The sequence below is a fragment of the Pezoporus flaviventris genome, unplaced genomic scaffold (genome assembly GCF_033815535.1).
Source record: "Pezoporus flaviventris isolate CSIRO_AGI_PZ_B2104156 unplaced genomic scaffold, CSIRO_AGI_Pfla_v1 ptg000004l, whole genome shotgun sequence".
Taxonomy (NCBI): Eukaryota; Metazoa; Chordata; class Aves; order Psittaciformes; family Psittacidae; genus Pezoporus; species Pezoporus flaviventris.
The window spans coordinates 2047782-2183261 of record NW_026892552.1 but is presented as its reverse complement, the minus strand read 5'-3'; the positions used below and the strand labels follow the sequence as shown (position 1 = coordinate 2183261).

Genomic DNA, 135480 nt, shown 5'->3' with positions numbered 1-135480 from the left:
CCTCTGTGGGGTTTATGCAGTTGTTGAGCTCCACTGGGTGGTGTGTGGCATTCATTCTCTTGTTTTTACAGCCGGAAGGTGAAATGGAAGGTGAGGCAGTCGAAGCTATCGTGGAGGAGTCAGAAACTTTTATTAAAGGGAAAGAGAGAAAAACCTATCAAAGGCGCCGTGAAGGTGGGCAGGAGGACGATGCTTGTCACATACCACCAAACCAAGCAGATGGGGGTGAAGTAGTGCAGGATGTCAACAGTGGTGTGCAGATGGTGATGATGGAGCAGCTGGATCCAGCTCTTCTTCAGATGAAGACTGAAGTAATGGAAGGTGCAGTGCCTCAAGAAACAGAGGCCGCAGTGGATGACACGCAGATCATAACGCTTCAGGTTGTTAATATGGAAGAGCAGCCTATAAACCTTGGGGAGCTTCAGCTGGTTCAAGTACCTGTACCAGTGACTGTACCTGTTGCCACCACGTCTGTGGAAGAACTTCAGGGAGCTTATGAAAACGAGGTTTCCAAAGGAGGCCTCCAAGAGGGAGAGCCCATGATATGTCACACCCTCCCTTTACCAGAAGGCTTCCAAGTAGTGAAAGTGGGTGCAAATGGTGAGGTGGAGACACTGGAACAAGGTGAACTTCAGCCACAAGAAGATCCCAATTGGCAAAAAGATCCAGACTACCAGCCACCAGCCAAAAAAACAAAGAAAAACAAAAAGAGTAAGCTTCGCTACACTGAGGAAGGCAAAGATGTGGATGTCTCTGTGTATGACTTTGAAGAGGAGCAGCAGGAGGGTTTGTTGTCTGAGGTCAATGCAGAAAAGGTGGTGGGCAATATGAAGCCGCCTAAACCAACAAAAATTAAAAAGAAAGGTAAGCTCCCTGTCTGCAAGTGGATTTTGAAAATGTGTTTGTTATGGTGGGACCCTGCAGGATGATTGAAGTGACTGAGAGGTGCAAGTGGGAGGAAAGCCCAGTGACACCTAGTCTTTATACAATATCACTCGGCTCTCTTGTTTCTTCCATCTCTCTCCATCTAGGCTATAAAGGAGCTCATTTTTCTCAAGCAGGATGCTGTGGCACTTGTGTTCCCATAGGACTGCAACTGAAAAGGGTTTTCTCTTTGCTGCAATACATATGTAAGAGTTTGTGTACACGTGGAACCAACAGTATCATTAGTTATACTGTTATATATAATTAGTTCTGTGGGGTTTTTCTTTACCAATTGCTGGGGAAGGTAAGATGGTGCAAAATGCAGCAATAGGTATGTTTGACTTTTCTTAAAGCTGTATGTTAAGGAGCCCTTTTTAGAGCAGAGAGAGAACACTGAGTGCTGGCATGCATACTGATGAAAATTGAAGCCAAGCCAGCCATAGACGATGACTGTTCTGAAGGATAAGCAGTTGGATTTAATGATACATGCTGGTTTCTTGTGGTAGTGACACCTCCAAGAATCTTTTATTTTCCCTGCTGATCTCTTGTGTTACGCAGTAGACCACAGTACTGTCAAGGGTAAAGATTATTTCCTTCATGGCTAGGTGTAAAGAAGACATTCCAGTGTGAACTGTGCAGTTACACTTGTCCGCGTCGTTCCAACTTGGACCGCCACATGAAAAGCCACACTGATGAAAGACCACATAAGTGCCATCTGTGTGGCAGGGCTTTCCGGACAGTCACATTGCTGAGGAACCACCTCAACACTCACACAGGTACTCCTGCTTTTGCACACCTTGTTTCTCTAGGATCTGCTCTGTCATTAGAACAGAGTGAAAACCAGGATGGATTTATCTCAAATCCAGTTCCTCTCATGGAACAGGCTGAAAAGGAAGAAACCATATGAATGGCTTGGGTTGGAAAGGACCTTAAGCTCATCCAGTTCCAACCCCCTGCCACAGGCAGCACACCTTCCACTAGACCAGGTTGCTCCAAGCCCAGTCCAGCCTTGCCTTGAACGCTGCCAGGGATAGAACAATTTCCTTGGGCAGCCTGTGCCATGTCTCACCACTTTCACAGGAAAGAATTTCTTCCTTATATCCAACCTAAATCTCCCCTGTTTAAGCTGGAACCCACTGCCCCTTGTCCTATCATTACAGTCACTGACGAAGAGGACCATGCAGTGCTGTTGTTTCTTATACAAATGAAGTTGTATTCTGCCTAGCCAGGTCAGGTGCAGAGTTTGTCTAGTACACAAGTATAAAACTGATCTTGGGCGTGATCAGACATCACCTGAAGTTGTAGAGATGTTCCATTTGTCCTGGGCATTAGTACTTGTGTTATGAGCTTTGTGTTGCTGCTGCTTGCAGAAAAGTAAGATGAGAACAAGACTGGAGCTAGACATAAAGGAATTGAAAATAAAGATAAACCTCTTAACCCCAAGGAGTTGATAAGAAACTGGACCAATAAAACTTATGACTAGGAACTGTAGCACATTTCTGTTGCTTCTTACTAAAGCTTCTGGCCTAAAACTACAGGTAATTGAACTGTAATTACACTTAAGGTGGTTGTAACCTTTCTGTTGAAAGAAAAGCGTAATCTATATCCCTTGTTTTTTTCTGCATGCTTAAGTCTAACTAGGTGGATTGAAATTTATGAATCATCAAGCGACAGAAAAATAAGGGAGCTTTTCCTCACTGAAAGGGTATAATGCCCTACTATTTTCAATCCAGTACTTAAAATATGGGACAGTTTGGGATGTTTTTTTCCTTTTATCACTAAATCTCAATGTCACTCTCTCTTCTTTTGCTGCAAACATTAGGTACTCGCCCTCATAAGTGCCCAGACTGTGACATGGCCTTTGTGACCAGTGGAGAGTTGGTTCGGCATCGTCGCTACAAACATACCCATGAGAAACCATTCAAATGTTCAATGTGTGATTATGCTAGTGTGGAGGTATGTTGGTTGCTACAGTACTGAAGACTTCCTTGGAGGCTTCAAAGCTTGTTCACCATCTGTTAGACACTCTGTTCTTAGCTGTTTTTTCTTTGGTGCTTTGCTTCGAAGGCTCTGAGCAAAAGAACTTGTAAATCAGGTCTGCTCTTGGAAGCCAGTGGTGGGGTTTCCTCAGTTAATGAGAGAACAGTTTGAGAACATTTATGCACAGAAATCCTGGGTGATACCCATTCCTCCTTGGAGACAACAGTTGTTGTCATTGTTTCTTAGATTACTTGGCCTTTAAGGTGATTGCAGGAATTGTTATGTGCTCTAAGCTGAAGCAGGCAGCCATCTCCTGCTACATCTGAATGCTTTCAGACTAAAGGTGAGGCCTTCCACTTTAGAAGTATGCCTTTTTGCACATAGTCTGTTTATGTCAGTAAGGTGACTGTAGCCAAAGCTAACCAGCATTTGTCTTAATGCTGGTGAAAAGTAGCTTTGCTAATACTGGGTGATTGTCACATTTATTCTCAATGAAGCTTCCTTGAAAATCACGTGTTCCTTGAAAGCTACTAATGCTTGTCCCTGTGCAGCATTGTTTCCTAAGGACAGCTTTTATATTGTGATAGGAAATTTGAGCAAGATGATGAGCAACATAATTTAGAAAGAAAAAGGGATGTCTGCAGTGGAAGAAGGCTGCAGTGGGAGAGCTGGAGCAGGGGCTTTTTTTCCTACCCACACTGTGGCTGCAGTGCTGTATTTTGAATGCTGAATAAATTATGTTGTTGTGGTTTTCATAGTATGAATTAGGAAAGAATAACCAAGTAGGCCCTTATGTGAGCTCATGCTGCGTTTTGTAGACAGAGGTTGATGGTTAGCATCAAGGTCAGGCTGGAGCAGAGATTGCATTAACATTTGTGTTCAGTTGCATTTGTACCTTCTAAATAAAAGCAAAAGAGGAAAGGAATTAAGTCATTTTGTTGATTGCAGAACTAGATTTTTGTTCTTCTGGGTAACAAAAGGATTTATCAGGTTTCTCAAAGCAGCTGGAGAGGACCCAGTGAAGCACCTGTGGAGAAAAATACCCTGTGCAGGGCAAACTGATCTCCACAATGTTTCATGGGGTCATGCTTTTTCTCAGAAAACTTTGTTTCTCTCCAGGATGCTTTCTAATTTTAACATGTTTTAAAATGCTGAGATGGTTGATAACAATACTCTAAATTGAGCTGCACTGAGTGTGAGGCAGGCATCAAACAAGGCTCAGAATGAGGTTGGGAGGTGGAGTGGGCAAGGGTGAGCGGCTCTGCAGTGTGAAAGTGGCATTGAAACGTTTGGTAAAACAGGGTAAAACCAGACTGCCTTACCTCCTGACTGATTTCTGGTATTTTGGTGATCTGACCTGCTCCGCTCTGCTAAATTCAGTCTTATTCTTGACTTCCAGGTTAGCAAATTGAAACGCCACATCCGCTCTCACACCGGAGAGCGTCCGTTCCAGTGCAGCTTGTGCAGCTATGCCAGCAGGGATACCTACAAACTGAAGAGGCACATGAGGACCCACTCTGGTATTAATGTCGTGGGATTTTAGTAGCAATGCTGAAGCTGTGTACAATGTGTGCTAATGCTTAAACAGCAGAAGAAATGCTACTTAGTAGCATTTAACATGCATGGTAGTTTAACATAAAACCTTTTTAGAGTCTGCAGCTGAACAGTATGCACTGTGACTTGTAAGCACTAGTAAATTCATAACCTGCACTGAGAACTGAGCTTAGTGGACTCTGATTTCTGAGTTTGACTGTGAAGTGGTAAAATACAGGCACTTGTGGTAGGAACAGAAGAAACTTCTATTACCAGTGTTTGGCTTCCAGCAGAATATAGCCATTTGCAGTGTCATCTTGAGTGTACTTGCAAAACTATCTCATGCGTGTTAGTAAAGACCTGAACTTTACCTTCAATAGATATAAGGATGGTTTTAGCACAGAATGCTACTGGCATGCTACATTAACCAAATTGCTAAAATTGAAGGGAGGGGTGAGGAGGAAATGCCCTTGCGTGTATACATGAGCGTTCAGAACCTCCACCTCTAAAAAACTCTGATTCCACTTGTGTCTTCTGGCAGCATGCTTGTAGGTCTTAATGCATTTCTGAGACTAAAGGGTAATAATTTAACTCATTTCCTTAAAGACTGAACTCAAGTCTCTTTGCAGAAAAGAGCATGCTGGAGCTAAAACCTCTAGAGAAAGACACATAATTGAGCTCTTTTCTAGAGTTACTATTTCTATCAATTAGCTGTCTGTTCCAAGTTCTGGGAGTTTGTTTTGTTTGGGGCTTCTTCTTGGTGAAGTTTCTTTGTAACAAAAGTATTATATGTTATATATTGTCCTGTTTTTTTGTGAAGGAGAGAAGCCGTATGAATGTTACATCTGCCATGCTCGCTTCACTCAGAGTGGGACCATGAAGATGCACATTTTGCAGAAGCACACGGAGAATGTGGCCAAATTTCACTGTCCTCACTGTGATACTGTTATAGCGAGAAAGAGTGACTTGGGTGTGTATCTCACAGAAGTGTCTCCAGAATTGCAGCTCACATAACCCAACTGCTGTCTCTTGTAACCTAATACTTGTGGTAACTGTACAATGTGAAGCTCAGGCTTAGATGTGCAGCTGGTAATACACCCTCTTAGCTAGCTTGCAATAGCTGCTGTGAAGTAATAACTTTCCGTTTCTTCTCATTACTTGAAAATGTAGCATGTTTTCCAAGCGTACAAGGCAGGCTACTGTTTTCAGCCCATAGGTGCAAGGCATTTATTGAACTTGGACTGAGATGACAATTGCATATGGATTGGGGTCTGAATAACCATAGAATCATAGAAAGGGTTGGGGTTGGAAATGCCCAGAGCAGCTGAGGAGAAAGAAGAAGCCACAGTTTGGCAGAACTTTCTGTCTGCGAGCAGAATATCACCCAAGTAATGAGAAGTCAGGCTCCCTTCCAGTAAAGGCAAATGTAACTTGCAGTTTGTGAGGATGGCAGTCAGTTGATGTCAGGAGCAAATATGCTGATTTACCACAGAGAAAAACTGATGCTAGCTATGATTTTTTTCTTCTAATAATGCTTTAATGTAAGCTAGCTTGTGCAGCTGTGGTATGCTCATGGAGGATTTTAAAGAAATCACTAAAACCTCTGTTGGGAATTATCTGCTGGTATCCCTGTTGCCTTCTAGCCCTGTCACTATGACTTCTAATCTTGCAGGAAATCCTGCTTCCCCCATTGTATTAGGTGGTCTGTGGCTGTATCCAAGCTATTCTGAGTAGTCTTAAACATAGATGAGGCCCTTAGTGACATAGTACAGTGGTGGACTTGGCAGTGCTGGCATAAAGGTTGGACTTCATGATTTTGGAGGTCTTTTCCAACCTGGTTCATTCTCTGATTCTGTAACAGTCCACAAGGCACTGTAGACTGACAATAACACGTTATCAAAAACAAGTGTATTGTACCAGCAGAGTTTGTGACTAATAACCAAACCTAGAATCCTGTGGAAAACCTTGGAGTTTTCCTGCAAACCGTTTCTGTTTAGAAATTATGTTCGTTGCTCCTAATTACAAGTCTTTTAGGTCTTTAGTTGCATTCCAAATTAACTATTTCACTTTTTTGGCTTGAGCTCAAGCCTGTGTGGAGGGATGATCCCAGAGGGTACTTTAGGCTGATCTTACCTGCTTGGAAAGCTGTGGTGGTTAAAGCCTCTGATTTGTTTGCTCTCAGGTGTCCACTTGCGAAAGCAGCATTCCTACATCGAGCAGGGCAAGAAGTGTCGCTACTGCGATGCAGTATTCCATGAACGATATGCCCTTATACAGCATCAGAAGTCTCACAAGAATGAGAAGCGCTTCAAGTGTGACCAGTGCGATTATGCGTGCAGACAAGTAAGCTGGTGGGAGTGGTGTTGGAATGGGAGCTGCAAATAGGAGGTGGAGATGTTGGCTGTTAAGTTCGACAAGCTGTCAAGATCAGATCAGCTCTCTAAACCTGTGTGAAGGAAAGCTCAGTGGCATTTGCTTCTTGATGTAGTGCTCCCCTATAGAGAAGTGTCTCCTAAGCCACAACCTTGATTTACCTGTTGAAAAAGGGGTAAGAGTCTCGATAGGATGGAAGTAGCTAGTACAAAATATGCCATCAGTAAGGATGTTCTCACATTCCTGTGGAACCATCCTTTCCTTGATATTGAGGAAAATGTTTTGGCCTCCTTTAAGCTGAAAACTTCGTCTTCTGTATCCACGTCTTGAATTCTCATGCTGCTTATCCCATTTTGCTTGTCCCTGTCAGGAGCGGCACATGGTCATGCACAAACGGACCCATACTGGAGAAAAGCCTTACGCCTGTAGCCATTGTGATAAAACCTTCCGTCAGAAACAGCTTCTTGATATGCACTTCAAACGATACCATGATCCCAACTTTGTCCCTGCTGCCTTTGTCTGTTCCAAGTGTGGCAAAACATTCACTCGAAGGGTAAAGGAATACATGAATTGTGGGTGGAATTGGGGTGGAATGAGGCTTTTAGTCAAGGGGAGGGTAACATGGAAGGGAACAAAAGGAAAGGCAGGAGAGGCAAAGAGCACAGTATTGATTAAATACAGCATTTTTTGCAGAGAGGAAAAGGGGTATAATTCAGAGGTAGTAGTAGCACATACTCACCTTGACATCATGAGCAATGTGAAAATACAGCTTTATTCATAAAAGTTAATGTAATTTACCCCCCAAAATAAATACATAAGTTACCAGAAATGTGCTTGAAAATACAGAGCCAGAATATCTGTTCTTGAATTCAGTGCATGTTGTGTTTTTTATTGTGTTTTTAATCTTCTGAGTAGAACACAATGGCCAGACATGCTGATAACTGCTCTGGCCTAGATGGTGGGGAAGGAGAGAATGGAGGAGAGACAAAGAAAGGCAAACGTGGCCGAAAGCGAAAGATGCGGTGTAAGAAAGAAGACTCTTCTGACAGTGGTAAGAAACAGCTCAGTACAGTATGAGGAAACAGGCCTGAGATTCACTATTAGTTTGCCTGTTCTGCAGGTTGGTTCTGCACTTGAAAGGCTTTTATCTAGTTGTTAAGCATAAAAAATTATAGTGAGGGTGGTGAGACACTGGAGAACACACTGCTTAGAGAAGCTGTGGCTGCCCCATCCCGGGCAGTGTTCAACGCCAGGTTGGACAGGGCCTGGAGCAGCCTGATCTAGTGGAAGGTGTCCCTGCCTGTGGCAGGGGGTTGGAACTGGATGAGCTTCCAATTCTAACCATTCTGTGACTGCCTGTGAGGGGTTGTACAGATTCTCTTCCAAGACAAGTAGTTGAAAAAACAGGGTCTGATGCCCTTTGCTTTGCTGTGCAGTTGCTGCCCTTCCCACTCTTCTGTTTGTGAAACTCTCTGCTAATGTTTTCAGTATCCCTAAAGAAACCCTGTGTTTCTGTGGTGCACTGCTATGAAGTACGTGCTTCCGCTTCACTCCTATGGGATGGCATGTCCAGACAATGCCCATTGCTGAACTGCTTGACCGCTTCTGTGGAGGAAGGCTTGCAGTGTCCAAGAGAACAGTGGAAATAGTGCTGGCAGTCTGTGGACTGTTACAAAAGGTGTGCTGAGGCAATTAAAAGGGTCAAGGAGCTGGTGGTATCTTCCTTCATGGCTGTGTTTACATGTATGCTGGTATTGAGGAGATGGTTTTGGAGGACTTCTGACTTCCTGAACAGGATGCCAGAAGATGGATTAGGTGCAGTTTTTAATAGGGTGGCTACTGTAAGCTTCTCAAGAACAGAGATGTGACAGGCTGTTCCAGCAAATAATGATCCCCTTACCTGTAGTACTGTCTGTGAAGAAAGAACTTTGGCATAGTCTTCCTCCTAGCAGAGAGATAACTTAGTCACGTCTTGAACAGGAAAAATCTAAGTAGAGTCTCGAGACCAGTCAGTTCTGAGATGATTTTGCAAAAGCAGTGTTGCTGATTAATTAGTCTTTCATCTGGAGTGCTTTAGGTACTTAATCAAGGAGTGTAGGTTGGAAGAACAGAGATCTTTCTGGCTAGAGAATGTGCATCTGAAATTCTTCTGTGGCACACAGGTTTTATAGGATGAGTGTGGTCAAATGGCTTGTTCAAACCTTGACTATAGAATTCAGTGCTTAAGCTCACGTTTGTATGATATCTATGACATTTGACAAAAAATGAATACAATCTGTTGAATAAAGCATTTGTAACTTTTTAATTTAAAATATGAAAATATCTTGGAGGCAGAAAGCATAAGATAACTACCTTGATGGAAGTTATTTTAAAATGTGGGATTCTCGAGCATCTGATTTTTAATATCTGATTTATAGGCTTTCTGGGAATTAGCCTATTCTAAAACCCGCAGTCTTGTTTAGTTGATGTGGTCTGGGTTCAGAGCAGTTGTTTTGGAGAAGTTAGTCAGAAGTCATGCTTGTTTGGTGAACTGAAAGAATCCCTTCAGCCTCAGATGGGTTGACCCTCAGGAGCCATTTGATACATGTGAAAAGTTGACTAGTGTGAGTTGAGTAGTGGTGAGGAAGAGGTCCTAACCAGGTTTCTAGGAGAGCTGCATTATCCAGGGGTATGTTTCTCTCACAGATCTGCGGTTTCATTTTTTTTTTCCCCTTCAGTCAGATAAACAGAGTGTGCCTTATGCAGCGGCTCTTTTATTCATGAGTGAAGCCATTCTTCTCTGCAGTGGACACCCTTCCAAGTTTTAAGTGCCATAATTTTGCTGTCCAAACAGTATTCCCCTGTTCCAACACCTGTTACAGCATTTTGTCTGTTTTTGGTCTTGCCCCAGATGTTCTGATGGGCCTTGGAGTAGTCCAGCAGTGTAGTGTTTTTTTCCCCTCCTGCCATTGTCTCTGTGAGCTCCTTTGTGGATGTGCAGAGGAGCTGCTTTCCTGTAACCTAACAATTCTGTTTGCTTTTGCTTTCTGAAGGACAACTTGTTCTCTCTAATGTGTGGGTGACAGACTAACAGTCTGCCACCAGTACAGGTCTTGGTTACTGCCTTTGTCATCAAAGTTCACTCCTTTTGGATGAGGATTTGTGGATGGTGGTTCTCTGTAGATGGATAGTTTCATTCTTGTTTAAACTGCAGACTGACTTGATACCATGTTTCTTACAGAGGAAAATGCTGAACCAGATTTGGATGATAATGAAGATGAAGAGGAGACAGCAGTAGAAATTGAGGCTGAACCAGAAGTTGAGCAAGAGGCTCCTGCACCACCTCCTAGTAAGAAACGAAGAGGAAGACCACCAGGCAAAGCTGCCACCCAAACAAAACAATCCCAGCGTAAGTCACTAACCGAAACATGTTACACTGCTTGCTTGAGCTGTTTTTTCCTCAGATTTGGCAGCTTGTAGGAGAACTGCTCCCCTCAAGTGAGCTTATTGAAAAAGTAGCTAACTGTAGTTGTCTCTCTGCTAAGAGCTCACCTTCCATGTGAAATTTGTCGCAAGGGATTCCTGGTTATGAGGAAGCACGGGCTAAAAGGAGAGGACAGTGTTTTGTTAGTATTATTCCATTTCAGAGATGTGCAAACTGCTCACTTCGTTTTGTGCGTTACAGTGTCTCTACTAAGTGTATACTAAGTATATACAGTTCCTGGTAAAGCAGCTATTAGTCCATTCCCTGTAGTATTCGTACCTGAGGACACTTTTGTAGGTATTATCACGAAACAACATGCTTCAGGCCTGTAGTTCTGAGCACAGCATCAATGCAGATGTTGTTTCTACTCTGCCGTGTTTTCTCTGTAAGTCTAGAAATCTGTAACTGCAAAGTGAGTAAATGAATTCTAGGAGCAAAGCAGGAAGAGCAGATTCATTTATTTGAGGGATAGTGGCTTCCCCAGCAACTTGCTTGGCTGCTCAGTGCTACAGGCATGGTGTATGTCCTACCTGGAATTACGTTTTTATGCTGAATTCACCACTATATTCCCCTGAATTTGAAGTTTTGCCTTATGCCCATACATTGCTATGCTCTTGTTTGTTGATTATTTGGACAATGGTTTTTGTAGAGGAATATCTTAATATCAAAAGACATACTGAAGCTTCTGTAGTGGTGGCACATCTTCATTCAGGGTGAAGGAAGTAGATGCTTGATGCTTGAATGAATGAGGTGAGTTAAATCACTGAGCTGTGGGCCTTTCCATGGAAGAGTCTCAAGTGTCTACTGAGAAGTTACCTGATAAGGCTTGCAGGCCAGCTTTGAATCACTTTTAAAACCCTATTGCTCCCCCCATTTCCCCTTTGTGTTCTGCCCTTCTAGCTGCAGCAATCATTCAGGTTGAAGACCAGAACACTGGTGAAATTGAAAATATTATAGTTGAAGTAAAGAAAGAACCTGATGCGGAAACAGTAGAGGAAGAGGAGGAAACTCAGCCTGCTGTAGTGGAAGCTCCGAATGGAGACCTCACTCCTGAGATGATTCTCAGCATGATGGACCGGTGATGGAGGAAGACCACGTTGGCTGACTGAACTGGCCTGGGCTGTGTTTAAGCGGCTCAAATCTATTTTTTTCCTTTTATCTTTTTTCTTGGCTTTGGGAAATGCACCAGTTTAGACCATTTTACCAAATATACTGGGAAATAAAAAGTTCAAAATGATGTTAGAATGTGATTTAACTAGAACTTGCTGTTTTATGTTAGCATTACAGGATCACGGAACATTAGGAAATACTTTGGAGTCCTTGAGGGTTTACTGTGAGATGCTTGATTTAGTTTTGCTCTGAACTGCATTGTAAAGCTGGTCCAGGGGCCGTGGTTACATGCATCGAGTTTTAATACAAAAAAAGCAGAAGCCTTGACTAGAGTACATGGTAAACCACTCCGGACTTGCCCTTCCAGTTCCCAGAGTCCTTGAGCATCTTTCTCTCCATAGTGTTTTTAACTGTAAATGCAGACTTGGGAGGGTTCTAGACTTCTAAAAGGTTTTTTGCTTTTCCCCACTGACTATCTCCGGTTCTCCAAGTCGGCTGCACACAGTAGTTTTGGCATGCTCCAACTGGTTTCTGTCCTTACTATGCTTTGCTTTCTGCAAAGCATTTCTGTAATGGTCAAGCTTGTAAATAACTTTTTTTACATTTTAATCTTTTTCCATTAATTAAGAGGTATGAAAAAATACAGTTAAAATAAACACCATTATTTTAATTCTTTTCAAACTAAATGACAAGACAAATGGATAGAGTGTAAATGTTGGAAAAGCTGTTGATAACCAGTCGTGTAGAGAAGAGACATACCCAGACTATTGCTTGCAGATCAAGAGAAGCCCACACCTAAAATCTGGTTTTGAGGCACAAAAAAATGGCATTTGGAACATGGATAATTAACAACCTTTTTGAGTTACGATATCACAACTACATTTTCTTTGCTCTGTCTTGTAGTTGTATTTAGTGTTTATGAATCCTATGTTAAGGCGGAAGTGGTGATTTCTAAGTGGGTCACTGCAGCCCTCCAAACCTGGGCCAAGGAATTTTAATAGGTCAGTAATTCCACAATTTTGGATCTCTTGATAAAGACAAAAAGGAATAATGTGAAATACAAATAATGCCTGTATATGAACCGTCACATGTTAAAATATGTAAGCTTTTTATAGAGCCTCAGTCTTGCTGATTTCAAACAAATTTTTCTTCTATGTATTGCTTTTAAGAGAGCTATCAGTTTAGCTATCAGACTCTAGGTTAATGCATTTTTGTACTTAGCTGTACTGTGTGATATTTTTCATTATTTTAGGAAGCCAACATGGGGAATAAAAAATACTGTTATAAAATATGTAATGGGGTTTGAAAGCTGGGAAGGAAAATATACTGCTGTACAGCTAATAAATAATAATGGATTAACATGTGTGCTCACTGCCTGCTTTCTTTGTGGCTGTTCAGGGTGACCTAGCAGTGATCTCCAGACTGCAAAGCCGCATTCTGTGAGCAGGGAGCAGCTCTTCTCTCACCACCATAGGCCAGCCTACATGTAATCCAAGTGTCAGGGCTGTGGTGAAGCCAGGGCATGGTCCCTGTTCCTTACACTACCTCTGTTGCATAGCGGTAGAGAGAGCTGAGTTTGCTCAGCTGGGGCTGTGTGAAGGAGTTTATAGTGGAAAGGCGTTGTAAAATGTCACCATTTGTAGCTGAACTGGAAATGGTATGGAAGTTCTTGTTGCTCTTCATTTTGCTTATGTGCAGCTGATGGTTTAAATAGCAGGAATGTTACTTCCTTTTCATTCTGGATGGATACTTAGGTGCAGCTTCTCTGTTGTATCTTCTTAGTTACCTGTGAAAGCAGCTGAGAGACAGCTGAGAGTAAGCAGTTGGGTAGCTATACACTGTTAAGTTCAGGGTAGTACCTCTTGTACCACTGGCTTCAAAACAGGAGTTGCTGAAGATGGCACAGCATGACTTAAAATAAAATCATTAAAATGAAATCAGAAGCACTAGAGTTGCTAAACTTAATTTTCACTACAAACGTGAGAACTAGAGCGGGTGGCCCTGCACCTGTGTGAGGCTGTGGTACGTGTTACTAGTTGTGTGTGTGCAAGACTATGTATTTAATTCTAAATACATAGAGTTGGGGTTGTTCAGCCTAGAGAAGAGAAAGCTTTGGGCAGACCTTAGGCACTAGGAGCTGCTGTAACAAGGCTGCAAGAAACCTGAAGAGGGGCTTTGGACAAGGGCCTGTAGGGACAGGACAAGGGGGAATGGCTTTAACCTGACAGAGGGGAGACTGAGATGAGCTCTTAGGCAGAAGTTCTTCCCTGTGAAGGTGCTGAGGCCCTGGCACAGGTTGCCCAGAGAAGCTGTGGCTGCCCCATCCCTGGCAGTGTTCAAGGCCAGGTTGGACGGGGCTTGGAGCAACCTGGTCTAGTGGAATGTGTCCCTGCCTGTGGCAGGGGGTTGGAAGTGGATGAGCTTTGAGGTCCCTTCCAGTACAAACCATTCTATGTTCCTGAGGGATGGTTCTTGAACTTGCCAAGAAAAGCTGCCTGCAGGTTGATGCCTGGGACCCTGTTTCAGCAGGTGGGTGAGGTAAGTGTCAGGGCTGCTTCTGCAAGGAAGGATAAATCCTCGTGTGCTTTCTCCGCTGCACAAGGACCTTGTGTACTCACATCCCAGAGGTGCTTCAGACAGGCAGTGCTCTGAAGGAGATGTGGTTTTGGGTACTTTTAGAGCTAGGGAGGCTTTGTGGTGAGCTGCAAAACTAAAGGTGTCCTCGGATCTCCGGTAGTGTCACCATCATCTCTTAAGCACTGTGGCTCAGCCCACCACTGACAGTGAAGGATGCTGCAGTGTCTTTGGTTTGGCTTTGTTTTAACTGGTGACCTTTGATAGTGTCCCAAAGAGGTGTCACACATGCTCTGACCTGGTCTCATGATCTGCATTGAGCACTGCTGCAAGACAGCACAGCGGCTTGTACTGTTGTACCCAGGTCTGAGTGAATCCAGGGCTTGTATTTTCAGCTCTTGGTATTCAGAGAGATGGTGGGCTAAAAGAAAGAGAGTCTGAGAGGTCTATTTGCCCAAGGACCACAAACGTGGTTGCTTTCAAGTAGTCTTTGGTCTGCTGGTGGTGTGTTGTAGAACTTGGCAGCTCCTGCCCTGCCAAGCACAACCCACTGCTGCAGCAGGCCTGAGAAGAAGAGGCTGGTCTCCAAAGGGGCCTCTGGAAGAAACCATTTCTAAGGACCTTTTTATGGTGGACTGCTTTTTGAACCTTCTTCAGCGACCCAGGCAAGGGTGAGTGGGGATTGGAGCACTCACCCTGTGGCCATTGTCTTCTTTTGCTCAGCCTAGTGTGTTATTTGGTGGTCTGCTCAGTTGGCCTGGTTTCTTGGTGTTTGCTCAGTCAATAGTCCTGCTATGCAGCCTGGTTTTTATTTGAGTTGGGCTGCGACCAGTATCTGTGCTTCTGTGCCTTTTGCAGGCTTCTGGTTTGCCCTTGGTGGAGCTGCTCTGTAGAGGTGCAGAGCAATCACAGTATCACAGTATCACAGTATGTTAGAGATTGGAAGGGACCTCGAAAGATCATCTAGTCCAATCCCCCTGCCGGAGCAGGAACACCTAGATAATGTTACACAGGAATGCGTCCAGGCGGGTTTTGAATGTCTCCAGGGAAGGAGACTCCACAACCTCCCTGGGCAGCCTGTTCCAGTGTTCTGTCACCCTCACTGAGAAGAAGTTTCTTCTCAAGTTTAAGTGGAACCTCTTGTGTTCCAGTTTGTACCCATTACCCCTCGTCCTATCATTGTTTGCCACTGAGTAGAGCCTGGCTCCGTCCTCGTGACACTCCCCCTTTATATATTTATAGACACTGATAAGGTCACCCCTCAGTCTCCTCCAAACTATAGAGACCCAGCTCCATCAGTCTTTCCTCATAAGGGAGATGTTCCACTCCCTTGATCATCTTAGTTGCCCTGTGCTGGACTCTCTCCAGCAGCTCCCTGTCCTTCTTGAACTGAGGGGCCCAGAACTGGACACAATATTCCAGATGCGGTCTCACCAGGGCAGAGTAGAGGGGAAGGAGGACCTCTCTCGACCTACTCACCACCCCCCTTCTAATACACCCCAGGATGCCATTGGCCTTCTTGGCCACAAGGGCACAGTGTTGGCTCATGGTCATCCTGTCGTCCACTAGGACCCCCAGGTCCCTCTCCCCTACAGTGCTCTCTAACAGGTCGTTCCCCAACCTATACTGGAACCTGGGGTTGTTCCTGCCCAGATGCAGGACTCTACACTTTCCCTTGTTATATTTCATCAAGTTATTCCCTGCCCAACTCTCCAGCCTGTCCAGGTCTCGCTGGATGGCAGCACAGCCTTCTGGTGTGTCAGCCGCTCCTCCCAGCTTAGTGTCATCAGCAAACTTGCTGATAGTACTCAATTCCCTCATCTAAATCATTGATGAATATATTAAATAATACCGGTCCCAGTACTGACCCTTGAGGCACTCCACTAGTTACAGGCCTCCAACTAGGCTCCGCCCCATAGACTACAACTCTCTGGCTTCTCTCCTTCAGCCAGTTCACAGTCCACCTCACTACCTGATCATCCAGACCACACTTCCTCAATTTAGCCGTGAGGATGCTGTGGGAGACTGTGTCAAATGCTTTGCTGAAGTCAAGGTAGACCACATCCACCACTCTGCCATCATCCATCCACCGTGTTATTTCCTCATAAAAGGCTAAGAGATTGGTCAAACATGATTTCCCCTTGGTGAAGCCATGTTGACTGCCCCTCATAACCCTCTTATCCTTGATATGCCTTAAGATGGTACCAAGGATAAGGTGTTCCATCACTTTCCCAGGGATGGAGGTGAGGCTGACTGGTCTATAGTTACTCAAGTCCTCCTTGCCTTTTGAAGACTGGAGTGACATTTGCTTTCCTCCAGTCCTCAGGCACCTCTCCCGTTTCCCAAGACTTGGTAAAGATGATGGAGAGTGGTCTAGCAATGACTTCCGCCAGTTCCCTCAGCACCCGCGGGTGCATGCCATCTGGACCCATGGATTTATGGATGTCCAGATTGCTCAACTGTTCTCTAACCCATTCCTCATCGACTAAGTCAAACCGCTCCGTCGACCTGACTTCATCTAAGGTCTCAGGGGTACAGGGCTCTTCAGGACTGCCCGCAGCAGAGTAGACAGAGACAAAGAAGGCATTCAGTAACTCTGCCATCTCTTTATCTTCTGTCACCAGGGCACCCATCTCGTTCATCAGCGGGCCTACATTGCCTCTGGTGTTAGTTTTGTCTGCCATGTATTTGAAAAAGCTCTTTTTGCTGTCCTTGACCCTTCTCGCCAGGTTTAATTCTAAGGAGGCCTTAGTCATCCTAGCTGCTTTCCTACATCCTCTAGCAGCAGCCTTATATTCCTCCCAAGTGGAATGTCCCAGCCTGGTCCTGAGGATGTGGATACAGGGCAGTGTCTCATGTCTGAATGTTTATGTGGACAGAGCAGCCCTGCTCAAGCCCAGTGATGGAAAAGCTGTGTCCTGGACCATGAAGGAAAAGCCAGGGCTAGCGTGGATCGAGGGAGCATTGCTGCCTCAGCTGATTGCTCGGCCTGGCTGCCATCTCTGGCGCTTGGGCTGCTCTCCTGAGGCCGTGTGGAGAATGGCATCAGAACGGGGGGGAGGGCTGAAGCCAGCTCTGAGTGACTGTTGCAACTTGCCAGAGGCTCGTTTGACTTCCAGAGGTTGTGAACTCGCCATGTTAGACCAGCTCCTTCCACATCACTGAGCACAGGTCCAAGACTGCTTCTTCAGCCAGTGTCAGATTGAGGTTTTGCTGATGCCAACCATGGCGTGTTTTCTTCTGCCTCACTGCAGGAAAACTAACAACATCTGCTACTACTTTGTCTTCACATCATTGTAGAAATGATTCTCCAGGTGAAGAGAAGGCAGTTGTATATCGGGGACATCTTAGGGAGCTATGCAAAACCTAAGGAGGTCTTCAGCAGGAAGTCAGGCAAGTGTGGTAGGCAACCAATGTGGATGAGCAGGAAGAGGAAAATGAAACATGCAGAAAGGAGAAGGGGGGAAACAGGCTGCTCTGAAGGCACAGATGTTGCATGAGCATGCAAGGATGGAGTTGACCGAACCAAAGCTCAGCTGGAGTTGGACTTGGAGAAGCATATGAAGGACGGAAGAACAGCTTCTCTATTAAGAAGGGCTTCAGCAGCAGCAGGGAGACTTCAGAAAAATGCTGAGAGCAGATCTGCTGCTGCGCCCCAGTAGCTTCCTGAGCCTGGCAGGGCAGAGAAACCCTGGGTACAGTGAAGTCCTGCATGGGGCACAGGACAGCTTTCTGCTCCACTCTGGAGTGCTTCTGGCCTTTGCCTGGTCCAGAGTGGCAGCAGACTGGTTGATGTGTTCGCTCCAAAGAGGCCACCAAGTCTTTGCCCCTTGTGTTTGCTTTGGGGCAGCAGCTTTGTCGTTTTGACATGATACTTGAGTCACTCCTGCTATAGAGAAGCTGTGCCTGCAGTGGGCACCAGCACCCAATCCCATCACAGAATCCCAGACTGCAAAGGACCTTAAAGCTCATCCAGTTCCAGCCCCCTGCCATGGACAGGGACACCTTGCATTAGACCAGGTTGCTCAAAGCCCCATCCAACCTGGCCTTGAACACTGCCAGGGATGGTCTCCCATTGCAGATGCCTGCTGTGAGATGGTGGGGCTGGGCTGGAAAGGGTAGAGCTGTTCTTTTCACACCCTTTTCACACTTCAGGCAGAACCACCTCAGGGAGCTGCAGGACAGGGTTAGGCCATGGACCTGGAACTGTTGAAGGCTGGCACCATGGGGAAATGCTGGTCTCCTGGCTGGGAGGCAGCAGTGGGGTGTCCTGCTCCTCCGGGTGAAGCTGCACTGAGAAGGGCTGGGCAGCGATGCCAGTGGCTGTGGGCACCATCGCTTTCACTTTGCTTCTTTGCTCAGGCGGCAAATCTCATATGACGGGGCAGGAAGAGGCACTGAGTGAGCATTGGGAGGGGGAGGAGGCACCTCCGTGCTTCCTCCCAGCCAGCGCCTTACCCACAACGCGCAGGGATGCTGCTGGGAGCCCCGCATCACCCACACCCTGACCGAGCCATGGCCGCATCCCACAGAGCCATCCCCACCGAGATCCAAGGTAAATCATCGCTGTTGCCAGGGCATCATGAATGTGGGCAGTGTGGTATGGGGCCTCCTCAGCCCAGGTTTGCTGTGCTGGGGGTGGCAGAGATGCTTTCCGGTTCCTCAGCAGCAGCAGCTGTGGTTCAGGGGGGTCCAGGCAGGGTGTGAGGCACAAGGGCTGCTGTTGTTCTCAGAGCTCGTGTTGATTTTGGTGCTTGGGCCAGAAGCATCCCTAGATAAGCATCCCTGGCTCCTCAAGGACGTGGTTCTGCACAGCTGAAGCTGTTGTGTTTGTGGGTGCAGCTCCCTGGGGAGGGACAGCCTCAGTTCCCCAGCAGCACAGGAGAGGTGCAAAGTACCCTTGCTCCTGGCATTCTCTCCTTTGGTTGAAAAAGCAAAAGTTCTTGGGTCCTGCATACTCATCAACTCCAACAAGGGGTAGGAAGGAGCCAGATGGCTGTATCTCCATGATCCAGCTCCACCATGGTGTGCTCCTGGGATGTGTGGCTCAAGCCACTGAACACGGGGGCTCAGCGTCATGAAAACCTGTTGCTTTGGATGGTGATGGGCAGTTATGGTTCTAGTCCTGTTTCTCAGCTGGGAATGAGAAGAGGTTGCAAGCAATACTCACACTGGTCCACAGTGACTGGTTTGTAGATATGGAGAGGTTGGTACCATGACCGCCTGTGCAGGTTGCATCCCCAAAAACTGGAGATGCAGAATAAATCTCTGGGTGCACTGTGGGGAGGAAGCACTTGGGTGCAGAGTTGCTCTCCAGTGGTTCATTTGGGAAGCAAGGAAGAGAATCCAGGATCCTCCTGTTGCTCAGCACCAGCTCCCAGTAAGCAAGGCAACATGTGAGTGTAAACCAGTGGCCCCAAATCCTTGTGCTTGGTCATGGCTGCAGAATATGACGGGGAGGTGGATTTATCACCTGAGTGGTAATCAAGACCCAAACCCAGTGTCCAGTGTGGCTTAGCTGAGAGAGCAACCATCAGGTGTGTGTGGAGAGGGGTTGATTGAGGTGGGGTTGCAAGGGATGGTGTCCCCAGGGACAGCAGGGCTGGCAGGAGAGGAACAGGGGTGTCCCATCACTTCATGCAGACATTGATCTTCTTAGAGAGCATCACCGCCTTCCTGGGGACAAAGGAGGTGCTCCTGGTGATGAGCGTCCAGCTGCAGGTGAAATCCAAGTATGACGACTACATCTTGGTATGTGCAGAGTCTGGCCTGGCTCCTGCTTTCCAAGCTTCCCCAGGCCAGCTCCCAGCCATTCCACAGCTGCAACAGGGGCCAGGGGTGGCTCCTGTGTCACCACTGTCTCTTGTGACTCCAATGTCACACTGATATCCCCTGCCTAGGTGCTGACGCCCTGGCGAGCCTATGTGCTGCCAGTGACACTGCCAGTGAGGGTAAGTGATGAGTGGGTCCCAGGAGGGTCTGGGTCTGGGAAGCCCCCTGGATGAGGATGAGGATGGGGTGAAGGGGAAGAGGGCTGATAAAGGCTGGGGGGCATGGCCAGGCACTCCTCAGGCCATGATGAAGGGAGGGAGCTGAGGTGCACTGTTGGATCCGCCTTCTCCATCAGTGCTGGATCCAGTCCTGCTCCTCTCACCCACAGGTTCACAGCAGCTTCAGCTTCCTGGAGGTGAGGGAGATGACAGTGCAAGAGCCCAGCTTGGTGAGTGCCACCAAACACTGGGACAAAGCCCTCTGGGGATCCACCACCCGCCATGGCAAACCCTGAACTGGAGCTCACTGAGGAGCCTGGGGCTGTCCTGTCTCCCCATTGCACATCAAGGGTCACCAGTGATAACCTGTGAGAGCTCCACAGGGTATTTATCTCTGAGACACCCCTAAAGAAATCCCCTTATGGCCTTGCCATGGGTACCATCTCAGGGCTGGAGGTGCAGGGAGGCACTCACGGGTGCGGGGGTGAGCGTGGGTGCCTGTTCCCCTCTAGCAGATAGTGCCTGACCGTAGCACCTCAGCTCAGCAGGGACAAGGTGACAAGCTGCTGCTGGCTTACAGAGGCAAAGACAAATTTAGCAGGAGGGTGTTTTAAATCCCAGTAATCCTCTTAGGAGGAGGCGTGAGCAGGGGGCAGAAGTAGCATGTGGGAATTGTGGAGGAGAGGAATGGGTGCCCTGGCTTGGATGTGTCAGCCAAAACAGGGCCATGGTCCTCCTTAACCTCTTGTCTGTCTTCTGCTCATTAAAGCCTCAGGGGCACCCACGGCCCCAGCCTCCAAACAGGGTTTCTGCTGCATGGCTGCAGGGGAGAAATAAAGGGGAGCTGGGTAGAGAGTGAGGGGTGCTGGGGGTGAGAGCCCAGGGTGAATGGGGTGAAGACATTGGCTGGGCTATGGAGAGCCCAGGGGTTGTTACCCTGCAGGCAGAGCCCCAGGCAGCGGTGGCAGCTCCATCCTCCAGTGATGCCAGCAGATAACTCATCCTGCTCCCACACCTCAATCAGCCTGTAATTAAATCAGGGAGCGTGTTGCCATGGGATTTTTTTCCTGGTAGGAACTAAAGAAGTCTCAAAACCCAATTAGACAAATTCAGGGAGGAAACCTCTGTCCTCCAGCTGAGGCAGGGTCAAGGCTATTCTCACCCTGCTGTCTCGGGCTGCTGCTGCATTAGCTTGGCTTGAATTTGGAGGAGGTTTCTGCCTTATTGCAGCACATTTTGATCTCTTTGATGTATTTTATCTTAAATTCTTGGTGCTTGCAGCCTCACCTGTGCTCAAGTGCTCAGGTGGGGTTTATAAGCGGCGCCTGAGTGTTTGCAGCAAGGAGCTGGTGGCTGTCACTGCTGTGTCTGGGGGCTTGGGGACACTGTGCTGCCAGCTCACTTGGACGTCTCCCACCCTTTGCACCCTACAGGTTGTCATAGAAACAGATACAGCATCTCATGCCTTCCAGTTCATGTCCTCTGATGATTTGGAGCAACTTGTCATCCATGTCACCATGTCTCTTAAGAAGGTCTTTCCAGACTCATCTCCTGGGTAAGGGTCTTCTGCTCCTCAAGGGTAGTTGTGCAGGTACCAGAGCAACTTCTTTGCTCAGAAAAGCCCCACATAGGGTGTCATAGGATCATAGCATCATAGATTGGTTTGGGTTGGAAAGGACCTAAAGATCATCCAGTTCTAACCCCCTGCCATGGGCAGGGACGCCTCACTCTAGACCGTGTCAGCAAGCTCCATCCAACCTGGCCTTGAACACTGCCAGGGATGGAGCGTTCACCACTTCTCTGTGCAGCCTGTGCCAGGGCCTCACCACCCTCACAGGGAATATATCTAACCTATATCACAGGTTATATCTAACCTGAATTTTCCCCATATGAGTTTGAACCCATTACCCCTTGTCCGATCGCTACACTCCCTGAAGAAGAGTCCGTCCCCAGCATCCCTATAGCCCCCCTTCAGATACTGGAAGGCTGCTACGAGGTCTCCATGCAGCTTCTCTTCTCCAGGCTGGACAGACCCAACTTTCTCAGCCTATTGATGGGTTCAAACTAGCCCCTTTTAACAGCAGAAACCCCCTGTGGTGAAGGCCAGACCCTGCTCCCTGATCATATCCAGATGTTTCTGGCAGCCCTACACACAAGGGCTGTAGCTAAGCATAAAGTGGTGGGGATGCTCTTCTCCTAGCCAACCATCACACACCCCTCTGGTCCTTTCCCAGGACACTGCTCAAGAACTTCCCACCCAATCTGTATGAGAGGATCCAGTGGATCACGGACTCACTGGAGGAGATGCTGCAGAGCAGCCCTGCACCCTGTGGTGAGCCCCCAGCATCTCCCCGTGTTGTAGCACACTGAGGGCCATCACAGCTCAGTGTTCATCAACATGAGCTCTGCTGTCAAGCTATCCATGGTGGCTTAGGTTAGAAGGAGCCCTGCTAGTGGGATCTGGTCCCCACCACTCCATCCTATGTGGCAGGAGCAGGATTGAGAGGATGTAGTTCCCCAGAGAGGAGCAAGATGGCTGTGAGGCAAGGTTGCTTGGTGCCCACCCATGAGGACATGCAGCTGTGGATGCTTCACCTATCTTATACAGCATGGCTCCAGAGCCAGAGGCTTTTCCTGGAGCTTGGTATGAAGTAAGATACCTCCATTGTCATCACAGCAATGCATCTTGCCTGGTATCTACACAGATCAAGGAAAGCAAGATACAGCCCCCTGGGCTGTGGAATCACTTTTGGGCTAGCAGTAGACCACACAGGACACTCTGGTTTCTTTGAGGAGGGAAGGGAGAGCTCCCACCATCCCTCCTCTGCTTCATGCTCCTCCCAAGGGTCTCCTCCATGTTCCCACTGGAAGGTCTGCCACCAAACTCCCTTCTCTCTGCAGGGGGGTTCTCGGAGACCTATGCTGCTCTGTGTGATTACAATGGTTTTGCTTTCCGCGAGGAGATCCAGTGGGTAAGCTCTTCTGTCCCATGGAGAAGAGCTGGTGGCCGTGTGTCACTTGGTGGGCAGGGAAGCAGGATGCTCATGGGTGCCTCCATTCAGCAGCCTTATGCAGTTTTGCCTGGCTTGAGTTATCTCTGATCCTTAGTGGGGTGGAATCAAAGTGCAAGTGGGAATGAGATGCTTTGGACCAAGTTGTTTCCCAGACTGCCACTTAAGGAGAGCCCCTGGAAACCTGTGGCCTTGCTGGGTGTCCCTAGCAGAGGAGAAACCCTTTGGGACCACGCCATGGCAGGTCTTCCTCTTCCTCTGGGACACTGACTGCAGCCCAACTCTCCCTACACCCCATTCCCACCAGCTTGAGGGTGCTTTGCGTTCATGCTGTCCAGTCCCTACGAGTGGTCCAGCACCCACCAAGCCATGCCACTAACCTGGGACGCATGCCCTGCCAGCAACAGCACCAGGGTGGGGTTAGGCTCCGGCTTTATGCAAGGGGCTCCCAGGGGAGGATCCCCAATGGCTCAGATCTCTCCAGTGACACTGGGCACACAAGCCCTCCCCACCGTCATGTGCTGAGCCTGATCCATGTGTCCATCCATCTGAGCAGGACGTGGACAACATCTATCACAGCCAGGACTGCCGAGAGTTCAACCTGCTGGACTTCAGCCACCTGGAGAGCCGGTGAGTGCCCTTCTGTGCTGCCCATGGATCCCATGCCACACCAGCACTTGTCCTCATCCTCCCTACCCATGAGAGGGGTGCCCAACTCAATCCTCTGCTCATGCTAGAAGCTTTGTTCACTTTATACACTTCAGGCCACCCCATCTGCAGGCTCACCAAATGTGGTGAGCCCCATCCCATGAGGCTATGGTCCCAGCAGGCTGGGCAGCATCACTCTTCATTTTTAACATTTAATTAAGCCCATGAGCTGCTTGTGGAGGTGAAACCCAAAAGACACGGCAGCTTCTTACCACTCGTGGCTGTCAGGGTTTCCATATGCAAAGCAGTCAGTGCTGCCCACCCCCCAGCACCCCAGACATCTGTTACAATCTTATAATGATGCAACTTTATGATTTTAACAAAATAGATAACAGATAATCTTATAGCAGAGCCATGAGCTCAGGCAATGCCCAGTGTTGTCCCCATAGAGCTCTCAGCCCCATCGCCATCCCAAGAAAGACGGAGCAAGGACTCAGCTCTGCGAGAGGACAGCGGCGGGGCTGGAGTCGAGGTTCTGGGCTGAGTGTTTTGGGAAACAGGATCTGTGTTCACCTAGCCAAAAGGAGATGGTTTTAGAGGTTTCTTTGGACCAGGAAGTCAAAAAGAAACTTGTTTCCACCCAAGCAAGACCTGTATTGTTCTTTACATGCAATTAAAAAGGCCAGAAGCATGAAAATAGTTTGATTTATTTTATTCTCCCTGAGGGAATAATTTGGGGAAGCTGAGCTATGTTTGTGGGCTGTTTTAACCACGTGGGTCCCCAATCCTGCCCTATTGAACACTGTATTTGAGCATCCTGAGGTTGGGTATCCTGGGGCACCCATTTGGGACCAGGCTTATCCTAGCCTGGCCCTGACTCTCTCATCCTTGTCACCCTGCAGAGACGTGGCTCTGAGCGTGGCTGCTTTGTCTTTCAACCTGTGGTTCACCAAGCTCTCCTGCAAGGACTTCAGGCTGGTACGTGCCAGTGCTGTGGCTCTGGGCACACTGGAGCTGTCCAGGTTTCCACAAGGGTTCCCTTGTCCTCTGCCAGAACCAGGAGATCTCGGAGCAGCTGCTCTACATGCTCAGCAAATCTGTGACGCTGGAGGAGCTGGTGCTGGAAAATAGCGGATTAAAAGCGTAAGCAAAGGCATCGCAGGGTGGAGGACCATGGTCTTGGCAACCTGGAGATGGTCCCCTCATGTGCATGGAGTGGAGAGGTCCATGGACCTCTGTGCTAGGGGGGGTGTTGGTACCTATCCCCTCCAAAACATGCTCACTGGGTGCAGAGACCCTGGAGGCCAGCAAACATCACCCACCCTTGGAGATGCTCTGCTTTCTCCTGCTGGCTCCCCAGATGGAGGTGGTTCTTCCATGGGGGCAGGAGCTGATGGCACATCCCCAGAACGATGCAGGGTTGTTGGCCATGTGTCCTGGAGGTGGCTGTACCTTGGTCAGATGGGTGACCTTTCTCCCCACAGGGACTTTGCACAGAAGATGGCCCAGGCACTCAGCAACCATCCTGACTCTGTCCTGCACACAATTAACCTTGATGGCAACCAGCTGGAAGACAGAGGTACCCAACTTAGAAACACAGAGTCAGCCAGGTTGGAAAAGACCTTTAAGATCATAAAGTCCAACCGTTCCCCAGCACTGCCAAGGCCACCACTGAACCATGGCACTGAGGGCCTCATCTATACGGTGTGTGAACACTTCCAGGGATGGTGACTCCACCACTGCCCTGGGCAGCCTGTTCCAATGCCTGAAAACCTTTTGGGGAAGAAATTGTTCCTCATCTCCAGTCTAAACCTCACCGTGAAAGCTGATGCTCAAGTCTGGATCCCAGCAGCAGTTTCCCCCTGCCCTCAGGCTGTAGCTTAGGATGTGATGCACACTTACCTCAGGGCTCTCTGCTCCTTCATAGGGATCGCTGCCTTCAGCCGGCATGTGGAGAGGTGTCCCAAGGGTCTGCAGAGCCTCAGTTTGGCCAGGACGATGCTCACTGCCAAAGGTAGTGCCCAGTAGCCCGCTCACTGCCTCTGTGCTGGTGGAAGGCTGGGCACGGCAGCAGTTGGGGTGAAGCTGGCACCAAAGGGTTGGTTAAAGGGGCTGCAGGAACGCACTGGAAAGGGCATCTTCAGGGATGCGTTGTCCTGCTGTAGGGAAGTGCCCGTTCCTTTGCTCTACGGCTCTCCCCATTGCAGGGGACTCATGGGCATTCATCTCTCCTCCTCTCCTTGAGCAGGGATGAGCATGTTATGCAAGGCCCTCGCAGATAACAAAGCTATCGGATCCTCCCTCCGGCACTTGGACCTCTCTGGAAACCCTGGCTCCCTGGCTGGGGATGACACGAGTGTGAGTGCTGTGATTGGGTGACACTGTCAGGGCTGTGTCCCCAGCATGGTTTGGATGGCTTCAGTCTCCTGGGTCTGCATCCTGCCTTTCAGCATCCAAGGGATGGGGAACTCACATTCGCATCCCCTCCTTGCCCACCCCAGAGCAGCAGGGGATGTACTGGGGACATCCTGCTGCATTTGCTTGTGGGAGAGTGGTAGATGGAGCCAGGATGTGAGCAGTGTGGGTCTGGGTCCCCCCGAGCCAGATTCATCCCTGTGCTCTGCAGGAGAGAGAGGGCAGGCTGGAGATGAGATTTATGGGCTGCAGGAGGCTGGAGGGGGGTTTAGGGTCCTGGGCAAAGCTACTGACCCCTCTCTGCCCACAGAAACTGCAGAACCTCCTTCAACAGTGCCACTCACTGTCCCATCTCAGCCTGGCCTGCACGGACTGCCCCTTGGATACTGTGAGTACTTATGGAGAGGGTCCCAGCAGTGATCCATCCCCAAATCCATGCTGTGCTGCTGGAGGTGCTGCCACCCCATCCTGTTTGACACAGGGCTGTGGTTACAGTGTGTGTGGGGGGCAGCCCAATGATCTCCCACTTTGTGCCAACTGCCACGGGCAGGCTGGGGGTCTTGGGACTCAGCAGGAGAAAGAGGGGAGCCCTAGCATGGGGCAGACCCCTTTAGCATCCCTGATAGCTCACCCCACGCCATTCCTGGGCTGTGTGAGGGGCTGGGCCTTCGTCAACACAGCTCACATCATTCCCCCCCCCCCGCCCCGGCAGCTCTTTGGAGCCCTGGTCCACGGATGCCACACCAGCCTCACCCATCTGGATCTCTCCAAAAACGTGTATTCCCACAAGTAAGGCCCTGGGACAGCAGGGAGGGGACTGTGGTACCCAGGTGGGTGCCAGGTGGCAGATGATGCCACGCTGTGCCCATCTTTTTCAGGAGGGTGAAAACCACCTCCTCTGGCATCAAGGAGTTTTTCAGCCAGGCCTGCGCCCTCAGGCACGTCTCCCTGGCTGGCACCAAGCTGCCAGCAGATGCTGTAAGGTGAGAGGGAACTATGGGTCCACGAAGGGGAATGGATTCAGGGTGAGCATGGTCTTGCAAAGGGAGCACACTCTGCATGTTAAGAGGGGTGGTGAGGAGGATGGATGAGGCAGTGAGAGGGAGAACTCTGGGAACAATGCTCCAGGAGAGGTTTAGACTGGATGTTAGGAACAATTTCTCCCCCAAAGGGTGGGCAGGCATTGGAACAGGCTGCCCAGGGCAGTGGTGGAGTCACCATCCCTGGAAGTGTTCACAAACCGTGTAGACGAGGTCCTCAGCGGCATGGTTTAGTGGTGGCCTTGGTAGTGTTGGGGAGCAGCTGGATTTGACAGTCTTGAAGGTCTTTTCCAACCTGGTTGATTCTATGACTTTGTGATGTCTTCTCCAGCACCCGCTCCCACCTCTGGTGCTGATGTTTCCGTTGCTTGCACTGATGAGTGGCTTTGGTGGCTTTTCCAGGGCACTGCTGCAAGGGCTGGCGGACAACAGCCACATCAGTGACCTGCGCCTTGATCTCAGCAATTGCGAGGTGAGAGCCAGCACCCATAGCCTAGCTGGAGGGTCCTATTGTGGTGCTCAAGGAGGTTGCTACCTGTGTGGGAAGCTCCATGCCCCTGTCTGCCGTGGGGCTGGGGTGACCCTCCCGATGGCAGGATCTCATTTGCAGGGCTTCCACTTCCCCTTGTACTGATGTCTTGCTGTTTCTCCCAAGCTGAGATCAGCGGGGGCACAAGTCATCCAGGATCTCATTCCAGTTGCCAGCTCCATCAGTGACCTGGACTTGTCTGACAACGGTAGGTTGCTTCATCCCCACCTGGGGGAGGATCCCCTCCATCTGCAGGTTCAGCCACCATGGACCAGCCCAGCCCCGGGGGCACCTTGAGAGCTTGTAGTAGTTCCCAGGGAAATGGGTAGGGTCTGCTGCACTCATTGCTTCTTGACAGCACTGACTAATGCAGCATTAAGCTGCACTTATCACCTGTGAACATCCTTCCACAGCAGAAGCTGCAGCACTACAGGCTGTGTCTCATGGGGATCAAGGCACCCAGTGGCCAGCAGTGGGCTCATGCCTGAGAAATTACCACCTTATCAGGCTTTTATGGTTCTTAATCCCAAAACCAACCTTCCCCAAGGCAGGCAGTCCTTACATGTGCACTTCTTCCTCTGCTGATGTCCTTCCCAGCATGCCAAGCCTCTTCCACCACTTTCTAGAGCTGCATCCCACGTGGGGAGTGGTGGTGGTGGCCCTGGTGTAGGGGAAGGTGTCTCTGTCTGTGGCAGGGGGTGGGAACTGGATGAGCTTTAAGGTCTCTTCCAACACAAACCAGTCCGGGATTCTATGAAGCTCTTCCCACTACTCTGCAGGAGTTTGCAGCCTCTACTGATAACCTTGTCCTATCATGGCCTCCAAAACCATGGATGAGTAATCCTAATCACAAATATTACCTCTACCAGCTCCTAATCTGAAAGGCCCCAAACCTTAAAGCCGACCATGCAGCTCAACAGCCAGATGGCTCTAAGAACACTAAGGTTTGGAGTCCTTCAGAAACCTGTTCATACCAGCAGTGCTCCAAAAGCTCACTCCTGTACCCACAATCTCCATCCAACCCTTGCCAAAATATGCTTCTATTTGTTGCCTTCCCAGTAGATAAGCTCTGTGCAGGAGCGACAGTCCTGTATGTGAGTCTTGATGGCTCTGCAGGTCTCCTACAAGGGACCACCTTGGTGTCACCTCTGTGAACTGCTTGGAACATCCTAACATCCTGGTGAGTTTCTCCCGTGTCTCACAGGCTTTGACCCCGACATGGTGACACTGGTGCTCTCCATTGGCAGAAGCAAGTCCATTAGGCACGTGTCTTTGGGGAAAAACTTCAACATCAAATCCAAGTAAGCACAAAGCTGCAGCACAAGGGCCAGGAGCCATCCTGGCACCCTGCACCCACCTTGACTCTCTCTGCCCATGGGCTGATTGGGAATGCCAGGGATCATGGTCCTGCCTGCTCCAGACCAGTGGGGAGCCTGGGGCCACGGGGGCTCCATCTCCTGCTCCTGGCACAGTCCTCATGTGATGACAGGGACATGTCACAGCCTTGGAGCAAGAAGAGGAGAGAGGATGGAGCTCTGCCTGCTCCCCTGTGATTGGGGGTATGTGGGGAGATGCATGTGTAACCTCGCCTTGCCTCTCCCACAGGGAAGGGCTGTTGGACGTCCTGCACCGCATTGTCCAGCTCACCCAGGAGGATGACTGCGTAAGTCCAGCTTGTCCTCAATCACCCCATCCTGCATCCTCTGTGCCTGGGTGCTGTCCTGATCCCTCCCAGCACAGGCTGAGAGCAAACCTACCTCCCTCCTGCTGCCATTCAAATCCTTCTGCTCTTATTCTCCTGGGTCTGAAGCAGATGCTCAGACAGAGAAGCGAGAGCAGTTCCTGTTCATCTGAGAAAGCGGGAGCCTGAGTCTGGCTGAAGGAACAGAGGAGATGCTTGGTGTAACCTGGCTGCAGCCCAGCTTCCCAAAAAAACCCTCTTTCCTCCTTGCTGCCTGCCAGGGATCTGAACTAAATCCAGGGGGTTGCCTCAGCACCCATCACTATCCTCTTTCTTGGGGTTCAGTGTGACTTGGGCTCTCCAAATCTAGCTTCAGTTGCCTGCACCGGCTGCCAGACAGGGATGCTGGCTGTGTCTGCAGGGGAGACATGTCCTGATGTGCCCTGGCCACCTCTCCCCCTCCTTGTCCCCTTTCTAGCCCCTCCAGTCCCTTTCAGTGGCGGAATCACGCCTCAAGCTGGGAACCAACGTCCTGCTGAGTGCCCTGGGCAGTAACACCAGCCTCACCGCTCTGGACATCAGCGGCAACGCCATGGGGGACACAGGGGCTAAGATGCTAGCCAAGGCCCTGCAGATCAACACAAAGCTCAGGTAGTTTTACAGCCCCTTCCAAAGTCCAAGTTTAGGTTTTGCATATCAAGGTTCAGATTTTTACCCCATTTCTAGGCTTTCTTGTGCCTGGAGTCAGCCTTGGGCTCACTATTCCTGGCTCATCCATGGATGCGCACCCTCCTTGGGGCTCTATGGGTGCAGGCAGGGCTCACTCAGGTCCTTCTCTTTGCAGGACTGTGGTTTGGGACAGGAACAACACAACTGCTCATGGGCTCCTGGAGGTGGCTCAAGCTTTGGAGAGGTAAAGAAGGAGACGCTTGGTCCTCATGTTTTGTATCACCATGCAAAAGAACCTATGGTACCAGGATGTCACCATCCACAGGGCCTTTTGCCCCTTGAAGCAGCATCATGCAGTGTACAGGTCCCAAGGGAGCTGGTCCACAGGTTCGGCCTTGCAGCCAGCAAAGCAACCTGCCACCAATTTGGTGATGACACCTTCATTACCCACCTCAGGGTCTCCCACGGCTCTGCATCCTAACCCAGCAGACAAGGCAACCCTCAGCAAGCATGGGGGATCTGCTGTTGGTGAAGATGTGACACTCCCCTCCTCCCTGTGCATGAAAGATGGGTAGAGGTTGTCCACCTGCCAAATACACCATCAGATCTGGTGTCTGGCCATGCGAGTCCTCTAAAGGTGTGAATAAAGAGGGATGGATGGAGAACCTGGGCAGGTGGTCACTGCTACCCTGTTGGGGTTTGTGATGGCAAACCATCACCAAATCCATCTACAGGGCTGGACCATGGGGCAATGTCTGGGCTGCTTTTGGGTGGAGTGTTATGTCTGTGGGGACATGTACTGTGGGGATGAGCCCCATGAGGCTGATGGAGGCTCATCATGGCCACATGAGGCTCCCCTCCTACAGGAACTACACCCTCAAATGCATGCCCTTGCCAATGAGTGACATGGCACAGGCATACCGCAGCCATCCCGAGAAGACAGAGCAGGCTGTGCACAAGGTAGGGGACATGGGCTGGGGGACATGGGGCTGGGTGCCCCAACACCCACTGCTCATGGCCTCCTGCCCACTGCAGCTCCAGTCCTGCCTGACAAGGAATCAGCTCCGGCACCGGTTGCCTGTGTGCACCTCACGGCCACAGAAGGACATCCTCACCACCTCTTCCGAGCAGGTTTGCATGGGACCATATGGTATCCCCAGTTATTAGGCAAGGATGCTCTGGGGGGCTGCAATCTGTCTGTGCCCCTATTGCCCCATCACTACATCCTCTGGGAAAATGATGGTGAGGAAGGGAAGCGGCAGCGCTGCTCTGGGTCATAACGCAACCTCTCTGAACTCCAGATGGTGAATGAGACCTGCCTCAGTGTGCAGAAGCATGTGGACATGCTCAGCATGTGCGTAGGAAGGGAGGTGGAGGAGGACATCGTCTCTGCTGAGGAGGCTATCAGGAATGCCAACCTCTCCGTCAGTGTGAGTCTGCTGCAGCGGAAACCCCACAGCAAACCCGGCTTTCATGTGGGATCGAAGTGGGATATCAATTAGTTAATGACGTAATTAACCACCAGCCACGGAACACCAAGACCCTCAATGCCCCAGATGCACATCACCAAGGGCAAGCTGTGAACTTCTGAGTCCCCTTCAAGAACAAGGCCCAACATGTCCTTCATCACCTTCCCCCAGGGGCATACAGTTGCATACACCCCCTGCGATTGGGGTTTACAAATGCAGTCCCTCTTCAGCAAGAGCCCCCACCCTGCTCATGCACCCTCCATAGGAGAGGCGGGTGCTCCAGCTTTGGCACACCCCAAAACCCACAGATGCCCATACTGGTGAGAAACTCTCCCCACATCCCAGAGGGGACCCTCCTTGGGACCCCCTCATCCCACACTAGATGGGCACAGTCCAGTGATGAGGATGCTCTATCAGCCCATGATGAAGGCCACTGCATTGGCTGGGTGGCTCCTGGTGCTGTCAGCCCTGGGCTGATCCTCCTGATCCCACTTCTCTCTTCTCATCACACCTTTGCCTCCTCTGCTTCTCTTCAGACCACCTCCTTTTCTTTTTCCCCAACTCTTTTGGTACCCCACTGGGTACTTAATCCAGTGGCGATGATAGGATTTAAGAGGACAGTACTGACGGTGGAAAGGTGGTGAAAAGAATGAGAAAGGGTCTCCCCTGATGTGGGCAGCAGCATGGTTGCATGAAGGGGCTGAAGGTCAGTGGGTAGTGGGGAGCAGCTGAGGGTCCATCTGGGGAACACAGGGACCCTGAGGGGCCATGATGCCCAACCCTGACCCACATAGAAGGTGGCTGGGTCTCCCCAGTTGTTGTAGACAATGTTCTTCCATGGGGCAGCCACGGATATGGGCTGTATATGGAAGGATGGAAAGCAAGAATGAAGTGGCATGGGATGATCCACACTGTCTCTCTTCCCATGGCAGATCCTGCCCCTCTTGTATGAAGCAGGAAATAGCCCATACCAGAACAACAAGCTGCAGCACAAGCTGGAGTGTCTCACAGAGGAGGCATCACAGACCTGCGGCCAGGAAATCCAGGTGGGACCCCACAGGGAGCTGCCAACAGCATGGGATGATCGTTGTCCTCAGCCCAAGGATAAGAGACATAGCATCTCCACATGAATCCTGATAGAAAATATACCAAAACCTCCCCTTTCCTCCCCAAACTCCAGGCAATCATGCAGGCAGTGCTGGACACGGTGCACAGGCTGTGCCCAGCTGTGGTGCAGAAGAGCAAAGTCAGGGACCAGCTGGTCAATGCCATGTCAGAGAGGATCTATCTCCAGGACCACCTCAACCTCAGCACTGTCCTGGACCAGATGGTCACTGATGTCTTCAGCAAGCTGAAGTGGGTGATGTGCGGTTCTTCATTCTCACTCGGTGGCTGGCTCTCACCCATGGGTTTAGATGAGGATTTGAGGAACTCCATACCAACTGTTCCCTTCCTTATGTGATGGTGTGCTGGGTCCTGCTGCTATGTTTTTCCAGCTGTGGTTTTGCTTCCTGTTTGGATCTGGTTCAATGTTCCCTAGGGAAGTCCCATGACATGATGTTCCTGCAGGCACACCCCTGTGGCTGTCAAAGGGGAGCCCTGACCATAAATGCGTTCTTCACCCCAGACAGTACCTGCTCCCATTCCTGATCCCAGCAAGCAGGAGCCCATGGTGTTACCCTGGGTGTCCCTCTGAGTGCATCCACCCAGCAAGGCTGTCAGTGGGGGGCTCGCCCTGTGGCTTGCAGGGCTATGGGCGATGGCCCTGACACCCTTTTTCCTGCTCCCAGTGAAATCAAGCTGTCTGTCACCTCCGCCGTGGCTGACTGCATTATGGATGCTGTGCTGGGAGATCTGATCACTGCCCAGCGCAAACTGGTGAGCTGCCAGCACCTCGGCAACGGGAAATGGGATGTGGGATGTGGGTCTGGGTACCCCAGCATTGCCCAAGCACCAATCACTGTTATGGTCACGGATTTGCTGGCTGGGAAGCAGGACAATTCCCACTCAAGTTGGTTTTGCTACCAAGTAATCCTCTCCTGGTGCAGTCACAGCAGCATTAAGGTCCTGAGTGAAGCCACCACATGGTGGGGGGTGCCAGGGTGAAGCTGGACACTGGCTGCTCATGCCTGGGGCTGGCAGCCTGCTAATCAGGCCTAAATCCGCTCACAAATCCCGGCCACAGGCAGGGAATGGAGCTGCACGAAGCACACAGGGCGGCTGGGGATAATCAAAGTACTTCCTAATGGTTTTAGGTGGAGAGCTTCCCCAAGCAGGGGCTCAACCTCCCCACGTTGCTGCCAGAGCTGGCTGAGGATGATGCCGTGGCACTGGCGAGGGGCAGGAATCCTCCTGACCCTGCTGCAGAGGAGGTAGGGTCTGACCCCGCTGCCATTGCATGATGCCTGGCTATAACCGCCTCTTATCCGCCTTAACGGATGATGCCAGGCTTAACGGGGCTGCATGTACCGCCAGCACCCCCCTAGGGCAGTGCCAAGGCAATTAGTGCTGGGAAATGGCACTGCTGGCCTGCCCAGCCATGCTGCCTGCACTGCTGGCAGTGGGAGCATGTCCTTGTGGTGGTCCAGGCTTTTCTGGTTGCTTTGGGAACTGGGATCCAACCTGGCACAGGGTTCTGACCAGAAAAGCAACACATCTAGCATCATGTGTGGTTTCAGTGCTGGACCAAGATGAAGGGATGCAGCCCTGGGGGTGATGGAGGGGTTGCACCCATCCCTGTGGCTCTGGTGCACCATGCCATGGATGCCACTTGCCATGGCCAGCTTGCCAGTGCTGAAGCCACCAGCACCCCTCTTTCCTTGCAGTACAAGATGGCCCTGCGGAGGAAAACCAAGCATTTCAGGAGCATCCGGCCCACGCCAAGCGTAAGAAGTAAGGTCACTCTGCAGCTTTCCCTCTGACACAGCACAGGGTGTGCTGTGCCATGGCCACGGGGTGTGACAGAGCAGGGGGGGCCAGCAGAGCCCCATGATGATGGGCAAGGCCCCCATGGTGGTGAGCAGAGCCATGATGATGCTACAGGCAGCGGGCAGTGCCTGGCAAGGGTCTGCCTGTCCCCTCTGGGGAGTCTCTCTCAGTGTTGTGGTGTGGGTCCATAGGCAAAGATCACCTTGAACCTGCTCTTCTGCTGGTCTTGGGGGTCAGCTAGCAGTGGGGTCCCTTCCCATAGGGAGGGGGTGGGAGGTTTGTCTGTGGCATCTCCCCCTTACCCATCACGGATCACCCTGAGCATGGGCTTCACCGAGCCACCCAGCACCCTGGGACCCAGCACAGGGGAAGAGATGGTGCTGCTGATGCTGCCTCATTGAGCCCTGCATGCCTGGGGGGATTTAGAGGGGCACAGGTAATGAGCAGCTGATGGGCAACTTTGGCTTCTACGGGTTTTCCCTGTGATGTGTGTTTGGCTTTGGCTGAAGCAGAGCTTGCACTGGACCCCCATGCCTGGCACCTGGGTTTCCTCTGATGTCCCCAAGCCCAGCAGCATCCTGCCTCCCATCCGCTGGGGGGATGAGGAGCTGCCTGCAGAGCAAATGGTTGTGCGTTGGTGGGTGCTGCTCCTGGGGCCAGCACTGGTGGTACTTGCACCACACAGTTGCTACTTGCTGCAGGGATTTCTGCCCGAGCATCTCCCCTCCCACATCCCCCCAGCATTCTCCCTCCTCATTCCCCCACCATCCTCCCTCTTCCTCCGCATCCCCCCAGCATCCCATGCACACACACTTCCAGGGACCGCAGCAGGAACCATCCCTGGCTACGCCACAAAGCCGCTGTCCCGGGAGCAGCCACGCAAGCTCTGGCTGGGTACGGCTACGCTCCGTCCCACGGCACAGCCAGGGCCACGCTGACCCTCCGCGGGTGGGTGAAGGTGATGATGATGGTGACGATGATGATGAGGCCTGGAGAGGCTGGTTGCCAACCGGGACCCTCTCGCCCTTGGTAGGTGTCTCGGAGCTGGAGCCGGCGGCAGGCAGGGACGCGAGCGGGCTCCGAGCTCACCGGGCGCCGCCGTCGCTCAGCCCCGCCGCGCCGGCACGCCCTGCCTCCACAAAGGATGCTGAGCCTGCGAGCGGCTCGCTCCCCTCCACGCAGCCTGCCACCGCCGCCACCAGATCCCTTATGGACCTGCCGACCGCCGCCGGATCCCTCATGGACCTGCCGACTGCCGGCGAGAAGCTGGAGCATTGCACCAAAGCCAGGCCCCGGCCCAACCGCCGGCATAAGCAGCCGCCCAGCAAGCCCAATGTAAGCAGGGAGCAAACCGTTGGTAAGGGTGGATTTTCGGGGGGGGGGGGGGTGGGGGGGTGTCCCTTCATTTTGTCACTTGAGTGGGTTATTGCAGCTGGTATTTGTGGCAAGACAGGGAAATGAGATGCGGGAAGCTGCCGCTGGTTTATTATCCTGCATTTCGGCTGCTGCCGGATCCTCCTCGGGGAAGGGGGGAGTCCAAAAGCATGGGCAGAGGGAGCTGGGAAGGGGTGAGGGAAATCCTTCATCCCCTTTCCTGCTGCCCACTGGGAGATGCCAGCCGGTGGGAGCAGCAGGGATGGAAAGCTGCAGAGTTTGGGTGCAGAGGGGCCAGTGCCTTCAGCAATGGCTTCAGATGCTGCTCTCCTCCTAATTTGCTCCCCCTCATCCAAAACCATCGTCTCTCAAGTGCCAGCAGCCACTATGGCTCCTGATGATGCTGATGTGGGGCTCTGCAGGACACAGCAGGGTGGATATACACCCCCCCCCCTCCCCCCCCAGTCAAATGTTGAGCACTGGGGATCCTGCTTTTTCAACCCCCTTCCCCAGGAAAAAGTAACTTCTGGGTGCAGTCAGTGGAGAGTCCGGCTCCGTCGCTGTCCCCAGGGCTGGATCCTGCTGGCATTACCTTGTCACTATGCCACCATGATGCAGCTGGATCCTTCCACCCATTGGAAAGCCCTGGCTTGTATGGCTGCAGTAGTGCTTGCCCTTGGACAATGGTGGAACCACAGGGCCGGAGGAGAGGCAAGAGCCATTTCTTGCTTGGGCAAGCCTTGAGCAAGGACAGGCTTTGACAGATGCAACATGACAGGGAGAGCAGATCTCAGATGGCTGGAACAGCTCCTGAGCAGCATCAATCCAGCCATAATGAAAAGTCATTATGGATTGAAATGCCACCGGTGGTGGAGCACTTCCATCTCACCCATAGGGAGCCACCAGTGCAGTGCCACATGCCAGGATGAGGCAGGTGCCATGGTGGAAGGCTTGGCCCATGCTTTGCCATGGGGAAGGAGTGGGTAGCCTTCATGCAGGTGGTGTTGGCACTCCAAGGTTGGACTTGAGGATAAGCACCAGCCTGAAGGATGCAGATGTGGGTCCACACAGGTCACATGATCCATCACCCACAGCAGCATGGGTGTCCCTCCCTTGGAGCACAGATGGAGAAAGCATCTCTGCCAAAGGCTTCTCCCATGGGGACAGTGGGGTCAGAGACCTGGCCCAGCCCTAGGACAGCTTCAGCAAGTTTTACCATCATGTGTCAAGGAGAGGAGGAGGCACCTTACCTGTGTGTAGCACAGGGGTGCCTGAGCATGTAGGAGTGCCATACATGTGTGTGGAGCCACCAGCACCCTACACGTGGCACCCAGCAGGGTGCAGCAGGCTATCAGGCAGGGCAAACAGTTGTCAGGAGCTCCTGATGCCCCAGGGATGCAGTAGGATGATTAGAGTTGGGATGCAGCTGATAACACCATGGTCTGGCTTTCATGCTGGATCCACAGTGAGACAGAGGGTGCCAGCACCCATCCTGCACGGGCACCCACTTGTCAGTGCACAGGTATGGGTGACACATGTTCATGTGTGGAAGTCTCTGATAGCTGCACTTGCTCTCAGGTGCAGCCCGTGGCCTGTGAGAACAGCGAGGACAGGAGCATCACCCGCGTGGATGAGGGGCTGGAGGACTTCTTTGGCAAGAGACTCATCACAGGGGAGCTGCCGTAAGCCCAGGGGGTGCTCAGGGCCCCGCACCCATCCCCAGGGCTTGGACAAGACCCCTGCCTTCACCTTCCCTGCAAATGGTCCCAGTGCCAAGGAGATACTGGGGGAAACATCGCACTCAGGGGCACTACCGAGGGCAAGGCTGATGGGAGAGGGCTGGGATGGCAGCCATGGGGCAGAGAATGTGTCCAGCACCCCATGGCCATAAGACTGGGAAGGCAGTGGGGCATCACCTACAGGGTCCCATGCTGGGAACATCATCTCAGGTGGGATTTCCAGGGTCTAGATCCATCCCTTAGAGGTGGGAGGGGATGAGGGAAGGAAATGCAGCCCAGAGTTCACCTTTCCCAACGCTCCATCTCCCTCCAGCCCCACGGCTCCAGAGACCTGCCCTGGATCAGCCCCGCTGGCTCCCTCCAGCTCCCGCACCCTCAAGAAGAAAATCGGGATTTTTTTTGCCTTCAAGAAACCCAAATCCAGCCGGGGCTCGAAGTGTGAGAAGGACCCCGAGGGCGCCCCCCGGAGCAGGCGCTCGATGCTCAGTGACATTTTACGAGCGCCCAGCAAGGCGAGCGAGGCAGGGAAGCCCCTGAGCAGATCCGAGGAGGGGGAACTCGCTGCCGAGCCCCACACAGAGCCTGAGCACTGCCAGACCCCTGGCTCTGCCCGCCGGATCAGGCCCAAGTACTCACGGGAGGGCAAATCCCAGTCACTCATACTGCTGTCCGGGGAGGATGAGGACGCACTGGGGGTCAGGCAGGACAAGGTAAGCACCACCACCGAGCCACCGCTGCTGCTCCGCTCACCTGGTGGGTGCTGCTTCCAGGCAGACCCAGGTGGTGGGGTCTGCCAGGCACCACATGAGGACACTGGAGTGGTGGCTGGGTTGTGGCCATGCCTCCATCACTCAGGGGTATGGCTGGGGCTGGGGACCTGGGTGGGTGCTGTGGTGGGTGCTGTGCCTCTGGCAGGGCTGTGTGTGTCCTGCAGAAGAGGCAGCTGGAGAAGAGCTACGGGGAGCTGCCCGGCTCCTTCGAGCAGCGTGTGCAGGTCATGCTGCACCGCATCGGCATCACCAAGGGCCAGGCTGCCGAGGGCAAGAAGCAGCAGGTAGGTAGAGGACAGATCCTGCACCCAAAGGGTGGGTGGAGGCGGTGGTCCATGGGGTGGGGGTGCCTGTGCCGCTGCTGCCCGTGCCCTCTCTCCTGTCACCTAACCCTCTTCAAGGGGAACGAAATATGGACTCCCGCTCACTGCATGGTGTCTGTCTGTCCCTCCTTCCCTGTGTGCACCCATCCCCTGCAGCCACCCCAGAGCTCAACAGCACCCTGCCCTCTGCATCCATCATCCCTGAGGGTAATGCCACCCTGACCCCCCCTCACCAGGTTTCTTTCCCCTTGCAGAGCAAAGACAGCGAGATCAAGAAAGCTGGCTCTGATGGTGAGGAGTTGCATCCTCCCCCCGGCACCCAGGGTGCCCTGGCACCCATGGGTGGGCACGGGCATGTCCCCTTGGGCACCCAGCTATGGGCCCCAGCACTCCCTCTCACTTGGTGCTGGTGGCATGGGGCAGACCCAGGTCACTGATGCTGGCTTGTGTCTTGTGCTTGCAGGGGATATTGTGGACAGCTCTGCAGACTCACCCCCATCCCTGAAGGTCCGCACGCACTCTATGTCCACAGGTAGGTCACTGAAGGGGGTTATGGGAGGGTCACACCAGCCCCCAGAGCAGAGGGGTCTATCCCCTCTGCTAGCACCAAGGAGTGCTAATGGGGACTGCTGGGCACAGGCATGGGCATTTGGGCAGGGACCCACCCTTGGGACAATGCCCAGTGCTGGTGACGGTGGATGGAAACCCAGTCCCTGGGGTGGCTGCATACTGGTTCCAGCACATAGGATGATCCCATCCCCTGGGGTCTTGAATCCTGCGCTCAGTTCTGGGCCCTCAAGACAACAGAGACACTGAGGTGCTGGAGCGGGTCCAGAGAAGGGCAGTGAAGTGGAGAAGGCTCAGGGGTGCCTGTATCGCTCTCTGCAACTGCCTGACAGGAGGATGGAGCCAGGATGTGGCTGGTCTCTGCCCCTAAGGAGCAAGGGGTAGGACCAGAGGAAACAGCCTCAAGCTGCACCAGGGGTGGTTTAGACTGGATGTTAGGGACAATTTCTTCCCCAGAGGGTGTTCAGGCATTGGAACAGGCTGCCCAGGGCAGTGGTGGAGTCACTGTCCCTGGAAGTGTTCACAAACCATAGACGAGGCCCTTGGTGACGTGGCTCGGTGATGGCCTTGGCAGTGCTGGGGAGCAGTTGGATGTGGTGATCTTGAAGGTCTTTTCCAACCTCACTTACTCCATGGTTCTATCCTTACCGCACACCCGTGGCTCTGTCCCACCCCCCACAGACACACCCTTCCACAGCCCGGCTGCCGTGGTGGAACCCCAGCCAGCCTGGAGACCCCTTGGGAAGCTGCTTCCCACTGAGCCGCAGGGCACCAGCTCCCAGCAGCCCCGGCATTCCTTCATCCTGGCCGATCTCAGCACGGTGCCGGAGCTGGGGCCCCGGGAGGGCTGGAGCAGCAGCCTGCCACGGCTGGGTCGAAGTGTGCCGGTGGCCTTGCCACGCAGGGTCAGCCACGGCGGGGAGGCGGGGGCCAGCAGCCACCTGCCCACACCACCCGACACTGAAGGTAAGGATGTATGAGCCCATGGGGTCCTTCTTCCCACTGCTGGCCTGTTCCTTGGAAATGATGGCAAAAAGGGACCCAGCACTGGGTGTAGAGAGGTCTGCCAGTGAGGTTGGGGTGCTGCAAGCTCCCCATTCCCACTGCTTCTCAGACAACCAGTTGACGCCACGGCTGGCAGTGCCATGGGGGATCGGCCGCCGAGCTGTGTCCATTCATGAGGAGCAGCTCAGGGAGCCTGAGTGCCCGGCGGAGCTGGGAAGTAAGTGGGGGCTGGAGTAGGACCACGAGCACCCCTCACACCCCACCCACACCAGAGGAGGGAGGTGCTGGCTCGGTGGCATTCTTTTGCCTGGTGGTGCTACCTGTCCCAGCTCATGGGTGGCCATCCACGGTGCTGGGGTGATGGATGATGACATCATTAAACCGGGAAGATCACATGGGAGACTTGGCACTGGGATTGGCTCCTGCAGCAGCCTGGCTGCCTGAGCTCTCAGGCAGAAAGGGGGAAAGAGTCAAGCAATGGGGCTGGGTGACCATAACGTGGGGCTGGGTTGTGTCTCTCCCAGTGGGCAGTGTCCCCCTGCGCCTGCGGCGGTCACCTGTGCTCAGACGAAAAACAAAGCATGAGTCCCTCCCGGAGCCAGACAGAGAGCCCAGAGTGTCCTTCAATGCTGCAGGTGAGATAAGATGCTCCCCTCAGTTGCAAGGTTTGGGGTACAGAGGGTTCCTCTGCACTCACACCAGCACACTCCGTAGGGGCCGCGCTGCAGGACTGGCCTCATGCCGGCCTAGAACAGCTGCAGGCTGGAGCAGGCACTGCCGGCGAGCGGCCACAAACTGTTGGGAATGCACAAGACTCAGCAGCCATAGACCAAAGACCAGGCCGGGGGCAGCCAGCCCTGGGACAGTGAAACACCTGCATGCTACTGCGCTGCTCCCAAGAAAACCCTGCAAGGAAGCACACTGTGCCGGGGGATTGGCAGCTGGGGCGCAGGAATGCTCCATACCAGGCCAACAATGGCATCACTCACCTTCTGCTGCAGGGATGGACATCACCCATGAGGACAGTGTCACCCAGGGACCGTGCCAGAGCCCTCAGGATGCTCTGAGCACATCACCTAAGCAGATGGCCTCCTCTACCGCTGCAGGGGTAGCTGGTGGTTTTAGGATGCAGCCACTTTGAGTACATGTTATCAGGGCCCTTTCACCACCACAGCCCCAACCCCACCAGGTACCAGCCCCTCAAGACGCAGGTTTCCATCGGCGGGACCATGACCCACAGCATTCCAGCATGCAGCCCAGTGCCAGCCCCACAGCTCTCCCAGTTACACCAGCATTATCTCAACACCCAAGCAGCTTTCTCCTGTGTTGACCTCCGCTCTGGACCAAACCCATTCCTTACACGGATATTTATGACAAAGCAGAAAGATGCTTCTTTTTTGTTTAGTTGTTTTGGGTTTTTTGCCTTTTTTTTTTTTTTTTTAATACAAGAGCTGTGTATTTAAAAAATATACAATTTTTATTTTTCATTTCTACAGCATAACCCTGTGGGGTATTTTTTGTAATGAACAGTGCAGGACCCTATGGAAGCCCACCAATAAAACATCCAAACTCCCTTGCTGCCTTCAGAGCGGAGATCAGATTGGGGGGCTGACAAACACAGCTCTGCTGCGGTGGCACTGTGTCACCACTTGTCCCCACCTGCTGTGCCAGGGAGTTCTGAAAGGATGGAGAAGGTGAAGCGGGAGAGGGGAGCCAGCACCCCTGAATGGGTGCTTTCCCCCATTCTTCAGCACTGAGGGTGCTGGCCTTTGACAGGTCATGTCAACAGAACCTCTACAGCCAGAGCCTCTACAGTCAGGCCAACCCCACTCAGTGGGCCCCTTGGGGACAGGGGTCCTGGTCCTCCATCCTTCCTCCAATTGCTCTTCAAGTTAGCAGCCTTAACTTGAACCAGTGAAGAAAGGAAGGACAGGCTGGGCTCAGGAATCCACATCCTCCATCAGGACCCAGCAAGCCCACTTCAGCATCACCTTTGAGATCCTGTGAAACCACAGCAGGAGAGCCAGGTTGAGAAGGGACCTGGCTGGGGACATGCCACCACACACCGGGGCAGCCCAGCAACAAAGGGTAAGGCAGAATGTGGGGACCTGCCACAGGGATGCAAGTGGCATTGCCTGCATACCATGGGACCAATCGTGGTGGGGACAAGGGATGGCCACACAAGGTGTGTCACTGACCTGATAGATCTTATCTGCTCGCAGAGCTCAGGGCTCGGTGCCTCATATTTGTACTGGAGTGGCTTCTTCTTGTACTGCAGGAGTGAAGGGGAGGGCGAGGTTGGTCACAGAGCCCAGAGCACAGCCCCAGATCCCAGGAAAACCCTGGAGCCTCTCCCTTAATCTTTTCCTGCTCTTCCAATCTTATTTTACCCAGATAGCTAGAAGATCCTCCAGCAAGTGTTGGATTCCACCCAGCTTGGGCTCAATCCCATCCTCACCCAGTGCCTCACATCCTCCTTCCATAGGGCTGTGGCCACCATGTATTGACAATACCCACCTTCAACTCCTCATCCCCAACAGCCAGGTGAGGAAAGGCCTTTGGGGATGGACCTCAGCAATAGGGGGGACCCAGAGAACCTCCCAAGGCTCCCTCCTCCCCAGGGAACCCCACCTCATCTTTACCGGCTGCAGAGCTTTGCGCTGCACTGCCTGGGAGCTGGGGCCACTCACTACAGCTGCTTTCTCCTCCTCCTCCTCGAGCTCCTTTCCATGCTGCATCCCTGTCTCCTCTTTTCTGCTCTTCTTAGCACCCTGTGTGCTCACAGGCTTCAGCCTACTGCCCATCTCTGTCCTCTTGCACCTCCGGGCACCTCGGGGATGCTGCTGCTCATGGTGGGCTGGCTGTATTTGGCCATCTCCTTCCAGCAGCTTCCTCCTGGCACCCACAGCACCTCCTCCCAGGAACCTGACACAATCCAGACCATGCTCCAATGTATCTGGAGGGAAAGTGGTGACACTGGAGTCTGCCTGCTCCTGGTGAGGCATCCCTTCGGGCAGGGCTTGCAACCAGCTGCTGGGCAAGATGGGAGTAACTGGAGAAGGAGGCGCTGGTGTTGCCTTAGAGCTCCCCAAAACCTGTGGTCCTTGGGAAGGACTGGGGGCATCAAAAGCTGCCTCCATGGCTGATGGTGCCTGTGTGGTGCTGGTCTCCACCAGACTGGCATTGCCATAGTTGCCGAGCAGGGGAGAGGAGGTCTGCACTGGCACTCCTGGTAACCGGCCCTGAGAGGATTCCTGACTACACAGCTCCAATGAGTCCGAGGTGTTGCTGTCAGCAGCCACATCTTGCTTGGTCTTCAATGGAGGGCCTTGTGAAAGTGTCTTCTCTGGTAAAGAATAAATGCATGGTCAGTTTGGGCAGGAGAACACTGGAGCTCAAGGATGCAGGCACAGGCCAATGGGAACACTACAGCACTACTTTTTAGCCAGAGAAAGCAAGGCAGCAACCAGGATGAGCTACATCCAGGATGAGTCACGCAGTGAGAGGAGAGGTGCTGTCTCGGGCCAGCAGGGTAGGCTGGGTGGCATGGGGACTCACCATCTGAACAGCTCATGGTCAAACATACTGGGGGGAGCCTGTCCCAGGGGGTGTCCATAGATCCCTCCGGGCTTTCCGACAAGGCCGTTGACGCGACAGCTGCAATGATGAAGCTGGGGGTTGACTTCAGCAAAAAAGTTTGATCTTGGCCCACTCCCAGCCTTGTGGTGGCTACAAAGAACTGTGCACAAGCTCCTGCAGCTCCTTCTGCAGCAAAGCTTGGTGACACAAGCCTGTCCTGGTGATGAATCAAGCTCCTGCACTTGGGCAGACTTGTCCTCTGTGATGGCATCAAAGGGACAAAATCACTCGTGTTCACAGCACAACAAACCAAAGCTGCTCAGCTCAGGAGGCTGCAGGAATGGGACCATTCCCTGCCTGCTCAATGCAGGGCTGTGAATCCTGGTCTGCCAAAGACCTGGCCAGGCCAGTACCTCCTCTGCTCAATCCAAGGAGAAAATGGGCTGAGGGAACTGCAGAGGAAACTACAAAGAGACTGGATAGGATGGGGAGGTCTCACTACTCACAGCTGGGCTGGGATATGATACTCAGCTCAGTCAGCCCCATCCTGCCATCACCACTCTCCCTGGGAGTTGCTTCACTTGTCTCTGCAATGAGAAGGACATTGATGGTCACATCCCAGAGCTGGAGGAAAGGGAGTCATCTCCCCACTGAACTGCCCACCCACATACCCTGCAAAGGAAGCCACTGCACTGACCTGCCCTGGAAGAATCACAAGCAACTGCCCCCTCCTCAGGAGGGACCACCAGGATATTGGCCGGGACCACGAAGGTGTCCTCACCCTGCTGAAATGAGACACTCTGCATGGTTCTTGTTGGGCAGCTTACTTGGGACACAGGAGCACACCCATAACTGATGGCTGAGCCCACCTCTCTGCTCAGCAACCCTCCAGCTCTGCCCTCCTCTCACCCTTCCAAGCACCACGAGCTGTCACAGTGCTGCTTCAGGTGTCACAGTAGCCAGACTCACCTCTTGCTTGCGCGCTGCCTCCCACTGTGTGACCTGAACCTCGTCCTTCCCTGTTGCCGGTATCATCTTGGGCACCCCTAAATCCAGGCATTCCTCAGCACTTTCCTTCAAATCCTCCAGATGGTTTTGTCTTATGGCATCAATCAGCTGAGAGATGGATGACTCTGGAACAAGAACACATGAACATCGGTGAAGAACACACCTTAACTCAGGCAAGCCTCCCTTACAACAGCTTTTACTCTGCTGCATGACTGCCGTGTGCACTAAAACCTGGTGAAACACAAAATTCTGCATTTTCTTTGCTTCTAGAAACTCTCTCCTTTCTCTACACAGGTCCTGGAGCAGCAGCAGGTGTGCAATGGCCCACACTGCTTTAGCTGTCAGCACTATCTTGACCTGCTTTAGGGTTAGCAATGTTGCCTTGTGAGATCTGGTCAGGTTTGTGCTACCCTTGTCTAACAGGGACCAAGGTAAGTAAAGCAGAGACACCCACCAGGCACGCAGAACATCACATGCCCCCCATACCTCTTTACCTGAGCTGGGGCTGTCACTTTCAGGAAGATTCCTTCTGCAATAACAAAGATGACAAAACCAGGTTAAGGCTGAGCACATGCAGGCCAAACAGCCCTCTGAAGCTCTCTCTAACAGATCAAGCACCCTGGCTTGAGAGAAGCAGCTTGTGGAAGTAATGGATTCCCCACTGGGTGCTGGATCTAGCCACCAGTCTTTGCTCAGGACCAGGATTTCCCAGGAATACCCATCAGGAAGCCTTGCTCCTGAAGACAGACTGAGACTTGTTCCTGGAGAAAAGAAGCTGCATGGAAAGCTCATAGCAGCCTTTCAGTGTCTGAAGGGAGCCTACAAGGATGGTGGAGAGGGACTGTAGCGACAGCACAAGGGGTGATGGGTTTACACTTAAACAGGGGAGATTTAGGTTGGATACAGGGAAGTTCTTCCCTGTGACGATGGTGAGGCCCTAGCGCAGGGTGCCCAGAGAAGCTGTGGCTGCCCCATCGCTGGCAGTGTTCAAGGCCAGGCTGGAAGAGGCTTGGAGCAACCTGGTCTATCAGAAGGTGTCCCTGCCTGTGGCCTTTAAGGTCCCTTCCAACCCAAACCAGTCTGGGATGATATGATTCTACAATGGAGACCTCTGTGGGTCTCCAGAGTTGGGTTTCCAAGCATGAAGACTGAGCTGTGTGGGGCTCACCTACCCAGCCACGCAGCCCATGGCTGGGAGGAACAAGTTTCCTACAGGTGTTTCTTCCCAGCTCAGAAGAAGAGGCTGGGGATGGAGAGCCCTCTGCATGGTCTACGTGGCTCCGTCACATCCTGTGCTAGGTTATCCATCAGCTGCCATAAACTAAACCTGCCCTTGCCAGGCTGCAAAAGCCTCAGCCAGAACCATGCTCTTGTCATGGTACCTGGATATGCTCCCCAGCAGTGGCGAGCCCATACTTACAGCCAGAGCTTCTTTACCTTCTGCATCACAGAAGGCTCCTTGTTCCTGCAGTAAGAGAGAAGCCAGTTACCAATTCCCTTTGAATCCTTCACAGCTTGCAATGGAGATAACTCCCCTTTCAAAGAGCAGAAAGTCCCCACCACAACCAGGTCACAACAGGACTCCCAGTGGGTTGAAGAAGCCCCCCCGGCGCCAAGCTCCCCACTGTACCCGTCAGATGACTCCAACCTCAGCTTCTCTATGGGCAGCACGATGAACTTCTGGACCCGGAGGTAGAACTCACAGTCCTCCTGAGGGGAAAACAGAGCCCATGAGTCACCTGCAGTCCCACCCCTGCTCCCTCCTGCCCCAGCTCAGGAGAGAGAAGAAAGGCCACCCATCACCTGCCTCCATCTCCTGGGAGCAGGTAAGTATGCAGGAAGCCAGGAATAAGTTGCTTCCACTCATAAGAGAACTCACCGGCCTGGCTTCCTCCTGGAAACACACTGTGTACTTCTGTAAGACAATAATTCTGCAAATGAGGCTGGGAAGTCTGATTTGCGTGTGGGTGCTAGAAAAAGAGCAGAGCAGGAACATCTTGGAGAGATGAAGAACGGAGCTGGATCATCCAGACACACAGAGGAGCTGCCCCAGCAGTTACACCAACTACATCAGGGCATGGATGAGACAATCAGATAGGGGTTGCACTACATGAGCTTTGAAGGTCCCTTCTAACCCAGATTATTCTAGGATTTATGCTGGAACACACCCCAGCATGAGCGTCAAGGACCAAGGGCTCCTGGCTCCTGCAATTTATTCCTTGCTGCTTATCCTTGGCTCTAGGGAAAACTGATGAAGAAGCAGCCCAAGCTCCCATGTTAATGCTCTGGTTCCTTTCACAAAATCCACAGGCTCTTTAGTCCTTTCTAGTCACATCTACATGTGCACCGCAGCTTCTGCCATCACCCCCTGCCCATCCCAGCCCGCCAAAACCAGAGCACCGAGCATCAGTCTTCTGGTTTCCCTCCCTTGGCAGCTCTTTCATGCAGACTTCCCACCCTATGATTGCTTTTGCTTAACACAACCTGAAACAATGCCAGGCATAAGCCCCACTAGCAGCTGTGGAGAACCACTGTCCCAGCCACAGCCTAGGCATGGTGGAACCCACTTTTTCTCTGACTGCAGAGCTTCGGCTGCAATGACCACACGGATGTAGTAGGACCCATCTGAGACCTGCAGGACAGCATCTTGGACAGCCTCAGGTTGGCCTGGCACAGTTGAGTCACACAAGACCTATGAAGAGATTGAGGAAGGGAGAAAAAGAAATGTCACTTACGTACTTCCCTGTGAACAAGGCCAGGACACACAAGCCTGGCTGAAAGTCCAGAGTCTTGGGAAGGAAGGTCACCAGCCACTATGAAGCCAAGTGGTTTTTACCCAAACCAGCAGCAAGAATCCAGGCAAAAAGGCTCTGGGCAGGTTGGGGACACATGCTCTTCTGCCCAGCACAGGGAGACAGAGCAGCAGTAAACAGTAGTATCACGACAGCTGTTCCCTTCTGAATGGTGTAGCAACCCTGAGCCTGTATTAAACCATGTCCATACTGGGTCAAAACAACCCCTGAGGGAAGTACTAAACTGCTCCTCCAGATCTCAAACCTGCCTGTTCTATGGGCTGGGAGCTGTGGATCAGTCCTGGCCTGTTCCAGTCCCTCCAGCAATAGGCTTCTCCTGGTACCTGCCTACAACTTGGTCACAGACATCACATATGTCATCCACCTGACTGGTGACGCTGGAACATGATGCACAAAGAAGGAATGTGAAAAGACATATACCATCATATAAGAGTGCCACCTTCATTTATAAATGGTGTGCATATGTTCTTTCATAGCTTCCCACCAAGCTAAAAAGATTAATCCATCATAGAATCATACAATCCCAGACTGGTTTGGGTTGGAAGGGACCTTAAAAGTCATCCAGTTCCAACCCCCTGCCTCAGGAAGGGACACCTTCTGATAGACCAGGTTGCTCCAAGCCCCGTCCAACCTGGCCTTGAACACTGCCAGGGATGGGGCAGCCACAGCTTCTCCGGGCACCCTGCACTAGGGCCTAACCACCCTCACAGGGAAGAAGTTCTACTTCATGTTACTTACTGTCAGGGCCACCCATCAACTGGCATGGTACAAGGAAGGAAGAGATGCAAAGAGGAGGAGGAAGAAGGCAAGGCAGCCTGTGAGTGTGAGGCTAGGAGGAAAGATGAGCTTGGCGACCACAGACATTTCGGATGAAAGCAGGTCATACCTACCAGAGGTGCAGAAGTTAGAGAAAGCTGCCAAAAATGGGCAAATCAAAGCTCCTCCAACTGAAAATGAGGGATTCCGAGGAGGAAGGGTCACCCAAACAGATACCAAACCGGGAACCGCTGAACCCTTCCAGGAATTAGGATTTCAGATGTTGGAGCACTTTAGTCCCTCTCAATACTCACCCGCAGCACCTGCCCAGCCAGGAGATTCTCACTGAGATCCATCTGTTCGTAATTCAGGAGGAGGTTGTTGACCCAAGGCTGCAGGGTGTAGACTTTAGGAGAAGCCATATTCTTGTTCTTGTACACAAACCTGAGAGACAAGGGAAGAGGCACCAAATCATCAAGAGCAGGACACAGCAAAGCTCCATCATCCCAGTAGTGATTTTGCACCTCAATTACAGCCACAACCCCAAGAAATGGCTCCAATCCAGACCCAAGCTGGACACCCATTCTAAGAGAGCTGTGCTGGGTGAAAAATGGGGTTGATTGAAGAATAGGGCTGTTAGGCTTTGTTAGCTTCGATAAGCTTTGCCAGAACCACCTGGTGGTTACTGATATGACAACGATCCTGAAACAAAGTGATGAAGAAATAACCACCAGGGGTCCCAAAGCCCACTACCACATTTTATTGCGTATGCGGGAAGAATTCTCCAGGAGTATGATGTAAGGTATGTAATCTAATGAATATGTATGTTTAAGGACAATGTAATCACAGCCGGGTTGATCCTAGGATGAGACACGCTAGGAGGAGCTATCCCCCATGTCTCCCGGCGCCGCAGTAAAGAATACTCGTCAACTTCAGCTTTGCAGTCGAGTTCCGGGAGAGCTCTCCGAATCACGGGGAAGATGCGCTGCCGTGGGGAAGCGCGTCCTGCAGCACCCACTCCTAGCCTTTTGCCAGTTTCCCGCCAGGTCAGGACAGCTTATTTTCCAGCTCTCCCCATACAGCTGATCATCCTCACCAGTAGTTATTTTCCTGTGTCCAGAACTTACCGGTCACTGTCCTAACCGCGAACGCGGGCAGGGGACACGCTTTGCTGGAGGAGGACCATGCAGAGGGCACGGGCAGGGGCAGGGTTGGTGAGGTCCCCTCTGTCCTCACGGCCCCCCCAGCGCGGCTCCAGCCGCCGCCGCCACCGTTGCCCTGCGCGCCAAGCGGAACCCGGTCCGCGACCCGGAAACAGGAAACGGGGCGGGGCGCCTCCGAGCGCGCCACTTCCCCTTCCGCAGCCCGGCGCCCTCCTTCTGCCATCCGCGCCCAGTTGCGCAGGTGCGTCGGTATGGTGGTCCGCGTCCGCGTGCATGTCCGCCGTTCCCTCCCTTTGTGAAATACGAACTCACTCCTCTAAACGAAATAACAGAGTTTTATTGAGGGGCAAGGTCAACGAAGCAAAAGCCCCAGCGCTGGGCACATGACCGTAGCCAGAGGCACAAGCGATTAGCATTTGTTACAGGTTTATATACTTTCCCTATTGCATTAGTGACATGCATATTCATAATTCCCACGTATAGGCAGGGAATATTATAACTAACTCCCGGAACTTCCTATCATAAGCCTCCTCCTCTTGGCGTCTGCAACTGCTCTCCGGTGACTGTGGGCGGGGGTCTTGAGGATGACGTAAGCAGCCTTCCTCGCGGCGTACTTTTCACCTTTGGCACAGTCGGACGCCCCAGTAACCACACAACTGGCTGAAACCAGCCATATCTGTAATTCTTCTGACAGCTGGCAAAGATTTAAAACAGCGTGACCTTCCTGCAAAATTGATTGCAGGATAGGCAGACGAGGAGCATCCCAAGCTAGCAGATGTTTGGGAGGCTCTGTCTCTTAACTGATAACTAGAAGGATGGTGTGAAATAACTCATTCATGTTTAGTGGGGCCGCTAAATCCCGTTGTCTCATCACAGGCTTACAACACAAACATTCCTCTTTAAGGCTAAAGATACTTTCAAAGACTAGTGTGAAACAATTAACTCATGTTTAGGGGGGCCACTACATTCCACAGACTTACAACATAAACACTGCTCTCTTTCCACAACCTAAGTTAAGCTAAAAAGTGCTTTAACTCTATGTTCTCCAGGCACTAGATTTTCTTATATCGAGTCTTCCTGGCCCGTCCCCTCCTTCCTTTTGCCTTTACAAATTCTTTTGCTATGTGACTCCGTTTTGCTCAACAGTTCTGGCCCTTTTTAACTTGTTGTCTAATCTTGTGTCTTTAGCGAGCTTTGTTTCTGTTATTGTAAACTGGTACAGTTATATCCACATAACCACACCTATGATTTGCGAAAACCAATACATTTATGTGTTTATGTGTGAGTTCGGAGGCACAGACCCAGAGATAGAGTGCAAGCTGGATCATTTATTGCAAAGTTTACACGATATTTATATGCTTCCAAGCAATTAGCCAAGTACATCTGTGCTTGCCTTGCGGTTACATAGGTGAAAGGTCTACCTGATTTTCCTATCGACATCCTCTTTCCAGTTCCGACGTCCTTGTGCCTTGCCAGTTCCAGCATCTTCCAAGTACCAGTCAGGGATGGGTCACTCTTAACTGCCTGCTGTAGTTCCTCCTTCCCATGGTCTCTGACAGTTTCAGTACATTCCAACCCCCACATTTATCACACTGGCAAAGATTTAGAACAGTGTGACCTTCCTGCAAAATTTATTGCAGGCAAAACAGGACAGGCAGACAAGGGGTATCCCAAGCTAGCAGATGTTTGGGAGGCTCTGTCTCTAAACTAACTGGTAAGTAGAAGGATGGTGTGAAATCATTCATTCATGTTTAGCAGGGCCACTAAATCCTGTTACGTCACCACAGACTTACAACACAAACATTGTTCTTTATCTTCAACCTCAGTTAAGCTAAAAGTACTTTAACCCTATGTTTTCCAGACACTAGCTTTCCTCGTATCAGTGTATGTGTCCCCCACCAGCACCACACACACACTTTTCTTTTACCTTTACCAGTTCTTTTGCTGTGACTCCATTTTGCTCAAGAGTTCTCGCCATTTTCAACTTACTGTCTAATCTTGTGTCTTTAGCAAACTTTGTGAACTCATACAGTTATATCCATATAGCAACACGTATGATTTGCGAAAGCCAATACATTTATGTGTTTATCAGACCATTCACGTCTGCATCCCCATCACTATCCCTGTTTGTAACCCTATCCCCATCTGTATCCTTAACCTTATCCACACACCCATCCCTGTCTGCATACCTAGCCCTGCTCACATCTGCATCCCCAACTCCATCACCATTCCTATTCCCATTCCTATTTGCATCTCCAAACCTATCCCCATCTGCATCCCCAGCTCCATCCACATCTGTATCTCCATCCTTGTCTACATCCCCAACAGCATCTCCCTCCTTACTTGCATTCCCAACTCTTAAGAGCACCCCCAACACCATCCACATTCCCAGCCCCACCCTGACTTGTATTCGTATTTGCATCCACAATCAGATCTACATCTTCAACTCCATCCCCATCCCTGTTCCCATCCCTGTCTATCCACAGCCCCAGCACACAGCAGGCTCCTCATCTTCCAGGCTTTTCCTGGGCACACACCCTCTTTTCCCTGTTGTTTGTCTGACATTCTGTTGTCGCTTCCCAATCGGTGGCTCACACGTGATGCCAAACCACCTCTGCAACACTTGCTTGTTTTCACATTTCTTCCCTCCGCTCTGGCTTCAACAGTGCTGAGCAGCCCCAGGCTCTCCCCAGGCAGTCACCTGCCTGCTCTGCTGCTGTTAATAGTCTTAATGACCTAGAGAACATCTCCTAACTAGCGTAAATATATCTCCTGAGAAGTTATGAATGTTCCATCCCTGGCAGTGTTCAAGGCCAGGCTGGACGGGGCTTGGAGCAACCTGCTCTAGTGGAAGGTGTTCCTGCCTGTGGCAGGGGGTTGGAACTGGGTGAGCTTTCAGAACCCTTCCCATCCAAACCAGTCTGTGATTCTGCTATTACAAATGGTCTGTGCAGAGTCTGAGAGCAGGAACCACCATGGGATGCTCATGGATGTTCATCAGCATATGGAGACGAGCATGTGGTGCTTCTCAATTGACTTTAAGCACAGCAGGAGCTCATGGTGGATCTTCAGGCCTGTCCTGACACTCCTGTACCACTAGTCATATATTTTCCTTGGAAAGCAGCTGGGAAATCAGTCCATCACTGCCTCACTGCTGCAGGAATGAGCTGGGACTACCCTGGGATTGGGTATCTCTCATCTCTTGTGTGTGCCCTGGGGGAGGAAACTAAATTTTATCCTTCTGTGACCTTCACCACGTAAATACTACAGCTGTGATAGAGCAGACCCTCAGGGGTTGCTCTTGAGGATTTCCAAGCAGTGCTAGTGGGGTGCTGGTTTCTTCAACCAGAACCCCACCACTAGGGTGAAGGGACACTCACATGTCCCAACTGCTCCATCCCCACCCTGCCTTTGGTGTTCCACAAGTTAAGGCCAACAAAGTGCACTGCGTGGGGTCAGCCTGTCACTCTTGCCTGGCTGACATGGGGCAACGGGAGGGACAGAGCCTTGTGTCCCATGAAGGATGGTGCCAATGGCAAGGGGCATTTCCTGTGCAAGGGGCACAGGAAAGCAGGACATGTGGTGGAGCAGGGAAGGTACAAAGGGCAGCTTTCCAGGTATCCTGCCCAGGGCACTCCCTGCCTGGGCAGGATACTCTGCTCCTTCTGTGTCATTCCTTGGCTGCTGGTAAAGGTGGACCATGGATATGGACCGTGGCCAAAAAAAAATGGGGTACAGGCCGAGAATTTCCTAGAGGCAAGGGCTGATGCAAGCCCTCATGGGAAAAAGTGAGATAACCCAGTAGCAAAAAGCAACTGCGGAGTCAGGGTGAGAGCAGTGCAGTAGTGACAGAGCAGCACTTCAGGGCTTCGGATCCACTCAGTGCTGGTGACTGGGGCCAACTGGGGCATCAGCCTGGGGCTGGTCCAGCACTTCCTGGGGATGCCAACCCCCCCCCAGTGGGTCTTTGCAGCCTGTCGGGCCCCCACGGAGCAGCGGGCGCAGGTGAAGCTGGGCTGGACGCAGCGGGCGCTGCTGGGGACGGGAGCTGGGGACGGGGCACAGGCTGGAGCAGGCAGGGGCTTTGCCAAGGAAGGGCTCCAGCACCGGTGGCACAGGGCAGGGGTGGGACACGGTGGCACTGTCCGTGCATGGGATGTGCTGAGGGGACAGTGGCCCCTGGTGTGAGCAGGAGGCATGGAGCGCTCACCATCCGTCGGCAGGAGCTGGAGCAGGGAGCTGGGTGCGAGGCGAAGCAGGGATGGAGCCGTAGCAACACGAACTGTGCCTGGGGAAGGCTGAGCCTGTGCGCAGCCCCTCCTGCCCTTCCATGCCCACACGACCCCCTCTCCTGCAGGAGCTGCAGCGTTTGGCCTCCAGGCACCGGAACCTGGTCATCATCCCGCTCGGTAGGTGCCCCGAGCCGGTTCCTGCCCCGGTTCCCCTCTCTGCCCAGCACCACAGACCTGGCGAGTGCTCTGGTGCTGTGCACCCAGAGCTGGGAGGCAGCCGTTCCTCTGGGGACACCAGTGCTACCATCTCCAAGCCAGGATGTGAGGGTCTGAGCTTCCTGTGTCGGCTCTGCAGAAGTCACCGACCCTGCCAGCATCGAAGCGGCTGCAGCCCAAGTCGGAGAGCGCTTGGGGGGCTCGGGGCTCACCCTCCTCATCAACAATGCAGGAATGGCGATATTGAATACACTTGATAAGGAGACACTGGAGGACATGACCCACGTTTACACCACCAACACGATTGGGCCCTTGTTGATGGGCCAGGTGAGACCCTCGCCCAAGCTGAGCTGTCCCGTGGCAGCACCAAAGACTGGTGGGAGGGGGTCCTGCCCCTGCTCCATGTGATGAGAAGCTTGTGGAGCTGTGGGCTGGAGTACAGAAGCTGGAGCCTGGTGGGCTGGGGCAGTGGGAAGAGAAGGAAGGATGCTCCAGTGCTGGTGCCGGCGCTGACCGCTGTGGAAGGAGCTGGTCCTGTCCCCTGTGCCACCTCCATGTGTGCTTTTGTCTCTTTCTTCCTGCCCTTGCTGAAGAAGGCTGCCCAGGGACAGCCCTGGCTCACTGCTGAGCTGCAGCAAGGCAGCCATCATCAATATGTCCAGTCACGGAGTTTCCATCTCTTTTCCTGCTGGTTGGGATCTAATGCAGATTGTCTCATACCGCTGCAGCAAGGTACCACCATGCTGTACTGGGGACAGATTTGCTTCCCCTGCCCTGTCCCTGCCATGGGGTCTGCACGTGACCCCTTGCTGACACCCTTGTCCTCCACTGCCATCCCTGCCCTGTCTCCTGCAGGCTGCTCTGAACATGCTGACCAAGTTCCAATCCTTGATGTACAAGGAAGATGGTGTCCTCTGTGCTGCTCTCCACCCTGGATGGGTGCAGACTGACTTGGGGAGCTCTGCAGGACACCAGTTGGAGTTTCACCATGGCTGGTCAACCAGAGCCCCTGTGCTCATTCTTCATGGGAGCGAGCTGCTGCTCTGAGCTCCTGACCATGACCTCCCTGCCTGTCCCATTGCTGCCGGGGCATCTCCCCCTGCCTTGGTCCTGGGTGCCTGGTACCCCCGTCCTCTTGACTCCCTGCTCAGTGCCCTGCTGGTGGCTTTCCCTTTGTCCTTGAACAGCAACTTACCCTGCTCCAGGGCAGCCTTAGCCAGGTCTCAGGCATGGCCCCACAGTCCCCAGTGACAGTGCATGAGAGAATACAAGGGATGCTGAAGGTGCTCTCCTCTCCTTCTTTTTGAGGAGACCGGCACCTTCCTGGACTGGGAAGGGAATGTTGTTCCCTGGTGAGACGCCAGCCTGGATTCTGGCAGCTGGGCCCTGTGCTGCTGCTCCCACCCACCCCACATCCTCAATAAATCCCTGCCAAGAGCCACCAGCTTTGCTGTCTGCTGACAGCTATATGGGGCAGCCCCGTCCTAGGTGCCCAAATCCTTATCCTGGTGTGTTGCTGTGCCCACTGTGGCCCACCCAACCCACAGCTGTCTCTTGTGTCTGACAACGGAGCTGGGGCAGAGCCCCTGCCCCAGGAGGAGAGAGATCTTTGGAGCATCCATGGGGCTGCTTTTCCCCCTTCCCAGTTGTGGGACATCCCAGGGTTGTGTGTGCCCTGCCTGAGATCCCCAAGGCGCACAGGGAGCAGCTGCCTTCTCCCCTCAGTTGGGAGATGCTGTGGTCAGAGGCCGGACAGACAGACACACAGTGCTCAGGCTGTTGGTGGGGAGGTTGAGGCTGAGGATGCAGATTAAAAACAAAGAGGCATCAGCTCCCGGTGTTTACAGAGGTGGGGGTCACAGGGGGACTGCAGGGCCACGTGTGGGGTGGGGAAGGGAGAAGAAGTTGTTTCCCACACCCTTCCCATCTCGCTGGCATGAGGATGAGCAGAGTGACCATGCAGAGGGGTGAACTGGTGAGTAGGAGGCTACAGCATGGGCAAGAGGCAACAGTCGTCTGCCTGTTACCAGGGCAGGCTGGTCCCTTTCCAGTCGAGGAAGGCTCTGGAAGTGTCCTGCGAGAGGCTGGCCAGCACAGTCAGGATGCCACGCATGCTGTGCTCCACCATCCGCGGTGCCTGCAGAGGGGACAAGGTGCAGCATCAATGCCATGGGCTGTAACCAGCATGGAAAGCAGCCAGCTTTCAGAGATGACCTTTAGAGAAGCTGCATGGAGACCTCAGAGCAGCTTTCTAGCATGTGAAGGGGGCTGCAAGGATGCTGGAGAGGGACTCTTCATTAGGGACTGTAGTGATAGGACAAGGGGTAATGGGTTTAAACTGAAACAGGGGAGATTTAGGGTAGATCTTAGGCAGAAGTTCTTCCCTGTGAGGGTGCTGAGGCCCTGGCACAGGTTGCCCAGAGAAGCTGTGACTGCCCCATCCCTGGCAGTGTTCAAGGCCAGCTTGGACAGGGCTTGGAGCAATCTGGTCTAGTGGAATGTGTCCCTCCCTGTGGCAGGAGGTTGGAAGTGGGTGAGCTTTAAGGTCCCTTCCAGTTCAAACCATTCTATGTTCCTGAGGGATGGTTCTTGAACTTGCCAAGAAAAGCTGCCTGCAGGTTGATGTCTGGGATCCTGTTTCAGCAGGTGGGTGAGGTAAATGTCAGGCTGCTTCTGCAAGGAAGGATAAATCCTCGTGTGCTTTCTCCGCTGCACAAGGACCTTGTGTACTCACATCCCAGAGGTGCTTCAGACAGGCAGTGCTCTGAAGGAGATGTGGTTTTGGGTACTTTTAGAGCTAGGGAGGCTTTGTGGTGAGCTGCAAAACTAAAGGTGTCCTCGGATCTCCGGTAGTGTCACCATCATCTCTCGAACACCGTGGCTCAGCCCACCACTGACAGTGAAGGATGCTGCAGCGTCTTTGGTTTGGCTTTGTTTTAACTGCTCTAGTGGAAGGTGTCCCTGCCTGTGGTAGGGGGTTGGAACTGGATGAGCTTTAAGGTCCTTTCCAACTCAAACCATTCTATGATTCTATAATGATCCTGGGGAGCAGCACCCATAGTGCTCATGGGGGTATTTTATTTACTGCCACAGCTCTGCTGTTTTTGCTGGGTTTGCAGGGACAGGGCTGGTTATCTGTGCACTTGGCACACTGTAGCTTGCTGCCTGTCTGCACCGGGAGATGGTCCTGAAAGCTCACAGCATCACACAACATCCCAAAGAGCTCGAGAGCTGGAGGCACAGTGGGGGTCTTGCTGACCATCCCCTGCACAGCCCAGAACCTTCTCTGTTCCCATGTCGGTCTTCACCCAGCCAGGATGGATAGCTGTGCACAAGATCCCCCTGTCCTGGAGCTCCGCAGCCAAGCACCTTGTCACCATATTCTGGGCAGCCTGGAAGAAGTAGTGCCATGCCAGCATGACCTGCGGTATGGGTGGGCTGGAAGGGGGACTTTTCCCAGCCACAGGGTGGGAAATAGGACCTGGCCGTGGGGTACAGCATTGGCACAACCTCCTTAAAAGGCTCAGTCCTGGGTCCTGCTGTCTTGGTCTCCAAGCTGACACTTGGAAAACCAGGCAGGGTGTGTGTGACCCCTCCACGTGCCCTGGGCATGCAGAGCATCCCCAGCACTGTCCCTGGCTCCTCACCTCACTGGCACGGTATGGGTACATGGGGCCTGGTGCACACCAACGCACAGCCCGATGGAGCCCAGCTTGGTGGAGACGTTGATGATGGCAGCCCTGCTGCAGCGCAGCCCCTCTTGCCCTGAGCCCTTCACTGCCTTCTCCAGGAGTGGCAGAAATCCCTTGCCAAAGACACAGATGTTCTGTTAACATGGGACAAGCCTCGAGCTTGAGGTGCGCCCTGGAGGTCTCTGTTGCAGACCACGGGAGAGACACCTCCGGCAGAAGGACAAGGGAGGGGAAGGATGCCCCAAGGAGGGTCCAGGCTCAAGCCTTTCCTTTCCCCAAGGAAAGAGCAGGAAGGAGCTCCAGAGAGAGAGCAGCAGAGCACTGGAGATGCTGGGGATAGGCTGAGTTGCCTCCCTGCTCCTTCAGGTGGGTAGAGGCGACCCACGGTCCTGGTCTTGTCTCATCAGTTCTACTCATTTGAGAGAGCCAGAACCCACCCAGAAGCCACCTTTGCCATAGAGAACATCTCCCCAAGCAGGAGAAACCCAAAAGGTACCCTGGCAACCTGGAGGGGCCCAATGGCATTGGTGGAAAACACAGCATCTCCTGGGAATCCAGAGAGTGCAGCATGGTGTGCGAGCTGACACCCGCGTTGTTGATGGGCAGGTTCAAGATGGTCCTTCAGATGAGACCCCACAGCCCGCACGGCCCCATGGATGCTGGGCAAGTTCACAGTGTCTGCTGGGGCAGAAAGCAAAGTGGAGGAGAACTCCAGTGGTTCAGCTTCCTGTGCCTAAAACAGCTACAAGAAACCTGGAGAGGGGCTTTGGACAAGGGCCTGTAGGGACAGGACAAGGGGGAATGGCTTTAACCTGACAGAAGGGAGACTGAGATGAGATCTTAGGCAGAAGTTCTTCCCTGTGAGGGTGCTGAGGCGGTGGTGTTAGCGTCGAGACAAACACATAACCACCGGGATGGTTATATGAGGTGCTTTATTGAGGCGCCGGGAACCAGGGGTACGCACCCAAATCTGGTTTCGATTCCCGTCACATCGCGTTCGTAATTTATACACTAAAAATTTCGTAGCTAATACATATTCAACACAGATTACATCATTGACTAATACATATGCATCAAAGATTGCTACATCAGTTTATTACGACATCAGCCTCTTCTGCGCCTGCATCGCCCCCTCTGGTGGTCGTCCTGATGAAGTAAGGAGTCTTCCTCAGATGAAGTAAGAAGTCTTCCTCAGGACCTTTTCCTTACTTGGATATATCCCAATTCTTGTGTGGACGCTAGCATTTTCTTATCAGCTTCTGGTATGCTCTTCTGGCTACCTTATGCATAGGTTCCATTTGGGTATAGTCTCCAGTACATACCTTTCTAAATCCACCCATACACATATCATTGCAACACTGATTACAGAACAACCGTGATACAAAATTGCGAAGTTACAACATTTTTAATATACAAAACCGCACTACTGATTTATAAATTTCTCGAACATAATCATTTCTACTATTTTATATAATTATTCTATTGTAAAAACTTCACCCTCTCTAACAGTGGCACAGGTTGCCCAGAGAAGCTGTGGCTGCCCCATCCCTGGCAGTGTTCAAGGCCAGGCTGGATGGGGCTTGGAGCAACCTGGTCTAGTGAAAGGTGTCCCTGCCTGTGGCAAGGGGTTGAAACTGGATGAGCTTTAAGGAGCCTTCCAACACAAACCAGGCTGGGATTCTGATTTTTTTCAGTTTGTGGTCGGCTTTTGGGTTTACTTTTAAGGAAGTGCATCCCCTCCCAGGTGCTCACCCCATTGAAGTGGCCATTGTCGATTTAAAAGGAGTCATCTAGACACATTCAGGATCTGAAATGGACTGGTTTGACCAACATTAAACTTTATATATTGTCTTTTAATAACCCTAGTACACCACCAAGCCCTTTAGAACCATGTGTATGGGCATGCTGGAGTGTGGTTTTGCTCCCATGCACATTTCACACACACAGGTGTTTTGCAGGTGCTAATCTGATGGGCCTGCTGGGTTGGAGAGACAATCACAAAGGTGGATTTTTTTTTTTTTTTTTGGTAACATCAAACCATCGTCCATTAGTGCTGGGCAGCTAATTCTTTCAGGGCCTGGAAACAAAGTGATGGAGCAAGAGAGGAGGTTAGAAGTCACCAGCGGCACGGCCCTGCTCCCACCCCAACTCCCTGGCCACCCCAGCTCAAGCTGGGCCGTGGTGGCTTTGCTTTTGTCAAAGTGTGTGGAGCTATTCTCTGGGGTCAGGGCATCCCTGTGGGCAGGAGGAGAAGTGTACTGCTGGGCTCAGGCACTGCCCCTGTCCTGGGTGATCCCACTATGGAGAAGGGGTTGGTTGGCCATGAGCATGGCCAGAAGGACATGGGCACCATGTCTGAGGATATAGGCACCGTGTCTGCTCCTCCAGCCTCATCCCACCCAGCTAGGTTAGGGGTTGGGGGTTATGAGACCCCACCAGAGCAGCCCTGTCCCTAGTGCCAGACTAACCCAGCCAGGGCCGTGAGCTGGCAGGCTGCAGGGACCGCACATTCCCACCACCTGCCCCATTCAGGACCATCCCCACGTCCCACACCTTCACTGACCTTCCCTCGTGGCCCCCGGGGTCACGGCATGTGGCGAAGATGTGCTGCGGGGGCCGGGGGCTGGCAGCGAGCTGCCTCACGAGCTCCAGCCCGATGCCGCGGTTGGAGCCTGTCACCGGGACGCTGCGAGCCAGCGCCGCCATCCCTGCGGTGACACACTGCGGGACTGGGAGAGGAGCCGGGCACAGCCCAGCGTGTGGCTCCAGGCGCCCATGGGGACAGGGACGATGCCAGCAGCAGCCCTGGACCCTCGCCTGCCCCAGGCACAGCCAGGGTGCCAGGAAAACCCCGCGCACAGGGCTGGATGGCTCCTGTGTCACACAGTCCTCCCCCGCTAAAGCCCCAGCTCCCAGAGGCACTGTAACAATAGCAAACAATAGCAGAATTGTCACCTCCAACAAAAGCTTGGAAAAGCACTTGGAAACACCACCAGGAATAGGAAAACAGTTCCACATAACTGTGGCTGGTAATCTTCCAGTCTGAGGGGTGAGTTTGGGATGGCTGAAGCCAGGGATGCTAATCCAAAGCCCAGCCCAGGAAGCACAGGAAGAGCATTTCTGACACTGGAAGCTCAACTGGTGCCAATGCTTTCACGGAGAGAAGATCTTCAGCTCCCTGCAGCCCTGACCACCCGCTGCTGCTGCGCCAAGCACACAGCCATCACCCTTCTCCTTCCTGGAGGACAATGCTGGATGCTCCTTAGCTCAAGAGGTGCCTGCAAAGCCAAGGCTCCTGTGGCACAGACATGCTTGGGGGCATGGATTTTCAGGAGGCAGAGGTAAGGTGCCAAAAGAAACTAAGAACTACCATGTAAAAAGCCTCAGCTGAAACAGAAGAATTGGTGAAACCTGAGTTTAAGGGGGGTAAGGAAATAAGAAGTAAGTAGTGGGGAGGGGGCTGTCACACCTGAATGTGCCCAAAGGGACACATCTGTTGCCCAGCCTCACTCAGCCTGGTGGAGGGGACAGAGCTGACTATTCCCCAAGTATCTGAGTGGTTCCAGATCTGACAGTCACCAAAGAAATACCCAGACCAGCAGCTGGGCAATGGTGAAGGGGCTCCCACTTGGAAGGTGTGTTTTCAGGGGACACAGAGCATGGAGGGGAAGCAGCAGTGATGTTTCCTTCCCTCTTGGTGGGCAGACTGCAGCCCCCATGAGAGGTAAGCATGCTGGGTATGGATTTGGATGCTGTTAGACACAAACCCACTGTAGCAGGCATTGCTGAGGCTATAATCATCTGCCCAAGCAATTGTGCGGCACAGACCTGCCCGCTCCTGCTGCTATGTGCACGCAGCGTCCAGAGCTGCATTCCCATTAGGAGCCAACATCCACTTTTCCTTCCAGGCTCTTTGGTAAAGAGACCAAAATAAAGTGAAGAGGGCTGCCGGCCAGCATCGAACTGGGAAGGCAAGTGCAAGTAACCTTTGGAAAGGGCTAACTGATGGCAAGAAAGGCCAAGAAGGACAGAAGCACAGACATATTCATGGCTCAAGAACCACTGCTTGGGCAGAAGGGATGCTCTGGGGAAGAGAGGACACCAAGCCACCAGATCCCAACACTGCAGAGGCACCTGGGGACCACTCATGTTAGAGAGGACTCTGCTCCAAGAACTCTCAGGAGGAGCAGGGTCACCAGTGACTTCAGATCAGGTTAGCCAGGGGTTGAACCAGAACTCACAAACCTGCAGGGGCCCCACAGTCTTCCTGAGCTCCCTTTTGAGACAAGGAGGCACAAAAGCACAAAATGTAATCAGTTCTAAGTAACCTTAAGTTTGATGGCTTTGTAATGGAAAATAACTGAGGTGCTTGAAGGTAGTTGACATAGTTTCAGGTCCTTAGGACCTTAGTACAAAAAGTGTAAGAAAAGCAGGAGAGAAAAACAGGACCTGGGGATGGGGAGTATCTGGGACTAGCAGATGTCCAGGGTGGGCACAGATAAACTAACTGGTAAGTAAAAGGACAGGATGATTGCTATGTCTGTAATGTTAATTAAGCTGGTGCTTCAAAGACTGCCAGAAGTGATGAAGATTGTTGGGAGAAGTAAACGACCCTCAGCGACCACCACCACGTTTTTATATGCATGCGGGAAACTTTCTGGAAAATGATGTAATTCATCCGTAGCCTCATGAATATGTATGTATGCCCAGGGACTATGTAAGGATTGCCTGTGTAGCAATACGGGGACACAGGCTAGGAGGAGCTATCCTCCGTGTCTCCTGGCACTGCAATAAAGAATACCAACTTGTCAACGTGAAACTTTGTTGGAGTGTTTGTTCCTGGAGTTTTCTCTGAATCACTTTCAATGCTTGACAGTGATTTTTTTTTTTGTCAGTGTGGCACCCACCACATTTCACTGTATGACTGTCCTCACAGTGAATTTTTTGTCAACATGGCACCTCCCCTGTTTACGTGCCCTTGGATTGCATGTCCCTACCCCATCAACTCCCCAAATGTATGACTAGAGCATGTTCCTAATGAGTGACACCCACCCCCCTGCACCTCTTAGCCATGACCTTGTCCTCTCAGACCCATGCAAAGGCACTGTAGCCATTACATCCCACAGCAGGGAAGCTGACAGGGCTTTGGTCACTACCTGCAGCAGCCACCATCCCCAGCCAGCTCCCTGCCCTTCACATCCCCTCCTTAGCTGCTTTTGCAGCCCACTGCTGTCCCGATACCAGAACTGAAGGACCTGGAGCACAAGTGTGATGGGGAACAGCTGAGGGAACTAGGGAGGTGGGGTGATGGTGTGTGTATTAGTCTGGAGAAGGCTCAAGGGTGCCTGTATCGCTCTCTACAACTGCCTGACGGGAGGATGGAGCCAGGAGGTGGCTGGTCTCTGCTCCCAAGGACTAACGGATAGGACAAGAGGAAACGGCCCCAAGCTGCACCAGGGGCGGTTTAGGCTGGATATTAGGGTCAATTTCTCCCCCAGAGGGCGCTCAGGCATTGGAACAGGCTGCCCAGGGCAGTGGTGGAGTCACCATCCTTGGAAGTGTTCACAAACCATGTAGATGAGGCCCTCAGTGCCATGGTTCAGTGGTGGCCCTGGCAGTGCCGGGAACGGTTGGACGTGAAGGTCTCTTCCAGCCTAGCAGACTCCACGGCTCCGTGACCCTACACCAACACCGCAGCAGGACTCGCACCCCCAACACGGCAGCTCCCAGCGCCCCTTCGCCGCCGCCGCGTCACGCGGGCGCCGCGCCCCGTCCCCCATTGCATCAGCCGGCGAGAAGCCCAACCCCCGCGCCGAGAGAGGGGAGGGGGCGGGGCTTTACCCGGAGCCGTGGCCGCGCAGCCAATCGGGAGCTGTCGCACGGCGATGAGCTCAGAGGGGCGGGGCGGAGCGGCCGCTGCGGAGGGGAGCATCTAGGGGCTGCGGCAGCGGCAGCGACAGCTGCGGAGGTACGGCCTGAGGGGAGGGGAGGCGGTGAGGCGAGGCGAGGGCGGAGGGACGGGGAGCGCAAGCGGCAGGCAGGCAGGCCGGGCAGGCAGGGCGGGCGGCAGGCAAGGGGGCCACGGCGGACAACGCGAGGGGGAGGGGGAGGGAAAGGAGTGGTGGTGTCGCCGTGCTCAGTGCTGGGGTCAGCCGGGGCCGCCGGGGGATGCGCGTCTGCCGGCTGTGGTTGGCTTCTCGCAGGGCTGCCGGGCCCCCGCTGCCTCTCGAGGGCACTTGAGACCAGATGGAGTCTGCTCGGAGGCCCTGCTGCGCCCGGCAGCCGCTGCTGCGCCGATTCATTCCTTCGCTGCTCGAGTTCTGCCTTCCCTCCTTCATGCAACGCCTCGCTGGCCTTGGTACAATGAGGAATTGTCCCTGCACTAGAGCAGGGTGGGGGAAGCTTGGCCCTTCAGACGATCGCATTGCGTTCCATCGGCAGGGTACAGCTTCGTGTACGCTCTAGGCTGTACAGGAGGTGTCACCCGTCTGATGTGTGTGCGGCAGTGTGGTTCCTCTCCCGGGAAAGCACCCGGGCACCTCTGGAGTGACCCTGCTTTGAGCAGGAGGGGTGGATGACGTGATCATTTCCAAACCCAGCCCTTCCATAATCCTGTGATTTAATCACCTTGAATGGTTTTAGGACTTGGCGATCCCCCGCCATGTCTTCAGCAAAGCAAACGCAACATTTTACTGAGTTCAGTATCCAGGTGAAATTGGTATTTTAAAGCCACATGTTTTCAAAGGACAAGTAACTTGATGTAGAGAGCTCTAGAAGTCGGGGAGGAAGTTTGCAATCGGGCAGCACTGTTTGGGACAGGCTGATGGTTGAACTGAGGAGTCAGTGACAGTACTTAACCAGTGTGAGGAGACCCATTCAGGAGATGGAGGCAGTGATCCTGATGTTACTTCTCGAGCTGACTGACAACATGTAAGAACCTTATTTGTTGTTCCTTCAGACTGCACCAAGGCCTTGCTACCTTCCGCTTGCTTTGGACAGCTGTAACTTGCAGTTTCAATATGGAGACTATGCTAACAGCAAGCCAGATCCGGCAACAGTTTATTGACTTCTTCAAGAAAAATGAGCACGTCTATGTGCACTCATCTTCTACAATCCCCCTGGATGACCCCACACTGCTTTTTGCCAATGCTGGTATGAACCAGGTAGGATTCCCACTCTGGTACTGTGGTCCTTATGGACGTGTCCTGTATCAGTTGACACCTGTGAAGCTGTTTTATGTGGAAGACTTATTGTTTTCTCCATCTTCCTTCTGGTCACACAGAGGTGATTGGTGTGTCTGATGAAGCCCACTGTGCTCTTGCAAAACTGGCAAGAGTGCTGGAAGAGGTTCCTGTGTCTGCTGGGATGACTGTGCAATAATGGGAGCACTGCCAGTCTCCCTTCTTTGACCGTTTGTACTACAGCTGGTCCTGGCCCAAATGGCTGACAGCAGTTTTAAAGAGTGGCTGAGGCTGGGCTGCTGAAAAAAATTACTTTCTTTTGTCTTTGTTGGCTGGGAATCTGTCTGCTTTCATTCCCGTTGGAGATCCTGGGGTTTGGTGTACTCCAGGAACATGTGTGTATGTAGGAATGCTAAGCTCTAGGCAGTGCTGCAGTCTCCTCACAGGCAGGAGATAGCAGGCTTGTTTCTGAAAGCTGCCTTGGGTGTATCCAGGCTAGTGGTAACATGACATAGATAACACTTACCTCCTTGCTGTTGCTTCCAGCATTTGAAAACAGGCTCTTGGTGGTTATCTTGATTGCCCTTTTTTTCTTTCCTTTCAGTTCAAACCCATTTTCCTCAACACTATTGACCCGTCACACCCACTTGCTAAACTGAGCAGAGCCACCAACACTCAGAAGTGCATCCGAGCAGGCGGCAAGCACAACGACCTGGATGACGTTGGGAAAGATGTCTACCACCACACCTTCTTTGAGATGCTGGGGTCCTGGTCCTTTGGGGATTATTTCAAGGTAAAATAGACCAGGTGCAACTCTGAATCTCTTGCATGAAGTTACCCATCTCTGAACTCAGCAGTTGCCAAGAAGAAAGAGAATATCTTGGCCCAGAGCGGTTCCTAAGGCACATGTGGCTCCTTTGGAATTAATGAACTTGGAAGTTCTCCTGAACCTGCAGAATGTTTTGAGATTAATTACTTCGGGCTTACAAAGCTGATTATATTAATATTGTGGTTTAAACCCAGCCGATAATTTTCAGCACCAGTAGCTGCTCGCTCATCCCTCAATTGGGATGGGGAGAATAGAAAGACTTTAAACCCGACTGGTTTAGATAATATCAGTTTAATAACTAAAGTATAATATAATACTACTAATAATAATGATAAGGGAAATTATAAGGGGAGAGAATATAAAACTTAAAGGGAAAAACCCAAGAAACCCAAGTGACACATAAGGCGATTGCTCACCACTCACCAACCAATACCCAGCCTGACATGAGCAGCGATCTGGCCTTCTGGTTGACTCCCTGCAGTTTACATACTGGGCATGATGTGCTGTGGTATGGATGTGCTAGCCCCTTTGGCTAGTCTGGGCCAGGTGTCCTCTCTGCTTCCTCCTCTCTTCCTGTGTCCCTCCTCACTGGCAGAGCATGAGACTGAAAAGTCCTTGATCAGGGTAAGTGCTACTGAGTAACAACTAAAACATGGGTGTGTTACCAGCATTGCTCTCACACTAAAGCCCAGACGCAGCACTGCACCAGCTACTGGGAAGAAGAAAGATAGCTGTTATGGCTGAACGCAGGATAATTAACTCTGCCAGTTTGGACTCTTCAGGCAGAGGTTTTAGTGGCTGTCCTGTGGGGACTTGCATGTGCTGAGAGACAATGATGGACCTTCAGACAGGAATGATCATAAAATAATGGTGTCCTTTCCCAAGCTCCTTGATAATACAGTGTTCGAATTCAGAAAGATAGTGTTGAGAACACAGAATAAGAGCTGAATTAAAAGGCTTTTGAAGGGGCAGTGAGCATGCTGAGAGTTAACTTATCTGCCTCTGGAAAGCCACATGAGATGCTTCTCATGACCTATTTGCTCCATATATTAATCTGCTTCCTTCTTACATCAGAAGTCTGAAAGTTTTTGGCTGTTCAGCTGCTGATACCTACAGTAGCCAGTACTCTACATGTTGAAGAGAAACTCTTCTTGTATTCACTTGCTGACCTCATCTTTCCTTCTGCAGGAACTTGCTTGTAAACTGGCACTGGACCTTCTCACCAAGGAGTTTGGCATCCCTGTTGAAAGACTCTATGTTACTTACTTTGGTGGAAATGAGGCGGCAGGACTGCAGCCAGACCTGGAGTGCAAGCAGATCTGGTTGGATTTGGGGTAAGGCCTGAGGAAGGTGTGTGTCTTGTTGAGCAATAGTCAATCAAAGAAAGATGGTGTGTATTCTGTGGCAGAGCACATGTAACAGGAAGTTTTAACAAAATCAAAGGATCACAAATGTTTGCAGGGTGGTGGTGCTGCAAAACAAAAGGGAAGTACTGGTATTAGCTAGAAGATACCGAGAGCTTTCATTTCAAAATCTCTTCTCTAAGCTTAAGAGCATAAGAAGTGCCCACTGGGTCAGATCACAGCACACTGTGCTTCCTCTAATGCTTGAGAAGATGCTGTTTTTACAAGAGCAGGCATGCCTGACTGCTGTGCAGTCCATTCACCTCCTCTCCCCCCAGCATCCAGTCACTGGATTAACTATGTTAGACGGCTAGCCATCTATTCCCCTTAGCTTCTGTTTGGGGCCCTGCTCCTTCAGAGTATGTCTGATCCTGTTTTTCTGAATCTGAGTCATAGTCTCCCTCCCAGCCTTGTACGCTCAAAATTGAAGAGTCTGACTCTTTTCTTTACTCTCTTCCTAAGGTAGCTGTTCCATTCAGCAACCCAGGAGCTCTCCCTCCAGCTGGGACAAGTGTCAGGTGCCAGTATTGACTTGATCCTCCTCAGCAGGAGTCATGAGAAATTAGTCCTCTTGGATTAGCCTCTCTCAAGACTCCTGACAGTTTATCAGCTCATCCAGGGAGTTAGTGAGCTGAGGTTTTTCTGGTACAGTTCTTAGTTTGGGAAATTCTTGCCTTGCTGTTAGTGTCTGTTTTTCAATAGGAATTTCTTGCTACAGGCTGGCTGAGGGCAGGATTCTGCCTGGCAATATGAAGGATAACTTTTGGGAAATGGGAGACACGGGGCCCTGTGGCCCTTGCAGCGAGATCCACTATGACCGGATTGGAGATAGAGACGCTTCACACCTGGTCAATCAGGATGATCCCAATGTCCTGGAGATCTGGAACCTGGTGTTCATACAGTTCAATAGGTGAGCCAGACCTGTTTCCCTCCCGAGGCTGCTTCAGCTCAGATTCTGTATTCTTTTACCTTCCCCTGGTTTGCTTGCCATTCGCTTTTGTCCAGGATCTGTGCGCTTTGTGATGCTCTGTGCCCTGACTGTCCTGTATAAAAGAAGCTGGTCACACTGGCTTTGGGGACAGACTGGAAGTATTTTCTTAGTTATCTGCCAAGAGTTCAGTAGGGCATAAGTGCCATCTCACTTGGGGTCTAGATTGTCACTGCGGGTCTTGTTAACTGTATTTTATCAAAGTTGTCCTTTGTGTGGCTTGTGCATGGGCTCACATCATAATCTTGATGGCACAAAATCTCCTGGAGATGAGGATTTCCTCATGGGAATCCGTGGAGATGGGGTTTCCTCTGCAGAGCCTCCATCCATCACAGCTCATCTTTCTTTCTGTGGCTGGGCAGGGAAGCTGATGGGGCACTGAAACCTCTTCCTAAGAAGAGTATTGATACTGGGATGGGCCTGGAGAGGCTGGTCTCTGTGCTGCAAAACAAGATGTCCAACTATGACACTGACCTTTTCCTTCCTTACTTTGAAGCCATCCAAAAGGTACGAACTGGGGGGGTTGTGTCTGGGCCTGACCCAGCTGCCTCCATTCCCTCAATCACTGGGGAGATGCATGGGGTGGTTGGGCAGGGCAATTACATCTGCAGGTCTCTGCTTCCCTGGCTGCTGGGAGCCCCAGGGGATTGTACTTTCCTGAGGATAGGAATGCAGGCTGGCACATGGGACATACTTCCTGGGGAAAATACAGGACAATGAGCTATGTAGCTTTCCCAAGTGTTTCTGTGAACAGTCCTGGTGTGCAGTCCTAGGTCCTCTCCCAAGGAGATGCTCTGCAGTCCTGTATGGCCAAGTGCCATCTTTGTGCCATGTGGAAGAGCATGTGATGCTGCTAACCCAGAATCAGAGTTTGTCCTCCAGTTACCCACCTGGAACATGCTGATCTATAATAAATCCCTTTAGAGAGGAGGTTTCTGCCATAGACCATGACAGTTTGCTGTAGAACATGACTTGGAGGGCCATGTTCCTTGGCTAGGCAGGTTATGCCAGGACTCTGGTCCTCAAGCCAGTGTGCACAACAGATGATTTCCCTGTACTCATGTTCCTCTCCCTCTCTCTTGTGTCCTGGACTCTAAATGTTGAGATAAATTGGGTTTGCTTCCCTCTGGTGTTGCAGACCCTGGAAGTGCAAGCTGTGGCACCATGCAGAGTCTCTCAGCTTTCACTTCACTTTCCAAGGGAGGCATGCCTCCTGGGTGGCCACAGGCAGTGGAATGGTGGGTGGTTCATGAGGCACTTCCCTGTTGTTTGGCCATGTTGCTGGTCCCCACCATCCTGAATTGTGCCCTTTGCCCACCACCTTCTCCTCTCTGCACAGGGCACAGGTGCCAGGCCCTATATGGGGCAAGTTGGTGCTGAAGATGCTGATGGAATAGACATGGCCTACCGTGTGCTGGCTGACCATGCACGGACCATCACACTGGCCCTTTCTGATGGGGGCAGACCTGACAACACTGGCAGAGGGTAAGAAGGGAGCTGCTGCGATGCTGCCGCTCCCATTCTGTTCAGGATGGCTTCCCCAAGGGCACTGGGATCTCCAGGATGTCTTTGAATTCATCATTGAAGCAGTGGATAGCAGAGTGTGGGCTTGGTATATTTGGTGCTTCAATCCCTGTAGTAAGGTCTGCTCAAAAGGGCAAGACACACAGGTCTGAGGGTTCTTGTGCTTCCCAGTCCTGTTCTGTCAGCCCCAGAAAGGATCACTGGACAGACAGGCACAAAACTCTGCTCGGTGCAGTGCTGCTGTCAAAAAAAAACCAGTGAAGTTTGGGCCAGGGGGCTGTGCTGTGGTGCTGCTGGACTCACAGGACTGACTCTTAAGCACACAATCTGGGTGATGGAGCTGGAGCCTGGCACCTCACCTCTGGCTTGCTGCTGCTGTGTGCAGCTGCTTGAGAGAAAATGTGGTAAGGGAATCCTGTGCTTTTGGTCCTGGGAAGGGGTGCTGATAGGTGGATGCTGGTGGATCTTCTGCAACAACTCAGAGGTGTAGCATGTGCATGAGGGACTCTGCTGTCTCCTAGGTACGTGCTGAGGCGGATTCTCAGACGGGCTGTGCGCTACTCCCATGAGAAGCTCAATGCCCCCAAGGGTTTCTTTGCTACTCTGGTTGATGTGGTGGTGCAGTCACTGGTAACTCCTTCCCCCACTCCACTGTATGTCCTGAAGACTTCCTCTGCCGAGACGTGCAGATCTCCATGCTGAAGGGTTAATGCTCTTGCGCCTACAGGGAGATGCCTTTCCTGAGCTGAAGAAAGACCCAGATACGGTGAAGGATATTATCAATGACGAAGAGGATCAGTTCCTGAAAACACTCAGCAGAGGGCGTCGTATCCTGGACAGGAAGATCCAGAGCCTGGGAGACAGTAAAATCATCCCTGGTAAGGCTGTGTCATGTCTGGGTGCAACAAAAAGCGTTTATTATGTGTGACAAAGTTCAGGATCAAAGTTTGACAAAGTTTGGTTGGGAATTGAGAGATGGTGGAAGGTGTAGGGGGGTGTAGTTGGAGTCAAAAGACCATCTCTCAGAGCTGCCCCCCCCATCTCTCTTCTGGCCTGTGTTCACTTGCTCAGGTTTCTCAGCTGCCCAGACACACAGCATGACAGTGTGATCTTTGTGCTGTCAGAGAAGAGCCTTTTAGATGTTCACCAGAGGTTTTTGCTGTCCTACCATGGTGCATAGCCAGGGAAAGGAGCAGTGTCTTGTGAAACATGGGTGCTGACTGCTCTGCTTTTTCTCTGAAGGTGATACTGCCTGGCTGCTGTATGACACCTATGGCTTTCCTGCGGATCTCACTGGGCTGATTGCAGAGGAGAAGGGCCTTGTTGTGGACATGGAGGGCTTTGAAGAAGAGCGGAAAAACGCACAGGTAGATGGCAGCTCCAGGGGAAGCTGGTCTCTGGGTGGGCAGGGAGGATATCCTTTATAGTCTGCAGTAATGAGTTTGTTCCTTTCTTACCAGCTCTGCTCACACCTTGTCTGTCCCAGCACCCTGGAGGAAAGACCAGGGCACAGCACCACAGTTGTTGTGGGACATGTCTTTTCTGTGTGACTGAGGCTGATTTTACTCACTGTGAGGCCCAGGGCCTCAAGCTCAGCATTCAGACAAGAGACAGCAAGAGTGCTCGGAGCACCTCCCCACTGTCTGTTCTGGATTGGTAATTTTGAGACTTCCCTGTCTGAGGAGATGTGGGTAGGCAGGCCGGTAGCTTGGGTGCCTCTCCTAATATGTTTTCTGCAGCAGCAGGGAGTGGCATTGGCCAGCTGGCTGGGTACTTGCCTTACCCTTGTTGGGCTCAGGCCTGCTTTGTCTGCATGCTGGTAGCACTAGAATAGCCTGCTGTGAAGCCAGAAGACAGGAACACTCCAACTGCTGGCACACAGCTCAAAGTGCATGCCCCATCCCTGGCAGTGTTCAAGGCCAGGTTGGACAGGGCTTGGAGCAACCTGATCTAGTGGAAGGTGTCTCTGCCGATGGCAGGGGATTACAACTGGATGAGCTTTAAGCTCCCTTCCAACCCAAACCAGTCTAGGATTCTACGAAGTGCAAAAATGAGGAGCTGTCAGGAATACAAGTGAGATGTGGTGTGCATGGGCCAGTGCTGAGGTATTTTTTCTCACTTTGGTGCTTGTCGTTTTCAGCTCAAATCCCAGGGCAAGGGTGCTGCAGGGGAGGACCTCCTCATGCTGGACATCTATGCCATCGAAGAGCTAAGGGCCCAAGGGCTCGAGGTGACCGACGACTCGCCAAAATACAGCTATACTTCAGATCCCAGTGGTACCTACGGTATGAAAAAACCTTCACAGAATCATCCTCTGCTGCCAGACCTTTGCTGGCATGTACCTCAACAACATCCCCCTCTGGGCTCACTTTTCCCAGGATATGGAGGTGGGAGTGGAAGCATGTGCAGGTGAATAGCCTGCTTGTTACTAGTCCAGCAGGGAAGGAGAAGGACAGGCTGTTCAAGGGCTGCAGATCTGTTGTTGCCAGCTTGAGGTGATTCCTGTTCCCTGCAGCTTTGTGTCTCCACACCCCGATGTTTGTGTTTCTCGGCTGCTAGTTTGCCAGTGTTCAAGAGACTGCAGTTTCTCCTGGGTCCGCTAGAGGGTCCTTGGCTTACTTGCTCTGGCTTTTCCTGCTAAATCTTCCATTGGGTGGAAATTCAGGAGGCCCCGGCTTGTGTGCTGCTGACTTTTAGTGGATAAGTGTGGAATGAGGTGACAGACCCTGCCTTGGAGAGCACTGAATGAAATTCCCTCTTATTCAGCTAACCGTTGCCCTAGTTCTTTCTCCTGCAAATGTGGTAGCTGCCATGAGCTCCTGCAGTAGGTGGGAGGTGTTGCTATGAAATTCTGCTTCTGTGTAGTGTCTGCAAGGTTTTTCTACTTTACTTATGCTGCCTTTTGTCCTGGTGACAGATTTCGGGAGCCTTGTGGCCACAGTGAAAGCCATCCGCAGGGAGAAGATGTTTGTGGAGGAGGTATCCACTGGTCAGGAGTGTGGGATAGTGCTGGACAAGACCTGCTTCTACGCCGAGCAAGGCGGGCAGATCTATGACGAGGGCTACGTGGTCAAGGATGACAACGGCAGGGAGGATGTGAGTGGGCCTGTGAGCCTTCAGCTAGACTTGATCTGACCTGGGGCCTGGGCAGAGGAGGAGAATGGGCAAGGCAAGCTCGGGCAAGGCAAGCTCCAGCAATGCCCTGTCTGGCAGGTGTCAGGCATCGCACAGGTTTCCTTTCCAGGGATCCAGTGTGGCACAGATGTGCTGGAATTTGTTCCCCTTGCTTCTTGGGGAGCTGCACTCTGTGCTGCAGCATCGGGCTGTTGCCAGAACCTGTCCTGTGGTGGTGGTGCTGGGATTGCTGTGCAGGACAGTGCTTTCCAGCTGTGATGGGAAGCTGAAGTGGGGAGCTCTTTCAGCTCTCCTGTGTCCCATAACCGTGCCCCATAACTGTGCCCCATAACCATGCCCTATCTTCATTCACTTCTCTGCTTTGTGGCCATGTGTGCTGTGACTGGGTGGAACTCAGCTTTTTTCTATTGGACACAGCTGAGACCTGTCCAGTTGCAGCTCAGACATCTGGCTGGACTGTGCATCCCTCTTTGCTCTCCCTCTCTGCTTACAAGGTGCCTTTCACTCTGTACAGAAAACAGAATTCACAGTAAAGAACGTGCAGGTCCGAGGAGGCTATGTGCTTCACATAGGAACTGTGTATGGAAACTTGAAAGTAGGAGATCAGGTCCATCTGTCTATTGATGAGGTGAGTTAAGACATAGCGTAACACATGGGCTCATTTCTTTTTTCCCTGGATTTTGCCCTTTTCGTTGGTGGTGCTCTGGGGGGCTGGTGTTTCAGCCTCCTTTTCCTACAGCACAAGGTACAGGCAAGCCGTGTGGCCTTTCAGTCTGGCTGTCTCAAGACCTCTCCTGCTTGTGTTTCTCCCACCACAAGGCAAATAATGCCTTGGAGCCAAATGGCTTAGACCCACACTCGCTGGGTTTTGCTGAGCAGCAGCAGCAACACATTTTGGATCAGGACTGGGATGTAGAATGTGTATGATACCCGCTGTGTTTTGAATGACAGTGGGGAGTCTGGGCTGCCTGCCCAACTCCAGACACTGCTCCCATGGTCTCAGCCTGCTGTGTGCATGCTGGGTTGAGCCTAGTCTGCAGAATGCATTTCCCCTCTCCCTAGAGGCAGCATCTTTGGAGCAAGAGGGAAGGCTTCCATCTTGCAGTGCTTCTCCCTGCCGAGGAGCAGAGGTCTGTGTCTGTGACCTAGTCTGTCCTTGGCCTCTCTCCAGACAGGCCCAGCAAGGGGGCTGCTAAGAAAGAGTCATGCGCAAATTTGGTGGGGAACATCCTGCTCCCTTAGCTGAGGCTCTAAAGCAGCAAGTGTGATAAGTTCCTCTGCTCTCAAGCCAGTTTAGGTTTCTCTTGGAGCAGGACATTGACCTCCACTTGTGCTGCTAGAGGTGATGTTGGCTCCACAGTGCAGGATCCCATCTAATAGTGGCTTCCTCCATCAGACGAGGCGGAGGCCAGTCATGAGCAACCACACGGCCACCCACATCCTCAACTTCGCCCTGCGCTCCGTCCTGGGGGAGGCTGACCAGAGAGGGTCGCTGGTTGCACCAGACAGGCTGCGGTTTGACTTCACAGCCAAGGGAGCCTTGTCCACCCAGGAGATCAAGAAAGTTGAAGGGATTGCCAACCAGATGATTGAGGAGGCAAAGGTGGGTACAGCTGCCAGGTTTGATATGCTCAGGAAAAGTCCACCTTTTGGGTGATCTGGGGTACTGGGAGGTCAGCCCAGCAGAAGTCTTCTGAGCTGCCAGTGCAGTCGTGTGCACAGATTGGCATCACCTGAGATGGAAAACTCCATGTGGATCGGTAGCAAGCCCTCTGTAGGGTCAGAATATTTCCATGCCTGTGCTAGTGTTGCATTTAGCTACAGGAAGTTTGGCAGAGTAGTTTTGCAAGGGTGGCTTCATTTAGTGTACACGCGGCCACCCCATAATGTGTCCTCAATGGTGAGAGCGTTGCTTGTGTGGTGCCAGAGCAGATGTTGGAGGACCCTGTGCTTAGCATTAGAATGTACATGGGGAGCCTGAGCAGGCAGTGCTGTCAGGAACTTTGAAGGTGAGGTGTCTCTCCAGTGACTTTGGGTTTCCTGCAGCTCAACAAACAACAGCTCAGGTAAGGCACTTTTGGAGGAAGCTCTTTTGGAGGAAGTCGGGATTCCCTGGGCCCTCAGTCACAACTGACAAGACTGGCTCTTACCTGCACCCCTTTCCTGTCCTCTGCAGACAGTGTATGCCCAGGACTGCCCTCTTGCAGCAGCCAAAGCTATCCAAGGACTGCGGGCAGTTTTTGATGAGACCTACCCTGACCCTGTCCGTGTGGTCTCAATTGGCATCCCGGTGGAGGAGCTGCTGGCCGACCCCTCTGGCCCTGCAGGCTCCATCACTTCAGTAGAGTTCTGCGGGGGCACGTGAGTATCTGGAGAGGCCAGGGAAAGTGGCAAGGTGGCTGGAAAGGCACCCCTGTGGAGCCTGAGCTGTGCTGTGAGTGTCTGCTGGCCACACCCAGGGCAGATCTGGAGGTGGTGGTGATCATGATGTGCCTTTGCATTCCACATTTAAAATCAGTCTTTGCAGGCAGGAAAAATCTCTGCCTGTGCGCTTCCACTGCCCACACGCAGTCGTTGACAGTACAGAAACAAAGCCTTTGCCTTGCTTACTTGTTTTCAGCAGCTAGGTTGGGGTTTCTGCCTGTCCCCATGCTTGCTTCCTGTCCTCATGCTTGCTTCCTGTCCCTGGCACGGTGGTTTTCTTGCTTCTGTGCCAGTTGCTGCTGAGGTGAGACGTGGACTTGTGTCTCTTATTGTGAGTCTTTCTGGGTTCTTTCCAAAGGCACTTGCAGAACTCCAGCCACACTGGGCCTTTTGTGATTGTTTCAGAAGAAGCAATTGCTAAAGGCGTCCGGAGGATAGTTGCAGTCACTGGAGGCGAAGCTCGGAAGGTGAGAGGAAGCAGGAGAGATCCTCTGGAAAATCCCACATATTAACCATGTGCCAGGGTTCCTTTTGTTAAAATTTGTGCAGTATCCCTGATGGGATACTCATTGCAAGGGTTCGTGGGGGAGATGACTTTCTCTTTATGGAGGAACTTAGCATTCCTTCTGGCAAAGAATAATCCTGGGGCCTGTTTGCCAGCATCACACCCTGGTTCTGGTCACAAGCTGCCTGCTTTGACTCTGCTGCTTCCTGAAGAGTTACTGACCTCCATCTGAGGGCTGCATCATTCCTTGCCCCTTCTCATGAGGTTGACAAAAGGCCAGGATGCTGCATCTCCCTGCCTGACTTTAACTGAGATTCTATTCTGCTAGGCCCTCAGGAAAGTCGACAGCCTCAGGAAGCTGCTGTCAGCCGTGGAGGCCAAGGTGAAGGTCCAGACAGCTCCCAACAAGGATGTGCAGAAGGAGATCGTGGATCTCAGTGAGGTGAGGATGGTATCTGTGGTCTGCTTCCCCAGAGTGAATGGCACCTGGATGACCAGCACTGGGTGGTATTAATGAGGCCCAAGTTCAGCTTCCTGCTCCTGTCCACACCATTCTGTGTCCTGCAGGTGCTGCAGTCAGCACCTCATGCCTGAGGCTGGGAGAGGAGGGGAGCTTAGTGGGCTCTGCTGTTTGAGGCACTTGAGGTTCATGAGTGTGGTGCAGCATCTCCTGTCATGGTCACCAATACCTTTAACCCTCTCCACGACTCCTGTTTTGCAGACACTGGCCACTGCTGTTATCTCACAGTGGCAGAAAGATGAACTGAGGGAGGCTGTTAAAGCACTGAAGAAAGTTATGGATGACCTGGACCGAGCAAGCAAAGCTGACATTCAGAAACGAGTGAGCCCTGAAGGGAATAAAGGACAGTGCAGGAGGGCTGCAGAGGGCTGCTTTGGAAGCTCCACTTGTGTCCGGTGTGGAAGGGAACCAAGCTATGGGAATGTTCCTCATGCATTTCAGCCTTCCAGCTTATTCCAGAGCATGGCTGCCTCCATGCCTGTTTCCTGGGTTGAAATGCAGTGTTAGTCTTGGTATCTGGGGTGTTTCTGCCTTAGCAGTGCCCCTGGGGGCAGGGTTTCTCCTGGATCCCATCGGATTTTCCTGGAGGAGGGCTCAGAAACAGCACTGCTGCTGCCTTGCAGGCCACACACCCTGCCTCCCAGCATGAAGCTGCTCCAGGCTGGGCTGTGGTGTGTTTGGGCACCTTGGGAGTCTCTGTACTTTCAGGGAAGTTACACCTTCACCCAGGTGGTTCTTGTGTGCATACACCATGTGTGTGCTGCAGCATCTGACCACTGTTGTCCTCAGGTGCTGGAGAAGACCAAGCAAGTCATTGAGAGTCACCCTAACCAGCCACTGGTCATCATGGAAATGGAAAATGGAGCCTCAGCAAAGGTAAGGGAAGGTCTGATCACTCCTCAATGACCTTCCTCATGCCTGAGGAGCAGTTGGGTGATCTCTGCTCCCTGGGGGAAGGGTGGTGCTGTGTTACAGAGCTGGCGCTCTTGCTACCTGCCAGCCCTGAGCAGTGACAAGAGGGAAGTTACACGGGGGCTGTGGCATGGGGGACTCTTGGCCACTGGCTGAGCTTCCATACCTGATGGTGGGCAGGGACCCCAATAGAAACGGCACTGTGCCCTTGCTTATCCAACAGCCCTTACAACAACAGGAGGGCTTAAGGAACTCTGAGCTGAAGCTCTGCGAAGCCACAGATGCCCTGCTGGATGTGGCTGTTGCGCATCAGCTGTGGGAGTGGTGTCCTAGGTTGAGCATGTGCTCCCACCTCCTGGGCATTGCCTGCTGCAGCAGAGCTCCAGTTCTTTCCAGCGAGGGCTGAAATTGCTGCTTCTGTCCTCCTTGCTGAAGAGGCTGATGGTGCCCTGAGGTTGGACTACTCTGGTTTTCATGCCCTTGCTCTCTGTAGCCATCCCCATCTCTATGGTTTCAGTGCATCATTCTCCCTGGCAGAAGGGTGTATCCCATCGACGGTGGTGCTGTGAGCCCCAGCTAGAGCAGCACTGCTTTGCCTTTGGAGGGCCCGGCCCTGAAGCTCGGTGCAGCATCGTGTCTGTCTGCGCTAGATCTCCCTGGGATGGATAATGGGATGCATGGGTCCCCCCGGGCTCTGCAGTGTGCCTGCTGTGCTGACCAACCCTTGCAGCTTCTTCACACTGCATTTGAGTCCTCCAGACCTGCTGCAGAGCAGCTGCTCCCTCCTCTGGGAGCCACTTTCCAGGACACAGTGTTTTTCCCTCCAGCCTTGGCATTAATTCCGCCAGCTCCCAGATAACTGAAGATGGGAAAATGAAAACAGTTCCTTGCAGTAGTGAGGGGCCACAAGCCCTGGCTGTGTCTCCTGCCCCAGCTTCTGCCCAGCAGGGATGTGAGGGTCTCTTGTGTTGGAGAAAAGGAATACTGCAGGACACTGCTGGCTGGTTAAATGCAAGTCCAGAGCCCTGAGGTCTCCATGGAGGCTGGAGCCAGGGTGGGAGTGCAGGGAAGGTGTGCTGTAGGGATTGTGAGTCAGAGGAGGCCACGGAGATGCTGTGAGGGCTGGGGCAGCTCTGTTCTGGAGCCAGGCTGAGAGAGCTGGGCTGGTTCAGCCTGGAGAAGAGACGGCTCCTTAAGGGAAGACCTTAGAGCCGCTCCAGTGCCTGAAGGGGATACAAGAAACCTGGAGAGGGGCTTGGGACAAGGGCCTGTAGGGACAGGACAAGGGGAATGGCTTTAATCTGCCAGAGGGGAGACTGAGTTGAGCTCTTGGGCAGAAGCTCTTCCCTGTGAGGGTGGTTAGGTCGTGGCACAGGGTGCCCAGAGAAGCTTCGGCTACCCGGTCCCTGGCAGTGTTCAAGGCCAGGTTGGACACAGGGGCTTGGAGCAACCTGGTCTAGTGGAAGGTGTCCGTGCCTGTGGCAAGGGGGTGGAACTGGATGAGATTTGAGGTCCCTGCCAGCACAAACCAGGCTGGGATTCTGTGATTTTGTTCTACAGGCCCTGAATGAATCTCTGAAGCTCTTCAAGACTTACTCCCCCCAGACTGCCACCATGCTCTTCACTGTAGATAATGAAGCTGGCAGAATCACCTGCCTCTGTCAAGTGCCCCAGGTAACGCTGAGACACTTGTCTCTGCCTTCCCTGTTACTCAGTGGAGGATGCACAGCCTCCAGGCTGTCACTGTCTAACGCTACACAGCCAAAACTCTTGTGGGTTTGGCAAGAGCCACAACCCGTGTGCTTCGGGTTTGTTGCCAGGCTGCAGAAGACGGGGAGGTGCGATTTGGGGAGGGGAGGAGCCAGGCCTAATGTGGTTGTGGGCATGGCAAAGCTTTTGGGGGCTGTGGAGGTGGAAGAGCCTTTCCCTGTGGCATCGTGCTCACGGTTGCCCTTCTCTCACTGCTGGCGGGGTTAAGGTTTAACTCCCTTCATTTTTCTTTCTTTTTTCCTGCACAGGAGACTGCAAATAAAGGCTTGAAGGCCAGCCAGTGGGTGCAGGAGGTGTCGGGCCTGATGGACGGCAAAGGCGGGGGAAAGGACGTCTCTGCGCAGGCCACGGGAAAGAACGTGGGGTGCCTGCGGGAGGCCCTACAGCTCGCCACGGACTTTGCCAGGCTTCGGCTGGGCGAGCAGAAGAACTGAGCAGGGAGGAGGCTCCCCGGGCCCCACTCAGCACCCCATGCCCTCCCCCTCCTCCCTGCTGCCCACGTTTCCTCCCAATAAACGCTACGCGCCCGAGGGCTGCCGGTTACCGTCTGCTTTGGGGGGGCGGAGCGGGCTGGGCTCCTCCTCTTCCTGCTGCGGCTCGCGTTGCGTGGCGGTCATGCCGGTGGATCACCGCCGCCTGTGCGGCCCGGAGGAGTCGCGTGCGCCGGCGCTGTGGGCTGCGGTCTGCGGGGCGGCTGTAGCGGCGGAGGATGGTGAGGAGGAAGGTGGGGATGAACCCCCGCGGGACCCCTGGGCCCTGCGGCCGCTTTTCGCTCGGGCCGCGGTGCTGAGCCAGGCCGACGGCTCGGCCTACGTGGAGCTGAGCGGCGGCACGAAGATTCTCTGCGCCGCATGGGGCCCGAGGGAGGCGCCCGAGCCCCCCACGGCGGCGGCAGCCGCGGCGGCGCTGAGAATGGGGCGGCTGCAGTGCGACTTCCGCCGGGCGCCGTTCGCGAGCCGTGGGGCTCGGCGGCGGCCGGGCTCGACGGTGGAGCGGGACGCGGAGCGGGACTTTGCGGCGGCGCTGCGGGCTGCGCTGGAGCCCGCGTTGCAGCTCGAACGGTACCCGCGGACCCGGCTGTTGGTCAGCGTGCTGCTCCTGCAGGACGAAGGCTCCGTGCTGGCCGCCGCCATCAGCGCCGGGGCGCTGGCGCTGGCTGACTCCGGGGTGCAGATGTACGACCTGGCCGTGGGCTGCGCCCTGTGCCGCGGGCCCGATCCCTCCGCCTCCTGGGTGCTGCAGCCAGAGGAGGCCGAGGAGCGGCGGGCCGCGGTCCGGCTCACCGTGGCCCTGCTGCCGGCCCTCAACCAGGTATCGGCCGTGCAGGGCACCGGCAGCGGCAGCACGCCCGAGGACTGGGCAGAGGCGCTGTGCTTCGGCCTCGACGCTTGCTACCGCCTCTACCCGGTGCTGCGGCAGAGCCTGCTGCAGGCCACCGGCCGCCGCCGCGGCCGCCGCCGCCGTCGCCGTGCCACCGCTGCCAGCACTGCCTGAGCCCCCGGGGGCCCGCGCTGGGGATGGGGCTGTCGGCTGGAGCCCATCCAAGCTGCCCTCGGGGTTGCCAGAGATCCCTGGTGCCTGTCTGATCCACACCTCATGCTGCCAGAGACACCCTGAGCTGGCCCTTGAGCAGCCTGAGACCTCTCAGAGCTTCCCACACAGCCAGAGGCTCAAGAATCTTGCCCAGGGACACTGGAGCTTGTTGCAGGAGACCAGACACAGCTGGTTCTGCAGGACACAGACAGCCCCACACGCTGCTGGAGACCCCCAGAACCAGCCTCTGTGCTGCCCCACACTGCCAGACGCTGCCTGACACCTCCCTCCAAGCAGCTGCCTGCACCACAGGACCTTGCACTCATCCCGGAGCAGGCCCAGGACCAGGGCTGAGACCTTCCACCATGACCATCCACAGAAGTCAGGGTGCAGGCAGCATGGGGCAGGAGCCATGTGGTGGCACAGACTGCACATCCCTCGGACCTCCTGCAGCGCTTGGGGGTGGTGAAGATGTGTTTTGTTGGGTTCTTCTTAGAATAAATAAGCTTGTTCTTATAGGAGTCTTCTGCCTGCATGGCTCTGCTGAGGCCTCTGCCAGTGTGGGCAGAGGAAAGATGCACTCGTGACCAGCTGCCAGGCTTTGGGATCACCCTGCTCTGCTCCCAATGTCCTTCCTCAAGGGGGGGTGTTTGGGGCACTGCTTTGGGGTCTGGTTGTTCGTGGGAATGGGTGGATGCACTGGGCTGGTGGGGAATGTGCTGGTTTCCATTGAGAAACAGGCAGAGCTGTGCTCCTCCTGCCTCTGGGTTGAGCTGGGGAAGACAGCATCCCAGAGAGCCTCCAGAGTCAGGCAGCCACCCCAGATTGGATACAAAAAGCCACACATGTGGTTCAGACAGTTAAAAACTTCATGAGAGTCGAGTAACCAGAGAAAAGAAATACAAATTCTTTTTTTTTTCCAACACAATACACTCTTACCAGACAGAGCAAATCAGAAACACAGAACAAATTCCTACCAGTGAGAGAAGGGTGACCTAGGAACTGGGGACACCAGACTAAGATGGGGAGTGTGGGGAAGGGGTGGACTGTGACTTGGGTGCAGGCAAGGAGCCCTGGCAGACCTGCTGCTGCTGACCACAGATGTGACCAGTGGGCAAGAGCCATGTGAGAGCAGGGGCAACAGGGAGCAATTGGGTTTGCGTTGCCCTGCTGCTGGTGTTGGAGTTGGGCTCAGCACCAGCCTAAAATTCCACAAAAGCCCCTTGAGTGGTCTGCGGGTGGTCCCTTCTTCCTCCATTCCACAGTGGGATGCAGTGGCTCCTTCTTGGGCTGTACCTGTGCCTGCTGAACCTTTTCCTGGTGTGGATCTGCAGGGTGGGCTTGCCTTGGTGGGCAGGCTGGATGTGACCTGTGCCATAGGGGTTGGGACCCCTGGGGTGCTTTCTCTGCAGATTTCAGCACCCTGTGGGTGAGGAGATGCTGGCAGGCAGAGCAGCCAGGATTTGGGATGCTCCTTTGGGATAAGGTCGTTTTCTTCTTTTCTTTTTTCTCCTCCCTTCCCACCCCAGCCATGTCTTATCCCTAGGTGTGAAAACAGGAGGAAAAGAAAACCCAAGCACACTTGAACACAAAGAGTCCTCTGGCCGTGGCTGGGAGATGGAGCTGCTGGTGGCAGGGCATGGCTGTGCTCAGAGCAGGCACCTCCCCGGCATGTGTGGCATGAGCTGGAAGCCTCAAAAGAAGTAGGAACACAAGATGGAAAGGGAGGGAGGCCTTGGCATCCCAGTGTGCCTACTGGCTCCTCTCATGGTCCAACGTGAATTTTTACCTGCAAGGAGAAATGCAGAGCATGGCTGCCCTTTGATGTGTGCCAGCAGTGGGATCAGACCCCTGCAGCCAGCTGGGGGATGTGAGTATGGGAGCAGACGCTTGGAGAAAGGGGATTTGTACTCCAAAGGGGGTTTTGCAGCTGCTGCTGCTGAAGTAACACACACCGAGGGGGTGGCTGCAGGGGGCTTGGGGCTGTCCTGGAGACACGGGTGGTTGCACCCTGGCACACAGTCAGGACAGCTTGGGGGAACCTGATGGAGCATCAACTCTGCAACCAGGTATTCTCCACCAGGGCACAGGCTGCCAGCAAGCAGGGATGAATTTTAGGAGAGTAGACAGCACAGCGCAGGACAAGGGCCTGTAGGGACAGGACAATGGGGAATGGCTTTAACCTGACAGAGGGGAGACTGAGATGAGATCTTAGGCAGAAGTTCTTCCCTGTGAGGGTGCTGAGGCCCTGGCACAGGTTGCCCAGAGAAGCTGTGGCTGCCCCATCCCTGGCAGTGTTCAAAGCCAGGTTGGACGGGGCTTGGAGCAACCTGGTCTAGTGGAAGGTGTCTCTGTCCATGGCAGGGGGTTGAAACTGGGTGAGCTTTGAGGGCCCTTCCAACCCAAACCAGGCTGTGACCTGTCCCCACTCTCACCATCTCCTCTGTGTCTGTGCTCTCCTCTGTGCTGTCGATGTTGCGCAGGTCACTGTGCCCATCAGCTCCCCTCCCCTCCTGTCCCTGTGACCACTCTTCCACTGGGGATGGTGACTCTGGCCCTGTCTCTAACCTCTTCCTCTCACTCTCCTTGGACCCTGCAAGAACAGAGACAGTAGAAACTAGGGGTACCTGTGCAAACATCCACCCTCTCCCCATAGGGTCCCCTTGTGCCAAGGGGCTGGACCCTGTCGTCCCAGCCTGGGGAAGGGGGCTGGCACTAGGAATGTGCCACGTGGGTGCCGGAGGGTCTGTGGCCTGTCCCCTCACCTGCCAGCCACTCTCTCCGCTGGTCCATGTGATCCAGGCTCTCCAGCAGACTGTCCACCTGTGCCTTGATCTGGCATAGCTCCCCCTTGATGGAATGCAGCTCTTCAGCCTGCACTGCAGGGGAAGGAGCTGTTAGGATCCCACCTGATTCTGCAGCACACCTGGAACGAGGGGACACAGCCCTCGGCAGCCACCTCTGGAGCATCTTCCTCTTCAGAGCACCCTCCCCACCCAGCATCCCTGGGGAACATCCTTGGAACAGCTCCATCCTTGAGGAACAGAGACAGGTCCAGAGGACAGCCACCAGCCCAGGGCAGTCCAGCCTGTGTCTGCTGGAGCTGAGGACTCACAGGGGCAGCACTGAGTGGGACCTCTGGGCACCAGCAGTGCTCTAATGCACCGAAACATGAGGGCTGAGCCTCCTCTTCCTCCCAGTCCCATCACACTCACACTTTGTCCGTTCCACCATGGAGCTGGTGCTGCTCCTGGCCTTGCGCTGTGGACTTGGGCTGCTTTTTCCTCCTGTTCCCATGTGAGTTCGTCTGGTCTTGACTGGGATGCAATTAATAAGGGGAGGAATCTTCTGATACTCATACACCCTGCAAGGGCACAAAAGTACAGCTTTGGAGGAGCAGCAGCCCCTGCCAGACAAGAAAGCATCTCTCAGGGGCCCTCTGTGGTGAAGAACCCCTAACCTGGGCATTGCCCACCCCACACACTGCTCTTGCCCCGTGTGTTCACTTCCCAAAGCCTCCAGCCTAGGGATAAACACCACCAAGCCTCATGAAAGCAGGGTGATGGATGCCCATGGACCAAAGCCACATGTGCTCAGCACATCTCTCTCCTGGATGCTCACCGGTATGGGAAGTCATCCCTGCAGAGATCGTAATCCAGGTCGCAGTTACTGCTGCAGGAGAGGGAGAGGAGAACAAAAGTCACTTGCTCTGCAGGGCCATGGGTGCTGTAGAGCAGCCACTTCTAACAGGGGCACCCACCCACCTCCATCCCCATCCCTAGGGAGCATCCTGGAGGATACCACACAAGCTGCAGCACACCCCGGGGACTCCTGGCTGTGCCCTGGAGGGGTTTGGCCTAGAGACAAACCAGAGTGTTTGTGGGGATGGAGGGAGCCCCCGAGGCAGAGCCAGCAGGCTCTGCTCTCAGGAAGCTGCATTCCGAGCCCCCTGATGTTACATTTCATGATCCAGGGCTCTGCGTGCTGCCGGCTTGCTGAGCTCCAGATTAAGAAGGGATCTGTCAAGGGAGAGCCTCCAATGCGGGCAGCTGACGTGCCGGTAATGAATCATGCACCGTGGACCAGGAGCAGCGGGGAGCAGGAGGAAAGATGCTGAAGCTCATTTTGCTGCTTCAGCTCTCCCAGAGTCATGAGGCGTGGGATTAAGCCAAACTCAAGGGGAGACAAAGCACCCAGCTAGGGACACAGCAAGGGTTCTTCCTGGCTCAGCTCATGCCTCAAAGCATCCACTGAAAAGAGCCAAAGCAGCGGCTGCCATGCCCTGGGGCCGAAGGGACCATCGGTCCCTGTCCTGCCCGTTCTGCATCCCTGTGGCACCATGGCAACAGGCAGAGCAATTAGTTCAATCAGGGCTTCACAAAAAGCTCGAATGAGACAGAGACCAGCTCCCTCTCCTCCTCACCACGCGCCTGCCAAGCCAGGGAGCTGAAAGCCCACAGGAATGGGGACTGATCTGCTACCACCACCATCATCTACTGCCATCACCAGGGCCACTGCCACCACTGTGTGCTTCTGCAGGGGTGTCTGTCCCCTGAGGAACAGCACTGAAAGGCCAGAACTACACCAGCATCAACATTTGTAATGTGTGGAGACCATGGGCACTTCTCCCGGCACCTTCAGATGGGGAAGAGGGACCTCTATATCCCATGGATGGCAACCAGCAAAGGCTTCAGCCACCACCAGTGTGTCCAGGCCCCATCAGGATGAGGCAGAGACATCCTGCAGACCCGTGTCCACCACCACATACAGGCTGGGTTTGGAGTGATCAAGAACAGGGGAGGAAGAGGAGCAGGATGGGACAGACCCCAGCCCTTGCACTCACTGGTACAGGCTGCTGCCATGCTGCCGCTTCTGGCCCAGCCTGGCCCGGCTTGGCTTGGGCTCTCTGGCCATGTCCAGATCTGAGGAAAGACAAAAGAGCAGGATGACCAGTGGGAAGAAAAATGATGTCAACACCCTACCCCACACTGGCTTCATGAGCTACACTCCTTTCCCAGCTGGAGATGTCCCACTCCAGAGCATGAACCACTGTGTGCAGTTCTTGTGTCCTCAGTGTAAGAAGGACATGGAGCTGCTGGAGGAAGTCCAGAGGAGGGCCACAAGGATGATCAAGGGCAGGAACACCTCCCGTATGAAGACAGGCTGAGAGAGTTGGGGCTGTTCAGCCTGGATAACAGAAGCTGCATGGGAACCTCATAGCGGCCTTCCAGTATCTGAAGGGGGCCTACAAGGATGCTGGAGAGGGACTCTTCATCAGGGACTATAGAGATAGGACAAGGAGCAATGGGTTTAAACTGAGACAGGGAAGATTAAGGTTAGATACAAGGAAGAAGTTCTTCCCTGTGAGGGTGCTGAGGCGGTGGCACAGGTTGCCCAGAGAAGCTGTGGCTGCCCCATCCCTGGCAGTGTTCAAGGCCAGGCTGGAAGGGGCTTGTAGCAACCTGGTCTAAGGAAAGGTGTCCTTGCCCATGGCAGGGGGTTGAAACTGGATGAGCTTCCAACCCAAACCATTCTGTGATTCTGTGATCTGCAGGATGAGCTAGAAGATGTCAGTTCTTTCTAGATTTAAGTTTTTGTGGAGGATAGGAGTGGCCCAGGGTTGTGTCAGGACATGGAGCAGCTCTGGCTGTCCCTGCAGCAGCCCCATCCCCAGGAGCCTGCACCCATCACAGCTCCAATCAGAGCTGCAGAAAACACCTCTGGTGTTTCCCACCACCACCACCGTGGTGAATCTGCTTTTCCAATTGCTTTCTGGGTGGTTGGGCCATGTTTCCAGGAGCCTCAGGATGCTGGTGAGCTCTGCCCACCACGGATGGGTGCCAGGGATGGAGGGAGCCCCGCTCCCAGCTGCATCCCACTCCCAAAGACTGCCAGGACATCTATGATGCCGAGATGCAGATGATGTCTCCAGACATGCACATCACACCTCCCCAGTGATGCTCTTCACACCTTCTCTGGGATTTCACAGCCATCACCAATATAAGCTGCAACAGGGAGGTTTAGACTGGATGTTAGGAACAGTTTCTCCCCAGAAGAGTGCTCAGGCATTGGAACAGGCTGCCCAGGGCAGTGGTGGAATCACCATCCCTGGAAGTGTTCACAAACTGTGTAGATGAGGCCCTCAGTGACGTGGTTCAGTGGTGGCCTTGGCAGTGCTGGGGAACAGTTGGACTTGATAATCTTGAAGGTCTTTTCCAACCTGGCTGATCCTATGATAAAAGCCAGCTTTAATCTATTTTCTGAGTATACATTTAAGAGCCACCTCAAGAAATGCTTTGCTAACATCTCCACATACTTAATTATTTGGGGGGCTCAAAAACATCTCTGACCTCTGGGGTATGAGACAGTGGGTAAGATGCTGAGGGCTCCCTCTTGCACACTCCCCCTTGGCCACGGTATGTGCGAGGCACCACTGACAGTGCAGATACCGCTGCACCAGGAACCCCGAGCTGAAGCTTCTTGGGTCCTCTGGGAACACACCAGCTCCTCAGAGAGCTCTAGACTGCCCCAGGAGCATGCACACTGGCCACGGGTCCTCTCAAGCCCTGCATCTGTCGGAGCAAAATCCCTCCAATCCCTGCTGAGGAGTGGGCTTCCAAGCTGTAAGAAGCTGGCACTTGTGTGCTTTCCAGGTCTGTGGTGAGAACCCACAGCCAGTCCCACACCCCAGCCCCTGCGTGCCCTCCAGAGACACCGCACGCCTTGATACCCATGTCTGTGCCTTTTGTGATGAGGTCTGGGGGCCAGCTCTGCTCTGGGGTGAGCTGGGGAAGGTGCTCCATTTACCCTGTAATGCTGGCACCCATTTCTGTCCCCAGCACCCCAGGGAGGCGAAGCTTGCTGCTGGTGACACCCCTCTCTACAGCCCATCGCATCCATCCAGCAGAACCCCCTGCTCCCCTCCCTGCCAGTGTGACAGAGAGCTCAGCACCCCAGCCAGGGACCCCAGGGACACTGGCACAGGCCACCTGCACAGAGGGCGCTGTCCTGCTGGGGCAGGGGACCTGGGACAACAGGGCTTCGTCACCCCAGGGGCGTGGGCCTGTGTCTGGGCTCCTTTCACTGTAGTGGCAGAGGGACATTCTGCTACTGGGAGGACATCCCTGTCCTGGGAGGGAATGGTGTCAGGGTCATCCCGGCACTGGGAGGACATCCCTGTCCTGGGAGTAATGGCACGGGGAAGACTAAGCATGCCGGTACCGGGAGGATATCCCAGCCCAGGGGAGGTACTGGTACCTGGGTGGAGGCTGCTTGGTACCCGGAGGAGGCGCGTGTCCGCGAAAAGGGACCCCGGCACCGGCCATGGCCCTGCCCGGAGGAGGGCTGTGGGCTGGGGGGACGAACGTGCAGCAGGAGATTGGCTGCGGGGCGACACCCCTGCTCCGGGCTGGGCTGCCGGCGAGCATGCCGGTGCCGGAGCATCCCACGGGAAGGGGTGTGTGAATAGGGCCGGTGCCGGGGGCGTCACCCGGCGGAGGGGGTGCAGGGCCGGCTCTGGGTCGGTACTCACATCTCCAGCCCGCGTCCCCGCTGCCGAAAAGGGTCATCCCCCCGTGGACCCGGTACCGGCACCGGACTGAGCTCGCCGCCACCGAGCGGGCCCTACCACCTCCGGGGGCGGGCAGGGGGACGCGGGCCGCACCACCCCGACACGGCGGGGTAGGGGAAAGGGGAGGAGACCACGCCCCACCCCTTGCGCAGCGATGCTTTGTTGCAGCACCGCGCCTCTCCGTCCCCATCCTCACATCCATCCTCATCCCCATCTTCACCCTCATCCTCGTCTTCATCCTCCTTCTCATCCCATCCCCGTTCCTGTCCCCATCCTCACCCTCATCCCCTCATTATCCCCATCCTCATCCCCATCCTCGACCCTCTCCTTATCCCCATTTCACCCCCCTCCTAATCCCCATCCACATCCTGTCCTTACCCCTATCCACGTTCCTGACCCCATCCCTGTCCCCATCCCCATCCTTACGATCCTCATTCCCATCCCATCCTCATCCCCTCCTCATCCCTATTCCCATCCCCACCCTCAGTCCATCCCTGACCCCACTCCATCCCTGTCCTTGTCCCCATCCCTGGCTCCATCCTTCCCTGACCCTGGCCCTGTCCTCATCCCCATCCTCCCTGGGCTCTTTACCCCACCTGGGACCTCCAGCCCCCTCTGACATGCTGGACTCTTGCCCTCCTGGCTCAGTTGTACCCAGCTTTGACCGGCTCCCTCCAGCCTTACAGATGGTGATGAGGCTCGTCCCCTTCAACAACACCCACCAGCACCAGGGGAACACACTTTGGGCCAGCATATGGGGTGCTGCAGCCTGGGGCTGGAAGAAACAGCTCTTGACTAACTCCACCCCCAAAACACCTCCAAGGTGCTGGAGACATGAGCCCAGCCAAGAAGAGCTGGTCTATGCTCCTCCATCCTCCAGCTCCATTCATCCACAGGTGGAACTAGAGATACCACCCTGTGCAGGCAGGATGTGGGCTGTCGTAGACAGAGAGACTGGTGGATCTGGGACAAGAGAAGAAGACAAACTGCTCTTCCCAAAGAAGAGGTCTTTATTAACCACGCAAGTGATGGTGAGGAACTGGGTGATAATGAAAGACAAGATCATGACCAGGAACCTGCGGTGTCAGGCTGGGGCGGCTCCCAGTGTGAGAGCTGAGCCAGTCCCCACCCTGAGACATGCTGAGGTTTGTGCCCACTAAGAATTCCCCCCTTGGCCCCTTATGGCATTTGCACCAAGGTTTGGACATGTCCTGGCTACCAACTGAGAAGAAGGATGCTGTTGGACCTGGTATCTCCCTGCCCACAGGGCATTCACAGCGTGATGGCAACAGGAAGGTGAGGGGGAGAAGACAATGTAGTTTTGGGAACGCTGATGTAAAGTGGATACACTAGGTCCCGTCAGTCCCCCATCTCCTGTGCGGGGGAGCCAGAAAGGGGGCCTTCATGGCCTGGGCTTGGCACAGGACTGGGGTCATCCTGAGCCACGGGCTCAGTACAGCAGCCAGCGCTGGCCAGGGCCTGGAGCTGCTGGCTCAGGGGTCTTGCTGCCACAGGGAGATGTGCTCCTGAGCTGTGATGGGGTATCAGTCAGTGTCCCTCACACCAGGAAGGACTCAGAGGTGTGAGCAGGGCTGGTAGCAGGGAACAGACCCTGCAGAGCCAGGAGCCTGCACCCCTGGGGCTCAGCACCCAGGAAAGGTGCAGGAGGGCTTCTAGCCACTCACTCACCGAACTGGCAGATGTACCGGTTCCGGGTCTTGCAGCGCTGGTCATTCCAGTTGAAGGCAGCCAATGCTTGCATCTCCACACAGTTCCCGAACCTGTGTCCACATGTGCATGGGGAGGAGGTGTGTGTGAAGCCAGCCACCACGGTGGCACGATGGTGACACCACACAGAAGTCTGGTGTCCTGCAGGTCTAACAGGAACTTACCCTTGGTTGTCTGGCTGCCCGAAAGCGAAGCTGGTGAAGGAGGACGGCTCACCCACGTTCCAGCGGAAGGAAGCCTTAGACGTCTTGTAGGTGAGGCCTGGAGGAGCAGGAGGTGGGGTGGCACATCCACCAGGACCCCATGTACCCTGCACCCTGCCCACTGCCATCACTTACCAATCCAGAAGTTCCCAGTCTCAAAATCAGTGTCTGTCACCCTGTTACCGGTCTGTAAGCGGCTGAGGTAGAAAGCCAGGATGTCCTGGACCTTCTGGTTTCTGATCTGGGCCAACATCGCCCCTTTCTCCTGCAGGGAAGGGAGCAAGTCAGCCCCAGACACATGGCCCAGGCAGTGGAAAGGTTCATGGGAGCTGTGAGCTTGATGGCATTGTTCAGCTGGTGCATCCCAGGGACTCACTTGGCACTTTAGTTTGGCTCCGTAATAGGTGTCAGCCTCAGAGGACACCATGAAACAGTCGCCATCTATCTGCACGTCACAGGCGTGGAAGGGGAACTGAATCTTTGCTGGGGACACAGGCAGAAGGTGGGTCCCTGTGCCAGTGGCCCTGCCAGAGGACCCATAGCCTGCTCCGGGGGTCCCAGCCTGCAGATCCCTGCTGCCACCCCACAGCATAGACTCACTGCCGCACTCAGCACCGCCATAGCCCACATCGCAGAGACAGGAGCATTCCTCCTTCCTGAACTTGCCGTGGAGGCACTGCCTGCTGCACCTCACTGCAGGAGAAGAGCTGTGCTAGCTGGTGGGGGCTCAGCAGCCCCTGCCTATCCCAGCTGAGCTTGCTCTGCACAGCAGATGCTGCACTGAGCTGAGCCAGTGCATGTTTGTGCTGCACAATTGTGTAACTGTGGGCACCAAGCAGACTATGACTGCTGTGCTGGCCACAAAATCCTGGACTGGTTTGGGCTGGAAGGGGCCTCAAAGCTCATCCAGTTCCAACCCCCTGTCATGGACAGGGACACCTTCCACTAGACCAGGTTGCTCCAAGCCCTGTCCAACCTGGTCTTGAACACTGCCAGGGATGGGGCAGCCACAGCCTCTCTGGGCAACCTGTGCCAGGGCCTCACCATCTTCACAGGAAAGAATTTCTTCCCATGATCTCATCTCAGTGTCCCCTCTGTCAGGTTAAAGCCATTCCCCTTGTGCTGTCCCTACAGGCCCTTGTCCAAAGCCTCCCTCCAGATTTCTTGTAGCCCCTTTAGGCACTGGAGCTGCTCTAAGGTCTCCCCTTAAGGCGTGTTCTGTTCTCCAGGCTGAACAAGCCCAGCTCTCTCAGCCTGTCTCCAGAAGAGCTGCTCCAGCCCTCAGATCATGCCCATGCCCTGCACTGACACTGCACACACACGCACTGCACCCACCCTGTGCACACATGCTCTGCACTGGCCATACACGTGTTTCTAAGGCGAGGGAAGGCAGGGGTTGTGCGGGCGCCTCTCTCACCTTGGCAGTACCTTCCCGTGTATCCCGAGGGACAGGCGCACTGGCAGCTGCCCACGTCAAGGCGCCCATTGTTTCTGCAGCTCATCCGACAAGGGTTCCTGGGCACCTCTGGGCATGGCACAGACATGAGTATCAAGGCGTGAGGTGTCTCTGGAGGGCACGCAGGGGCTGGGGTGTGGGACCGGCAGCGGGTTCTCACCACAGAGCCCGCCGCTGTGGTCCCAGGACTTGAAGCATCCGGAGAAGCCGGCGGTGCAGAGGGAGCACCAGGGGCCCTGCTTGTAGGGCAGGACGGGCGTCCCCGACACCTCCCAGTTGCCCCTATCCCCGCAGGCAGGTGGAGCAGCGCTCGCCACGACAAGCCGCGCTCCTTTCCGGACTAAACCACGCTCACAGACACCAAGAGACGCCCCCACCAGGGCAAACCCTGACCACGCCCACTCCCTAAAACCCCACGCCCACTCCGTCAACCAATACCCCTTTATGGCAAAGACCACGCCCACAACCCAAGCAAGCTCCGCCCGCACAGCCAAGTAACGCCCACCTCCGACGCAAGGTCACGCCCCCGCCAATCCCCGTGCATCCCCATTGGCCAGCCTATCCCTCCACCCGCCACACCCCGAGGAGGCCCCGCCCCCAGCGGCACCGTCCCGCCTCCTTCCCCCTCTGCCCGCCGCTCCCGCTGGCCGCGCGGCCTCGTTCACCGCGGTGCGTGCCCCCGCACTTTCCCGCGCTCAGCGCTTACCCTGGGGAGTAGGCGCAGGCGAAGGCCTCGCTGGGGCCGTGCCCGCCGGCACAGAGGCAGCGGCCGCAGCCCAGCCGCCCCGCTGTTGCCCACACCAGCTACGGGACAGGGGTGTCACCCCGGTTCAGCAGCCTCCGGACCCCCCCCCACGTTCCCGCGCCCACCTGGGTGTAATGGTGGCAGGTGGCATTGCGGGCGCAGCGCCCCGTCCCGTAGTCGTAGCGTTGGCCCTCGGCGAACCAGCGCTCCAGCACGACCCCGAAGCCGCCGGTGGCCACCGGCAGCAGCACCTCGCTCCAACCCAGCTGCGGCGCCGGCGGCGGAGCGGGGCCTTGCAGGCAGCTGGCTGCCCGCTCCCCTGCCAGCCGGGCCAGCTCCTCGTCCCACTCCTGCATGGGGGAGCGTGAGCCACTGAGGTCCCCAGGGACGGGCCCAGTGTGTGGGGGAAGCTGCGGGACAGCCCAGCGGGTGTCTGGGGACCACCAAGGGTGTTAATGCTGGGGATCGCTGAGGGACATCAGGAGGTTGAACATGGGGGATGCTGCGAGGGGACTCCAGGGGACCAGCCCTGCCGTTGGTATATGCAGGTGTGGAGTGACTGGGAAACATCAAGGACCATCGTCGGACACGGAGAACACTCCAGGGAACCAGCCGTTCCCTTGGTGTGTGTAGGCGTGAGATGACTAAGGGACTCTGAGGGCCATTATGGGACATGGGGGACCCCATAGGGACCCCAAGGCACCAGCTCTGTCTTTGGTTTGCACCAGCTCTGGCAGGGCCAGGGGCCAGCCCCACGCTGGCCAGCTCTTCTGCTCTGTTAGCTTGTTAACGAGCTACTGCATAGCACCCATGGGCTGCCCCCCTCCCTGGGAATGCTGTGGGAGGTGGATGGGGACATCCAAGGGGGAGACACATGCCTGTGGGGGGGCTCACCAGCTTTTGCATGTTGGCGGCGGGGGGCTGCACTTTGCTTCTCAGCTTGTTGTGAAGCGAGAGCACCAGGAAGGTCTCCTTCACGCTGAGAGCTGGGAGGGATGACAGCAGGGGCTGGGGCTGAGGCACTGTATGGTGCAAGTGCCTTCCCTGTATCCTCTGGTGTGCCCGATGGCTGCTTCCAAGGCCCCCTGAAGGATCCTGCCATCGGCCGCAGCCAGGGATACGGAGAAGGCACCCGGGTCTCCATGGAAACTCAACGGGAGAGAAGAAAGCGCTTTTGGGCTGGGAGCACAAAAGGGGCAGGGGCCAGGGGGGTCCAGCCTACTGAGCCCCCATCTCACATGGGTGGGCTGAGTCTATTAGGAATATACCCAGTTCCCACCACCCCCTCTGTCCTGCCAGCACCCAGGCTCCACCAGGCTGCACCCATCACTAGCCCCCATCATCAGCCCGCAGCACCAGCCCAGCCTCCCAGCCCCATCCCATCACCAGCCTCATGCCCCCCACTTCCAGCCCCATCCCATTCCAGCCCTCATCACCCACCAAGACCCCTGTTGCCACCCTAGTGTTCCTATTACCCACCTGGCCCCCTGCCTGTCTGTCCTGGTTTAGGGGACAGTGCTCAGAGTGCACCCTTAAATCTGCCATCCCCAACCTCTCTTCCAGATTACCTCCAGGAGCCAACGCAGACAACTTCTCTGGAGCATCCGACCATGTCTCACCCACCCTCCATGCCAGGAGGCTGCAAACCAGCAGCACCAGGAACTTCATGCAGGTGCCTTCGTTGTGGGGAACCAGACCCCACAGCTCCAAAGGGAGGATCTGGGAGAGACGAGTCACCCTGCAGCGGCTCTGGTGTGGGGCTGAGCTCGGCTGCGTGGTCTTGTGTGCTCTTGCGTGCTTGTGTGTGTGTCTGGTTGCAGGATTTGATCCTATTCAGGACTCAGACAGGCACCACTGGTCAGCTCAAACAAAAGCTTGACGGGTGAGTAATAGCTCTGTCAAAACAGTTGCTCACTGGTGCAAATGCAGCAGACAGCTCCCAGGGCCTGGGCTGCAGCCCCGCTGGGATGCCCTGCACGGGGGTCAGAAGCCTAGCTCTGCCCCAGCCCCACCGCCAAGCCAGGGTTAGGGTGGGAAGACAAGTGGGAGCTGGGATCCCAAGCAGCACCACTCTGGGGTGCTGGGAGAGTGGATGACAAGGGGATGAAAGCAGCTCAGGGACCCTGCTGCCAGCCTTCCTCCTGCCCCATGAATTAAACATGTTGGGAGGTAACACACCACTGTGGCAGGAAGCCAAATACCGGCTCTGGACAGCTGGGCAGCACAGATACAGGCTGGGAGGATGCAATGGCTGGGGACCAGCAGCAGGACAAGTGCTGGGCTCAGGGGGGGACATGTCTCATCAGCACCGGGGATCAGGCAAGGGTCCCAGAACCCACATTGCCAGGGGGTCTCATTAGCACCCATATGGCTCTACCCCAGGGTGGGGATCCCAGTGCCCATGATGGATGCTGCCATTGCATGGGGCAGATGTGTGGGGTTCAGACATCCCTGCTGGGGGTAGTTGGGGAACAGGCATATGCTGCTGTGGGTGGGAGGGACTTGGAGCATCCCACCGCCTGCTATTGGAGGTAAGCTGGATGTCAGCAGAGTCCTGAATACATCAGCACTGAATACATCACTTGTCTCACCATGCTCAGGATGAACCTAAACCTAACCGTGGCCTGAAACCCCAACCCTCATGCTAATAACACCAAACCTCATCCAGACTTTCTCTACATCTCACAGTATCACAGTATCACAGTATGCTAGAGATTGGAAGGGACCTCGAAAGATCTTCCAGTCCAATCCCCCTGCCGGAGCAGGAACACCTAGATAATGTTACACAGGAATGTGTCCAGGCGGGTTTTGAATGTCTCCAGGGAAGGAGATCCACAACCTCCCTGGGCAGCCTGTTTCAGTGTTCCGTCACCCTCACTGAGAAGAAGTTTCTTCTCAAGTTTAAGTGGAACCTCTTGTGTTCCAGTTTGTACCCATTACCCCTTGTCCTATCATTGTTTGCCACTGAGTAGAGCCTGGCTCCGTCCTCGTGACACTCCCCCTTTATATATTTATATACACTAATAAGGTCACCCCTCAGTCTCCTCCAAACTATAGAGACCCAGCTCCCTCAGTTTCCTCATAAGGGAGATGCTCCACTCCCTTGATCATCTTCGTTGCCCTGTGCTGGACTCTCTCCAGCAGGTCCCTGTCCTTCTTGAACTGAGGGGCCCAGAACTGGACACAATATTCCAGATGGGGTCTCACCAGGGCAGAGTAGAGGGGAAGGAGGACCTCTCTCGACCTACTAACCACCGCCCTTCTAATACACCCCAGGATGCCATTGGCCTTCTTGGCCACAAGGGCACAGTGTTGGCTCATGGCCGTCCTGTCGTCCACTAGGACCCCCAGGTCCCTCTCCCCTACACTGCTCTCTAACAGGTCGTTCCCCAACCTATACTGGAACCTGGGGTTGTTCCTGCCCAGATGCAGGACTCTACACTTTCCCTTGTTATATTTCATCAAGTTACTCCCTGCCCAACTCTCCAGCCTGTCCAGGTCTCGCTGGATGGCAGCACAGCCTTCTGGCGTGTCAGCCACTCCTCCCAGCTTAGTGTCATCAGCAAACTTGCTGATAGTACTCAATTCCCTCATCTAAATCGTTGATGAATATATTAAATAATACCGGTCCCAGTACTGACCCTTGAGGCACTCCACTAGTTACAGGCCTCCAACTAGACTCTGCCCCATAGACTACAACTCTCTGGCTTCTCTCCTTCAGCCAGTTCACAGTCCACCTCACTACCTGATCATCCAGACCACACTTCAATTTAGCTGTGAGGATGCTGTGGGAGACTGTGTCAAATGCTTTGCTGAAGTCAAGGTAGACCACATCCACCACTCTGCCATCATCCATCCACCGTGTTATTTCCTCATAAAAGGCTAAGAGATTGGTCAAGCCTGACTTCCCCTTGGTGAAGCCATGTTGACTGCCCCTCATAATCCTCTTATCCTTGATATGCCTTAAGATGGCACCAAGGATAAGGTGTTCCATCACTTTCCCAGGGATGGAGGTGAGGCTGACCGGTCTATAGTTACCCGGGTCCTCCTTCTTGCCCTTTTTGAAGACTGGAGTGACATTTGCTTTCCTCCAGTCCTCAGGCACCTCTCCCGTTTCCCAAGACTTGGTAAAGATGATGGAGAGTGGTCTAGCAATGACTTCCGCCAGTTCCCTCAGCACCCGCGGGTGCATCCCATCTGGACCCATGGATTTATAGATGTCCAGATTGCTCAACTGATCTCTAACCCATTCCTCATCGACTAAGGCAAACCACTCCATCGACCTGACGATCTGGACCTGAACATTTTGCACTGGCCATAAACCTAGCCTTAAACCTAACCTTAACACCACACCTGAACTTAACCCTGACTGTGAGTCTAATGCTAACCCTAACCCCAGTTCTAATCCTAATGCTAGATTCCACCCTAACCCTAAATATAACCCCAACCCTAGCTCTAGACCTAACCTTAATTGTAATCCTAACCCTAAGCCCAACCCTAACCCTAATGCTGACCCTCACATTAACCCTGACCCTAATGTTAATGCTGACTGTAATGCCAACCTGCGCTCCAACTCTAGGCTGCAGCAGAGCCCTGGTGTCCCCCTCTAAGCTCCAGCCATGGCTGAGCTCAGCAAAACCATACCGAGGCCGGTGAGTCCTTGGTTCTGCCCAGCTCCCGTCCTCAGCATCCCCAGCCCCACTGGAGAGCCAGATCCCACCACTGATCCCAAATCCACCCCTTCTCCTGGAGATTTCCCCACACCTAGTAAACGCTCTGATTAGCCTCCTTCTGCAGCCCTGCGTGCAGGCACCCCCGGAGCTGCGGCTGGCCGTAGGGTGAGCCCAGCACCACCAGCATAGCAGCAAGTGCTGTGACAGCCACTGCCTGGCCCTGGCATCTGCTAGCCCTGTGACATGAAAGGCCCCAAAGCCTCTGATGTGCGGAGAGGGAAGGCAAGGAAGAGGCTGGTGCCAGTGCCAAAGGGAAATTTTCCTGCGTCTTGGCCTTGGCCAGGGCAAAAACCAACAAACACCCGGGCACGCGCTCTGGATAAGTCCCAGCGAGCGCAGGAGCATGGCAGAGCCACACCGACAGAGCTTCATCTCATCCAGCCCGGCATGATGCTCCTCGTCCTGCTGCCAGCCTGGCTGGCCATGGGCATCCTGCAGCTGCCCCTTGGCAGTGCCCAGGTAAGGACCCTCCTGTCCCCTGCCAGCTCCCTTGCAGGCTGGGGGCTTCTCAGCACCCACCTCTGACACCACAGCGCCCTGTCACCACCCCGGGGAGAAGGGTATGGCATGGCCACGGCACCCATGGGGCTGCCCAGGGCTGGGGAGGGATGATAGTGGGGCTTTTCACCTGCTGCAGCAAGACGATGCTAAACCCACCCAGAGCTTCTGAGCTGCTGCTCAGCACTCAAGCGCTGAGACAGAGCGTCTGAGGCTGGAGAAGACACAGGGGCAGGGGCAGACCCACTAGTGGGATGGGGAGGAAGGGGCTCTGCATCCAAACAAATCCCAAAGATGCTGCTGCTTGAGAGAGTACCCCCACACTGCGGCAGGATGGTGGTGGCACCCAGTGACGGGGATGTCTTTGTGTCCCCCCAGGAGTGCTTGAGCCAGCAGCAGGCACTCAGCACAGCGCAGCAGATGCAGAGGCTGCTGGCAGCATAGGAGGCTGCCCAACTGCGCGGCATGCGCAGCCTCTGGCAGCAGCTCCTTGTCCTCCAGAGCAGCCTCCAGAGATCAGCCACCAAACGTAATGGTAACCCCAGCCTGGACACTGGTAGGGGGGTGGTGTCCCCATGACACCAGCTCTGACCCCTGTATCCCCAGCAAGCAGCCTGGGCAAAGGACCCCAGCTCCTCACTGGGGATAGGGTCAGCTCCAGCTTGGCAATGTCCATCCTGCCCCGTGTCTGTCTGTCTGCAGAGACCTGTCCACAGCCGGTGCTGCCCCTGAACGGACTGGTGCTGGGCTGGAGCATGCAGATGGGCCAAGACATTCACTTTCTCTGTGATGCTGGTTTCCTGCTGGTGGGCTCCAAGATGTGCGTGTGCCAGCAGGACCACACATGGAGCAGCACCCAGCCCTCCTGCAAAGGTGGAGTGTGGTCAGGGTGCCAGAGGCTTAGCCCTTCCTGTGGGCTCCTCTGTCACCCCAAGCCATGGGGTCCCATTGTTTTGCTCACCTGGCTGCAGGGAAAGCAGCCCAGAGGCTGCAGCAATGAGCAGCAGGATGGAGCAAAGATGAGCTTCTCCAGCTGGTGTTCATGAATTCCTTCTCCCTAGGTATTCACAACTGCTCCAGCAACCCATGTGCTAACAGCGGGACCTGTGCGGATGGCAACCAGAGCTACACGTGCCTCTGCCCCCGGGGCTGGTCAGGCCCCAGCTGCCAGAGCCCCATCTACTCCTGTAGGTGTCCAGGTTTGGGCTGCAGAGGATGAAGATGCTCATGGGGACCATGCTGCACTCATCTCCTCCTTCCTGGGCAGCCCCCTGGGACCTCAGCCCCCAGCATCTCCCCATTCTCCATGCCCAGCAGTGACACCCGTTTCCACTGCAGACTGGGTGACACTGAGCAACGCCTCCTTCAGCTGCCAGCCCCGCTGTGCCAAAGGCCACCCAGGCTCCTGGCACTGCAGCTGCGACCCCGGCTTCCAGATGCGAGACAGCGGCATGTGCCATGGTAAAACAGGGATAAGGGTGGTGGGGAGGTGGGAAAACTAAGGCTTGGCAGTAATGGGACCCCACTCTGAGCCCCTCCAGACGTGGATGAGTGCCAGCTCTTCCAGTCCATTCCCCAGACCCGGCTTTGCCTCCATGAGTGCCTCAACCTCCACGGCTCCTACCACTGCCTCTGCCCACATGGTTACCTCCTCCATGCTGACTGCAATGCCTGTGAGGGTAAGAGTGGTAGGAGCAGGGGAGGGAGCATCCCACGGGACCACTGGGACAGCCCTGCTCACCCCATGCCACCATTGCAGATGTGAGTGAGTGCACTGGGAAGCAGCACAACTGCACTCAGGGAGACGTCTGCATCAACACCTTTGGGGGCCACTGCTGTGTGCACCCCAAGTGCCCCCCACCATGCCACAACACCAGCTATGTCAAGACCTCTGCCTTGTGAGTACTGTGTGTGGGTTGGGCTGTGTCATCACCCCTGGTGATGGGTCCTGTGGTCCAGGGGACCATATTGTGTGGCAAATTGCCTGGGTGTGGTTGGCACGCTCCCCATTGGTGGCTGCGGGTGAAGATGGGAGCACTCCAATACATGGTGGCTTTATCCAACATCCTATCCCCCAAGAGCCCCAGCTTGCGCATGCTGCCATGCTACACATCCATGCAGTGCTGTCAGCTGTCATTCAGCAGGCAACAAGCCCCTGGCCCCATTCTTGAGGCTGAATTGCTTTGTGGCTGAGCACAAGCCACCCAATCAGAGGAGCATCCTTGCTCCTGCTCATAGAATCAGAGAACAGTTTGGGTTGGAAGGGACCTCCAAAGGGCATCTAGTCCAACCCCTTGCAATGAGGAGGGACATCCTGTACATTTGAGCCTGGCTTCATCCCTGGTGTCCAGCTGGGACTGTGGTACCCCTATTCCCAGCCTCAGAGTTTGACCCAGAGCTGCATCCCTGCAAGGCATGGCATTTGCCTGGTAGAGGCAGGGTGGGACAGAGATCCGATGCTGGGCACATTTAGATGTGACTGTCTTGGGTTGCTCTGCCCAGCTTGTGGCATGGGCTAGGCTAATTGGCAAGGATGCAGACAGCTCCCTGAGAGCCAAAGCACGGCACTGAGCAGCAGTTCCCCTTCTGTCCTGGCAGCCAGTGCGACAGGAACCCGTGCTCCATAGAGAGCTGAGCCTGCCGCCTGGCCCCTACCTCCATCTCCTTCCACTACCTGCTGCTCCGGGCCAACCACACTGTGCCCCACATGCTCTTCAAGATGACCACCACCCGCTTTGTGGGTGACAGCCTGTGCTTTGCCATCACTGGTGGCCAGGGCCGGGTGTCTTTGCTGTGAGGCGCTCCCGCCGTCAGGCAGGAGAGCTGGTGAACACCAGCCCCGTGGTGGGACCAGCCACACTGGAGGTGGAACTGGAGATGAGCAAGTTCTTCCACAAGGCCCTCCTGGGCAAGCATGTCTTCAAGGTCACGGCCTTTGTGTCCCCATATGAGTTTTGACCTCATTTGGAGGCAGTTGTGGGGCCAAGCCAGGGCTTCTCCCAGGAAGTGATGAAGTGGGTTCAGCTCAGTGTTCCCAGTTCTTGTCCCATGAGAGACATCCCTCTCCTGTAATGCTTGCTCAAGGCTGGTTCGACAAAGCCACCACAGCAAAACCTGTCAAAAAGGCTACAGGGAAAGCCCTGTGGGCAATGGGGGACCACTCTGGGGATGCTTGTCTCTGCCAGCACCCCTGGGACACCAGGGGACTTGACAGAGAGAGCTGGCAGCAAGTGACATGGTCCAGCTCCTTGTATCCTCTAATAAATCTCTAATAAAAGAAAAGTGTCTTTAGGAAGGGTGTCTTCCTTGCTCTGCTTGCTGCATGGGAGCAGCCCCATGCTCCTGGTGCAAGGCTTCTGGGGAGAGCTGGGGTCATGGTCACAGCAGGGTGCCCTTGCAGATCTCAGGGTGCCAGTATCATGTGGTCATGCAGTGTTTATGTTCCTCCCAGCACCAGTGTTGTTGGGGGCCACATTGAAGATCCCTCCAGTGCAGGACTGAGAGATGGGTTGCACATGCTGCCCTGCATGTCCTGCACAGCCAAGGTTCATCACCAGCCCCTTTGGCGGGTACCAGGAAAGCGCTGTGGGACACCCTCACTCCAGGCAAGGAGGGGATGGTGACTGGGGGGCACGCTTCCTTCAGGCCACGCTTCCCTGTGGCTAGGAGACTTCCCTCTGCAACTGCTCCAACAGGAGCTGACCATATGGGCATATGAGCCCTGCAGCTCACTGAGCACTTGAGCTGCTCCCCTGCTCCTGACTCAGGGGACGTGGGCAGCTAGGACACAAGAGATGCAGCCCCCCACACTCCATGGGCACCCTCTGCCATACCAGCACGGCCAGACCAATGCACAGGGAGAGCCTCCAGCAGCTGGAGGTTGAAAAGGTGATGAGGGCCTTTGGGGACAGCAAGTGAAGGACATGCTGCCCTCAGGACACCCTTCCCTCCTCACACAGAGACCTTCTGAGGTGAGTGTCTGGCTGGCCCCTCGCACAAAGCAGCCGCTGTGCACAGACAGCAGGAGGCTCATAAAGAAGTCCTTATGCACCCGTGGCTGCACTGCCACCAGCTCTGGTTGCCAGCGCCCAGGATTGGCACCGCTGCTTTGCTGCAGGAGAGGCTTGCAGGGCTGGCCTGTGCCAGCTGAGGACTGAGCCTGGATGCAGAGTAGAGAACTCCAAGGATAAATATTTATTCCTGCACAAGGTGTCCCAGCCAAACTGGGCACCACAAAGGTGGTTTTGCACAGGTTTCCTGTAACCATCAAACCTTCAGGTACAAGACAACTTGGCTAATCGCAGTCACTCACATTACAGGTACTAATCACAGTACAACTTTGCAAAGAAGTGATAGTTTTCCAGCAATCCTGCTGCTTTCTTGTTGATCCAGATGTCCCTGGAGTTTTGCTGGGGTTACAGTGATGCCAGATGATGCTGGGAGGGTTTTGAAGCTGTGTCAGAGTGGTTGGGATGCTGGTATTTTATTGGCTGACCTAGGGTACCCTTTATCCTTCAAGGATCACTTCCATGAAGCAAAGTCCTTATTTCCAGTGCCGGGCTGTGCTTTCATCTGTTTTACTTAAGCATGAACAATAACAGAGTCTTCAGGAAAATTCCACTACTCTGTTACATTGCACTGTATAATTTGAATATATGTATTAACTACAAAGACTGGTTGATATAATAGTTAGGAAAGGGAATTTCCCTAACAGCTTCCAGGGAGTGGGATGGCTGGCTCCAACTCACAGCCAGCTGCCAGTCCTTCCACTGCCTGCTCCCAGAGCCTCCCAGACCCGGGCACCTTCAAAGTCACAAAATCCCAGACTGATTTGTGTTGGAAGGGACCTCAAATCTCATCCAGTTCCAGTCCCCTGCCACGGACAGGGACACCTTCCACTAGACCAGGTTGCCCCAAGCCCCTGTGTCCAACCTGGCCTTGAACACTGCCAGGGATGGGGCAGCCACAGCCTCTCTGGGCACCCTGTGTCAGCGCCTCACTACCATCACATGGAAGAACTTCTGCCTAAGATCTCATCTCAGTCTCCCCTCTGTCAGGTTAAAGCCATTCCCCCTTGTCCTGTCCCTACAGGCCCTTGTCCAAAGCCCCTCTCCAGGTTTCTTGTATCCCCTTCAGGCACTGGAGCTGCTCTAAGGCCTCCCCTAAAAGAGCCTTCTTTTCTCCAGGCTGAACCAGCCCAGCTCTCTCAGCCTGCCTCCAGAGCAGAGCTGCTCCAGCCCTCACAGCATCTCTGTGGCCTCCTCTGGACTTGTTCCAACAGCTCCACCCGCAAAATCTTGAGTGTTTTCATAAAAACACAGCCAGCATCACCCGCAACACTTCACAGCTGGCTCTGGGGGGAAATAGAGGCACCCTCTGCTCCTCCCAAGGGGTCCCTCAGGCCTTCCTAATTCCCAGAAGGCTTCACCACCTCCCTCAGGGGTGAAAGGTTGGGATGGAGGCATGGTGCAGGTTTTTTCAAATTCAAATTTACCCAGTGGGAAAGCCCTTTCGCATGTAAATCCCCTGACTACCCCCCAAGCAACGCATCTCTCCACAGAAGGCTGGAGCGTGCAGTGGCCAGGTATACCTCGGATGTGGTGGCCAGGTCTACTCTGGGTGGGGGTCCCTCGCTGCGCCCGCAGGCCCCCGGTCTCAGAGCCTGCGGGCCCAGCGAGGAATCCACAACCAGGTTTCTAGGGTGACAGCTCTCGCTTCTCCCGGCCCCAATCCTTGGAGCAGTCCGATCGCGCCACAAGATTTTTGTCCCCTTCGCTCTTCCGTAGCCCATTCGTTTCCACAGTGACGGGCGCAGAGGTTTAAGCCGGTAGCTGCCGGGCTGGCTTCAGCCGGGGGCTCCACTGCCCGCCTTGGGCATGAGGCGGGTACGGGGCCGCTGTCAAACGCCTCTGCGGGGAGAAGGTGAGGAGAGGGCGGTGGCGGAGCAGCGTGAGGGTTCATTGGGACCTTCCTGGAGCGGCTGCCCGGGCACGGCCTGACCGGTTTTCAAGCTCTCTTCCGCTGCCGGTGGCTGAACATAGGAAGGCTCGAACCTGATAACTCCCGGGTGATTTATAGCGAAATAGTTAACTTGTATAGTTACCAACTGTGTTACCTGTACTGAGGGTGACTCTGTGTGCTGTTTCTCTGCTCGGTCTTTTTCATAGCTGGGTAGAACCGTGTCACTGCATAGGGCTGCCCACTGGGAAGGGGAAATGCTGTATTCTGAAGTCTCCTCACACGTAGGTTTGCTTTTCATCAGTTTTGGTGGATAATCAATGCACCAGCCACAAGAAAAGTCACTGACAGACAAGAGGAACTTTGCTTCTGAAAGGGGACGGCAGTGTTACATGCAGCTTGTTTTCTTCTGGAGAGTCTCTTGGCAGAGACACGGCTGTGGGATGGTTGCAGCCTTAGGGATGGTTCATGCAGAAGATGGTTTATGCTCACTTTAGTGTAAACAAAATCCTGTCAAATTGTACCCAAATTCTTGGCATTAAATGTTAAAACCACCTGGTGTTATAAACCGGCAAAATCTTGCAGCAAAACAGGGATTCCAGGCTCAGTGTGGGCCTGGAATGAAGAAATCTTCTTTCTAGGAAGGAGAATTTCTTCAAATAACCTGACTGGGTTTTGTAACAGGTAGATCAAAGTGATGTACAAGCAAGTTTTGAGCAACCTGATGAGAAAAATATCAGCTGATTAGTAATTATTTCTCATAATTGATGAACCAGTTGCTGTGTAACAATTTAAACTATAAATGCAGGCAGATATTGCTAATTTCTTCAATGGCTGAAGTTAGGGATTTGTTTGCTAGCCTGCTTGTTGATAAGACTGTGCTGATGTGTATAAATTACTTTCTTTTTGTCTTGCATTCAACTGTAACAGTTATCTTTCTCCTTCCCAGTAGCTGGTGCACTGCTGTGTTTGAGCTTTAGTCCAAGAACAATGCTGGTAACACACCATGTTTTAGTTGTTGCTCAGTAGCAATTACCCTGCTCAAGGACTTTTCAGTCTCATGATCTGCCAGGAAAGAGGGGCACAGGAAGTCCGGAAGAAGCAGAGACAGGACATCTCACCCAAACTAGCCAAAGGGGTATTCATTCCGTACCATAGCATGTCATGCCCACTATGTAAACTGGAAGGGACCAATCAGTGCTCCAGTTGGGCTGGGTATCAGTCAGTGGGTGGTGAGCAATTGCATTGTGCATCACATGTGTTTATCGTTTGTTTGTTTGTTTTTTTCCCTTTTTACTTTTATATTTTCTCCCCTTGTTATTTCCCTCATCATTATTATTAGTAGTAGTTTTGTATTATACTTTAGTTATTGGGCTGTTCTTGTCTTAACCTGTAGGGTTTACATTCTTTCTGTTCTCCTCCCCATCCTGCCCAGGGTGTGAGTGAGCAGCTGCTGGTGCTGAGTTACTGGCAGGGCTTAAACCACAACACTTTTGTATTCTTGCCCACTACTCTACCAGTTGACCCCCAAAGACATTTCCAGCCCTTTGATTAGCAGTGATGCAGGATCATTGATGTACCAAGATCAGAGTAATTCTGCTCTTTCACTACGTTGGCATGCTTGCTGTCTTCCAGCCCTTTGGAAAGAAAAGGAGCTTCCTTTTCTCTCAGCAAGCTTGTATGCGAATTAGTCGGACTAACTGAAGTTGCTTACCCTTGTTAGATGTTAATTTAGTATCCTCTCTAGCTACTGAAGAACAGTAAGTGTGGTGCAGAGGTACTTCATGTCAGCTCAGGCTTAGCAGAGCTTCTTGGTGCTAGTTTTGCAGTGCTACCCCTGACCTGCTGCCTGTATTGTACTCCATAGCATGTGCTGCACCCATGAAGCAGAGCAGCCCAACTCTCTGTTGATAAAAGCTCATCCTGGCTCTGTGGCAAGTGAAAAGCAGTGACTAATAATCCAACACAGACTGAAAAAAAAAAGGAGAAGCCGCTTCTGAGCTTGTAACTGTTATGCAAACAGGAATCACAAACACCATGAGTTTTCCAGTATACGTTTTTTAACTCATCTTTGCAGTTAAATCTTGCTTTCTCCTGCCAGAAATCCAGACATTGTAGGCAGCTGAATAATCAAGCTGCTTCCTGCGTGGATGTCCTGCACACATAACTTTCTGTTCTGTTCCTCTAGAAACGGTATGCTTTATACTTGTGTTGTGGAGTAACCCCTGCTTCTTCTCCCCTTTTAGTCATGAGATTATCCACTTTCTAGTCTTGCCACTTCCTTTGTTGCTGACAAAGGAGTCTCTGTTTTCTTGGATACTGTCTAGGGCGACATTGTGGTTCCACACCACGTGCTCCCATGGGGCCACCTGCTCTCACTATCTTCTTCGCACCAGCTGGAAGGAAAATGTGGCCTGAGACAGCTGAAAATATTTGTTCTGCTGTCATACCTAACAGCGTTCTGACATGGTCTCCAAATCACAGCGTATTGTGCTCCATCTCCAGACTGCCACCAGAATACCTTCTTTGCTCTTTTTACTCAGTTTAGGTCTAGATCCATTCAAAGACTGGCAAAACCTGTAGGTTACAATCGATCACAAATCCCCTGTGCAGAGAGAAGTCTCACCTCAGATGTGTTGTCATTTGAGTCTCTCCAGCTTTCTCTCCACCTTGAAGCATCTCCCCAGGACTGGGGCTCAGTCACAGTATTTTTGAATCACATATTTTTTTGTCTTCCGTTTTTGATTTCTGTAGATGAATATCTGCAATAAACCTCCTAATAAGACAGCTCCAGAGAATTTGGGTGAAGCTGTTCCTGAGGTGCAGGTCCAACGTGCTCGGAGGAATGGCTGGAGCTGGCCTCTGCACATATTCCAGATTACTGGATGGTTGCTGTGCCTCTTCTTTGCGCTGGTTGGCTTTGGAATCCTGGTTCCTCTCCTGCCCCGCCACTGGCTGCCTGCTGGCTATATCGTATCCTTTGGTCAAGAGGAGGACACGGACTGTAATAAACTGTCAGTTGTTAGGTAGCATAGCAAGCGTAGGAGAAAGCAGCTGAGCCAGAGCCTTTTTCTGAATTATAACCATAATCTTGATCTTCTGTTTATAAAAAGTTATTTTAAGATCCTCTCTGCCCTTAAACTTTAGGTAGGTCACTGATGTCCCGCTCTTCTTCATCACTGTGTTAAGGTTCCTATCTTTGGCTCCAAGGCTCTTCTAGTGTCTGCTTCTACCTGTGTGTCTCCTTTGCTTTATATTATTTTTCTATGAGTGTGATGCAGGGTTTGAGGGAATTTCTACTAAGAAATCCCCTCCTGAAACATCCTTGCTACTGTGGGCAGTCACACCTCCCTGTGCTGACAGCATGAGGCTAGAAAGGCAGCTTTGTATATTTGTAATTATATGGCATGGTTGCTTGTGATGGCTGGCAGTTGATCTTCTCCCTGTCTTCTGTAGAAAATGTGTGAGTGACAGACAAGGTGATGTAGTGGGAACCTCAGAGGAGAGGTCTGTCTGTCTTGAGCAGCAGTGGCGTACATGTCTAACTGCCCCCTAAATGTGTGCAGTATCAGAAGATGATACTGTGAAGGCATCTTATTGTTCCCAGCAAAGCCTCCCTCAGCTCAGCCCAATGTATTTTCCACCTCCTCTCTTCAACCCACCTCTCTTAGAGATGCATGTGCTTGCTGATCCCACAGCTGGGATTGGAGAGGGACTGGAGAGGGGCTATGCTGTGAGCAACTCCAGTGCTCCCAGTGCCACCCTGTACTGCTGCCTACGTGCAGAGAGGGAATGTCCTCAAGGCCAGGCCTTGAGGCTCTTTGTATGGCTCCCTGTGGATTAGAGGCTCCTCATGGATTAGATTGCCTGGGGAGTGGTAGACTGGAGAGTGTAGCCCGAGATTTCAATTTAGTGCTTAAATTGTGAGCAAATGTTTGCTTTTGACATCTTCCTGGTGAAAATAAAACTAAGTGGTTCAGTGTCACTTAGTGCTTTCTTAGCAGAACCAGCTAACCAAAATACGTTACAGAGAGAATGGTGGGAAAAGTTCTGAAGAGATGGGATATGTACTTCGTTTATGCTCTGATTTATGTATGTCCATGGAACCTTTGATATGTTTGGGATACTTTTGCTTACCATCGTTTTAGTTACACCTGTGTGATTCTGACATTACTATCATTAACTCTCAATCGTCTTATGTCTACTTATCTTACCCAAATTCTTGGTATTATCACAGTTCAAACCTTGTGAATTTGTCTACCAAATATCTTCATAACTCAATCTAAAGTCACTTCAATTCAACAGAGTAACGTGTCCCAAACTTTTAGCACCAGTTAATAAAGTACTAATGTCTCTTTTGTGTCTAAGGCAAATCTCTTCCCACTCTGCTACATCAGTCATGAAAGCTCCAGGCTGCTAGACCTCTCAAGGACCTTTTTTACCTTGATCCACTGCTCTATTTCTGTAGGCCTTAGTAAAGCTCAGCTCACCCCTAGTTTGAGGCACCCCTGCCCATAGTAGGGGCGTTGAAAATAAATGATCTTAAGGTCCTTTCCAATCCAAACCAGTGTGGCATTCTATGTGCACTTAAGTGTGTAACCAGAAGGTTAATTTTTGTACACACGCTCATTTAATTGCAGTATATTGAGAAGCAAACTCTTAAGCAGGGTGGTGGTACGCCGGGCACACAGGGTGGCTGTTCTGTGTGTGTATATTCTTACATATTTGTATATTGTTTCCAAGTATCAGCAGTTATTTTAGATATCTGATCCAAAGTGCTGCTCTAGCTGGCTACATTTGGAAATACGAATCCAAGCAGGTAGTATTTCAAGGATCAGTGACAAATCCTGGATCCAGTCTATCTGTAAATTGTGTAGGAGCCTACTTAAGGGGGTGATCCCCTTCCTTAGGATTCTGACTAAGGAAAAAGGATCCATACTAGTTCCTTGATGAGACTTTTCTCTTTCTTTCCTGGAAGTTTGGTCTCGTGAAGGTGCCTGTGCATGGCCTTAACTGGCTGTTCCTTTCCAAAGAGTCTGTATGGGCTAAAGAAACGTGGATCTATGTCAACAGTCTGCACGTGGGGTCAGATTCTGGTAAGTAAAGGTACTTTTTAAAAACTCCTTTACTTTAAAAAGGAGTTTTACTGTAAAACTTTAAAAAGGAAGGATATTTCTGTGAGGCAAAGTAATATGTAATAAGGAGGGTTGTTCCTGCAGTTTTAGTTATCTTTTTCCAGTGAATGTTTATTCCAGCGCAAACATCTCTGTAAGTAAAGCTCAGATTAATGTACTGCAACCAGTTATGTAGTAATTTCTAATTTCAAGCCATATATTTCTCACCTGTGTGGGCTTTGTGTATTGAGGATAAAAATAGATGCATTAACTCACTCATATAATCCTTAACTGTTACCTTCAGTGTCCAGGAGTGTGTTTTATCTACCATTTAGTTGTTCATCTTACTGCAGTCTCCATTGATCCTGCGGATGCAAATGTACGAGCAAAAAACTATATGGGGCCTCTGGCCACCTTCAATCGTAATCAGCATGCACATGTCATTGAAAACCATCATTGCCATGTCTGTGATGTAAATGTGTAAGTACCTTCTCTTTTCCTTTTTTCTTCTACTACTCTGTCTTTCTCACCATTACACCTCACTGTTAGTCTTTAATGTTACACTGTAAGATTGAAATTGAGCCTCTGCAGCTCTATAGTGCATGTTAAACTTAATCCCATGGCAGGTTTTGGTTTGTTGGGAGGGTGCCTGGTGTCAGATGTGTGCCTGGTTCTGTGTTGTATCTAGTTGCTCAAGTGTTGTGTTGTGAGGGCTGTATTGGTCTGTGTTATCTGGGTGTTGGTGTTCAACCTAATGACATGTAACCTGTGTGTGTGTGTGCTTGTATCTTATATGAGGAGGAAATGCTCAGGAGGCAGACATTAAGATCAAGCTTCGTAGAACAGCAAAAGGGTTTCACATAAGAAATCAGTGATCTCCAGCTTAGAAATCATCCCCTGCATTGAAAGTCAAAACTTGCAGTGTTTGGGATTGTGGTCCAGTGATGGCTGATATGTTTGGGTGTTAAAGTACTCCTGATGTCGTAGGTTTTCTCACTATTACCAGGATCGTTACTGCTGTATCCCCTTGTATTTATGTCACTGGTAAGTCATCGTCATGAGCTAGTGCTGCCATGCTAATGCTAGCCCTTCTTTGGCAGGAGTGCCAAGTCAAAGCACTGTGGAACTTGCAACAAGTGTGTGTGTGGCTTTGATCACCATTGCAAATGGCTCAACAACTGTGTGGGAGAGAGGAATTACTGGTAAGAGCCTGGCACTGGGACAGGAGCACGATGCTGCATCAATAATGTCACCCCTCCTCTTCCCAAGATTCTCTTGCATGTCAGTCCTGTCTGGACTCAGCCACACAGAACCACTTTTCTTTCAGAAATGAATAAAATCAGTCATGAGAAAATGAAATGGCAAATGCAAATGTGATTATGACATTCAGATCACCAGGGATAAAACTCCTACACTTAGAATTGTTGTAACCGAATATATACGAGTGAAAACAGAGGACATAATCTTATTTGGTAACAGGAAAAGCTTATGGGATGTCAACTGAGTTTCCTTCATTCTTCTGAGAGCCGGATTTGGCATAGAACCATGTTACCATCTCTGAAACAACCTGCATCCAGTTTCCATTCTTTTGCTAAAGACGTGACAATTGACAGGAGTTACAGCAGCATATAGGCAGCTCTAATCTGTGCCAGATTTAAAATAAAGAATACGGAGGCTATCACTGGTTATTGTTTCTGAGTTTACTTTCCTGCCCTAAAACCACATGGAAAGCAGAGTTATTATGGCTGTGTGCCACATTACGCTGCCTTCAAATTTTGTGCAGGGAGGTCTTTGTTGTAAATACACATGACTTGTTTGTAACCATGGTTGCTCTAAAGGGTCACAGTTTAGTTTCTTAGGGTAATAAACCATAAGCAAGACTGTTAACCAGGATCTATCATAAGTGCAAGAAAGTGTCAGAGCAATTTGGGATAGCTGTCTATATCCCCCTCTTTATTAGATGCTGGGAGTTTGAAATTGTATGTGTGATGTTATTGAGGCCACTCAGAGTTCTCACTTTCTTGGCAGGCTCTTTTTGAATAGTGTGCTGTCTGCCATCCTGGGCCTTGGGCTTCTGCTGCTCATCGCTTGCTACGTCTTTGCAGAATTCTTCATTGACCCCACGGTGCTTCGCTCCGACCATCACTTTTATGGTACTAGCAGTTCTTCAAACTGTGAATCAGCCAGCACACCTCAATATGGCATTGGATTCTGTGGGCTCTCCTTCTGAAGAGGAACTCCATTCCTTATTTCTTCAATTTTGTATTTAGAATCATAGAATAGTTTAGGTTGGAAAGGACCTTAATATCATCCAGTTCCAACCCCTTGCCACAGGCAGGGACACCTTTCCTTAGACCAGGTTGCTCCAAGCCCCATCCAGCCTGGCCTTGAACACTGCCAGGGATGAAGCAGCCACAGCTTCCTTGGGCACCCTGTTCCAGTGCCTCAATACTCTCACAGTAAAGAATTTCTTCCTTATATCTAACCTAAATCTCCCCTGTTTCAGTTTGAACCCATTATCCCTTGTCCTATCACTGCAGTCCCTGATGTAGAGTCCCTCTTTGGCATCCTTGTAGGCCCCTTTCAGATACTGAAAGGCTGCTATGAGGTCTCCATGCTGAGCAGCCATGAACTCCAGGCTGAACAGCTGCAGTGTTCTCAGCCTGTCTTCATATGGGAGGTGCTCCTGATCATCCTCATGGCCCTCCTCTGGACTTGCTCCAACAGCTCCATGTCCTTATGTTGAGGACACCAGAACTGTACGTAGTGCTCCAGGTGGGGTCTCACGAGAGCAGAGTACCTTTGTGAAGATCTTTGCTTACAGAGCTAACTGCTGTTCCTAAAGGCCTTGCAGATACAAGATCTCTGAGGCCTCCAGTGCCTAATGGGTCTGCAGCTACTTTTGAGTTAACAATATTTCTAGCTGTAAAGTTTAGCTAGGGGTTTGTAATACCTGGGCAATCTATTTTGTTTTACAGCTCTGAAGAACCAAACGGATCGCTGGTTTGTGTTTCTTCCTGCAGCTCCAGTTGAGACTCAGGCACCTGCCATTTTGATCACAACTGGGATTTTTATTCTTCTAAGCCTAATGACTGTGGTCCTGCTAGGTCACCTCCTGATCTTTCATATCTATCTCAGTAGGTATTATGTTCCTGTCATCTGCATCCCAATTTCATTTTCACTTAGCTGCTTCTCATTCTGAATTCACTGTGTGTTCACCCATCTTGCAAATATACACATTCTGTGCAAGATCGCCACTGAAAAGGTAGAAAATTTGGGTTTAACATGATCCTTCTGATTTTCTCCCAATACCTGGTTGGCTTCGCAGTATTCATGTAATATGGGGCTTGTGTTTGGCTTCTGACTTCAGGTGTCTGAGCACCTTACCTGGAACTGAAAGCATAGGGGGAAATAATAGAGAGGCCAGGTTGGATGAATTGTTTAATTCCAGCTCAGTGCTGGTGCTGGCAGATTCAGATTGGCTCCGCATATGGGCTCTTGTGAGTCTCTTCACTGTGCTCCCCAGCACTTCTGTTGTGTGAGAGCTGCTCTCTCCATTAACCTAGAGAAATGTGGACAGTTGAGCTAAATTCCTAATAGAAAGTCTGATGTTCATGTTAAGTCCCCTTTATGGAAGTTGTACCGTATTGACACAAAAGAGTTGTGGAATTCAGAGGAAGAGTTTTTCAGAAAGGCTCCTCATTAGATCTCCTAGTTGTTGCTCTGTCAAGAAGGGATATTTATGTTTATCTGCACAGGAGCATCAAACCCCTTTTTTTCAGCTATGGTCTAAAATGAAGCCAAAGCTATTTGGCTGCCTGATTTAAGTCAAAATGAGAAAAGATCTTAGGCTTGCAGTAGTCAGTGGTGCCAAAACTAGGGAAGAAGGGATGTGGTGGAAGAGAAAGGAGGACAGCCATTACAGAGCATCCTTGGCTGAATTTTGGTTTGTCAGTTAACAGCAATGATGATGCCAACACAAACAAGGTTAGCACAAAGCAGTGCAGCTCCAGAAACATGGCATTTGATGGGTGAGTGTTTGTCAGCTGGCGTTAACAATACCCTCAATGAGTTCATTGGCCATTGTTTTTCTTTTAGAGCCAATTTCAGCTTAACTTAAATTTGGTCATGCTGCAATTTTGTTTTCTTGGTGGAATTGGAAGTTGACTTTGCTGGGTTAATAGCAATGCCTGGAGATTTCAAATGTTGATCTAGCACTGTAGAAAAACTAAAAGCATAACGAAGCTGGGGTCACTGCAGGAAGGTTTTGAATGGAAAAGAAAGGATTATTCAGTTTCGTACCAAGCAGTATTTATCCTGTCTTCGTGTACGATTTCCACAAGAGGGTGCTCCCTCCTTGGAGTAAAGACATTCCAGCGTCAGACAGAAATATGCTTGTGTTACATTGGTTCTTCTCAGGGTTTGGGGAATATTTTTGTTGCTCTTGTCTTGACCTTTTTTTTTTTTTTTCCCCAGAATATATTTTAAACCAAATTAGCTTTCATTTCTGGCTCAATTTTAAATCTCTGACTTACATGGAAACGGAATTTAATTGTTGTTTAGGTTTGTTGACATTTTATGACACTAAAACCTGCTACCCTATTGAAATAGGTTCCAGCTGTGCAGAAGTACAGTTTGTAAGTCCTTGCTTAAAAGGGGAGATGTTACCCTACTAAGCCTATATTGTGTGTAACATATGAGCATGCATTGCACTTACAATAGGAATTCAGGGAGACAGACAGAGTATGTCTGATTTGCTCCTGTAGTTTCAGTGATCTCATCTGAATGCTTTAAGTTAGACAGTGTTGGAATGAACTGTGTAACCTCTTTAAAGACTTCAAATACAGTTTACCAATTAAAATGTAATTACTGTTCATGAGTATTTCTTCATAAACCTTGAAAAAAAAAATACAGAAAAAAACTGGCACCCCTGTGAGTGGTATTGCCTTTTATCTTCACATAAAAACCTGGCTTAAGTTAGGTATGACTGTGAATATTTTAGAACCTGGTTCTGTTACAAGCCCAGTGAAGTTTTCCAAGTTTCCATCCTGATTTTAATTACTCACTGCTGTCACTCGAAAGGAAGGAAGTTATTCTCAAAATAGTAGGTCCATGTATTCAAAATCACCAGTCTTAATTGTGACTCAGTTCTAGAGGTGTTCAGTGAAGTAAGGCACTCCAGAAGTTTGGAGGGAAGATATTTTTTTGTCTTCAGTACTGAGAGTCCAATAGTAAGCAGAATACAAATTAAAAAATAACAGGGAATATAGGAAAGAAAAGGATATGGGGTTCTTCACAGGCCATGTTTTAAGCTAAAAGAGGGGAGATTCAGACTGGATGTGAGGAAGAAATTTTGAACGAGAGTGGTGAGACACTGGTCCTGGTTGCCTAGAGAGGTTGTGGATGCTCCGTCCCTGGAGGCAGTGAAGACCAGGCTGGATGTGGTTTTGGGCAGCCTGGTCTAGTGGAAAATGTCCCTGCTTATTGCAGGGGATTGGACTACATGAGCTTTGAAGATCCCTCCCAACCCAAACTGTTTTAAGATTCTATGATTATTGCACAGGATATGCTGCATTGTTATCTGGCTAGACAAATATGGTATTTTTAACTAATTAGCTTGATTAAAATATTATAAAAGTTACACTGTTAAATATTCAGAAACCAATGAACCCTGAATTAAAAGTGGTTTATAGCCCTTTGCTTATGAAGCAGTATTCTTAAACTTACCATGTCTTGGCAGTGTGCACTTGCAGTCCAGAGCCCCCTGTGTGCTGGCTGCATCCCCAGATGAGGAGGGGACTCTGCCCCTTTACTGTGCTCTGGGGGGCCCCCTCTGCAGTCCTGTGTCCTGCTCTGGAGCAACACCACAAGAGGGATGTGGAGCTGTTGGAGCGAGTTCAGAGGACGCCATGGAGATGCTGTGAGGGCTGGAGTAGCTCTGCTCTGGAGCCAGGCTGAGAGAGCTGGGCTGATTCAGCTGGAGAAGAGAAGGCTCCTTAAGGGGAGACCTTAGAGCAGCTCCAGTGCCTAAAGGGGATACAAGAAACCTGGAGAGGGGGGAATGGCTTTAACCTGACAGAGGGGAGACTGAGATGAGATCTTAGGAAGAAGTTCTTTCCTGTGGGGGTGGTGAGGCCCTGGCACAGGTTGCCCAGAGACACTGTGGCTGCCCCATCCCTTGCAGCGTTTTCTCTTTTCCCTATGAACTAGTCCTCTGTTTGGGTCATGGTTTTGAGAGATCAGATATCAGATGCAAGTGTCTTCGTGCAGAGGAAGGATTTTAGCCTGGCTGTTTCACATTGTAGGCATCTGCTGTAACTGCTATGCTTCTGTAAAAAGGAAGAATGACTTCCAGGCTGTGCACTAAAAGTCTTCAGCATCCATTTCTGTGTTTTGGGCTCTAAAAATACTTACCATAACAGGGTCATTGCAGGAGGGATGTCTGAGTTTTGGATCCTTGTAACATTTTGGGTCTTGTGAGGAAACCAAGCTGCTCAGAAGTGTCATATGCTTTTGGTCATTCATGGAGGCAGGTTGGGAGGGTGGATCTTAAGAACTCATAAACTCTTGATACATCTGTTTGGCATGTGGCAACCTGTGCATTTGATGCTCACTGGATTGGACATCAAGAGTCTCAGCCTCCTCTACAGGACATGCTAACCTGCTGAATTTCTTTTCTCCATTTAGCATCACATACCTTCTAACCTCTCACTGAGCTTTCTGTACAATACAGTTGTTACCCTTACTGGGTTATGGATAACAGGTTTCCTCTGAAATGAGCTGAACAAATTGCTACAGTATAGGAGGCTGTGCCATGTATATGAGACTTCAGAAGAATAGTAGGACTGTGAGAAAGCACTGTGATGATGACAGTAAAAGATGTATAGTGCAAAGGTACTTCTGGCTTATAGTATCAGTCGTTTCATGTTTATAGTTACTATTTGATTGTGTATTTTTTCAGACTGTTGGTGTAAGTGTCATCAGGGAGTGGCTTTTCCTGTGCTGACAGCTCTTTCTTTCCTCCCAGTGCGGAACAAACTGACTACGTATGAGTACATCCTGCAGCACCGTTTCCGGCAAGATGTGGAAGAGGTAGAAAATCAACAGGAGTCTGATTCCTACCAGATGAGATCCAGTCAGGTACTTGTTGTAGTTTCAGTCATTTCTCAAAACCAGCCTCACTTGTCCACAGTGTAAAGTTTGCTTCACATTTGTGAGCTCCAAACTTTAGTGGCAGTTGCTAGAGATGAGACTTTAGAGGTCCTTTGGTGGAGCTGGGTAGGATATGGGAAAGTGTAAGGCCTGTAACTCGGTGAATGCTTTAGGCATAAGCAAGTACTGCTTTCAAAGGAATCAATCCCACCCACTCTCTTCCTCCACGACTTGTTTTGGGTCCTGTACTATCTGTTCTCTTCCGCCAGCACAGCTGTTCGGTGCAGTCATGCAGTGAACAGGGTGGGGGAACTCATCTGGGTAAGAATAAACTTTATATAAAAGATAGTTGAGCTCATGTTTAGCTGGCCCAGCTTCCTCCCACTCTGTTCACCAAGCAGTCACAGAAATGCCTGTGTCAGCACAAACAAGGATGACTGAAGAGTGGAAAGAGTCCTGGCCCTGGAAAGGACAGCACCATCTGTTTGGGTGGCAGTGCACATCTTGCTGGCCTTTGTGGGCAGAATCACAGGTCATCACTGAAAGTGAGACAGGCTCCAAGCCTGGAGAAAGAGAGGCTAATCATCAAGCAGATAATAATACCAATGGCTTAACCACCTTGAAAAAGAAAAGGACACCAGTTGTGGTCAGAAATGAGCCAGATACCTGCTCTTCTTTGATTTTAGTCTACATAGTGATAAGGGTCCTTGTGACTACCCTGCTGTTGATCTGTAGCCCTGTTAAGAACTCTACAAGCTCTTTAATATTCTTGCACTGTGCAGAGGCATATGCCACTAGCAACTGCGAGGTTAAGTGTAATTTTTTTGCTGCAAAGGCAGCTTTATCTCTGGAGTTACTCAAAATGTGATAGGACAGATTCTATACTGTCTTTAACATAGGGCTGGACTAGAAACTTCCAGAAATTCTTCCTAGTCTAAATTATTCTGCAATTCTGCAAAACTTTTAGTTTTATGCAAGTAAGCTACCAGTTTTATACAACCAGTTTTATGTTTAATAAGAAATTTATTAAATCAAAGCTTCACCCAAGTATTCTGGGTAGAGATATTGGGATCTCTCTGAACTCATTCGTAGGTTTTCCCTATCAAAGTAAAGTGGAAAGTGATCTAATTCCCTTTCACATAATATGGAGATCCCAGATTTTCATATATATCTTTTTTACTGTCTTGGAGAAAGTGAACTTTCAGTTTAAATATAACAACAAAATGTTATGTTTCCATAACAACAAAAATATGTGGCATTTTATCTCACAGATTTTTGCTTACTATGAAAATTAAAACAGTAGTAAAGCATTAACTCTAATGATTTCCAAGTTACTGAATTTTGATTGATACGGAAATTATATTTGAAAAGGGGCAGACTCTTTGTGCACCTCTGGGATGTAGTCATTCAGTGACGTTCTCCTGTCTGTGCTGACGCTTATCCAGATATGTTTGAATATGGTTAACTTGAAGCAGCAAGCCTGGAAGAAGCAGGGTAAAAAGCTGTTCTGTATTTCAGGACTGCAGTTAGTACCTAGAGGAACAAGAAAGACTGGATGATGCCCAGTAACATTGTGAAGAAAAATGTTAACCCACCAGATTTTCCCTGTTTCTTACATAGCAACCTGAGATAAACACAACCAAATAGATTGGAGTAGGAGTACACCAAGTGACTTGCCTTTTATAAGCTGTGTTGACTGCAGCCTTTTTTAGCTTGAACACAGACAAGCTTTGTAATTCATCCGAGATGTTGCAAACATAAAATAGAAATTATCCTCTTCCTACTTTTAGTCTTGGCTTTTCATTCATTTTAGGGAGTAAGAAGAAATGTGCATGTCCCCTTTAATCCTTGGGTTTGAGCTTTATTCAAGCTTGGGTGTTGCTTTTGGCTTCAGTTTTCCGTTTCTCTGTTTGTGTTTTAAGGCTTCAGCTGTGTTCAGATTAAACTATTCTTGTTCAGGTTAGAGGATTCTTACTTGCTTGTAGAATCCTTTTCAGAACATTCACAAGGTAAAAGCCCTAGATTTGCACACTTAAGTGATTCAGGTGTCACAAAAAATGCAAACGAGTCAGACATACACGGCCTTTGCCTCTACTACTGTACCCAAAGCAGCAAGCGCAAGTAACATGTTTTTCTGTAGGCAGTTGCATAGCAGTCTAAAGAAATAGAAACTAAACCAAAACACTGCTTTAATGCATAGCTGCATTCATGCCAGGCAGCTGGCTTTCACAGTGATTTCTTTTCACATTCCTAAAGCTCAAATGTGGTATCTTTTCACATTCCTAAAGCTTTGAACTTGCTTTGGGCACTGCTTCAGGTTCGAGAGGTTTCATTTTAAATAATGCACATGGATTTTACTCAGCTTCCCCCACATTGTCAGTATGGTTTCTCTCTTCCAGTGTGTGGTTAAGGTGAACCTTGTCTTCACCCTCAGCCTCAACACTTGCCACAGACTTTCTCTGGTTTTCTTTATCTGGGTCAAGAACCATTTTTTCCTGATCAGTTCTGCTTCTCCTCCAGCCAGATAACACTTGCTGCCCCTGAAGTGCTTGGTAAGAGCAACTGCAGCAGGCAAGGAGACTGAATTCATCCTGAAACTGTAAGCATGAAACTTGGGTGGACACAGCTTTGATTCGGCCTCTAGAGGAGGTCTGAGCGTGACCAGGATTTGCAAGGTGTCAATGAACCTGGGGGTCTGTCAACTGAGCAATCTGTTTTCAGCAAGGCTAAGAGCCGAATCCTAACAACTGAACTGCAAAGGGTGGTTTCATCTTCCTGTTGCAGCTGAAGGATGCTGGCTGTCCTGTTAAGGACTGTGGGAGCAGAGGGAGGCTGGAACTCTGTGCTGCAGCTGTAGGTTTTGTCTCCCTGAGGGAACATTGTATTTTCTACTGATCAAGTTTTCTTCCATTTGCTTCTCCTAGTCGGCTCTAATGGTTTACTGTCTTTCATGTGGCTGCTTTGGTTATACATAATTTATGGAAGGCTGAAATGAACAAAATGGATTTAAAAAGCTCTTTCATTCCCTGCTTGGAAAAAAGTTGTTCATGTTATTCTCAAGATGTATAATTTATTAATCTCCTTTGAAATGCCAGTCCTGCAGGCCTGTTTGTATGCTGTGGACATAGAGTCATAGAATCATAAAATCCTAGACTGGCTTGGGAGGGAAGGGACCTTGAAGCTCATCCAGTTCCAACCCACTGCCATGGGCAGGGACACCTTCCTCTAGACCAGGTTGCTTCAAGCTTCACCCAACTTGGCCTTGAACACTGCCAGGGATGGGACAGCCACAGCTTCTCTGGGCAACCTGTGCCAGGGCCTCACCACAGGGAAGAACTTCTTCCCAAGATTTCATCTCTATCTCCTCTCTGTCAGGTTAAAGCCATTTCCCCTTGTCCTGTCCGTACAGGCCCTTGTCCAGTTATTAACCTGGAACTTGCATAAACCCTACCTTTCATAGACCCAAGTAGCAAAATTCTCAAATCAGAAAGTTCTGTTGTTTGGGACTGCTAAATCAAATTCTGCAAATTCTTCTCCACAGCTTTTGTTTTCTTTACAAGACCAAAGAAAGTCAGAGCATGATGCAAAATGCAACAACTCTGAAGTCTTTCCATTTCGGCAACTCTCTTATCTAACAATTACAAGAATACTGAGACTTCAGACATCGATGCCAAGATGTTAAAAAGCAACTAGTAATTTTGGAAATTTCTCTTCTGGCAGGTAGAGCAGTCTGGCCAGAGCGCACCAAACCCATGTGCTGCTTGGCACTGGCTGGTTGTGGATACTGAGAAGGAGTACGGGGGCTGTAGTTCCCAGTACCTTCTCCCAGCGCTTGACAATATATTGTTAGGGGCTTCTGGAGCACAGAGCTCTGAACAGATTTGTATTTTCTGGTTTGTTACAGAAGCTTTTCTCGTTTCTTCTTGAATCCAGGTAACACTCAGCACCTGCAGCATTCTATGCCAGTGAGGGTGACAGCTTATTTCCATGCTGTGTCAAAAACAATCTTTCTTCTGTTTCTTTTGAAACGGCTACCTGATTTTTCCCATTTGACTTCTCATCTGACACCAAATATGCAGCTCCATTAATTCTTTTCTAGTTCAGAGATCATTGCTTTCTATGTAAAATTTACACTTTATACCTAGCAGTGTTGTTCCGTGTGTACCATTGTATCACTCCATAATTCAATGCGGCAAGAATCTTCTGCAGCTCTTTGTGGTTGGCTTTCGCTTTTATTGCCTTACAGAAGGGAGTGTCATCACCAGACTCCATCTCCTGTCTATTGTTTATGGATCTTTTGAAGTGCAGAGGTCCCGGGTCTCTCAGGAACCCATCTGTGGGACATCCAACTTGGACTTCATTTTCTCAAGTTCGCTGATCAGGCTGTCCAGACAAATAGGTCCTCCTAAGCTTGTTTAAGCTTTTTTTGAAGCTAATGCCTATCACATTTCAAATCCCTCCATCTTTACCACCTAAAATTTGTCTTAAAATGTATGTGTGCCTTTATAGTCACTGCACACTACAGTGTTTAAGAGGATTAAGGAAGATTAGCAATGTCTAATTATTTGAGTTTAATTGCTAATTATTTGGGTTTAAGAGCATCTGAAAAGTAGTGTTGAGGTTCTTCTGAGTGTGGTTCATCCTTTTTGACACCAGGGCTTCATACCCTGCATCACTTAGTGCTCTGACCATTTTAACTGTGTCCTTTTGAGGCAGAACTGAGAGCCCTGTTCTGTAATGGAGGCACTTGCGTTTATGAGGCTTATTCATAGCATAAGCTATGCTGCTATGACTGGCTTGGGAAGGATGGGACTTTAAAGCTTATCTAGTTCCAACCCCCTGCCACAGGCAGGGACACCTTCCACTAGATCAGGTTGCTCCAAGCCCCATCCAGCCTGGCCCTGAACACTGCCAGGGATGGGGCAGCCACAGCTTCTCTGGGCAACCTGTGCCAGGGCCTCAGCACCTGCACAGGGAAGAACTTCTTGAGATCCCATATGAATCTCTCCTCTGTCAGGTTAAAGCCATTCCCCCTTGCCCTGTCCCTGCAGGCCCTTGTGAAGTCCCTCTCCTTTGCTGAATTTTCTTATACATTTATGAAAGTACACAGTTTTAAAGTTCACGATGTTGTTACTTTGAAATCAAGCAAATGAGCAATGTATCACACTTTTTAAAATCCAGCAGTTATTAGCCGTACAAGTTTCACACAAAACCCAGAAAATTGTTTTTTCCTCTGTGTTGCATGCTTTCATTTTCCTCACCTCATTTTGAATTGAGAAGAAGTTTTTTGCATTCACTGCTTAGCTTCTATGACTGTATAACTTAAAGCCTCTTAAGTGATTTTTTGAATCTGGTCCCAGGAAATGATTAAGCTGGTCTCCGTAAATTTGATTTAGTTTTGAGCCACATGAAATACTGGCTGGACTAAATGAATGAATCAGAGAGCTCTGATTGTCTCGCTGTTGGTTCTCCATCTTCTTAAGCAGCAGATTCCTGTTGTGCTAGCTGTAAGAGGAGAATGTGTCTGGCATGCAACTGTGGAAAGAGGAAGACATCTCTGTAGTGGAAATCCCTCTTCTCCTCTTGGTGTCCATATTGTTCTGAAAATGTTACTTCTTTTTTTTTGTCTTTCTTTTAGGAAGCAGACATTTTTTCAGGTAACCCTGGTTATACAGACCCTGGTATTCAAGTAAGGAAATTCTCAACAGTAACTTCAGGAATAGGGTAAGTAAAGTTATAGATAAGAATCTCCCAGCAGTATGGATGGTGAATGGGAATTTGTATCAAAGTCATTGATGGACCCTAAGACAAAAGTACTTAGGAGGCTAGAGAACACCAGTGTTTTAATGAAGGCATAATGAAATATTTGAGGCTCAGGAGGGTACATACCTGCAGGAGTACTTGCCTGCCCTCTCCTGGGATAATATCCTTCCTGTAACACTTTTTTAAGCTGTTTTATATTGAAATTTCTTTAAAGCTGTCTGATTTGTCCTATAATTCATATATTGAGCTCATTATAGTTATGCGACTTCATGTTGTCAAGAGATGAATCACAATAGCAAAGCCTATAACATAGGCAAGCACTCCTGAGAAAACAGCATCCTTGCCTCTTAATTAATCCTTGCCTATTAACTCATGTTCCTCGGGAAAGGAGAGGAAGCCCTTCTTATTTTGCACAGTTGTGCAAGGAAAGTTACCCTGCAGTTTTGTTGGAATGCTGTGCAAGACAGGGGGTGCTTTGTACAGGCTGATGTGTAAGTGCAAGCAAAGTGGGTATCAGTCATGTCTAAAGGAATCCTCTTGTACATCTGCTGTGTGTTTTAGCTTTTCAAAGCTCTATGCCTACGGAGATGAAGCTGACCCTGAGCAGAGCTCCTCTCCTGGCCTCCACTTTGCAGTCTCTTCTCAGGTAAGCAGAAGACTTGCTGTGTGCCATAACCTCTGCTGCTGACACTTGACCAGTGTGCATGGTTGCACCCTCCCTCTGGTGCAAAGTGGGGCTACCTTGTTTGTACACATGCTCTTCCTGTCCTCGGCATGTACCTGTGCCCTACATCACTGCATCCAGGTGGTGCTCTCCAGTCTCAGCTCACACGTGGGATGAGATATATTCTGCAGTTCTGTCATAATCTCACAGCTCATCTGTAAAAGTAATACAATGTCTTGCTGCTCCAGTGCAGTGACTTTGACGTAACAAGCTGCGCACATTTCTGTAGAGCAAAATCCATTGGTTTATATGTTCAAATATGGGTGTTAAAGCACCTGACTAGGGAAGGATGGAGTGTGTGTAGATATGAATTGTATGAATCAGCTGTCCAAAGTCAACTTTTCTGTGCCCTTGATATTCATGTATCTACATACAGATGCTCTCTGCCCTTCCTCAGATGGCAGGTGGTGATGCTCTCCCCCTTTCCTCCAAGGTTATTAATCAAAGTCTTGTCATCTAGATGATAAGAAGAATTCTGTTTTCAGCTATAGTTGAATTCTGGATAAGAGCTGTCTCTCTCGGGATGTCCTGTCTTAGGTGACTGTTGGTCCCCTCTTCTACTTTAGCTCTCCAGATGAATTTGTCCAAAAATGTCTTGTACGTCCTCCAGCTATATGAGACAATGACTTAAAAGTACCTGCACACAGAGAATCACTGTATACAGATAATGTGTGTGTGTGTTCATTAAATACCTGTTCTTCATCATTGCTTTATAGTAACTCAAACTATCAAATACTCTTGGTCTTTGGTCATACCTAGTGCTCATTATTAAAAATAGGAGGAATTAAAAAGAGGTAGCAATTATAAAACCTGTCTGATTACTTTGGGCTTTCATTCTCTTGGGCTACTTGCTTTCACAGCGACAGAAAGAAAGAAGAAAGTGGACACATGAAGCTTCTTCCTCAGCAGTGGTCAGCATATCTAAAACACACAGTAGTCCTTGGCCCTCTTTCTCAGATTCCCAGTCAGGTGAGATGCACCAGTCATCTTCTGTTCTTCTGGACTGGATTTCTTGTTACTGGCACAGAGAAATAAAGTGTGTCATGAAAACCCAGCACTGGCAGGAGGTTAACTTGCCTAAGAAGGGAAAATGAGTGCTTCTGACTGCTTGGAGATACTCTGAAATGATCAGACTTGGGTACACTCCTGAGTGAGTGTAAATTTTGTACATTTTCATATGTAATTTTTCATAAATATATATATGACTGTCTTTGATTTTAGTGGATCATTTGTGTCAGAGTTCTTGGCCTTGTTGATGTCTGTGTGCGGCTGAGGGATCTTTCTCTCTTTCTCTCTCCTTAAGCTTTTTTCTCTCTTTCTTATCATCTGCAGAGTTCTCAACCATACCTGATGCCACCACATCTCCCCATGGCCTTCGCCTCTTAGTGCCATCTTTTCCTCTGCAAGCTGCTGTGCCCCCTAGCAGCAGTAGCCTCATCCAGGCAGCAGGACCCCCAGCTGACTATCACTTGGAGTCTGCCGAGTCCATGGATGAGACTCCTGTGCTTCAGACTTACCTTGGGAGCATGGCCCTTCATAGGCCTCCTAGAAATAACTCGAGCAACTCTCAACAGCATCGCTTGTCCGCAGACGATCCCAGGGGTGACAGGAAGAAGAGGCTATCTTCTGCTCATAAGGTAAAAAGGAAAAGCTGCCAGCAAGACAGACACATGGAACAAAACCTGGAACTTCTTGCTAAGGTTCCTGCTGTGTTTGTAAGTAAGAGCAGTGGAGAACTTCATGTCTCTCAGCCCCAGCTCCAGTGAGAGCACCACAGTCACGCCACAGAAAATGCACCAACCAGCAGCACATGTGGGCAGACACGATCCATGCTTTAAGGACATAAGGACAAACACCACAGTGGCCTAATGACCAGCTTTCTAAAGCCATAACTTTTGGGGATAAGGCAAGAGGTTCCCTTTCTATTTTTATGTTGCTGATAAAGGTCTTGCCTCCAGTGTCTTTTTCCTTGGAGGCAGCAGCGTTGCTTTACCTGATGCTGTCCATCTGCCAGCAGAACTAGCTGAGAGGCAGTAGAAGGCCTGCTGTGCCTTTGTTGCTGGTTGCTGCCTCTTCCTAAGCCAGGAGTGCCCTAAGACCAGTTCCAATCCCCTTGTCAAGGGCGAACAGTCCCACCTTGATGGAGCTGTGCCCATGGCTGCCACTGGTTAAGGACGGCAGCTTTAGTATTCTTCAGAGGGCTAAGGGACTCATCCCTGTACTGTATGCTTGCCATCAGGCTGCAGTGAGACATTTCTCATGCTGGACCAAAGGGAAGAGGCAACAATTTGGCAAACCTGAGGTAGGCAGGTTGTTAGAGAGACCTCAATTGCTTCCCAGTGGAAAGAGCTGTATCTCCTGGCCCTCTGCACACTCATACTGCAGTAACTACCTGGGAGAGTGTGTATGGAAGAATGAGGCTGCATCTCTGCTGTTCCCTGCACCCTGAAAACTAAATTTCCCATCTGCCTACATGCTACCAATCTTTGGACCATGTGCAAGGGCTTCAGCAGGTGATCAGGGAGCAACTTCAGGAATGTCCTGTCAGTATACCACTTTCCACTGTGCACCCTGAAGCCAAGTCCCGCACCAGCATAGACTGTGTCAGATCAATTCTGACCTATTCCACCTTCCCAGCAGCCCAGGCTTCCCCACAGTACAGCTTCTCATCAGAAGCTCTGAGATACACGATGTCCTGAAACCTTTCAATTTCTTGGGCTGCCAGATCTGTTTTGAGTTAAGTTTAGTTAGCTGAATTCCTTTAACTGAATTCTTTTGACTGGGTGGTTTTACCTAGTAGCATATCATAGATTGAGGAACTTTCTGAAGCTTTAGGCTGCCACAACTGGTGCTTAACTGTGTAAGAGACCAGTACAAATTGGGAGATAAAGGAGTTACATCAATACCAAGGGGCAGGAACCAGAGTAATAAGAAGGAATTTAAAGCCCACCTCGAGACAATGAAAGAAACCCCTCAATGGTGGACAAGGAGACCCCAGAACAAAATTCACCACTGGATCCAGAGATGAGTGCAGGGCACATGAACAGTGTGTGGTGGTCAGTGCATAGAGTGTAAGGGTATGAAACCCAGGAATTGCTTTGAGCTGGGTACCTCTCTGGAAGCACCCAGCTTGAGCTGTACCACTCAATTATCAAATTATTTTTCTAAGAAACTGATGTCTGAGACTCTGCTGTGGGAAACCCAGGACAAGGAATTTTCTTTAACAGATCCACATTAGTCCATGGCCAAGCCTGGAGTGCAGAAAAATCCCAGTGCAGACCCTGGGGCACGTAGCCAGTGCCCTGAGTCACAGCACCCACCACTGGCAGTGAGGAGCAGGAGCTCCCTGGGCTGCCACGCTACAGTACTTCGGCATTCCCTGCCCTCCTGGCTTCCCCAGGCTGCATGCCCTATTCCAAATTCCTGGCTGAGCACTGAGGCCGGAGCTGCCAGCAGGTCCAGATCTGCCTAGCAGCCAGCTAATCTCAGAGCCTGGGGTAGCAGCTACGCACACATCATAATGACATGGATGTGCCCTAGTGACTTGTCACTTGACAACCAAGGCACCGGCACAGCCTCAGCTTCCCTGACATGGCAGGATGCACTGTTTCTGGAGAGGCCGCTGCTGCTGCACTGTGCTGGGCTGTGTGTGAACAGATAGATGTACCAGTAGAGGAGGGGGAGCCTTTATCACCCTACCAAATCTTAGAAACCTACCAAATCATGAGTTGGAAGGGATGTTAAATCTCATCCAGTTCCAACCCCCTGCCACAGGCAGGGACACCTTCCACTAGAGCAGGTTGCTCCAAGCCCTGTCCGACCTGGCCTTGAACACTGCGAGGGATGGGGCAGCCACAGCTTCTCTGGGCAACCTGTGCAGGGCCTCAGAACCCCTACAGGGAAGAAGTTTAGCCAAAAATCTCAATCTCCCCTCTGTCAGGTTAAAACCATTAAATGTTTTGATGCATGGAAACCACAACCAACCCTTTTTCCGGACTATGGCAGGTGCAGGTTAAGGGTAAGACAGAGCGGGGTGCCATGTGAGTGGAGCTAAGCTGTTTGTCCCCTTGCCTAGCTCAGGCTGCTGAGCATTCATCAGAAATGGTTCAGAGCAGGATGGGATATCTGGGGACAAATGCCCCCTGGGCATAGCCAGCATGGGACAGGCAGGCTGGACTCCCAGCCTATCATCCCAGTGCTCATGCTGGCTTCTGTGCTGCTCTGAGGTCCATGCAAAGTCCACTCCCCCTGGAGCTTTTACACCCAGACAATTTTCCTTCTGGAGAGCCTACTTCAGCAGAGAGAGGCAGGAAGGTGCCTGCTCTATGTTGAAAGCTTCATTCCATTCCAGAAGCATCCCTGAGTCCCGGCAACTGGCCCGGCTCCATCAGGAAGCATCCCATCAGTGTCACCTGGCCCACACCGTGCTGTGTGGTGTTCATGCAAGTGGGCATTTCAAGTAGTGCTTGCCTTCAAGGAGAAGGTAGTGCTGCAGCTGCTCCTGGAAACCCCTGATCCTTGCAGAGCTGAAGTCGGAGTAGGTGAGTCCTCCCTTTGCTGAAGTTTCTGTGGGGTAAGTGTGGTTCAGAGACAGGCTGAGCACTCCCTGGGACAGTCCTTGGGGAATTCTGGCAAGGCAGCGGAGGTATGACCACTGACCCCAGTCTTCTTTAAAGAACTGTTTTAGTATCCTTCTCTCTTGTCTGATTTTTGACTCCTGTAAGAGCTGGAATGAGGAGCCTTGGCTCTTCATTGAATTACATGAGTGAGTGATCAGCCGAAGTGAAGTATCATGTAGCTGTTGAAGTGATAATGTTTTAATTTGCAGAAAGGTTTGGCCTGTGGTCATGCTCCTCACAGCTTCCTTGCTGCTGTGGCCAGGGGTATCTGCTGGCAGTGTGACCCAGACACCCACCTGAAGAAGGGTCTGTCCAGCTACCACCAGTGCAGAGCTCCATGTGCTTCTGGGCTGTGCTGGTTAAGCCCTCAGGCTTCTCCAAAAGGATAGAGAGACTCTGATTTTCACTGGAGGCCAACAGGATGCCCTGGGGACCCCAGTTTGGGAGTTTCTGTGGATAGAGGAGAAATCCTGCTGCTGCTTTCAGCTGAGACATGGAATATTTTCTTCACTACTGCCTGCAAAATGTGTGGTGCCTTGGCTGTGTGTTGAGGCTGCTGGGTACTGAGTCAGGCCCCAGCAGAACAGGCTGGTGGGACCCTCATGTCCTGAATGTCACAGGCCCCAAGCAGATCATGTGTTTGATTTGGCTGGGTTTTGTGGGAGTGTTTGCCATAACCACATTAAAGGAGGACTGCTCAAGGTGCATATTGGGCACCCAAGAGTGAAAATGGTGAGAGTGAGATAGGTTTAGCTTGTGGGAGAGCTGCTCTCTTCCCCAGCTTAGTTCCCAGCAAGGATGAACCTTTTCAAGGGCAGTTGCTGAGCTGCTTCATGCTGGGAAGGCCCTTTGTAGATGCTGCTTTGTAATATACACATGGTTTTGGGTGCTGTGTGTGGTGCCCCACAAAGGCTTGGAAGTTCTCTATGGAAGAGAATTGGTCACAGCAGGAGCAGGCATAGCCTGGGCTCCCCCCTTCCCCTCCTCATTCCTGTCCTTTTGGGACCACAATGTAGATACCCTGGAGGTTCAGGTGCCAAGGGCATTTCTGCTGCCCTGGGTGAGGAAGGTCCATTGTAGACCTGTGGCAGCAAGCAAAAGGAACATGTCGCATTGGGGTACTGCTGCAAGAACCAGCATGCAGGCAAAGTGGTCCTGGCCATGACACCAGTGGATTGAAATGACCATGAGCTGAGTCCTTGCTACAGCCCAGGAGAGAGCTGGGTTAAGGTGGCAGCAGAAATCCTGATGCCTTCAGCTCCCCATCACTGCAGAAACATGGAGGTCTGGCATCTCTGAGCACTTTCTCCAGCACTAAGTACAAGGTTTTTGCCAGGGCATGAACTCTCCCATCAGCAGGAGGCAGTGCCCTGGACTGGCCATTTCCACTGCAAGACACTGTGGCTTTTTATTAGGACCAAGAAATGCGTTTACAGGACAGCGACAACTTTCCAGAGTCTGCAATCATAAATTGCAGTCACCAGCAGCCGTGCCAGGTCTTGCAGTGCCTGCTGTAAGCCTTATTCTTATGTGGGATATCACCCAGCTTCCTTTCATCTTCAAGCCTGACTCAAGCTTCTTTGTTTTCTCTTTGAAGTCAAGGGGGCCTTCCTTTGGGAAATGCTTTTCGATGAGGCTGTTCCTGCTCTGCTTCTTAGAGCATCCCAAGGGGCTGCCTTGAACTGCAGGGAGGGGGGAAAGGAAGCTCCTGCTAGAGTTTATCTGCCCCTCCTCTCTGCCTGGCGCTGTGCATCCTGCGCCGATCCAGAGCAGCTGGCACACCTGGCACACACATACACAAACTGCTGATCTGCTGCAACTAAGCCCCGCTGATGCCGTGTGGACATGCTGTTGCTGGGGTTACCGTATACATATTGCACAACCTCCGAAACACTTCCCTCTGTTTGGTAGCAACTTGGGCTAGAGAAGCAGCGTTCCTGCATAACCTCATCCCACCCTAGTGCAGCTGAGCCAGCGACTCATTCCTGAAATGAGATGACTCTGGGAAGCGTCTGGTACCCAGCCCTGGGAGAAGCAAGAGGCAGAGGAGGGAGGGTGAGCACAGAGGGTACATTGAGGTTGTGCTCTTGTGCAAGCTCTGAGCTGCACCCTGGAGCAGTCACAGTGCCCCAGGACTCTGTGTGAAGGTGGGGAGATAGGCATGGTCCTAGCAGGGACAAACCCAGCATGTGAAGCTGTGTCTTGGTGACACTGACGTGTGAACCTCGGTGTGTCTTGGGTAAGCACGGGTGTTCTGCAGCTCAGTAAGCTCCCCGGGGCAGGAGACAGCCTGGGAACATCCTGACCATCATTGGAAATGGCAAGAAGAGAAAAGGCCCCTCAGGAGCTGAGCACTGAGCCACGTACAAGCTCCTCCACCACATCACAGGACCTGTGCAACCTCCTGTTCATCTCCTGCCCCTGCCACGGGCTCTGGACCAAGTCACAGCCTCCTCCCGGGCTTCCTTTTCCGGGCTGCGTGGGGAACAGCAGGAGCCAGCCAAGGACCGTGCTCCATCCCAACAAGGCTGTCATGGTGACAACAAATGCACAACAAACCCCAGCCTTTAGGAACTGAAACCTGACCTACTCAACCCGACCACATGGGGCACCTCTCGAGGCCTGGCAGCACTCAGCCAGATCTCTGCATGTGCCACTTCCTAGCTCTTTGGGATCTGCAGCCCCCGGTGCTGGCTGGAGCATCTACAGAAGAGCTACCGAAGTGCCTAGCTCCTGCTCAGCTCCTGCCTGCTGCCAGCTTGGTGAATCGTCCTGCTGCTGCCAAGCCCTACAGGCTTGCACGGGCTGGATAATCCAGGAGTTACTTGGGCTGCTCTCTGAAGCTGTGAGCTGGAAGCAGGGACAAAGACTCCTGCTTCAGTGACGAGCTGCAGGGCAACCTAAGGACAAGGCTGTACCTTCAGCAAGCCTTAGTCTTAGTATGGCAGCCCCAGTTACTGCCCTCTTTAAAGCAGAGAGAACATGAGCAGCTCTTCCCCACTGTCTGCAGGGTGAGATGGCAGCCCCAGGTCCTTGCTGGTTTAAATTCCCACTTCACAGCCATCCACCGTCACCTCTGACCCTCTGTGCTTTGGGACCTGCTTTCACATTTGATGAAGAGCAAGAACATGTTTGTTCAGGGCAGAGCCCACCTGCTGCCACCTCCTCTGTGCAACACCCAGGCTCTCTGGCCCTGTTTGAGCTCTATCAGGGCAAGTTAGACAGAAGAGACACACACATTGGTGAGATTGGCCTGATGAATTCCAGCCCTTCCATATGAGCCTCCACGTGTCCTGCCTACCCTCGACTGTTCCCTTCGGGATGCCCTTGCCTCCTGGCAGCCACAGATTGTCACCCTGCCCCTGGCTGGGCTGTGAAACAAGGTGACAAGGTCACAAGGCTGGTTAGGGATGTGACAAAGTGGTATCCTTCATGTGTCTGTGACCATCTGGGCTGTCCAAAGCAGGCAGGTTGCTGTGGGATGCCTGCATTCTCTAACAGCAACCCTTGCACCCACCTCCAAAGCAGAGGTAAGGTGAGTGATCCCAAACCACAGACTCTCAGATGTGGCTGGTGGTTATCTCTGGAGGACTCTAGACCCTGCTCCAGGCTAGGATCAGTATGAGCATGTTGCTCAGGGCTTTGTCCAGCCAAGAGCTGGCAGCAAGGTCTCAGCAGAGAACATATGCCCCTCAGCCAAAAGGGGGAGGTTGTCAGTGAGGCTATACCACAGAGCAAAGGGAGCAGAACTGATACCCCTGGGGTAGCTCAGCCATGGGATTTTTGTGTCCATCCTTACCCTGCAGCTCCTCTGCACAGGGACGAGGGCAGGCAGGGACCACACTGTGCCAGAAGCTGCCTCTATTATATGACCCAAGCTGCTGATTTATGCACATGACCCTTCAGCATGGGCTGTAGCAATAAGACAAGGGGAAGGAGGGAGCTGAAGCCCTGGCATAGGTTGCCCAGAGAAGCTGTGGCTGCCCTATCCCTGACAATGTTCAAGGCCAGATTGGATGGGGCTTGGAGCAACCTGGTCTAGTGAAAGGCGTCCATGCCCATGGCAGGGGGTTGGAACTGGGTGAGCTTTAAGCTCCCTTCCAACCCAAACCAGTCTGTTTTCTGATTCCATGATTCTGTGACCCTCCATGGCAGCAGCAATCCTCATTCTGTAACCCCTCAATTCCTGGTCATGTTGCAGCTGGATGGGGAGTGTCAGGGGAGCACTGAGAGCAGAGCACACTCTGAGCAAAGAGCTGAGTTCAGGGCCATGAATAAGTGGTGTGGGTTTATCTGGGACTCACTCCCTGTCAAACACAATATTTGGGTGCTCCTTCAGCCTGGAGCACCTGCTGGGAGCCCTGTGTGTGGCTGGGCTCTGGACAAAGGAAGCAGCACCCATGGTGGGTAGGCTGGAGTGTGGCTGGCTGCCCCCAGGGTTGCTCCAAGGGCGTCCCACCAGGCTGTGCAGAGGGGAGCTGGTCACCGCGGTGCCCATCGGTCCCCACAGCTTCAGCAGTGGCCTTTGATCCGTTGGATGGTGCTTGGAGCAACCTGATCTAGTGGAAAGTGTCCCTGCCCGTGGCACGGGTTGGAACTGCATGAGCTTTAAGGTCCCTTCCAACCCAAACCTTTCTATGATTCTATGTCACTCACCAACAGGCTCCATTTTCTCTATGGAGGGACACGCTGCCCGCACGGGACAGGGCAGCACGCGGGGTGAGGGGCTGGCAAGAAGGAGCGTGCGGACACAGGGTGATGGGACCCTTGGGGATGATGGAGGGGCCCGGCGGTGGAGGGGGCTCCCCAGCGCTCCCCAGGCTCCCTCTTCCCGCGTCGCGGGCGCTCCCCGGCCGTTGCCGCGGCCCTGCCCGGGGGAGGCGGGAAGGGGCGGCCCGGAGTCCGGTGGGGGCGCGGCCCGGGCCCCTCCCGTCTCCATGGCTGCGCCTTAAACAGGCGGCGGCGGCGGCTTCCCCCCGCCTCAGAGCGCGGCGCCGGGAGGTGAGTGAGTGACCGACCGGGCGAGCGCGGCGGAGCCGGGACCGCCCCGACCCGGGGCCCCCGGGACCCTCCTCCGGCCGCTGTCAGTCCCGGGGCGCTGGTACCCCGGCGTCACCCGGGCTGGGGGAGCCCCAGCTTCATCCGGGGCGGAGCTGTGCTGTGCAGGCCAGGGGCGCCGGGTGCCCCGCGGGAGCCCGGGGCCGGGCGGGGACAGGTGGCATCTCCGCTCCGCCGCTCCAGCTCCTCCTTAGCGACTGTCGCCAGGCAACGCAGCATTAGATCCCGCGGCCCGTCCGTGCCCGCTCCCGGCTCAATCCGAGGCCCCGTCCCGGGCACTGGGCGAGGTCCCCGCACCGCAAGTCGGGGCGCTGTAGCAGCAATGTTCTGGGCCCTGGTTGCCGTGTCGTGAGTGCTCAGTGCATGGTGAGGCATGCTGAGGGATACTAAGGGATGCTGAAGTGGCAGCGCAAGGCCGGTGAAGCAAAGGCGGGCAGGGAGGCAAGACGAGGCAGTGGCCACGGCGCTGTGAGGGAACACAGAGGCCCGTCTGTGACTTGGCACCTCTGCTGCAGGCACCATGTTTGGGTGAGCCACAGCGGGTATTGCTGCCGGCCCCACACAGAGGGATACAGGTGCTGGCAGAGGCAGCAGACGGGAGAGGTGGGGCTGGAAGCAGCAGTGGTTCTTGATGATCAGCGAGCTGCATTGCATCATTCCGGAGAGTGCTCCCAAAGGCACAGGCTGATGCGCTCACTCCCTGCCAGCCCCTGGAGCCAACAGCCTCGCTGCTGACAGCTCTCAGTCTGGAGCCTCCATCCCCCAAGACAGATCTTGGCTGTTGGCCCCCAGGCTTGTATGAGGCTGCCGCCAGCAATCTGCCAATACCCAGCTCCTGCTGCTCTCCCTCCAGCCTCACCAGTTCTGGGAGCAGAGCTGGGCGCAGAGCTGGGACACCTGCCTAAGCAGTAACGGCTCCCTCTGCTCCCTGCCCTGCAGCCCCATGGCTGGGAGCACTGAGATGGCATCCCTGGAAGAGAGCTTCCGCAAGTTCGCCATCTACGGCGACACCAAGGCTACAGGGCAAGAAATGAATGGGAAGAACTGGGCCAAGCTGTGCAAAGACTGCAAAGTCACCGACGGCAAAAGCGTCACCAGCACCGACGTGGACATTGTCTTCTCCAAGGTGAAGTAAGTGACTTGGCTTCCGGGGGCCTCCAGCTGCCCCAGGGGTGGGTGCAGGGTGGCGATGCGGCACTCCCTGGGGTCTGGTACCAAGCTCTGCATCCTGGGGTGCTGCGCCGCAGCATCATGGCCTCAGGAAGGTTCTGTGGCTGTTTTGGCAAGGCCTAATAACAAATTAATCTGAATTTTGCAGGTGGGAGGCTCAGGTTTTGGTGCTCCCTCTCCCCAGTGTGGGGTGTGCCTGGGTGGTTCTGCCAGGTTCCCATCCAGCAAAAGTGCTGCAGGGAGCAGAGGAGGGTGCTCAGGGTGCCCTGGGCCTAGCCAGCCCCCAAAAGACCTTGGGGAGGATTCTGCTCCACAGGGGCAGTTGCGGAGCTAAAGGCATCTGGAGCTGCTTCTGGGGTCTCTGAGGACATGGTGTCTATCCAATGCTCCAACCAGGGTGCAGGAGCAAGGGTGGGTGCTGCTCCCTCTGTGCCCTCTGTCTGGGCACCTGCCTGTTCACTGGTGGGGCCAGGATATGCTGAGCAGCAGGAGGTTTTTGGTGCCTAGGATGGTGGGTTGCTGCGCTGCCCAAGAGGTGAGGACCAGGCGCTTGTGGGAGAGATGCTCTGTGCACATCTTCCCAAATTTGACCAGAGAAGGACTGATGTCTGCCAGGGAAAGTGTGCTGGGCATCCCAGGCAGGCTGGGAGCAGTGGTAATGGATCCATGTACCCTTCTTCCACCAGCACCCAAGTCCCAGGGAGGAGGTTTTTGGCACCAGAGACTTTAATAGCATGTGGCTGAAAAGTTCCGGGAGCTTAGCATTGGCTGTGCTCAGCCCCACTACTCAGCCAGGATTGTCCAGGCCATGGCTGCATTGCAGAGGCACATGAGGGGCCTGAGGCTGATGGAGGACAAAGTCTCTCTGATGTACTCATTCCACTGCAGCCGTGTTTGGAGGGAGGTGCACATGAAGACTGACTGGGTTTTGTGCTTGCAGAGGGAAGACAGCCCGCGTCATCAACTATGAGGAGTTCAAGAAGGCGCTGGCAGAGCTGGCCCCTAAGAGGTTTAAGGACAAGAACAAAGAGGAAGCGTACGAAGCCATCTGCCAGCTAGTGGCAGGGAAGGAACCCATCAATGTGGGTGTTACGGTGAGTGAAGAGCCCCTCATACGGTGGGAGCAGGAGAGATGGCTGAGATGGGAGGACGGAGTTCTGCTCGCAGTGCAAATGCCTTCCAGGGCCCACTTGGCCTGAGTGGCCATAGGTGTGGTGGGCATAGGTCTGGGGTTGCATAGGTCAGTGGGGCAAGGGACGAAGATGGTGGGCCATGTTCTTGACTAACCACGTCCCACCTCCCCACTGCAGAAAGCCAAGACGGTGGGGGCTGTGGAGAGGCTGACGGACACCTCCAAGTACACAGGGTCTCACAAAGAGCGCTTTGATGAGACTGGAAAAGGCAAGGGCAAGAGCGGGCGGGAGAACATTGTGGATACCAGCGGCTACGTCAGTGCCTACAAGAATGCGGGCACCTACGACGCCAAAGTGAAAAAGTAGGGACGGGCCCCCATGGCACCCACCGCCGTGGTCCCTGTGCATTGGCCGTGGGGCTTGTGTCAGCCTGGGGCATCCTCGTGTAATGTGGGACCTGGGAGACTGCACTGGGGCCAGTCCCAGGCTGGCAGGATGTTGGATGCCCAGCGCTGATGGGGCTGGGAATGCTGCCAGGCCACGTGCTCTGCTCCAGCACTATGTCTGTCTCCCCACCATGCTGTGACACCCCCCAGCCCTTCTTGTGTCCCCCTCTGTGCTGTCACCTCCACCCCCTGCCACACTAAGCACTGTTCCTCAGGGTGCCCCTGCCCCGCTGGCACCTTCCCTACCTCAGCCCCAGCTTCTGGGGTACCCTCCCTGCTAGTCCCACCAGGGACCACAGCCTGTCTTCCCTGAAGACCCCCTGAGGACCTGCCTTAGCCCTACAGAGCAACCACCTCTTTCCTTCCGCACCGGTGACCTCACCATGGGGCTGCCCCAGCTTTGCCTCTCACCCAGCTCTGTTTGTGCCAGTGCTGCTGGGATCATCCCAGCCCAGCCTCGTGATGCATCCCAGGAGAGCTTGGTGTTGCCTGGCTGTCAGCAAAGGTCTCCGATGTGAACCCTCCCCCATGGCATCCTGCTGCCTTCGTGTAGTCCAAACCAAAGGATGCTGCAGCCCCATGCTGTAACCTGGCTCGGCAATAAAGCCCTGTCCACACTGATGCCCTCGGTCTGATTGTGTTCAGTGGGACCATGCAGTGAGAGACCCTTTCCCTGGTGGTGGGAGCCCCTTTTCAGCCATGCTGCTGCTGGGCTGCTGTGCCATGGGCTCAGCTCTGGCTGCCGATGGGTTTGGCAGCTCCTGGCTCACCCCGAGTTGCCTGAGCAACCACAGGCACACAAACATGACTGCCTGGCTCCCATTGCTGCTCTGTTTGCAACTAAACACACAAGCTCCTGGTAACAATCCCTGGGAACAGGCTGGGCTCCAGGATGGGCTGGCAGCTCGGGGATGGAATGGCTGCTCCACTGAGGGCTCAGGTGCATGAAGATGGGTGTGCAAGCACTACTACCCCAATCCCAGGCACCAGCAGAGTGGCAGTGCCAGGCTTTGCAGCTTGATATCCACCTCCATTGTCACCTTTTTGGAGCTAGGCTTCCTAAATAACCCACAGGGGTTGTTTCAGCTTATGGTGCTGGGCACAAGGCGAGT

General features: G+C 52.4%; 10 protein-coding genes and 2 pseudogenes across 28 annotated transcripts in view; 8 read left to right on the top strand and 4 right to left on the bottom strand.

Annotated features, from left to right (window-relative positions):
* Positions 1-12742, top strand: part of LOC133265180 (transcriptional repressor CTCF) — a 23412-nt gene extending 10670 nt beyond the window's left edge. The window contains exons 2-11 of the mRNA XM_061445497.1: positions 72-864; positions 1530-1700; positions 2747-2880; positions 4304-4424; positions 5258-5407; positions 6620-6780; positions 7181-7363; positions 7726-7861; positions 10031-10198; positions 11174-12742. Of these exons, the coding sequence (XP_061301481.1) occupies positions 72-864; positions 1530-1700; positions 2747-2880; positions 4304-4424; positions 5258-5407; positions 6620-6780; positions 7181-7363; positions 7726-7861; positions 10031-10198; positions 11174-11355 (2199 nt within the window). The 3' untranslated portion in view covers positions 11356-12742. The remainder of the gene's footprint in view (positions 1-71; positions 865-1529; positions 1701-2746; positions 2881-4303; positions 4425-5257; positions 5408-6619; positions 6781-7180; positions 7364-7725; positions 7862-10030; positions 10199-11173) is intronic.
* Positions 12743-18071: 5329 nt separating this feature from the next.
* CARMIL2 (capping protein regulator and myosin 1 linker 2) lies at positions 18072-41691 on the top strand. Of its 3 annotated transcripts, XM_061445489.1 has the most exons (40): positions 18078-18512; positions 19617-19708; positions 19858-19908; positions 20118-20177; positions 21381-21502; positions 22182-22279; positions 22849-22919; positions 23515-23588; positions 24509-24584; positions 24661-24749; positions 25091-25185; positions 25534-25620; positions 25855-25964; positions 26332-26409; positions 26734-26810; positions 26900-27004; positions 27464-27533; positions 27717-27798; positions 28795-28891; positions 29196-29253; positions 29750-29922; positions 30116-30184; positions 30807-30900; positions 30976-31071; positions 31242-31370; positions 32342-32455; positions 32590-32765; positions 33200-33287; positions 33665-33781; positions 34235-34301; positions 35371-35672; positions 37290-37393; positions 37764-38160; positions 38385-38504; positions 38798-38834; positions 39007-39075; positions 39792-40076; positions 40225-40332; positions 40640-40750; positions 40830-41691. In XM_061445489.1, the coding sequence occupies exons 1-40, from the start codon at positions 18431-18433 to the stop codon at positions 40982-40984; spliced, it is 4485 nt and encodes a 1494-aa protein (XP_061301473.1). In that variant the 5' UTR covers positions 18078-18430; the 3' UTR covers positions 40985-41691. The 3 variants fall into 3 exon arrangements, with proteins under 3 accessions (XP_061301474.1, XP_061301473.1, XP_061301475.1); XM_061445490.1 differs by lacking the exon at positions 38385-38504 and having other exon boundaries at positions 18072-18512; XM_061445491.1 differs by lacking the exons at positions 18078-18512; positions 19617-19708; positions 19858-19908; ... (3 more) ...; positions 22849-22919; positions 24661-24749 and having other exon boundaries at positions 23570-23588.
* ACD (ACD shelterin complex subunit and telomerase recruitment factor) lies at positions 41570-49475 on the bottom strand. Of its 4 annotated transcripts, none has more exons than XM_061445492.1 (14): positions 49399-49475; positions 48586-48715; positions 47270-47394; positions 46582-46672; positions 46333-46412; positions 46123-46167; positions 45197-45231; positions 44664-44827; positions 44392-44479; positions 44201-44281; positions 43674-43844; positions 42758-43461; positions 42314-42387; positions 41570-42116 (listed from the first exon to the last, which is right to left on the bottom strand). In XM_061445492.1, the coding sequence occupies exons 2-14, from the start codon at positions 48691-48693 to the stop codon at positions 42056-42058; spliced, it is 1827 nt and encodes a 608-aa protein (XP_061301476.1). In that variant the 5' UTR covers positions 48694-48715; positions 49399-49475; the 3' UTR covers positions 41570-42055. The 4 variants fall into 4 exon arrangements, with proteins under 4 accessions (XP_061301476.1, XP_061301480.1, XP_061301478.1 ...); XM_061445496.1 differs by having other exon boundaries at positions 43674-43772; XM_061445494.1 differs by having other exon boundaries at positions 44392-44476.
* Positions 49476-53292: 3817 nt separating this feature from the next.
* Positions 53293-54325, top strand: LOC133265099 (retinol dehydrogenase 5-like). The gene is made up of 3 exons (XM_061445302.1): positions 53293-53439; positions 53792-53843; positions 54022-54325. The coding sequence occupies exons 1-3, from the start codon at positions 53377-53379 to the stop codon at positions 54288-54290; spliced, it is 384 nt and encodes a 127-aa protein (XP_061301286.1). The 5' UTR covers positions 53293-53376; the 3' UTR covers positions 54291-54325.
* A 1384-nt stretch (positions 54326-55709) lies between these two features.
* On the bottom strand, positions 55710-60642 carry LOC133265176 (uncharacterized; annotated as a pseudogene).
* Positions 60643-64528: 3886 nt separating this feature from the next.
* AARS1 (alanyl-tRNA synthetase 1) lies at positions 64529-79199 on the top strand. Of its 2 annotated transcripts, XM_061445486.1 has the most exons (20): positions 64529-64737; positions 65360-65548; positions 66773-66918; positions 67706-67897; positions 68338-68482; positions 69315-69460; positions 70021-70129; positions 70227-70377; positions 70742-70866; positions 71640-71784; positions 72417-72595; positions 73149-73262; positions 74031-74237; positions 74811-74995; positions 75417-75525; positions 75892-76005; positions 76285-76404; positions 76873-76959; positions 78556-78669; positions 79014-79199. In XM_061445486.1, exons 1-20 carry the CDS (start codon positions 64594-64596, stop codon positions 79197-79199), a joined length of 2907 nt encoding a protein of 968 aa, XP_061301470.1. In that variant the 5' UTR covers positions 64529-64593. The 2 variants fall into 2 exon arrangements, with proteins under 2 accessions (XP_061301470.1, XP_061301471.1); XM_061445487.1 differs by lacking the exons at positions 64529-64737; positions 65360-65548 and having other exon boundaries at positions 66799-66934; positions 67721-67897.
* EXOSC6 (exosome component 6) lies at positions 79192-80816 on the top strand. The gene has a single exon (XM_061445488.1). The coding sequence runs from the start codon at positions 79237-79239 to the stop codon at positions 80257-80259; it is 1023 nt and encodes a 340-aa protein (XP_061301472.1). The 5' UTR covers positions 79192-79236; the 3' UTR covers positions 80260-80816.
* A 395-nt stretch (positions 80817-81211) lies between these two features.
* On the bottom strand, positions 81212-87889 carry LOC133265097 (RNA-binding Raly-like protein). Of its 4 annotated transcripts, none has more exons than XM_061445299.1 (7): positions 87830-87889; positions 85142-85220; positions 83920-83967; positions 83514-83662; positions 83064-83177; positions 82734-82891; positions 81212-81721 (listed from the first exon to the last, which is right to left on the bottom strand). In XM_061445299.1, the coding sequence occupies exons 1-7, from the start codon at positions 87864-87866 to the stop codon at positions 81272-81274; spliced, it is 1035 nt and encodes a 344-aa protein (XP_061301283.1). In that variant the 5' UTR covers positions 87867-87889; the 3' UTR covers positions 81212-81271. The 4 variants fall into 4 exon arrangements, with proteins under 4 accessions (XP_061301283.1, XP_061301282.1, XP_061301285.1 ...); XM_061445298.1 differs by having other exon boundaries at positions 81220-81721; positions 83920-83970; XM_061445301.1 differs by having other exon boundaries at positions 81591-81840; positions 82728-82891; positions 83920-83970.
* Positions 87890-88866: 977 nt separating this feature from the next.
* Positions 88867-94172, bottom strand: LOC133265173 (C-type lectin domain family 18 member A-like). 4 transcript variants are annotated; one of them, XM_061445484.1, is made up of 12 exons: positions 93569-94172; positions 92895-93149; positions 92126-92350; positions 91962-92059; positions 91416-91537; positions 91217-91324; positions 90400-90492; positions 90176-90282; positions 89935-90064; positions 89761-89857; positions 89558-89649; positions 88867-89399 (listed from the first exon to the last, which is right to left on the bottom strand). In XM_061445484.1, exons 1-12 carry the CDS (start codon positions 93602-93604, stop codon positions 89362-89364), a joined length of 1401 nt encoding a protein of 466 aa, XP_061301468.1. In that variant the 5' UTR covers positions 93605-94172; the 3' UTR covers positions 88867-89361. The 4 variants fall into 4 exon arrangements, with proteins under 4 accessions (XP_061301468.1, XP_061301469.1, XP_061301466.1 ...); XM_061445485.1 differs by having other exon boundaries at positions 92895-92986; XM_061445482.1 differs by having other exon boundaries at positions 90176-90492.
* A 2337-nt stretch (positions 94173-96509) lies between these two features.
* Positions 96510-100206, top strand: LOC133265096 (fibulin-7-like; annotated as a pseudogene).
* A 2849-nt stretch (positions 100207-103055) lies between these two features.
* On the top strand, positions 103056-123899 carry ZDHHC1 (zinc finger DHHC-type containing 1). Of its 3 annotated transcripts, none has more exons than XM_061445475.1 (11): positions 103056-103153; positions 108168-108285; positions 108657-108783; positions 109404-109505; positions 110332-110456; positions 111282-111440; positions 115331-115443; positions 121094-121179; positions 121780-121864; positions 122803-122911; positions 123275-123899. In XM_061445475.1, the coding sequence occupies exons 3-11, from the start codon at positions 108701-108703 to the stop codon at positions 123706-123708; spliced, it is 1296 nt and encodes a 431-aa protein (XP_061301459.1). In that variant the 5' UTR covers positions 103056-103153; positions 108168-108285; positions 108657-108700; the 3' UTR covers positions 123709-123899. The 3 variants fall into 3 exon arrangements, with proteins under 3 accessions (XP_061301459.1, XP_061301457.1, XP_061301458.1); XM_061445473.1 differs by lacking the exon at positions 108168-108285 and adding an exon at positions 105944-106162 and having other exon boundaries at positions 108608-108783; XM_061445474.1 differs by lacking the exons at positions 108168-108285; positions 111282-111440 and adding an exon at positions 105944-106162 and having other exon boundaries at positions 108608-108783.
* A 2486-nt stretch (positions 123900-126385) lies between these two features.
* On the top strand, positions 126386-134990 carry TPPP3 (tubulin polymerization promoting protein family member 3). Of its 5 annotated transcripts, XM_061445480.1 has the most exons (5): positions 132010-132147; positions 132559-132750; positions 133730-133883; positions 134100-134284; positions 134742-134990. In XM_061445480.1, the coding sequence occupies exons 1-5, from the start codon at positions 132140-132142 to the stop codon at positions 134884-134886; spliced, it is 684 nt and encodes a 227-aa protein (XP_061301464.1). In that variant the 5' UTR covers positions 132010-132139; the 3' UTR covers positions 134887-134990. The 5 variants fall into 5 exon arrangements, with proteins under 5 accessions (XP_061301462.1, XP_061301461.1, XP_061301464.1 ...); XM_061445478.1 differs by lacking the exon at positions 132010-132147 and adding an exon at positions 126386-126483 and having other exon boundaries at positions 134100-134990; XM_061445477.1 differs by lacking the exon at positions 132010-132147 and adding an exon at positions 131460-131562 and having other exon boundaries at positions 134100-134990.
* Positions 134991-135480: the final 490 nt, after the last annotated feature.

Bases quoted from the DNA above. Each gene is read 5' to 3' on its own strand.
- EXOSC6 (XM_061445488.1), top strand. From the start codon at position 79,237: ATGCCCTCCCCCTCCTCCCTGCTGCCCACGTTTCCTCCCAATAAACGC.
- TPPP3 (XM_061445480.1), top strand. The intron at 132,751-133,729 runs GTAAGTGACTTG...TTGTGCTTGCAG, and splicing joins ATTGTCTTCTCCAAGGTGAA to AGGGAAGACAGCCCGCGTCA. The intron at 133,884-134,099 runs GTGAGTGAAGAG...TCCCCACTGCAG, and splicing joins CCATCAATGTGGGTGTTACG to AAAGCCAAGACGGTGGGGGC.
- LOC133265099 (XM_061445302.1), top strand. From the start codon at position 53,377: ATGCCAACCCCCCCCCAGTGGGTCTTTGCAGCCTGTCGGGCCCCCACG. The intron at 53,440-53,791 runs GTGAAGCTGGGC...CCTCTCCTGCAG, and splicing joins CCACGGAGCAGCGGGCGCAG to GAGCTGCAGCGTTTGGCCTC. The intron at 53,844-54,021 runs GTAGGTGCCCCG...TCGGCTCTGCAG, and splicing joins CCTGGTCATCATCCCGCTCG to AAGTCACCGACCCTGCCAGC.
- CARMIL2 (XM_061445489.1), top strand. From the start codon at position 18,431: ATGCTGCTGGGAGCCCCGCATCACCCACACCCTGACCGAGCCATGGCC. The intron at 25,621-25,854 runs GTAGTGCCCAGT...CTCCTTGAGCAG, and splicing joins GACGATGCTCACTGCCAAAG to GGATGAGCATGTTATGCAAG. The intron at 30,901-30,975 runs GTAGGGGACATG...TGCCCACTGCAG, and splicing joins CAGAGCAGGCTGTGCACAAG to CTCCAGTCCTGCCTGACAAG.
- ZDHHC1 (XM_061445473.1), top strand. From the start codon at position 105,944: ATGAATATCTGCAATAAACCTCCTAATAAGACAGCTCCAGAGAATTTG. The intron at 108,784-109,403 runs GTAAGTACCTTC...CTTCTTTGGCAG, and splicing joins CATGTCTGTGATGTAAATGT to GAGTGCCAAGTCAAAGCACT. The intron at 122,912-123,274 runs GTGAGATGCACC...TATCATCTGCAG, and splicing joins TTTCTCAGATTCCCAGTCAG to AGTTCTCAACCATACCTGAT.
- AARS1 (XM_061445486.1), top strand. From the start codon at position 64,594: ATGGAGACTATGCTAACAGCAAGCCAGATCCGGCAACAGTTTATTGAC. The intron at 66,919-67,705 runs GTAAGGCCTGAG...TTCTTGCTACAG, and splicing joins CAGATCTGGTTGGATTTGGG to GCTGGCTGAGGGCAGGATTC. The intron at 73,263-74,030 runs GTGAGTTAAGAC...TTCCTCCATCAG, and splicing joins TCCATCTGTCTATTGATGAG to ACGAGGCGGAGGCCAGTCAT.
- LOC133265097 (XM_061445298.1), bottom strand. From the start codon at position 87,866: ATGACCCTTTTCGGCAGCGGGGACGCGGGCTGGAGAT. The intron at 83,663-83,919 runs GTGAGCATCCAG...GTGCCCTTGCAG, and splicing joins AGGGATGACTTCCCATACCG to GGTGTATGAGTATCAGAAGA. The intron at 81,722-82,733 runs GTGAGAGTGGGG...CCTCACCCACAG, and splicing joins GCACAGACACAGAGGAGATG to GGTGCTGAAATCTGCAGAGA.
- ACD (XM_061445492.1), bottom strand. From the start codon at position 48,693: ATGGCTTCTCCTAAAGTCTACACCCTGCAGCCTTGGGTCAACAACCTC. The intron at 47,395-48,585 runs GTGAGTATTGAG...ATCTCTTCATAG, and splicing joins TGGCTGGGCAGGTGCTGCGG to GTCTTGTGTGACTCAACTGT. The intron at 44,828-45,196 runs GTAAAGAGGTAT...TTCTTGTTCCAG, and splicing joins AAGTGACAGCCCCAGCTCAG to AGTCATCCATCTCTCAGCTG.
- LOC133265173 (XM_061445482.1), bottom strand. From the start codon at position 93,604: ATGCTCCAGAGAAGTTGTCTGCGTTGGCTCCTGGAG. The intron at 92,060-92,125 runs GTGGGCGCGGGA...CCTGTCCCGTAG, and splicing joins CCTGCCACCATTACACCCAG to CTGGTGTGGGCAACAGCGGG. The intron at 89,400-89,557 runs GTGAGTGAGTGG...ACCCCATCACAG, and splicing joins CCGGTACATCTGCCAGTTCG to CTCAGGAGCACATCTCCCTG.